At 40.9% G+C, this 110,000-nt stretch overlaps 3 protein-coding genes and 2 long non-coding RNA genes across 7 annotated transcripts in view; 4 read left to right on the top strand and 1 right to left on the bottom strand.

The window, feature by feature from the left end:
* Window positions 1–15,042: 15,042 nt before the first annotated feature.
* Window positions 15,043–23,551, bottom strand: LOC134858344 (uncharacterized). 2 transcript variants are annotated; one of them, XR_010164945.1, is made up of 5 exons: window positions 23,410–23,551; window positions 17,501–17,653; window positions 16,358–16,491; window positions 15,526–15,764; window positions 15,043–15,413 (listed from the first exon to the last, which is right to left on the bottom strand). It is a non-coding gene; the product is annotated as an uncharacterized LOC134858344 (long non-coding RNA). The 2 variants fall into 2 exon arrangements; XR_010164946.1 differs by having other exon boundaries at window positions 17,501–17,637; window positions 23,410–23,539.
* Window positions 23,552–35,221: 11,670 nt separating this feature from the next.
* Window positions 35,222–59,245, top strand: LOC134858323 (uncharacterized). The gene is made up of 3 exons (XR_010164942.1): window positions 35,222–35,267; window positions 57,625–57,756; window positions 58,879–59,245. It is a non-coding gene; the product is annotated as an uncharacterized LOC134858323 (long non-coding RNA).
* Window positions 59,246–71,628: 12,383 nt separating this feature from the next.
* Window positions 71,629–78,794, top strand: mcm8 (minichromosome maintenance 8 homologous recombination repair factor). The gene is made up of 21 exons (XM_063875541.1): window positions 71,629–71,781; window positions 71,823–71,892; window positions 72,039–72,104; window positions 72,217–72,299; window positions 72,411–72,560; window positions 72,738–72,835; window positions 73,046–73,244; window positions 73,332–73,417; window positions 73,555–73,700; window positions 73,901–73,975; window positions 74,057–74,183; window positions 74,611–74,641; window positions 75,018–75,155; window positions 75,432–75,492; window positions 75,586–75,666; window positions 75,996–76,191; window positions 76,358–76,571; window positions 76,659–76,868; window positions 76,942–77,018; window positions 77,514–77,703; window positions 78,005–78,794. The coding sequence occupies exons 1-21, from the start codon at window positions 71,629–71,631 to the stop codon at window positions 78,095–78,097; spliced, it is 2,544 nt and encodes an 847-aa protein (XP_063731611.1). The 3' UTR covers window positions 78,098–78,794.
* A 183-nt stretch (window positions 78,795–78,977) lies between these two features.
* crls1 (cardiolipin synthase 1) lies at window positions 78,978–85,100 on the top strand. The gene is made up of 7 exons (XM_063874160.1): window positions 78,978–79,524; window positions 81,326–81,463; window positions 82,215–82,344; window positions 82,562–82,647; window positions 82,773–82,841; window positions 83,321–83,412; window positions 84,646–85,100. The coding sequence occupies exons 1-7, from the start codon at window positions 79,105–79,107 to the stop codon at window positions 84,737–84,739; spliced, it is 1,029 nt and encodes a 342-aa protein (XP_063730230.1). The 5' UTR covers window positions 78,978–79,104; the 3' UTR covers window positions 84,740–85,100.
* A 7,664-nt stretch (window positions 85,101–92,764) lies between these two features.
* LOC134859199 (1-phosphatidylinositol 4,5-bisphosphate phosphodiesterase beta-1-like) overlaps window positions 92,765–110,000 on the top strand; it is a 21,660-nt gene continuing 4,424 nt past the window's right edge. The window contains exons 1-24 of one of the 2 annotated variants that reach the window (XM_063875553.1): window positions 92,765–93,187; window positions 95,907–95,984; window positions 97,281–97,349; window positions 97,481–97,621; window positions 97,938–98,017; window positions 98,181–98,234; window positions 99,499–99,574; window positions 100,481–100,581; window positions 101,850–102,013; window positions 102,247–102,393; window positions 102,621–102,778; window positions 103,116–103,198; window positions 103,301–103,385; window positions 103,603–103,768; window positions 104,866–104,921; window positions 106,041–106,137; window positions 106,575–106,659; window positions 107,741–107,865; window positions 108,194–108,348; window positions 108,558–108,725; window positions 108,865–108,964; window positions 109,124–109,228; window positions 109,543–109,655; window positions 109,921–110,000. The exon at window positions 109,921–110,000 is cut by the window's right edge and continues 71 nt beyond it. In XM_063875553.1, coding sequence (XP_063731623.1) covers window positions 93,089–93,187; window positions 95,907–95,984; window positions 97,281–97,349; window positions 97,481–97,621; window positions 97,938–98,017; window positions 98,181–98,234; window positions 99,499–99,574; window positions 100,481–100,581; window positions 101,850–102,013; window positions 102,247–102,393; window positions 102,621–102,778; window positions 103,116–103,198; window positions 103,301–103,385; window positions 103,603–103,768; window positions 104,866–104,921; window positions 106,041–106,137; window positions 106,575–106,659; window positions 107,741–107,865; window positions 108,194–108,348; window positions 108,558–108,725; window positions 108,865–108,964; window positions 109,124–109,228; window positions 109,543–109,655; window positions 109,921–110,000 — 2,585 coding nt within the window. In that variant the 5' untranslated portion in view covers window positions 92,765–93,088. Of the gene's footprint in view, window positions 93,188–95,906; window positions 95,985–97,280; window positions 97,350–97,480; window positions 97,622–97,937; window positions 98,018–98,180; window positions 98,235–99,498; window positions 99,575–100,480; window positions 100,582–101,849; window positions 102,014–102,246; window positions 102,394–102,620; window positions 102,779–103,115; window positions 103,199–103,300; window positions 103,386–103,602; window positions 103,769–104,754; window positions 104,922–106,040; window positions 106,138–106,574; window positions 106,660–107,740; window positions 107,866–108,193; window positions 108,349–108,557; window positions 108,726–108,864; window positions 108,965–109,123; window positions 109,229–109,542; window positions 109,656–109,920 lie in introns of both variants that reach the window. The other variant, XM_063875551.1, reaches the window with a different exon arrangement.

Raw genomic sequence — 110,000 nt, 5'->3', positions numbered from 1 at the left:
AAATGAGAGGAGGGTTAGAGAGGAGGGAGAGATGAGAGAGGAAGGATACCATCGAGGACAGGAAGTGTAGAGAGACGTTAGGGGTGAAAGAGTTGAAGTTAAAAAGACTGAGAGAGATTTTATCATACAGAATGGGCAACCGGAAAGGATGAACGTTTGGACTGCATAAAGAACACTAAACAATAAGATAACTTTACACCTTCTGTTTTCTCACATAGCTTATTTTACTTGGTGGTTTCAGGCCTCTGAATTGCTGCCATCATTAGCAACAGGCTGCATGAATTAGCCTCTGCCCGTGTGAATTAACCAAGCCTTTTACTCGTCCCTAACTAACCAAAGTCCAATTTCTCTGTTTGTTGTTCTCTAACAAGAGTGGGATTGGTTAACGATGATGATAGATTACCTGGCTCTTTTAACTTTTATAAGTTACAGGAGAATTAAGCCATTATTTAAACGTTTCACATCAAGAGTTTTCCCGTTGTTAACCGGGTATAGTGTCATTTCTTTCCCCTTCCTTGTAGACTTTAAATATGAACAGTGTTTTCTGACATTAGCAGGTTCTAAATATCCAAAATGCAAGATAATAGACTGCGTTTTATCATTTCAAACAGGGTTTCTGTTTAATACTGCACTGGATTTGCCATGAAAGCAATACAGCATAGTTATAAGTAAGTTGTTTGAACAGCCATTTATTTTAATTCCACCTTTATTTACTGGGGGTATCTTTGCATCTACCAGCCCGATATCATTAAATGTGGCTTTAGTCCTATGAGTCCTGATTTTGTGTGTGAAATTGGACATTTCATCCATACTTTTCGGTAGCTAATACTTCCATACAATGATATTATTTGAAGTTCTTTCTTCTTCCACCTCTGCTTCCTGGTGCAGGCAACACTTCAGCCTGCAGGTTCTGCAAACATAGCTTCAGACTTTTAACCTTTTCTGGCTAACAGTCAGTCAGTGTTCACTAAGTTGACAGCGAGAAAGTGAGAAACTCAGACAGAGAGACGGGAATAAAGAAAAACAGGAGTGACTGAATCTTGTCTGTCAATCTCATCTGGAGTGCTGACCACAGAGGTAGAGAAAGATGGAGAGAGAAACTCTTTCCATGTGTTGCCCACTTCACCTTAAATCTGCCCCAGGGGAGTCTGCAGAGAAGACTCCTGACACTTCGTCTCACCGCTGGTTTTTATATCCTGACTTATTTATCTGCTTTCTGCTCTTCCGGACCGTTCCTCAGTAAAAAGAAAAAGCTTTCTTTGGGGATCATGAAATACTACTTTTGTGGAACCTGATGGATGACGGGATCTTTTTCCATTTGATCCCAAAGTATTTGGGCGTACAAAAGTTTCAGCTAAGAAAGAAACCTCAAGTATTTTCAGTGACTAGTTCAATTAAAGGAACCCTAGATTGTATTTGATTTAATGAAGCTTAGTTCTATCAGGAAGACTGCCTCTTACACCTTCCCCAGCTAAACCAATCAGACTCATCTCCCACAAGCCAATCGCAGCACGTCTGGCAAACTTTTCAATTTGCTCTCTTCTCCCCTGTCGACGCAGCCCTCATCCACCCCCTTTCACCTCAAGTTTATCACATCCAGGTCCCAGGCCAAGCCAAGAAGCACCCCTCACCCTTACTCCCTCCAGCTCCTCACCACCACCACCAGTGTCTAGACCCCGGGGGAGGTTCACCTTCCTTAGTCGGCTTCTCCTCCCCCTCCTAAATTCATCACAGCATGATGGGGTCTCATCGACAAAGTTTAGTATGTATTGCCCTTTGCACACACAGAAAACAGACTCAAAATCTCTCCTGATTTAACTGTAGACCTAAAAAGAAAAAAGGAAGTCATGTGAACTGCTGTTTTGAGTCTATTGGTACAAGTTTTCATACATAAAGGAGTTATGGTCTGTCAAACACTAAAACATTTGGATAAATTAAACTTCTTTTAGCCCTCAAAGTGTGTTTTGTTATCTTAAAATACACTGAATCCATTTCCAAACTCTAAATAATTCAAATATGAGTTATTCTGTGTAGAGCTGCAGAGACACTTACAGTAAATAACGTTCTACCTTTTTCTTTTACTGATGACGTGAAGTTTCTAAATGATAATCTGCCCTCTACCTGACCTTTCCCATAACAGCACTTCAGATCCTTTTTCCTTTTAATTCTCTCTTTCCAGAGAATTGAAAATATTCTGTAATGTCATTCGCTAATATTTTAATTTCATGGTCCAACTCCCCCCAATATGTTTCTAATGGGAGAGAAAGATGGGAGGAAGGCAAATAGTGAGAAAGGGAAGGAAAAAGGAGGAAATGCATGGGAGGAGATGGTGACGGAAAGGGAAGGAGTGAGGAAAGGAGATGAGTGAAGGGAAGAGGAGGAGGTAAGAGGGTGAAGCATTAAAGTGGGAGAGCAGGAAAGAGTGAATGGTTTCCATTAGCTTTGCTTAATTGAGCTCAAACACAGCGTTAATTAATCTGGAACTTTCTTTACAAAGTTCTAACTTCATCACCTTGTGTCTTGACATTGATTTGCATGCTTTATCCTCGACTCACCTCCACATCTCCTTATGAGAGCTTTAATGAACCAGGCTAAATGTTTTGGACTGCATTTACTGGACATGCATTTTATTGTTCAGTTAGAATAGCTTTACTCTAAAGGGGCTCCAGGCTGGAAGAATAGATGTCGTTAGTACTACATGAAGTACATTTTCTCTCTAATAGTTGGTTGTGTCTCACTGTGCCCACATATCTCCAGAAAGATGCTAGAATATTGTATAAAAAGTGGGTTAATTTTGGTTGACAGAAACATTTATACCGCTTCGTTTTTCTTAGGGAATGTTTCAAATTACAACCAGATGTAAAACTACAAAATAATAAGGAATGCAATGTTTACATTTTTAGCATTTGGAAAGGTTTAACCACAAGTACTTTGATGATTCTTGCTTTATGAGGTTTTAACTGTTTGTTGGAATTAGTTGCTTTTGATAAAACTGCCACTAAATGTTATGCAATGTAATGTTGAGTGAAAAAGTTTCTGAACTTGTAAAAATCCCTAACATGTCTATCACACACTGCTCATCTGTACATCTGTGTATTCCAAATGTCCACATCTATCATCAATGTTTATGGTATTTATTCTAATGCCGTATGGTCATTCTGTTTTGCATGCACATAGAGTAGTTTACTTATTCCTGCATCGTGTTTGCAAAATTGTATTTCTCTCGCATTTCAATGACTCGTATTCCATCGACTATCTCTTCCCATGGGCTCGGGACTTCAGATTTCCATCGCATAAGACAATACAACCTTCAATCTTGAATCTTGAATTTGAAACCTGTGTGTGGCACTTCCTGTGTGTGTGTGGCTCCAGACAGCAGGTGTGTCTGACAGGAACACAGCCGCCTGGTGTTCAGATTTGGTCGTCAGCCAGCTCCTCAGTATGTAGGAGCTGATGTGTTGTCAAGACCGGAGCTGGCAACATACTCTCCATCTGTCTCTTCTTCTTCATAGCTTCAGGACATATACAGTATCTATGACTCAGAAAACTGTGGACAACACACACACACACACACACACACACACACACACTGAGAAACACAGACCCCAATCTGCCATAACAGTGTTCAGTCCAGTCGACGGGCTTAAGAAGAGACAACACACTCTGACAACTCAGTTTCTCCGTCCCTCTCTCGATGTTTCTCAGTTTGCTTCTACATGTGAAACTACTGTCAACGGCTGAATGGTGTTTCTAACATTCCCACATGTTTTAACATCCACAATGAAGACATTCTTAATCTAAATGCTTTGCTGACAGGTGTACTGGAACTCTTATTCTATTGCAATCACAGCACCAAATCAAATATGGTCAGATTTGCTTAATCCAGCAAATATGAGATTCCTGTAGTAATTGACGGAGTTTAATGTAATTACCATTTCCCGGCTTGGAAATAGCATTTGCTTGAATTTCCATCAATATAACTGATAATTAAACTCTGCTGAAGCATGCAGTAAATACTGTTATACAGTATGTACATGTCTGGAAAGATTGCACACAAACATGGAGGCCTCAGGTCAGCGAGTGCATTCACTTATAGAATCTCATTTAGTGTAGATGTTCATAAAACCACTTAGGCCTATCATAACATAAAAGTCATATGGCTTTTAAGGTATTGCTGTCTCCACTCCGATCCACCTCCAATTCCACTCACTGTTTGGTGACTCTTCAAGGAAAGACTGGTAATAAAAAACATCAACAACTTTGAGCACAGTCGATGGTGTTGAAACGTTAGATTAGTGCAAAGGAAACAATGAGTCCTAATAATCCCATAATGTAGCACTTCCTTTTCCCTCATCTGGAAGTCAATGGTTCTCTGACTGTGTTTTTGTTTAGCGACCTGAAGATATGTTTTGTTCCGGGACAAAAACCACGATGAAATGAAAAACAGAGCAGGTGCTAACAAGAGTCTAAATGAGACGACTAAACCTCATCACGCCGAAGATTAGCCACCTTTAGCTTAGCGGTGGTGACGTGAAGTCATGTGACCGTGATGTAGTTCCTTTAGAGCCCAACGTTACATTTTTACTTCAAAAATCATAAAGTGGTTTTAAGATGTGGAGATTTTCCTGCTGAACAAAACATGTAAGCATCATACACATTTGGTTGTCAGAGATCTTATAATATTTTCTGCAATAATCCAATGGAGAAATCCCATTGGTTTGGGAGTCGTTAGGAAGCTTACTTTAGGGCCAACAAAAATATGTCAACATTGCATACCTCTATAGATCTTTGTGGGCTCTTCTATACATGTGAATGGGAAGCACAGGCAGTGAGTTTTACTAGTTCACATTCATACAAAGGTCCAGTTTGAAATTGTGGCCCCTTCAGTGAGCCAAATATGTACTGCTACTAGGCTGCCCTATTTACTGAACATGTTGCATAAAGATGATACAACTGACCAAGGGCTTTGCAGTGTTTGGACATGAGAGCACACAAGGTTTCACAAGATGAAAAATAAAGATGAAAATTGGACAGAAAATGCAGGTTTTTGGGTTAAAAACTGTAGGGACCCTGGACTGCATGATGTTTGATTCTGTAACTGTAGTTTTTTCCATTATCATTTTCCCTTGTATCTCTTATCAAGGAAAAGGCTGTTTTGAAACGTTTCCTACTGACATTTCAAAGTGTGTGTGTGAAGCTGCAGATTGTGTGATACTGTATGAGCACCAGTTTGAAGGTCAGAAGTGCCCGTCAAAGTCTTGGTGACATGACAAACATACAAAGTAGAGAAGTCTCACCCCTGCCCGGCCTTGCAGTGTGTGTGTGCAGGCGTGTGTGTGTTCATAAAGAGGGTGGCAGAATTTCAATAAACAGTGTGACAAAGTGAGAAGACAACCGAGGAGCGAAATAGGACCTGAGAAAGAAATGAAGGAGAAAGGTTCTCTTCGTTTCTCCTTCGTATCTCTGGATAGATTGTTGACCTGCAGAAAAACCCCAACACAGACATCACACAGTGGAGAGACACGGAGAGTACAAGAGCTGTCAGGAAAATGATTTTACATGATGTTACACGGATAGTGGGAGAGGCTGTGACGGTGTGTTTGAGCAGCCATCTGGTTGTTGAATAGACTTTTGGTTAACACTGCAGCTGTGGTTAACACACATAATTACAGACAGAAATCAAGCAATATTACAAAGAGCTCATGTTCACACCTCACACACAACATGTGCAAACACAGAAAGGAAAGATGTTACTGTACAAATTGTGTGAGAATAACCTCCCTAACACTAAAGCAATCAAGGTCTAGGTCTATGTTATCAGATGCTGTACAAAATTACCTCCAATGGGGCAGAAATGAGTCCTAAAACCTTGAAATGAGTCAGCATTTTTTAGTCTACTGACCATTTCTCTTGGCCTACATTATGTTTAACATATTTATAATCTCTGATCGTTTTTGTGTCGTTCAGTGTTCAAGTGATGAGTCCTTAATCCCATAATGTAGCACTTCCTTTTCCCTCGTCTGGAAGTCAATGGTTCTCTGAATGTGTTTTTAGTTAGAAGCCTGAAATAAGGTGTGTGTTTAAAACAAGCTGAAGAGATTTTAACAAATGTAAAAATGGCGGTTAAATGAACTATCGAGAGTCTAAAGGAGACACATTTACGTCATCACGCCGAACGTTAGCCGCCTTTAGCTTAGCGGTGTTGACCTGAAGTCAAGATCAAAAATCATGCTGAACAAAACACCTAAGTATCATAAATGTGCGTTTACCACAGATCTTATTTTCTGCAATGATCCTAAATCCAATGGAAAAATCCCATTGGTTTTTTGTGGAGGGAACCAGGGAGACGTTAACTTCAGGGTCTGAGTACAAAAGGCATCATCACTGCACCACAATTCATATAAAGCTAAGAAATGTGAAGTTTTTTCTTCCTGCTTGCCTGCTGCCCTGGTTCAAACCTGAAAGTCCCGCGTCCTCAACAGTTGAAAGTCAAAACTATTACCACCAGTTCTGTGCACAGCAGCAGCTGTCATCCTTTCCCTTTATACAGTTCTCCCCAGCACAGGCATGCACACTCACACAGGGAGGATTCTCCATGCAAGTCACTTAATAAGACAATAGAATATATATTATTTTTAAATAGCGTTTTCATGTCAGGGCTTCCAGGTTTTCGGTGAGCTTCTGTACGAACAACACAAAGAAGAACAGGGTTTTTTGCAGCATGATTTTGACCTGTAGTCAGCGGGGCATTCAGATTCGAGTTAAACAGCTTTCACTGTCTCTGCCTGTCGGAGAGAATAAAGCAACATGAAACCTGCAGCCTCTCCTCTTCGCTTTCTGTGTGTTTTTGTCTTTCCTCTCTACCTGAGGTCAGTGAAAGGGCAGCCACTTGTTTCCCTTTGAACACCTGCCATGTTCAGCTGTTAGAGCTTTGTGTGTGTGTGTGTGTGTGTGTGTGTGTGTGTGTGTGTGTGTGTGTGTGTGTGTGTGTGTGTGTGTGTGTGTGTGTGTGTGTGTGTGTGTGTGTGTGTGTGTGTGTGTGTGTGTGTGTGTGTGCTTGTGTGTGTTTGACAGAATGTGTGTTCTATGAAAGCATGGACATTTTTTTTGCCAATTTCTTCCTCTATGTATGCTTTTGTGTAAATCTTTGAAAAAGAAAAAAGTGTGTGTGTGTGTGTGTGTGTGTGTGTGTGTGTGTGTGTGTGTGTGTGTGTGTGTGTGTGTGTGTGTGTGTGTGTGTGTGTGTGTGTGTGTGTGTGTGTGTGTGTGTGTGTGGATGATAACAATAACCACTGTGTCATGCTGTTCAGCCTTGTTTATGGTGATGGATTCAGCGTATAAAGAGACCTGAACAAGACTTCTGTTCCTCTCTAGTTTTCACTTCTCTTTTCTAGTGTTTCATCTCTCTCTCTCTCTCTCTCTCGCTCCATCTGTATTCTGCTTTGCTTTTCCTTTTACCTTTGTGTTCCTATGCAGGCATAAACCTATTTCTACATGAGCAAATTCAGATTTATGAATATGTTCTTTGGACTACAGTTGGGATTAAGAAAAAAAAAGGGAAACTACTTACAAATTTAAGTACATGCGGAAGAGGATTAGGGCCACAGGAAAATGTTTCAAATGATTTTTTTATAGAGTTCACAGATTAGTCAGGAGGAGTCAGGATGCTAAGAAAAAAGGTGGAAATCTGAAAAGAAATTAATTTGAAAGAAAATAATTCAGATGTCTGAGATTACTGTCGAAGATTCAGACTTTATTCTCAGAGACAAACTATTATAATCTCGATCAGATCTCCAAATTTGGCCCTCATCCTCTTCCGTCCTGGAATATTTTGGTCCTTTAAAAAAAAAAACTGCCCTTTTAATTACTTTAGTCAAAAACTGTACTCATGTGACCAAGATATCCCAAAATATCCATTAAGTATCATTTGTAAAATATCTCTCATTGACTGGTTTCTCATTATACAATCTTAAAGTATTCATGATAAACATAATATAAGTATTTTCCCTTGAGTAAATCAGTCGGGGTATCAGACTGGTATCATCTCTGGGCCAAGAGCTCATTTATTTGGAGGCCTTGGACAGTGACAGAGGGAAGCAGGGCAGGAAGAATGATAAAGTCCTTGAAGAGGTAGTTAAAAGTAAAAAGGAGTAGTATGAGGAGAAGAGACAGAGGAAAAAGGGCCTTGAACGGAAAGCTATAAAGAGAGGAAGAGAAAAGGCAGAAGGCAGGATGTGTGAGGTAGAGTATGAGAGGGTGAATCATTCCTGGATATTGATGGAGAGGACGTGAAATGGGAAAACTGGTAAGTAAGGAACACGAGAGAGCTAAGCAATAGAGACGGAGCGATAGAATATTAATAATATCAGAAGAGAAATGAATGAGTAAGAAGCTAGAGATGTGGAAGGAAGGCAGGAAGTCGTGCCCGGTTATTGATGGATGTACTGTTGGGAGAGGGGGGGAGATAGAGGAGCACATTAGTGAGAATGAGACAGATAAAGGAGGGGAGGTGGGGGTGAGAGGAGAAAAAGTGGGAGAAGCATTTGAGACATTTCCCAACCTCTGGAGCGTGAGATTGAGGTACTGATGTCTGTCTGCAGGTTCTGGTTATGCAGAACTGTCAGTCATGCATGAGGATCAGCTGATCCAGGGTTGGGAGGGTTCCTAGGGTTACCTAGTTTTTATTAAAGTAGCCTGAGTATCAAAAAATATACTTTCTGCTACTTTTGGATGACCTCAATATCAATGACAACGCTTTTTTAGTTTAGATGTATTATAAGGCAGCAGGTAAATGTACATTTTGAAAAGAGAAACAAAGACATTAAGATTTTGCCTTGTATCAAAGAGGCCTTATTGTACTTTTTGACATTTTCCATTTCCTGTAGTGTGTTCAGCAGGTGTTAGTGCATGTAAATGGTCTTCAAAGTCAAAATTCCTAAGGTTCCCTCCAACTGAGGGAGAATGCCTCCTTTGTTTACTTGTTTAACATAGTCACATCACTATGTAACACTCGCTCCTCTATTGGCTAGCGCTCCAACACATTGAACGTGGTAGGCTTAGGGGCGGGACATCTCTAAACTGGTTGACCAATCACAGCAGAGCCGACCAGCTAACCAATCAGAGCCGACTGGGCTCTGGTTTCAGACAGAGGGTGAGACCACAAGAGGAGCTGCAGCACAGGCAGTATGAGAAAAATAAAGAGCTTTCTGAACATTAAAGCTTGGAGACATGTCCCAGCAGAGACACAGATTATAAATATGAACCTGAAAATGAGCAGAACATGGCCTCTTTCAGCATGCAATGTGAGCAGAAATACAATCGGAGCTGACAGAAAATGCTCCGTTTAGTTTATACATACAGTTAAGCTCACATGCACTATTGTATGAACATCTAGGTTCACCTACTGAAGAAAAAAAAAGAACAAATGAAGACTTTTTAATTTACATTCTTCCTTTCCTCCTCCCATCCTTCGTTATCTCTCACTAAGTATCGCTGTTAGTCAGCCAGTGTGGGTTTGAGCTTAATGGAAATTGATTTACGTAATTAAAAAAGGAGAACCAATAATTATCATTTATCCACTTTTCGGTTGATTTCATATTTATTTCTGGGTCAGACTGATATAAAAGTGTCTTCACCATCACTAAAGGTAGCTGTGTTTGGTTCACCTCCATCATCCTGAATGGTTAACATTTGTAAACAACATCCACTGACAATGACTCTGATTCTTACTAATTAAAGTTCCATTTGTACTTTGTCCTCAAGTTGTGCTTCTTCAGAGTTTTCCAGTTTTCTGATCAAATGAAAGAATTATATGTTAGCAATTCAATCATTTTGCATGCCGCCTCTCATTTGCCTCATATGATTCTCAGAGAAGCATATCAAATCATTTCCCTCCATAATTACCACCTTTGGTTCTTCCCATTAAGTTGTTAGGCTTCATTTCCTCAGATGATTGAATTTCAGATGCAGATAGATTCTTTGCTGTTTTTTCCTCTGAGTGTTTGAGAGTTTTCTGGTTTGATTTGCTCTTGTCGCTGCGCAGAAGTATAATGTTTTTGTCTCGATCCAAACCTTTTCACTCCTAAACTTTTCCTCATAACTCTATGAATATTATTTTTGACGTCATACAATTGGGTTTGCTTTGAATATCTTCCAGCACCTGCATTTACCTTTACCCTGGTTCTGTTATGAGGGCTTGTTCTGTTCTCACTCTCATTATTTTGCGTATTAATAAAAATGCTCTGTGGACCAGCGAGAAATATTGGAACTTGTGGTATATAGTACACCTGTACTGAACCTGCAGGGAAATAAAGTCAACATATTAGTTGTTAAAACTCAATTCATTCATGTTTGTTTGGTTTAAACTCTCATGGTATAATTGAGTGCTGTATGCATTTACTGAAAACTAATTTGGTCGGTTTCACTCGTTCATCTTTATGTCCCTTTTTAATTGTTTGATTTTTTAACTGTACTTATGTGTTTCATACGGAAGAAGATAAGGGCCAAAAGTGTTTGGTTTTTGTCTTTTGGGCGGGGGTTCTGAGATAGTTTGCCAATGCTCTGAGAAACCTGAGAAAAAAAAATCTTTATTCTAACTTCGGCTTTTTTCCCAGAATTCTGACTTTTTCTTTTACAAATTCTGACTTTTCCTCTAAAATATGACTTTGAACTCAGAGTTCTGATTTTTTTAATCAGAATTCTGAGAAATTGGGATTAGTCAAAACTCTGACTTTAACTCAAAATGAGGGTCTAATCCTCTGCTGTGGGTCTCATCATCAAAACAACTTATCAGAAATGTGAAGAAAAGGCAATTCTTCTCTGATGTATTGATTCTCTCTTATACTAATGAACAAAGGTATGAAATACAAGAGCAAATGCAATCAATATGCGCTGATAAACACATCGATTTTTTGCACAAATCTCTTGGAGGCTATGACTTAAGCAACATGTTTTTGATAATAATGTATTTTTCCTTAATTGATTTTGCCCCTTTTGAGATTTTGCACTATGAAGCTAAAGAAAAAGCTCTCTGTGTGGAAGCTGTTATCCAACTCATCCAATCCAAATCCCATCCATGTTATAATGAAAGTGAGGTAGCGGTGGTTCTAACGGCAGCACAGACAATAGACAAGTGTGAAGGATTAAAGTACAGACGGATTACTTTACCTTTTATATATTACTTGAAGCCAAACATGGCCCCATAATCCATCAGGTCAAACATCTCCAGTAGATTCCCAGGTGATGATTACACTGCAGGATGATATTTTTCATATTTAAGGCACACATTTGTCCTCATCTGACCGCACATCCTGCCAACATATCTGATGGGATTTGACCTTTAAAGTATCTGACAATCATCCCGAGTTACAGAGATGATTAATATTAAAACAATCTCTGGATGTGTGCCTCTGTGTGACCTGAGTTTTAATCGGGGAGAAAAGGTCACGAATCAGCCTTCAAATAATCCTGACCTTGCTGATTAGAAGTGAGTGGGATTTATGTACAGGTTAAAGACTGACATCTAATATTATTCATGTTTCAGCAGGTGGGGACATGTCTATAAATACTCCGGACCCCAGCCAGAGGAATCAAAGGAATTTAAATTCCTTGAAGGGAAGAACGTTGATTTCATTTTGTAGAACAAGACGTAAAAACCTCTTCAGCTTGTGTTAACCGCAGATTATATTTCAGGCATCAAACCAAAACCATTGACTTCAGACGACGGCAACTTCAACTGGCACAAAGCTGACTCCTTTCCAGGTTTTCGGACTCATTCCTGCACCACTCTATCACGTACAACAACTGCAAATATTAGCCTGTAGTATAAGGCAACGGTTTCATAGTCAACAAATACATCGCTTAATCGAATAAGTTATAGCTCAATCAGAGCGCGTTGTATTTATGTTAAAATTAGCAGTGTGAGGCTCTTGGAAACAGCTGATATAACATCTTAAACTTATCCTTACTTTACCGTTATAAAACATGAACTTCTTCTGACCTCTAAAACAAGTATGAAAGTTGGTTAAATATTGGTCTTCCCTTCCCTGAGTCCCACCCACCGTCCATCTGTAGAGGTCACTCTGTACCTCTTAGCTGACAGATTTGTATTCCTCTCTTAAAGCTAACTTCAGCCCTTTTTCGACCTGCACCCACTTTTATCCTCCTTTTCCATCATTCTAATCGATTCCAGCCAAAATCTCATAACTTGCTTCAGTGAGGACATGTTGGCTGAGTGCAGCTCTCCATTACACTCCTTCAGGGAGCAGAGGACACTAAAACCCCAAGACCCAAAAGTATATTGATTGCACACCCTGTAATTAGACACATTGCTAAAAGTATGAGTGAACATGACCAGGTCGAGCGTTGTAAAAGTTTTAAGGGCGGTTCTGCTCTGGCTCTGGAAATGTTGTACCCTTTGTTGGCTGCCACATGTCTCATATAGACATCTTTAGTATGTGTGTTAAAGAGACACTTTATCTGTGTGTTTGTATAAGAGAAGAAGTCAGTAAGAAAGAAGCTTTGTAGTTAGAATTATAAAATAGGATTTAGGTTCTGTAATAAGAAACATTTTGTACATCACAGGAAATTTGGTCTGTTTTCAGACAATGTCAGCAAACATACATTGACAGAAATAGACGTTTAAAGAGACTTTGATTCGTGCAAAACTATATATACGATGTATGCTGTCTCCCCCTTACATCATGGGCAATGTAAGATCACTGGCTAAGGGGAAGAGACGAGCTAACTGCGTTGGCTAAAAGAAAGACGGCGTGGGCTAACGGCGTGGGCTAACGGCGTGGCTAACGGCTAACGGCTTGAGCTAACGGCTTGAGCTAACGGTGTTACCTAGCGGTCCGACGGGTTATCTGAAGTTAAGTTTAATGTGCTTTATTAAAACATGGCTGCGTATTATGGGCTGACCTGCAACAGGATATACTGTAGCTTACGGCACATTCCCAGTGATGGCTTACAGACTGTTAAGGCAACCTTTCAATCAATGGCTTCTGGACATTTTGGGCCTAGAATGATTGCACCAAGAGCTTTATCATGTCTTCATCGTGAGCCTGATTGTTCACCCTGTCAATTGATAATTGATTGATTGGTTAAGACCATGTTTGTCCTCTCTTCCTGTCTGTGTGCATTGCAGTGGATTATAAAGAGGAAAAGAAGAAGGGAGGGATGGCAAGTGTTTTAAATGTGTCCCCAGGTTCAGCACGTAGCGCAGTCATGAATTAATGAAGCCACAGCAAGTCGAGATAGGAAACCTGAAATGAGAAGATCGGATGAGTCAATAAATGTCTAATAGTGATGTGGGAGGATAATATTGTGGCTCTTAAGCAAAACAACCACCAAGGAATTGATCAAGAAAAGAACCATATGATGAGTTTTAAGACTGAGGGAGAGGAGGGGATGGAAGTAAGACTTTCCCTCTTAAATGAATAAGAAACATGACTACAGGAAAGAGCAGGGGAAAGAGTCTTTGTTACAAAAACAAGATGAGAAACAAGGACCTAAACCTTTAGCAGCTCAGTTTAATGAGAGGTCAGTGAGTGAGGGAGATGAAATGTGAGTGGAGTAGATAACATTGTTCTGGAAATGCTTTTTAAAAATATCTGTCTGTTATTTTTGCTGTAACATAATCGCTATTATCAGTGGAAGATGTGTCTGCGACAAAAGCTCTGATTTATCCCTGACTTTATGAGTCTTATCTGTTTTTTTCCAGAGTTACTGAACAAGGCCAATGGTGCATTCACATGCTACTTGGAAAATCCCATTTCTAGAGTTGGAAGGTTGTTCTTGAAGATTTCGTCTGCTCATAAACTGTACGTCATAACGTTGACGCTACAAAGAAGATGTTCTATTGCTCACATAATCAATTCAGTTTTACAATCATAACTGTTCTCAAGGTTTCTACCTGGGACTCATCTTTCCGATTATATGGACAACACATGAATGCAGCTCGAATGGCCCTATCTCTAAATGTTAATGAAAGTTAAAAATGATTTGATTTGTGATTTGGAATCGTTCAAAAATACCAAAGTTTCATGAAAATTGTGTCAAAAGAAAAAGTGGCAAATCCATTGTTAGGGTTGAGGGGGGAAATATATATTTGACATAAGTAGATACAACTAAGCAAGTGAGCTGTAGTTGAAAGCCTTTTCAAAAGGAAATCTAGAAGATTGTAGTTTAATGAAGATTATTAAATCAAAAATGAGGATTTGAAAAGTCCAAATTGATTGATTAAATATACCGTTAAATGTATATTCTGCATTTGACCCATCCTAGTGTTTTGAGCAGTGGGCTGTGAATATGTACGGCGCCTAGGGAGCAGGGTAGGAAATGATGCCTTGCTCATGGACACCTCGGTAGCACTTTGGTCTGGCGGGGACTTGAACCGGTGACCTTCCGGTTCCCAAGCCAAGACCCTATGGACTTGGCCACCATGTTAGTTCTGGCCAGGTTAACACATGTTGGTACTACATGTATAATGGAAGTGTTATGGCCTTGTATTCATGACTGTGTACATTTGTGTAAATGAAAGCGACACACTTTTTAGGCAGAATGCAGAACAAGCAGTCGTAAAGCAGTGATAGAAAAACTGATGTTTATTTGTTGGGTTGGAATTTGGAAATATTTGACATCTTTCAACTTAGAGTGCCTTTTTATTTTGAAATACATATCGAGGCAAACTGTTATGAAGAAGGTTAATTATTATTCATTGAACTTGCTCCGGACTCAGGATAACAGAGGGAGGGTAGGAGAGAGGAGAGTAAATGAATGTCCACGGATCACGCCGTTCTCTTTAGTTCAGATAATAATAGATGGGAGGGTAAATGAATACTCTCCAGTTTCTCAGTTGTTTAAGCCTCAATCATGACTTGATTTTTAATTGGAGTTCAGCCAAAGGAAGTGAGTAAATGGGTGAGCAAGAGCAAGATGGATTAGTTGAAGTAATGATTATGGTTAAAAGAAGACTCTTGTGCAGACAGAATTTTAATTCAGAATGAAAGAGAAGTAAGCCATGACTGAAAATGGTACTTGGAAGTGTAAATAAAGGTGGAGCTGATTTGAAATACTTGATTAAACCGGCAAAAACCTTCATGGTATTCTGTCTTTATTTGTTGTTCGTTTTGAAATGTGGACAAAATCTTGGAAAAGGGTTGAGATACACTGGAAGTTCACCTTCTGTAGGAACATAAAGACAATGTTTCTTTCAGATAAAAGCTTCATTATTTCCCTTTAAGAATGTACTGGACACTCTATATTTATAGATAGAAAAACACAGGCAGTGTTGGGAGGAAACATCATACCATAAGTATTCCTTTAGATTCACTTTAAATGTCATCATGGGAAAACTCAACAATTTAATTTCCACCCGATTTTCTCCGTAATATCCCCAGATATCTGCAAAGCTGCAACAGAACGAGGTTCAGGTTACGTCCTTAAAGAGTCTCTTGACATTTGCTTAACATAATAACTGCATTTCCAAGCACATCATTTATTTTCTTTGAAGAGATAACTCACGGTGTTTCTGCTCCGGCGGAGAGTGGCGAGGAAGATGAGACGGAGGGAAATGAAGCGCTGAAGATGTGATGAGCTTCACTTGAACCTTTAATATCACGGAGTCACTGTACACAGAGACCAACGAGCCACAGCGCCTCCCAGAATGCATCCTGGGTCCCTCAAAGTGCATCCTCTGTATTTCACTTAGGGCCTTTCATTGCCTCCTTCTATCTGCACAGGGAATCTCGGAGAGGCTTCACCTAGAAGATATTCAAGTTGAATTGATTTTAAGGGATTATAATTTGCAAAAGGAAAAGAAAGTTTGGGGTTTTTTTCTATTAAAATAAATGCAGCAATTCTTGAATAAAAAATGAAGGAAAATATTGATTTAAATCTTTTTTTTTATATAAATTAAATATACAAAAAACATCTGAAAAATGTTATTTAAATGTGTGAATAAAAATAGTGGAAAAAAGCCTAAAATATTCAAGATAATATTGTTTAAAATGTTTAATAAAAGTAACCAAAAAATGTCAAAAAAAAGGTGAAAAATGTCTGAAAATTCAAATATATTTATGAAAATGTTTTGGGGATTTTCCAGAAAACCATCAATAATAAATCCTTAAAAATGAATTAAAATGATTTAACTTTCTGTATCACTAAAGTTAAAGCATCTTCCTGCTCAGTAATATACAAACACGCAGGATAAATAAGGTAACCTTCTCGTTCGACTTGCAGGACCTGTTGGTGAAAATGTTCGGTGTGACTTTCCTTCAGTTGAAGCAAAGAAATCTCACTGCTGATGACATTGAACTCTTAAGTCCTTCCAGAAATGGAAGCAGAGCGAACTCACAGGAAGATCTCTTGATTAACTTTAACCTTGGTCAGGCCTTTCTCTGTCCCTCCATTCCTTCAAAGCTTTAACAACTTGCTCCTTCCAAACTTTACCCTTGACCTCTAGCAGGGGGAGTTCACTGCGGACAAAACCTGAGAGCAAACAACAGGGAGAGCTTCAGGGGATAAAGGTCAGCACAAGAAAGAAAGGTTGTTGTGTTTGTGTAGCTGGGAAGTAATCCTAGATTCAAACTGATTGCACTCTTACAACATCGTGGAACTTTTTGAATGATGTTGTCTGAGGTGGAGTTGTTGATGCTGCAAAGGCAAACCCAACTTATATATTTCCTTATTTGGTTTTGAGACGAAGACAAGCGATATGGTCATTACATTACCAGGCTTGGGAAGTAACCAGAGGTGGAAGAATATTCAGATGCTTTACTTGAGTAAAAAGTACCAAAACATTATTAAGTAAAAGTCCTTCATTCAAAACCTTACTTTAATAAAAGGCATATCAGCTAAATGTACTTCAAGTTTATAAAGTAGAAGTAATCAATGTGCAGAACAATGGCCTTTATGTGTTTAAGATTATAATCATATCTAAAATATTTGTATTTATTATTGTTGCATCGACTAGCATTTCACTGTAGTAGACACACACAGTTCTGATTGGATTTGTGTCAAATGTTTGATATTTGAGAAATGATTGAACTATTTTCTGGCTTAAAGAGTTAGTCTGCTCATTGAATTTTTAGAGATGCATTTTCTTAAAAGTAGCTAACGCTGACTAATAAATGTAGTGAAGAACAAATACATTATTTCCCTTTCAAATAGTGGAGAAGTATAAAGCGGAATAAAATGGAAATACTCAAGTAAAGTACCAGAAATTGTACTTAAGTACAGTACTTGGGTATGTAACAGGATGACGTAATCAGGACACAAAGAAAGGTAACTGTACATCAGATGACACACACACACACAGACACACAGACACACACAGACACACAGACACACACAGACACACACACACACACACACACACACACACACACACACACACACACACACACACACACACACACACACACACACACACACACACACACACACACACACACACACACACACACACACTCCCTTAAAGCACCACAGTAAGCATCACCTCCGTCGTGTTTGCTGATGCTTTCTCACATCTATGTGGAGACAGAATAATTCTGGCTGTGAATCTTCGGTGATGTTCGACGTCGTCACTGTGAAACTAGTCTTTGTGTGTCTTGTTGTCGCTTCCTTCTCTTGTCCCTGAAATTCAGAGAGGCTGTAAACACAATGGAAGTGAAACACACTTCAGGAAACTCATGCTGTGAAGAGTTTAGCGAGTTATTGCAAGAGAAGAGAGGATGGAGGAATTCGTCATCCGTTGGCCGTTAGTTTGTTTTGCTGAAAACCTTTTCTGAACAATAGATTCCTGATGTTGATAGGAGATGATAACTGTGTTTATTCCTGCATTTCAAGGATCATTTTCAGCGTTATTCACTCAAGCTAAAATCCCTGATTCCCTCTTGGTTTTATTTGTAACTTCCTTTTGTGTGTTTTGTGGATTGTGTGAATAATTCACACTTTGAAAGTAGCACTGCAGTATCTGATATTTTCTTTTGCCACTATTTTCTTCTCTTCACTTGTCTAATGAGCTAGGGTTTCACATGCGGTACAGTTGTTTTGGCTCTCGTTCACCCTGAATTATATTCTGTTGTAGCAATACAATATTTGACTCTAATTGCAGTTTAGTGTTCAGACCTTGAGAGGGAACATGACAGTTCAAAGTAAAAATATGATGTTGCTCTCCTACTGTACCTCCTTAGCAAAAATATGATGTACTGTACCTCCTTAGCAACATATCTAAGTTCATATCAGTATGTAGTGTCTCTCCTGGGACATGTCTCCATGCTTTAATGTTCAGAAAGCTCTTTATGTTTCTCATACTGCCTGTGCTGCAGCTCCTCTTTTCACCCTCTTTCTGAAACCAGAGCCCAGTCGGCTCTGATTGGTCAGCTGGCCGACACACGTACAATGTGTTGGAGCGCTATAGTTACATAGTGATATCTATATGAAGTAAACAATGCACAGTTTTCCTTACTCTTTTGTGTGGAAGCATTCATAGAGAGATATGCAACTGCCCCGCATAAAGATAATTAATAAGTCATTCATTCCAGATATTATTCCAGTGAAATGTTATCCTGTCGCTTTCATCAATGTATGTTAATTCATTTCCCAAACATACATAGAAAGTTATACATTAGTAGAATCAGGTCAAATATTTTGCCAAATGAACATATGAAAGGCTGTGTGTAATTCCCTATGTATATTTTTTGCAGAATAATAATTGGTCTCAGTCAAAATGACGATACAAGCCGTCTGAAATGTATTTATTACATATTTTATTTCCTCACTCTGGAGAAGTGGAGAAAAATGGCTCAAAATCTCAGTCTCCTACAGATGGCACAACTAGTTTAGTTCTGTTTATGCCTTAGTGCACATTTTCTTCTGTCACCACCATAACTATAAGAGACCAATAATTGCTTTCCATTTTTTATTTATTTCCCTGCTCAGATTTTATATTTCAGTCGGGGTGTTTCCAACCGGAAAATGATCTAACATAAAAAATTCACACAGCTGAGATTTACAAGCATCATGCGGCTTCAGTATCATCTGCAGACGAGAGGCAGCAGGCTGTTTGTCACACCAGGACGGACGGAAGTGGCAGCAGCAGAAGCATTTAGCAGCGAGCTTACTTTATATTGTACGCACGTGCAGAGGGAAAACAAAGCTGGCTAATGAGAGGCACTGTAACAGAAACCTTTAAGCTTGTAGTTGGTCTTGATGCACGATGTGGGAGCGCGCACAAAGCTTCCCCAAGCAGGATAATCTTATTTAATCTCTGATATTTGTTGAAGGAGGTGACAACACAGGAGAGGGAGCAGCTCATTTGAATATGTCTGATCTATTCAAAAGAAGAAGGACAGGAAATGTGTTTCATTTATTTTATATGAGCTCATTAAAGCGGCCCTTTTATGCTGTGTTCCTGTTATGTAGATTTTAGTGCATGTAAATGGTCTGCAAAGGCTAAAATCCCTGTGTTCCTTCCAGAGGAAATGCCTCCATTGGACCCATTTGTTTTCTGTCGGAACATAGTGACATCTCTTAGTAACACCCCAGCTTCGATTTGCTAGCGCTCCAACACATTGTACGTGATAGGCTAAGGGGCGGGACATAACTAATCTCTTGACTAATCACAACAGAGCAGACTGGGCTTGTTCAGGAAGGGGGACAGTGTGTTTCGCTCCTGAGTCTGGAGTTAACTTCTTGATTTTGGCCTTTGCAGACCATTTACATGCACTAAAACCTATATGTCACGCTAGGAAAGGGAAAACCCCCAAAAAGCATCTTTAATATATGCCATGAACAAACGTCATCACTGCACCACTATTTTGCATTCAAAACACAAACGTGAGAGCACAGAAAGTACTGTATTGCCCAAACTGTTGCAAAAATATTTCAGTCACAGTGCACTTTCTCCACCACTCTCACTGTTCGATGTGCGAGTGACTCAGCGGAGGAATCAGTCTGTGAATGTAGCACATATTGTGCGAGGTGTGTGAAGGCATCGATGAAGCTGTGTGTCAACCTCTCCGACAAACAAAACTGATCAGTCTTATTTTCCTTCACTGTGTCGCAGCTCGGAGAATTAACTCACTCACACAGAGATACGTAAACAGAGAATAAGATGGATTTCAGTTTACACACACTGGCAAAAATCAATACAGAATACAAAGTTGCTCTAAAAGACGTGGAAAAACAGACTTTTAAACGGCCGTATTGAAGATATAAAAGATCATCTCAGAATAAAAGTGTCAACAGCTGGTTATTGATGCACTTTTGCATTCTTTTGTACATTTAAGTGTCTATAAATATACAAAAACAGCGTCTGGCAAGCAGAAAAATACACACTTCAACAAACAAAATACAAGAAGCAACACCTGACAACATCAATGAGGATGTACATCTCTCTCACAAACACAACTAAATACACCCTCAATCTTTCCTGTTCAGCTGGCATGAGCTCTGGGAATTACATTTTACTCTCACACACACACACACACACACACTCACACACACACACACACACACACACACACACACACACACACACGGTAACCAAACATCTCTTTATTGTCAGGAAATGGAGTATCAATCCAAGCTTGAATACATGAGGTAATTAATGGCGGCTGCTTCAGATGGTTTTCCTCTTTCTTCGAAAACATGACACACATGTACGCCGGTGTTTTAAGCAGTAATCTTTCAAAAGCAATTGGCCCTATCCGGCAAGCCGCCACATCTTACGCCGCCCGGTAACAGCTTTCCCAGGCCTCTGATAGGCTGAGGCGCCAGATGGCTAACGATGATGGATAGTTTATTTACTGAGCCGAAACAAGGTTGTGGAAAGATGTTTGGGGGGAATAACATTTCTCGGCGGTGATGTCCTCAGTTTGTTTGTGTCCTTGCCTGTTTGATTTCTGCATGGTTTGTGTGTCCATGGTGTGTTTAATTCAATTTGTTTGCTCAGTAATTGTTTCTTTGTTGTTTTATCCTTTTTTGTTATTGGTTACTTTGTTGAGAATCTTTGTCCTTTTCTGTGGCACATATTGGCCTTGTGTCCTTCCACATCTCCCTCCTTTTCTCCAGCTGTGACAGTGATGCTGGTTTTTGTGCATCATCGAGGAAAACGTGGTTGAAGACTCCTACCATGGTGTTTAATTACAGTCCTTTTTGCTGTACTTATGTTGGAAAATTGTGTGACCTTTGAAGGAAGGGGTTGAGGCTTAATTGTTATATTTGGCCATCATACTGGTTTTAAACCTTTCCAGGGTCTTATTATGTTTATAATGGCAACTCTCTGCATATCCTTAGCAACAGTAATACACAGGAGCTGTTCTGTTGATACTTCAAGTTGGGTTTTGAACTGCTGCCCCTGCAGGAAGTAACATTAAATGTCATTTTCCTCAGAAATTCTGGCATCGGTGATCGACAAAATGAAATTACAAAAAAGAACTGCTGTCCTGCTGCTGCTGCCAAGGCAGGAGGTGAACAACACCCCCCCCCCCCACACACACACCCACACACCCACACACACACACACACACACACACAGACCAAGGGCCTCAGACAGTGACAAGACACCACTACAAATCTACTTACAGTCTGCTGGGAGCAATATAAAGCTCTACCGTATCAACCTATCTCTCTCTCTCTATCTCTCTATCACACACACACACACACACACACACACACACACACACACACATTGAGAGAGAGAGAGACACCAGTCTGTGGGATTTAATTGGGTCCTTTCAGCTTACCACTGAGTTGACGGCTCAAAGCAATTACAGACACAGACAGTTGCTGGCACACTACTGAGGAGCGCTTGATTTTCAGACAGCCGCACCTGAGGGGCACTTGTCATCTATAACCTCGACAGCAGAGGGGTGCTTGTTTTGTTGACGAGCAGCACTGGTGAGCACTTGTTATACAAAACACACTGTGTAAGGGGTGCTTGTTTTTGTACAGGTACACCTTGAACAACATTTGTTCTCTGCTGCTGTACAACTACTGAGGGACAGTGTGTTCCAGTTTGAAGAGCTGTTCAAATACAGCGGAGCAAACAAGGCTGTCTCTTAATCTATTACTGAAATAAAGAAAACGTACCAAATCAAAAGTCTTCCTTAATGGGTTCAAGGCAGAGATAAGAAAGTATATTTTTTAAGTGCAAAAAAGTGTCCAAATGTGAAATGGAAGATGCATTTTAATTAAAAGAATTGTGTTAGTTCATTTATTAGTTTGATTTTTAGGATTGAAACGGTAAAAATGTTCAATAAATTACTGGTTTCAACTACATTTAGTGGAGTAAAAATTGCAATACATTAAAATGTGTAGGTTTGTTATTCAAGTACAACAAATATTATTTTCAATTGCTCCAATACTTTTAATATTTCTGTGTCATGGAAGAAGCATTTTAATAAATGATTCAGCTTTTTAATTTAATTGTAAAGACCAATCATAGTCAAATCATTTAAATTATCATGACATTAATCTTTTATCTAAGGGAAATGGTGTAAAAAAACGACAATACACTGACTTTTTCTAGGTTTAAGTACAGAACCTCACAATTTTCCGTCTATTTTTCGTGGTTTGTTGCTCACAAGAAAACTGATGATATTTCTCTCAGTGGGGGAAAAGTCCTGCCTGTCAGTGTTGGAGGCTTATTGTGTCGGAATTCCTGCTGACGTGTGAATGCAACAACAAACAAAACATAGACAGAAACTGAAGCATTAAAGTGAAATATTGCTGTGATCTTTGACCAGGTAGGAGCAAGGGAGCGCTCGATGTACAGAATCAGAGGGAAAGCGCCACAGAAGAGCACTTGTTTTCTCACTGAGGCTCTTAATTTCTAGACAGGGACAGCAGAGGAGTGATTGTTCTGCACAATCACTGGTGAGGGACGCTTGATTTATGAACACACTCCACAGAGGGGTGCTTGTTTATATATTTATTTTTGCATGTGCCCTGCGTAGGCCGGCCTCTTTATCGAACACATCTGAGCAGCGCTTGATTTTTTTCCACGACCACCGCTGAGAAGCACTTGTCACCTGTAACCTCCTTACAGTGGGGTGCTTGTTTTGTTGACAGGCGCCACTCAGGAGCAGTTGTTTTGTGGACAAGCACCGGGTGAGAGGTGCTTGTTTTCCGGATTGGTACTGCTGAGGTGCATACACTCATCATTGTCAAGAGCTTGAGTTTAGGAACAGGTGGTTCTGAAAATCACTTTTTGAAAACAGGACATTGTTTGTGTCGGAATAAGTTTTTACTGCATGAGAGTTAACTTTAGGAAACGTATCAAGAAATACTTTTACATCCATTCTTTCAAAGTAAATGAATACAATAATGTGTAATCCTCAAATGACTCAGCATTTTAACACTTCCTGTTTCCTCATCTGGAAGTCAATGGGTTTTCCTTACCTGTTTTTCTTTGGTTACAAGCCTGTGCTGTAATATCAGTAAAACCCCCAATTGAAAAAAGGCAGTTGCTAACAAGTTCCCAGATGAGACTCAAGGTGATGACGTCGAACGTTAGCCGCCTTTAGCTTAGCGCTGGTGACAGTGAAGTCATGTGACCGTGAAGTCATGTGACCGTGATGACGTTCCTTTATAACCGGACGTAAGCTTTTTATTTAAAAACTCATAAAAGTGTTGATAATATGTGGAGATTATATCGCTAAATTCTGATTAGTGCATGAAAATAATCCCTGTTTTTCGACAACCCATTTGGAAACAGTGAGAAGAACTCACCTAGGGATCTATATACCCCAAAGCTTCAAACTATGGCATATGGTTGTGTTAATGTGGATCTCATTGCTTATCAAGACAGCACACCTGTTTGTTCTCCTTTGTGAAGCTGTGTCTACTCCAGCTGTGTTTCCAATACCTTGGATTATAAATACCAGATGATATTTGAGTGGGCATGCCTCACTGTAAATGGTTCACAGTGGCGTTCTCCTGAGAAACACACCCACAGTTGGCAGTGAGCAAGCTCGTCTCCTGCTGGGTGAAACCACGAGGAACATGAGTGATGACGTCTTTTTTTCGCATCCCACTAATTGGAGCCAGAGATAAAATGTGTAAAACCCTGCAGAGGTGTTTATGTGTTCGCTGTTGTTCAGCTGCGTGCATGTTTCTCCTCACAGCGGTGAGCGAGCAAACATTCCTCTGACAAAAATAAATAAAGCAAATACTAGCACGTACTGTATGTGTGGTCCAAAAAAAAAACTGACAAAAGGAGAAATAAATAAGAAGACAAACGGGGTGAAAAATACAGATTGAACAGTTGTTATATAGGTTTGTGTGCATGTAAATGGTCTGCAAAGGCTAAAATCCCTATGTTCTCCCACACACCTCCCCCCTCCTTTGCCTGAAAGCCTCCATTGGCTCCTTGTTTTACTTCCTTAACATAGTGACATCACTTTATAACTCTAGCACTTTAATTGGCTAATGCTTGGCAACGCATTGTACATGATAGGCTAAGGGGCGGGACATCTTTAAGCGGTTGGCCAATCACAACAGAGCATGTTTTCAACATTAAAGCATGGAAACATGTCACAGTAGAGGCACAATGTGAAGGTATGAAGCTAAAGGCAGAATATATCCTCTTATATGTCCCTACCCTCATTCATTATATTTAAACAAAAACTACAAGCATCTAAATAACGGTCTACAAACCCTGGAAAAACTAAGGAGGAGTCCTCATCAGTTTGGATTTATACCGACCATACAAAAACATCTTTGTGGTTTCATAGAAAAAGAGAGAAGTAAAGAAGTTAATGAAATCAGCATTTCAAACAGAAATACTCTCTGTGTCTGCCAGCCTTTCTGGAAAAGGTATGAGTGTATAGGAAAGGTTTCTGAGCCTTTTATATCCATTCCCCATAAGAGCAGTGCTTTTGACCTGCGTTACAGTACATTCATTGTCATTTCCACTGGCTCCTCGCCGGCTCGGGAAACCTTTGTCCCAGAAATAATAGCTCTGTGGCACTCAGCGCCGAGGTGCCACTGCAGCACAAAGACTTATTGACAGATCTGAGCGTGGGCCCGGCCTCTGAAATGAGGAGCTCAAAGTAAAAAGATTACCTTCTAATAATATGAATACAGCAGCGAGTCAGCGTGCATCAACAAGACAGCTCTTCCCTTTTCCACTGAAATAAGTTCTAGTTCTAGTGCAAAGCTGGGGCTGGTTTGGTTGTATTTGCTTCAACTTAAGAGCCAATTCTAATTTCCACCGAGATGAGGCACATCATTACGTCTCCATTTTCTCCATAAATGTGTATATTTATTCAATTTTACCTGACAATGTTTGGCAACAAAGCAGTGTAATTAACGTTTCCATCCATCTGTCCCGTTATTATTTCCCAGATCATTTCCAGCTTTTACTGAAACAGTGTCTGACTTTTGAATAGTGTTTTTATTTATCCAGATAGTGTGAAAATGTATGACTGACCCCAGGCAAAATAGCCAATGCTCATGCTAGTGCTAATGGGGATCCTAGTAAAGACAACAAATAAAATGACGTGGATGATGTTAGCAAAGCCACTGAAGCCACTCTGAGAAATCAGTAACACAATTTGGATCCAACAAACTAAACGGTCCTTTAATTATTTGGTAGAGTTTGATGGATGAACATGGAGACACAGTGTAGTAAACTCCACGTCCAGGAACATCAAGCAGGCAGACATGTGGCATGTTGGGGCGTGGGGAGGCTGTGGCTCAGTGGGTAATTTTGGGACATTCTGATGTACAGTTTCAAAATAAAAGACCTTTGAAATGAGCTGTATTTTCAAAATAATTTAGAAATATCTCATGAGATATCGTCCCTCTGTTTTTAGATAGCAATGAATGAAAGACTCATTTCACTTCAGGGTGCTAGCAGGCCACCTCAGAAAGTCACTCTGAGAATATCAGGACATTCTGACGTACAATTTCAAAATAAACACTCGTGCCAAACCAACAACACACTGATACCGGTTTGTGAAAACCATGAATGAAAAAAGCAGCAACTGTATTCGCCATGCCATAGACCGCCTGTTGTTTGTACATGTATACGTTTTCTCCAGTTTGTGAACAGATATGAGGACCTGGGGGCTCTGTGTGCTAACGGCTAACGGCTAGCGGCTGATGTTTTTCATTTTCTGGTTCAACATCATTAAGCTGGTGCACCTGCAGTGGAAACACAATGAACTGGTTTGCAGTCAGGCTCTGAACCACCCAGAACCGCCTCAGTGAAAAGGGGGTTTGACACTCAAACTGCATTTGACCTGGGGGTGTCATGCTTGGAATAGTGGTATTTTTGTTCCAAGCCTTCATAAATTCAGTGCCCAGCTCTGGGAAACTTCTTGTGGGAGCACACTGGTGGCCTTACAACAAAAATCATTACCTCCCCACAGGCCTATTCAATTCCCAGTGGAGGTTTGTATTCTGCACACACACACACACACACACACACACACTACACACACATTTATTCTCAGTGGAAGCAGAGCGCTCTATGAGCTCTCCTCTTTCTGTCACACTGCTCTGTATGGGTTAAAGGTCTCTGTGCACACCGGTGTGCTTTACACCTTAAATGGCCAAACTTTCTTACCTCTGACTTCCTCAGGCGGTAATCAAATTAAATAATTCATCAGTCTGGGTCAACAAAGCGGTCCCTGTTTCTCTGGCTGCAACCAAACTGAATACACATTTGCTCACAGGGACAGCCGTGCACACAAACACACACAGTGAATGGAGATGCAGACGTTACAAACAATGAATTATGAAGTGGAAAAACATTGAGACAGAGGACAAAGAACCTTTAAATAACACAGATCAATTCATTGTGATTCTATGGGGAGGAACACAATGGGATGCCAAGTCTAGTGTCAAATACACTGTCCATGTTATCACATTGATGAAGACAATTCAAAAGTGTAATGAGGTCCTTTGTGCAGGTTGCAGGTTGCTAGCCATTTCTTGATAGCCTCATATTTGTTCTTTCAAGGAGTTATTGGAAATGTAAAAAATTCATGGACTGTTATGAGGTTAAAATATTGAATTCGGTGGAAAATATCATATATTACAATATCAATACAATGCATGACTGAAAATGTTAAGAAATTGTAAAAAAGAAAAAGCTAGGAAAGTCGCTTCTATTTTAGCCGTTTCTTGGTAGAATAAACAAACCGTGGCCAAGTGCTGCCGCCATTTCCTGTCAAATATACTTTATATATTATGTTTAAGGAACTTAAGGGACTTCTGTGAAGGTTTACGGATGTTCAAGCTATCTTAGTAATATTAGAGAACATTTCATCAGAAGTCTCATCAGTAACTAGAAAAGGGTTTATTATCTCTACTACAAAATGCTTTCATTTGTAAATTGCTGTTTTTTGGAAATGCTATTGACGAAAACCAGACTTTCACTCATTATTTCTCCCCATTTATCCGGGGTGTAACACATATAATAAAGTATTAATACTCATTGAACTCCTGGATCTAAATAAGGACTGAGAGCCAAAGCCGAGCGCTGTTCTCACACACTTTTTGCCTTCATATCTTTGAATGATTTTTTTAGCTAAACCACTCATCACACTCTCTCTCTGTGTGAGTTTACCAGCCAGCCACCTCTGACTGCAGAACTTGAGGAAAGCTTAAGTAAGACAAACACGGCCATCCATCTATTTCCTCCACACACTGCCAACAGTATTCACCCAACAGCTGCTCAGTTCTCAAAAGAGAGGTCTATTCATCTCACTCTCATTCATTCACTCTCTCCCTGTGATATTTGTCACCCTCTTTTTCCGATTCGGTCTTCAGGGGTCCTTTTTTTATCTTGACCTCTCAGCCAGTTAATCTCAGGTCATTAGACAGCCATTTGTCAATGCCTGGACATGTACGAGTGTAAGGTCTGCTGGCCTCGCTCCCTCCTCTTCAGTTTCTTCATCCTCCCTCTTCCTGTCGACTGTTTGCTGCTCAGCCGGCAGGCCCTGAGCTCGCTGCGTTTCATCTTTTCCCCACTCTCCTTTTCCCCAAAGTGCTGATGGACAGAAAACTACAAGCAAGGCCTTAGGGAAGGCTGTGAGGCAGCAGAGAGTGGGCCAACAAGAGAGGCAGAGAGAGACGGAGGTGGGTGGAAAGATGAAAAGATAGATGAAGTGCAGGAAAAACTGGGAAAGGAAATAGAAAAGGGAAGAAAGTGACTGAGAGAAAGTCAGATTTCAATGAGAGTGTGACAGAATGTGGCCAAGACAGAACTATTTAAAAACCAAGTGACATAGAAGGGTAGAACAATCATTTGAAATGTGTCGTGCATAATGAAATATTGTTCAGGGGCAATCATTTAGAAAAAATATTCGGACATTTTTGAAAGACGAAATTTGGTAAAAAAATCTGAATTTCGGAAAAATTGGGAGACAAAAAAATGTTATTTGTAAAATGAGATGATTAGGGCCACATGAAGAAGGAATTAGAATATTGAGAAAATTGTGGGACATTTTTAAAAGTCGACATTTATAAAAATTCAGAATTTTGAAGAAATAGTCAGAAATTCAAAAAAGTTGAATAATGAGAAAATAGTGGGACATTTTTTAAACAAATTTTAAGTTTAGGAAAAAGAATCAGACATTTTGAGAAGTCGACATTCAGTCAGAAATAGTCAGAAATTCTCTGTCTTTTCTTTGTACTCCAATCTTCCGAAGCACCCACCTCCCTGCAACTTTGGTTCAATTATTGGACGAAATATTGGACTTCATTCAGTCTAAATAAGGTAGCCTGTACACATAATCCAAACAGCCATTCCAGTATCACCACATATAATTCTGAAAATCTTTTAGTAATATTTAAACATGATTCCTACAAGGGATGTGGGGTCGCAGTTTCTGCCCCTTGAGTTCAAAATGTTATATCTCAACACTTTTCACTTCATTCTTCTCTAAATATTTCAGATGAGGTGATGTACTCTGACGACTTTAGGGAACTACAAAGAGTTTCCTTATATCCTTGAAATAATCCATTCCTGCTCTTTTTGGAGGTTCTTTAACTACTCAGACATTTGAAGGTGATTTGTTTTAGGTTTGTCAGTGCCACCTTCACAAGAGTGCTGAGTCAGTTCCTAAAGAGAAACGCTGAGCCATTGCATACCTACTTAGTTTCAAAATGGGTCTGTTTTTCATCTCAGGAGCAATTCTAAATCTTGCACAAAAGAAACAACCAGTTGTTATAGTCTCATAGTAAAATGTGGTCCATGTTGGCGCAGATACTGCAGTCGGTCTTACTGTCATAATTCTGCCACTTGTACTTTAACTGTTTCAACCCCCAAGGGAAATATCATTGTCCTTTTTACTATTCCTCTCACCTTTTTACTCGCCATTAATCCTCCCCTACTTCCTTCTCCTTCTGTTAATCTTTTCTTGACCCTTTCATCAATCTGTCCTCCCAGCTTTCCCCCAAACCCTCTGCACCCCCGTTTCCCTAAATCTTACTTACATTTTGTTTCCGCTCCAATTGTTCCCTCATTTTTTACTAAGTAGTGTGTGTGATGGAGGGAGAGTCATGGAGAGAGATTCCCAACAACCGGCTAATACTTTAGTCAATTAGACAAGTGCCATTTATGTTGAGCACAAGAGGGAATAGGTGAGGAAGAGGAGGGAGACCGGTAATGGTGAGTAGAATTATCTGACAAAAGAATAAGGGATTTTAAGAAAGAATAAAGAAAACATAAGAGATAAAAGAAGGAGAAGGAACTCGCTTCAAAATGTTCAATCATGGTCTGTAGTTTCTTTCTGAAGTCTGTGTTTGAGTCAGATCTAGTCAAGCTCTATCTTTGTTAAACTTGTCCCACATGTCCCTGTTCTTCCTCGGGCACCTGGAGGCATTTGCAGGTCAGAAGAGGAACTTTTAAACCCTCCAAAGCACCCTCTCACTTAAGACTGTCAGACTCCTTTCAAACCCAAAAATGGGACTCCTGACCAAGTCGTTCTAGACGGATTGACAACCAATTCCTTTTGGCATAACATTTAGTGGATTGGTTGGCCTAGTCTCAATCCAATGTCCTTATCCAGGTATTTAGTTCCTATTTAATTTTGCAAAACACTCTCATTGTGTCTTATCTGGTTTCACTTCCTGTCTCTGTGTTTTCCCGCCTTTGGTGACGATGTTTGTTGTTCAATTCTTGCAAAAGCAACTTTACAAATATTGCAATTTTTCTTAGATTGATGTCAGCAGACCCCTCTTAGAGTTTGGTATTCTTGATTTGATTCTCTCTACTTTCCTTTAATTCCCGTGTGTACAAACAGCCTGCTGCCATTTTACGTCAATCTGCTGCTATTTAGGATCAACTTGCATACACTTTTAAATAATTAGTGCCATACGATTATGCATTATTAGGATGAAGCTTCAGATAATCTTCCAGTTTTAGAATATGTCATATGTCAAAGAAATTATGAAGATTAAGTTGATGTCGTTCTGTTAATCCTTCAATCCCTGGCAAAACCTTTCCTTTAGGCCTTTCTACAACTGTCTATAGCCAACACTACACTCGGATAATCTTGTTTAAACCACATTCAAACTGTATAGTGTATCACATTGGAGGTGTAGTAATGGAATAATGCATTTTGTAGTAACTCGCTCTTTGTTTTTTAACCTTCTAACCAGCCCCACAGGCCCCTCAGGTAATGAGATTCTGCAGCCTCCTCTTCAGTCTTTCATACTGTGTTAACAGACCCATCCTTAGGCGGCTTTTTGTATACATTTCTAGAAAATTGCTGTGAGATCACACTGTGCTGCTTAAGATCTCTCCTGCTGTGGTGGCTTTCTTCTGGTTATTTATCCGCTATCTCAAAATGACGGAGGAGCTTCATGCGTTGTGTATCGCACTTTGGTTTTCTTAGAGGGCTGCATTCCCCTGTACAGTGAATAAAAACCAAGGACAGGAACCTTCACTTTTCAAATGTTGCATCAATTAAGAGGGAAAGGAGATGAGGAGGAAATGAGGACAACATAGAAGGGTGGAGGAATTAGAAATGAGGGAGCTGAAGTGAGAGACTGGAGACGGTGAAACAGAAAAGGTAAGATGGAGAGAGATTGCACGGAGGTAAGGGTTCAGGCAATCTACGAGAGGTCACAGCTCCATCTCTCTTCTCATCTCTCTGAAGAAGGACACATGAGCTCTGAGATGGATGGAGAGGCATCAGTAAACGACTGTGACAACTATCCAGGCGTCTCTGTGTTTCAATGGGTCCAGAGTGACTCATCTGTCAGTAACAATCTGTGTGTGTGTGTGTGTGTGTGTGTGTGTGTGTGTGTGTGTGTGTGTGTGTGTGTGTGTGTGTGTGTGTGTGTGTGTGTGTGTGTGTGTGTGTGTGTGTGTGTGTGTGTGTGTGTGTGTGTGTGTGTGTGTGTGTGTGTGCGCGTGTGTGTGTGCGCGTGTGTTTATCCTTGTTTACACGTGTGTATGTGCGCGGTAAACATGGGAAGCGGTTAGTATGTGTGTGAGGACGTTGTGTGTCACCTCGGCAAGGAATAATAATATACACACACACACACACACACACACACACACACACACACACACACACACACACACACACACACACACACACACACACACACACACACACTCATCCAGGCTGATGTATTGAGTTGTTATGAGTCCTTGGTTTGACGTGACGTCCGGCCTCAATTTTCCCCCTGTAGCTTTGGTGTCCATCATTGCTCTATTTGTGAGTGTGGGAGTGTGTGTTAGAGTTCAGGTGGTGGTGTGTTGTGCGACTGTAATATTTGTGTGTCTGTTTGTGATGGTCTAGGTGGAATGAGGGCAGTGAGGAGGAGGAGGAGGAGGAGGATGAGGAGCTGTCAGTGGCTTGACAGAGAAAAAACACATCCTTAGGTGTGAGACGACTTTCTGAAGCTCATAAGTCATGATGAAGCACCCGGTGTGGTCACGTGTAAGACCCGACTCAAACATGTGGCCGCTGCTTTTCAATGACCCACCGTGGATTTCATTTCAGCTACAAAAGAGAGGTGCAGAAAGGAGTCCTGAATGAGTCAGCATTTTACCATTTCAGATTCCTTCGTCTTGAAGTCAATGTTTTGTTAAGTATGTTTTTGATTTTAGGTCTAAATTGAAGGTCTTTACAGATTTGAACGTTTAGTGCTACGACATAAAATACTAACTAAGGATCTAAATGAGACAGCTTAACGTTGTTAGCCACCTTTAGCTTAGCGGAGGGGATGTGAAGTCATAGGACAGTGCCTATAGCCTAAATCATCATAAAGTGATCATAACATGAGGATAATATGATCCTGCTCAACAACATGTCTTAGTATCATAAACGTTTTCTGCAATAAACCAAAATCCCATTGCTTTTTGCAGAGGGAGCGATGCTAGCTACTGGGTCAGCCTGCAAAAACACATCATCACTAGTGACTGTTTTCTGGGAATTTTCTTACAATATCCACAACAATGAAGGGTAGAGAGGTCCCAAAGCTGTTAGTGCAAGGGTTATTGTGGCGCTGTATTGATCCCCAAAGAAAGGTATTTTTGTTGTGTCTTGCTCAAGGACCCTCGGTCATGGCGGATCTTTGTCAAAGCCTTGATGGAGGACAGTCTGTTCAAAGTGAAAGGACTTTTCAGAGTTAGTTGTCCCATCTTTATCCACCTTCTAACCCCCTCTATGACCCGACATCTTCTACAATATTCAGCACTTTTTTTAGACATCAGTGGTATAAAGACAATTTGTTCAGCCATTCGCATTATGAGACCAAGATGCCAAGCATGTCTACAAGACCAGAAGTATAATATGGCAATGAAACGATGACTGTTTACGCTAACGAAACATAGACCGAAGCATACACATCGCTCTATCTTCTTCTGCCTAAAACTTTACAATAGCTCTAAGATATGTTTATGCTTATTTTTGAATGACCCTTTAAGCCCTTATAGCAACTATTTTGATGTCAAATGGGTCGGATTGCACCTATTCTGTACGTAGAGGTGACTTAAAAATACTAGTCCTTGAACTATTTTAAACTAAATGAAACATAACATAACTTTATCTTTGTTTAGGGAACAATACTCCTTGTGAGGTTTAGGAAAATAAAATAATTTGTGTTAAATAAGTAGCTACATTTATAAAGTTAAATTGAAACTTAAAACAGTGAGAACGAAGACACACTGTTGGTTTCATTAGACCTTCAACTCTTTACAACTTCTCTTGACTTCTGCCTCTGTCATAAATACTGCTAGAGTTTGGTGTCACCTTCACCCATTTCCATGTATTCCCGGAAATGTTCTCGACACGCCCATTTTACCAAGGATGCATCGGATGCTAACTTGTGTTAACTCGGCAGCGAATATATCCCAGCATTCATTTCGGCATTCAAGCGAGGAGCGGGAAATTACTCGACGCCATTGAACAACATTTCAATAGGTGATAAAACCACTTATTTGTGTAACAGGTCCCTTATACCACAACTGGGGATGATAACACATATTTAATTGGTTATTAACAGAACTTGTGGGATTGTAGACAACACCTGTCTTACCTCTGGCCATTTAACATCATGTAACACTACTTTTTGCAAAACAGCAACAAAAGAAACCCTGTGTGCTGCATGCTGATCCGGGCCTCGCTCTGCTCCTCGGCACCTGCTTGACTGCGGCAGCGCTGTGCAGGGACATGAAAGCCTGCAACACCTGCCACATTTCCATTGTAAGAGGGTGGTAAATCATTGCAGGCAGACGGAGCGGGGCTGAGCTCAGAATAGGGTTTGAGTTGCAGAAAAACCTTTGTGTATGCGTATCAGAGAGAGCAATCTGACTGGGGAATATGTGCACTTTGTATCGAGCTAATTTCTTTCAGTCACCCCTCTATGAAGCAAAACTGATGCAACGATATACCACCCTACACAGCCGGGTATTGTTACATGATCAAAAGCCTGCCCCTCTTTCTTTCTCTTTACCTCTTTCTTTTTCCCCCCTCTACTCACACTGATTCAGTTTATCACTTCCCTCTCCCACCCTCCCACTGCCCCTACCTCCCTGAATGGTAATCTCCCTGTAGTATAGTATTGTGGAGCTTTGATCAGAAACTCTCATTCACTCTGCTCTCACTTAATACCCTGTAGACTTAATGAGTACTATGAGGCTCCGTTTGATACACTGCTACACACACATATTTTACAGACTTCACTAGCCTCTCACAGATTCATCATTGCACACACTGCATGGAGAAAGTGATGCAAGATAAAATGCTGACTTTACTTTCAAAGGGAATGAGGCAACAATTAGCGCCTACTTGCAGCGGCAATGCTCTGGAAACCTCAACTCATCGGTATAACACAGCACCCTGACTGGTGTGTGTGTGTATGTAAAGTACACATTAAGTATAAACTGCTATCTCACACATGTTTAGACTCCCAGACTAAGTTCATTAATATTCTCAGGACTCCCTGGCAGAATATTGATTTGGATATCCTTTGATAAATACCCATTAGCAACTGAGGTTAAGGGATATAAACAGGAGCATTTAGCAACTTTTAAACTGTTGATGGTAAATGTCATCCATTGGAGAAATGTATACAAGTCATACAGCCCAAAATCAGCAAGATTAGGTTGAAAAGTATTTGAAATTCAGGAAATGTATTGGTTACAAGGCATACCTAACTTTAATATATTAAATAACTACATGAGCAGTGTGTTCCCCGGGACCCCCACTGTCCCTCAGCCACATTATAGACTCTATGCATCACATTAATGCACACAACGTAAACAATAGTCAGGGGTTGGGGAAACAGGACCCAAGTGCAGTAAAATGAACGGGAGGCAGGTATGGGTCCAAGCAAAAGGCGAGCTTTATTTAAATTAAAGCTGTACGTTCAACCGAAAAATAACCACCCCAACACTAACCAGGGGATACAGGGACACCTGGGAACAGAGCAGACAGACGGACGGCAGGACAGGCAGGTAACATGAACAACATCAGGGAAGAAATGACGGCGACCGAACAAGAGACAAAAGGGAAACAGGAGGCCTTTCTCAATATGCGTTCTTGTCTGTGCTCGTGTTCTTGTGAAACGTCAGCACTTGCTGTCCAAGTACTGTCCCAAACCCAAGTTCGCTTTCACCAAGAACGGATAAAGTTCCCGGATGTATTCCCGGAAATGTTCTCGACACGCCCATTTTACCAAGGATGCATCGGATGCTAACTTGTGTTAACTCGGCAGCGAATATATCCCAGCATTCATTTCGGCATTCAAGCGAGGAGCGGGAAATTACTCGACGCCATTGAACAACGGTACGTTTTTACTATGTTCGTATGCTATTTCATCACTACAAATTCACTTTGAGGCGAGAAATCAAGGGTTTAGATTTCAAATATTAGCAGTTTTACGAAAATCGATGGCGAATTCAAAATCTGCTCAAACGTTTTCGGAGTTGAGAAGCTCCACAATTGTGTATTGCGCAATACCAGCAAGTACGCATCGTCTCAAACCGCCAAAAGCTCTGTGTGCTGTCAACCTGCAAGTTCATTCTTCCAAGAACAACTCGCAAGAACGTTCTCCCCGAGTACACAAGTCCGTTCTTTGCATTCTTGGTATTGAGAAGGGAAATGGGTAATCACAAGACAAGAGACAGGGGGAAGGGGGAGGAGAAACACAGGGGCAACAGGTGAACACAATAACGCAATCAGGCGCAGGAGGGAAACGCAGACAGGAAGTGAAGCTAAACAACAAACAAGAGGGGAAACATTTCAAAATAAAACAGGAAACAGACAGAAAACCAGGATCATGACAAATATCTCGTTTTTCATTTGAATACATTCAGTTCTGCACATTGCATATTGTATGCACATATTTGATTCCAATTGTAATTTGATTTCTACGGGTATACTGACATTTCAGCAAAATTCTATGTAAATATTGTTTTATTTTTAATGTTTTTATGACTTTCTTGAAATGTTTTTTATTACGGTTACGATTTTAGTTTTATTTGTATCTATGCATATGTAATAATAAATACATGTGTTTTATAAGCGCTTTTTCAGGTGCTGAAAGTCGCTTTACAGAGGTACATAAAGAGAAAGACAACAATCAATAAAGTCACATTAAAATCGAGCAATGAAACAAAAATCACACGTTAAAAGCCAGTTTGGAGAGGTGAGTTTTTGTGAGTTTCTTGAAGGTGGTGAGGTCAGTGCAGTCTCTGATGGGTCGTGAGAGTGAGTTCCAGAGGGAGGGGGCAGCGACGGAGAGGGCTCTGTCCCCCCAGGTTCGGTGCTGGGCGCAGGTGGTGATGGATAGGAGGTTGGCTTCTGATGAGTGGAGGCAGCGGGAAGAGGTGTAGTGGTGCAGCAGCTCTGTGAGGTAGGAGGGGGCCTGGTTGTTGAGGGCTTTGTGGGCGATGAGGAAGACTTTGAAGTCGATTTGTTGGCGGACGGGGAGCCGGTGGAGGTTATGGAGGACGGGAGTGATGTGGTCTCGAGAGCGGGTGTGGGTGAGGAGGCGTGCAGCAGAGTTCTGGATGTATTGCAGTCTGTTGAGGAGGTTGGACGGTAAACCGTATAGGATGCCATTGCAGTAGTCGTGATGTGAGGAATGCATGAACCAGGGTTTCAGCAGCAGAGGAAGAGAGTGATGGGCGGAGGCGGGCAATGTTTTTGAGGTTGAAAAAGGCAGTCCTGGTGATGTGATTTATGTGGTGATTGAATTTGAGCTGGCTGACGAAGATGACACCAAGGTTGCAGATGTGAGAGGGGGGGATAGAGTGTTGCTGTCAAAGATGAAGTTGAAATTCTAGATGGTTCTGGTACGTGATGGGGGGCCGATGATGATGATGATGTCTGATGTTGCACTGTTCAGTTGAAGGTAGTTTGTTTGCATCCATGCTTTTATTTCTGAGAGACAGTTGGTGAGAGTGGAGTGTGTTGGTGGGGGTGATGGTTTTTGTTGAGATATATAAAGTTGGATGTCGTCGGAGTAGCAGTGAAATGGAAGGTTGTGGCGACGAATGATTTTGCCAAGAGGGAGCATGAAGAGCAGGGGACCAAGCACTGAACCCTGGGGGACACCTTGGGACAGAGAACCAGTAGAGGAGGTGCAGTTATTGATGTTGTATGCACCATAACACCAAGACAAATTCCTACTATGTGTTACCCTATTGGCAATAAACCTGATTCTGACTCTGATAACAAAACAGATTGACAATAACTTATAAGATCTGGCTAACAAATAATGGTAACAACATTAATTGTCACACATACATAACTGTCACACCTCACCTCATAAAGTGCTATATGCACCTTGTATAATTAAAGATGTGAGCTTGTTTTTTATTCCCATGTTAATTGTTCCTTTCATTTTAATAATTAATGGGTCTTTGCGTAAGATTTTCCCCCTTAGAGCTGTCTTATGCCACATCAATGTTTTGCTTCTTGTTGCATCTAATTGCTAATGAAAGATGATGTAACCAAGCACCATCGCTGTGCTCCAGAAACCTCATATCAGTGGTACAGCATCCTGACTTGTGTGTGTGTGTGTGTGTGTGTGTGTGTGTGTGTGTGTGTGTGTGTGTGTGTGTGTACTGTACGGTATATATGTATACACTGCTTACAGAGTCAGCCGGTGAAACATTGGAAATTGTACGAGACAGGAGGAGCCCCGTGCAGGCTTTGATTATCTCATATACACACGGTCACGTTGGTCCTGTCTGAGCTGATTCTGCAGGTGTCTGGGGGGTTTTCATGAAATTGCAAAGTGTAATCCAATTCTCCACGAGGCTATTTGTGCATTGGTGTGAATCCACACTGGCATGTCAATATTAAGTAAACCTGCTGCATCACACACATGTTTTGACAATCCAGAGAAAGTGTATTAATATTCTCAGGACTCTCTGGCAGAACATTGACTTGAAAAGCCTTCAATAAATATCCTTTTAAAGGATTTAAAGGGATAACTTAGCACCTTTCAAACTGTTTATGGTAAAAGTTCTCTATTGAAGCAATTCATCTCACGGCTCAACTTTATTTACAAAATGAAACCGTTTTTTAGACACATTTGGAGCTCCAACTGGAATGAAGTAACTAGTAACTTAAGCAGAAGTTAAATCTCAGAACCTACGGTACATCTACTGTTGGAGTCATAATGCATCCTGTGTTTATTTCATCTGCATGAATTCATGTTAACCTGCAGTTCTGACCTTTGACCACAGGATGGAGCATCCATTGCAAAGTATATAAATGTAATCACCTGGTTATCAGTCAGGTGTGTGTGTGTGTGTGTGTGTGTGTGTGTGTGTGTGTGTGTGTGTGTGTGACGGGAAAGCAAACAGTTTTTGACCTTGTTGTGTGGTGGTGGTGTCGTGTCGAGACAGTGTCGTGGAGTAAATTCTAACCGTGCGTAAAGTGTATAGAGACATTGTTCACCTAATGGAATTGGGCTGAGCAATGCCGATACCTTCACCATGGTAATTATGTTCAACTATAAATAAATGGGTCGAGAGATTCAAAGATATCTGTCATTGTTTTATTAGACTGGAATGTGGGTCCGAAGAAGTTCTCCCGTTCGCATCCCTCAGTGCCTTAAAGTATATCATGCTTAAAGGGCACTACATCTACCATACTCCCTCCACATTCAGTCCGCTTTTGGGGTCAATTAAAGCTATGAACCCAGAAGATCGCACTTATTTAAGCATGAGGTCTCTGCATTGTTAGAAGCCACACGTTTTAGGAGGTATGTTTAGCCTATAATTTAAAAAATGATGTGTGTGTGTGATGTATTATGTGTTTGAAATACCATGTAAAGAACTCAATAATCATAGTTCAATTATCCCCCAGGACTCAATGCATGCTTTATCAGTGAGACTCAGAACCCAAACAATTACCTTTCATCCATCTATCCCTGAGTGTAAGTGTGTATTGATTTGCTAGAGGTGACTGAGGCACTGAATGGTGCTCACACACACACACACACACACACACACACACACTTTTACTGGATTTCAAGCTGTGATTTCTGCAGGATTTAAGACCACCAACCCTCTTTTTTCTTTTGGGTAGAAATTGGGTTTCTTTGTCTCCTGCTTCTTCCCCCCCCATTATTATACTTTTTGTGTCTCTTTTCAGCAAGTGAAGTCAATTAAGGTCGACGATGAAAAGACAAGAAAAACAAAACCCCTGAAATTGTGTTTTTGTTTCTCCATTTGCATTTAATCTCACCAGTTTCTTAATCTGAGAGAGATACCCCATCGAGAAGGCATTGTGTTCTTAAAGAGTGGAATAAATCTCCGGCAATGAAGGAATATTGTTCTCTTGTTTGGGACTAGAAATGCAACGGTGCTATCCTAAATTAAAAAGAGAAAGCAGGGGGAAAGTAAGCCTGGTTTTGTCCAACAAAGGAAAAAACAACAGCTTAGTAAAATGATTTCTCACGTGCCTGGAACATGCATTTTTTGCCAGGAGACTGTCTGCAGAAGTCGTATTGTGTGGAAGTCAATGAGAAAAGGACGGTACTTCTCACATGATGTGTATCTCAGGAAACATTTTCCTGACAAGTTTATGGTTTCAATTGATATAATCATGTCTTCTGGATTCAACATGTTGGTTGTTAAGTTAAATATGATGCCATTTAGAGCAATGAATTCAAATCATTTTGGCCTTAACACTTAATCACCTGCTTGGTCATCATATCGATCCTCAATTGTCTCTAATTTTGATCCTCCTTCATCTATTCCCACATCCCTGCATCCCTGCATCCCTTCATTAATGTATCCCTCCCTTCATCCCTCTCTCCCAACATCACCTCATTCCTACCTCCCTGCATCCCTTCAACCCTTCATCCCTCCACCCCTCATACATCCCTTCATCCCTATCACCTCATCCCTTCCCTTCAGCCAAATGAAATGAAATCGACATCCATTCATCCGTTTATTCCTTCCCTACATCCACTATCCATTCATCCCTTTACCCCTCCCTCCGTTCATCCCTCTCTCCCTCCCTCCCTTCATCCATTAATTCCTTCATTACTTCCGTGTTCTTGCCTCAGTTTGAAATGTTGCTTCCTGTTGCATCTAAAAGCAGTTAGCCAAACACTCTCTTTCCGTCCGGTGATCTGCTCTCCCCACTGCACTTGTTATAAAACCTCTACTGCCTTTTTGTTTCTCACTACTCTTGCAGTTTTCCCCCGTCATTTATTCATCGCAGTTCCCGACTTTACCCGCCACCGCTCACCTTGCACTTCCTGTTTGCCTTTTGTGTCCTACAAACCTGTCAATCAGCATCATTGTCAAACTCACATCACTAGTTTATATCCTTTACGGCTATGAGTGTAACCTTCCTGTCGCACACGCACACACACACACACACATACACATATATACGTTAAAATGAACAGCTTCTAGTGGGATTGTTTCAGCACAACCTTGATCCACAATCAAGAGCTGATGTCTTTCATCAGAATAGGGTAGAATATTAATATTATTCAAGGTTGGTTTAAAAATGTCAAAAAAGCCCTGAAATTGATCCTTCATACTTCAGCTCCTGATTGTAGTTATATGATGTTAATATTTTATGAAGCCACAAAGTCCAAATGAGATTTCCATGTTTACCGAAACTCACTTTAGTGAGATGAAAACTTTTAAAGAGAATTCTGTCGTGGTCATATTTGGAGGTCAGTAAAAAAACGATTTAAATATTTCAGAATGTACCAGAGTGAGCTTCTCATGGACAGATAAATAAGTACTGAAATGTTCTCTTGTCTGACGGGGAGTAGCTGAAAGGTTTTCACAGACAGTTGCCGGGTCGGACTTGTTTTTCCTTTCAAACTGTCCTTGAGTGAGACTGAGAGTGAATCCAAACTCCTGTCAGTCTGAGTTACTCCTGATGAGCTCTCAGTCAAATGAAGGTAAGCTATTTATTTTACGATTGTCACACTCAACCTTCATGCCGTATTTAATCCCATATTTAAAAAACATGAAGAAAAAGACCAAACATATCGTTGTTGTATACCTGTAGATAATTATTAAACAGCAATATAACTTTAAGAGTCTGTGGACAGCGATGACTGCAGTGGGGATTGAACCGGTGCTCCCCTTATCTGAAGATCAGCGCACTATCCCACTGTGCCACAACTTCCCTGCTGTCTGATTTCAAAATCGTGTGTTTGGTGACGTCTGGAGGTTAAAATTCCCTCTTTGCTTCATTGACGGTGCGCATCACAAGGGGAACATGAAAACCAATAGGATTTTTTCCATTGAATTTAGAAATATTGCACATTTGTGTTTCCTCTGGGTGGTGACGTTGGCATCTATTGAAGTACATTTATTTTACTATTCTACACAGTGTTGAGCTTCTTGTACTTTACTTGACTATTATTATTTTATGATACCTTAAACTTCTACTCCATTACATTTTGAAGGGCAATTTCTTACTTTTTCTGACAGCTTTAGTTCTCTACCAATAAAAATAGTTAGGTAATACAAAATACAAACGTGTAATTTCATTAATGATACTAAAAATGGGCCATTACGCAAAACAAGTACTTTTACTTTGAAATCTAAAGTGTATTTTGATGCCAATACTTTATTTCCTACTCATCGGTTCTACATCGGATGTGAACTTATGGATTTTTATTCTATTTATTAATAAACTCTTTTAATTGTCTGCTCTTTCCCTGTAACTACATAACCTTGCTGAGGGACCAATAACAGACTCCTGATTCTGTCTATGCACAGGTTCATACTCATAAGAGCATCACAAAGGTGTAAGATGTGTTCCTGCAACCGAACAAATGTATGTGTAGGTTGCGTTTGAAGGTGGCTGTGGAAAGATGAGCGCTGCTGGCAGGAGGGGGAGAAATAATATTTCACATGTTGTGCCTCTTTAGTTTCTGATATGGCCGTCATTAGTCAGCATAGTGTCACCAAAATATGTTAAAATACATCGCTTCTATTTCTAGCGAATAAGTTATTTGCATGTCACTCACATAGAAAATGTCAGTAAGTAGTTGCCTATTTGCAATTCAGAGCAACACTACGTCCCATTAGGCGGTGATTGTTTAACACTGAAAATATAGACTTTCAATGAACTAAATAGAAATCCTGCTGTGTGACAATTTACAACATTTATTTACATAACGAAGTGAATTCAGTAAGAGAGGACTGCTTCCACTGGCACACATACACACACACACACACACACACACACAGAGTGAGCCTTCAGCTGCTGGCTGTCAACTCAGTTAGAGAGGAAAAGTTAAAGACCGTGGGCATTACACACAGCTTGTCCTTTGTTAACTACACACACACACATACACACATGCATGCACACACACACACACACACACAGTTTGAATCTGTTTGGAAGCTGTCATGTGACATAAGAGTAAAGCGTTAAAGCAACAGTCTTCTGGTCCTCTGACACAAAGGGACAGATAAAATACACTGATGACTGACACACACACACACACACACACACAAACTGACAGACATAACTGCAGCCACTCGACACACACAAACAGAGATCTCTGATTCATTAGAGATCTGCTGGCAGGTCTCAAGACGACAGTAACACTGCCACTGGCATCTTAAATAGGAACAAACACACATAAACACACACACACTTAGAACGACACATGCTCACAACAAAGTCTGTTAAATGTCTGTCAAAAATGCCTTAAGGAGACGCCTGCACACACATACAGCTGCTGACAGAGATTGATTGTTTGAGAGAGGGAGGGCTGTAAGTGTGTGTGACATTAGAGATCACCTAGGAGATGGAGAGACCGCACACACAAACACGTGCACTCACACACACAAATCGACAGGTACCAGAGCAGAGCTGTGCCAAGGCAAATGAAACCATCTGAAATGCAATTCCCATAGTCTTATAAACACACACACACACACACACACACACACAAACACAAACAGGCCAGCTGAGCACTCCCTTTTTTCTCATTACTGCGAACAGATAGAAAGATGGAGGAGGGAGGGAGCGAGAAGGCAGAAGCAACTAACCAAGAGGCAAAGGATGGTAGGAAGGAAGCCACTGAGGAAAGGAAAGGATTAAGGAAGCAGGTAAGGAAGGCAGGAAGGAATGAAGCGATACCACAGAAGGGAAGCCGGTGGGATCTGAAGATGATAGAGACAGGGAGGGGACGAGAAGATGATGTGAGATTGTGCTGAGAGCTATATTAGACCTGTGTGTGTGTGTGTGTGTGAAATAGGTGTTGGCAGGACCCCAAATGGCTGTTTTTCCTGCCTGACAGAAGATAAGAGATATAAATAAATATATATACAAGGTGGAAAGAGAGAGGGGGAGGGGAGGTGGAAGTAAATCAGATAAGCAGAAAGCAAAGGAGGAGGTGGAGGTGAATTAAATTAGGCTACCAAAGGGGCCATGGTGAAGAGAGAAGTGATAGTCTGGTACAGAGATGAAGTATTTCTTTAGTCGACCCTGAAGGCAGCATCGCCCTGGTTCCCTCGACACAAACCAATGGGACTTTTACATTGGATTTTGGATTATTGCAGGAAATAATCATTGTTTTACGTATAATGCTAACGTTAGGCTATAAAGGAACTACAGCACGTGAATTCACTTCACCAACGCTAAGCTAAAGGTGGCTAATGTTGGGCGGGATGTCATTTAATCATCTCATTTAGACACTTGTTAGCATCCGTCTGTTTTCACCTGTGGGTTATTTACTGACACATGTTCAGGCTTCAAATCAAAAACACTTCCACAAAACCATTGACTGTGACTCTTTAAATGCCAAGATGTTGTTGTCCGTCTTGTCTGCTTTTAGAGTAACATTGAGAGACTGAAAAGTGTGGAGGGAGAGATGTGGCTGTTTCAGAGGTCAGAGGTCAGATCTAATCCCAAGATGCTTCGTGGCACGAGTAGAGCCACCTCATCTTTTTCTCTTCCTGCCTACCCTTGTCTCATAGTTAAGACCTGCAGTCCCCCACACACACACACACACACACATACACAGCTGTAGTAGTTTTCTGTATGGTAAAGTGCATGCTGTACGTATATCTTTGTGTTGTCTATCTTATATACTGTAAATGCATGAATAGAGTTCCTTTATTTTACATTTGAATATGACCGTGTGAATGTGTGTGCGGCCACTGCGTCCAAAGTATTGTTAATTTGGTATTTATTTCTAGGTTCAACAACATATTTAATACTGATACTGCTGATGTGTTTGTGCGAGCTAACTGTAAAATACATCGCTGCCCAAATAAACACCATCATCTGCAATGGAAAATGGATTTTGTTATTAATATTGAACTGGTAGGGTTTGGATATGACACTCCGTTATCTGTAAAACCTGCTTGGTGTTCTTTTTGATGTTGAACAATAAAGATATCAGTTGGCTTAAACATACATTTTTTTTCCAGTTTTTCATTTTGAGGTTAGCCCATGCAGTTTTATAGCCTAAAAGCTAAGTTGTAAATAAATGTGTTTGAAGCCATGCAGGCTTTCGCACTGATGTTGTTCCCTGAAATGTTCATTTTAAGAAGTGAGAAGGGAAAAGAGAGAGGTAACGACAGCACCTGAGACAATCCAGAGTGTCTCAGCAGCAGTATTTTTCTCGTCACTTGTGTTCCTTGTAGCACTCAGCTGTGTTATCCAGATCGATTTCGTCCCAGTTACCATTCCCTGCCTGTGCTGAAAGCAACGCAGCCCACCTTTAAAAACCATCGTCCATATGCTGTAGGCAGAGGGAGAAGAGGAAAAATTGCCACTTTCGCCTCCCTTTCAGATTGCCCTTCACAGTCTAATGAGTTCTGAAGGAGTTGAGCATAAAATGGAGAAGAGAAATTCACAGGCCAGCAGACTGACTCATAAATAACACACCTGAGAGCAGAGCCTGCAGGGAAGGGGGGGGGGGGGCAGAGATAGGAAACCTGTAAAGCTAGTGGAATATATACATCAATGCACACAAAAGCAAAGGCACTGTGTAAACAGTGGGAAAGAAAAACACTTAACGAATGGAGAAAAACAGCTTCTTTAGAATTAAATAAATGTGAGTCACCTTTAGACAAATGCATGTGACGGAGAGAAAGAGAAAGACACAGGGGAGGTTAAATAATGGTGTGTGTGGAGATACGGACAATCCATGACTAAATGTGTAATCTGTAAATGTAAAACACCTTCCACATAAATAAAATTATATGTGGCTAGACCAAAATTAGGAGGCATTTGTGAATCCAGTTTTTATTTGTGGATAAATCCTGATGACATTTTTGGGCATTTCAAAGTAAAAGCATGCAGTTTAGAAACTGCAGCAAACTAGCAGCAAGTAACATCCATTCTTTATTTAATTAAGTAACCATGTCATTCAGTATCATTGTGTGTTTGTTAGCTCTATGGATTTGATCTTGCACATGCTTTTGTATACCTTTCTGTCAGAGTACAAATATATTAATCATACATCTACAAATTAATCATTTACATAAATTATGGATTAGTTAATAAGCAATGTTGAGACAAATCTAACCCCATATACTGTATATATTTATTATCCTGGGGGGAAAAACCACAGGAGATGTCTTTATGATTTAAAAAGCTTTATTAATTCATGATGTTTTTTACCTACTAGTGAGTTGTGGCTGCTTGAATGGAAACAGGCGCCATGAGAGACAATAAAACATACAGTAAAGGTCCTGAAAACGAAATAATGTGCTGAAAGAGACTTAAATTTGCTCCATAAAGCTGCAGAATCGGGTTAAAATTCCTAGTTGATCCCTGTTATTATGATTTCGTAAGATAAATACAAGCTCCATGCCACATTTGATAACATAAAAATACCCAGGCTGCACTGAAACAAATACAGTGTTGTAGAAATTCAATGAGATACAATGTTGTGGCTATGGGCAGTGTTGATATCCAGGTTGCTGTAATAATGTGGAGCTAGAGGCTGTCTATGAATACAGAGTAGTAAAAAATAAAAACAGTGAATACAGAGGGAGAGAATGATAGACAGGGGAGCAGCGGTATTCCATAAGTAGTTTGTCTACATGGATGCACACAAATGCATACTCTTATGCACGAACACAAAGAGGCCGAGAGAGACGGACGGACGGACAGAGGTAGAGCATGAAAATGTCTCTGCATATGCCGGGTAGTTTACATATAGCTGGAGGTGTGAGAGTCACTGAGGCAGAGAGCAGACAGCAGGACAGACTGAGGCGGAGCATGCTGCTGCATACAAACACTGCAACAAAACTGAGGAAGAAAAAGTGTGATGTTGAAAGTAAGAAGATAAGCTACAACTGAAACTTGATTGGTGTATTTTTTTGTGGAAATTTAAAACTTGGACAAGAAGAAACTGAGTCAATAATTTGTTAAAGTTTCTGATCGGCACAGGCACATTTGTCAATTTAGAATCAGTAGGATAAGGGGGGAATTGTTATTAAGGTTAGTTTTTTATTTTTAGACAGCTTAGTTGAGTACTCAATTCTGATTGGTCAGTTTGGACATTCCAGAGGTTGTTATTCTCCATAAAAAAAGCACTGCTAATCTGCTAGAAATCAACAGAAGAAGACAGACAGGAAGTAAACAATAAAGGGAGCAGCAGAAGAAGACAGACAGGAAGTAAACACTAAAGGGAACAGCAGAAGAAGACAGACAGGAAGTAAACAATAAAGGGAACAGCAGAAGAAGACAGACAGGAAGTAAACAATAAAGGGAACAGCAGAAGAAGACAGACAGGAAGTAAACAATAAAGGGAGCAGCAGAAGAAGACAGACAGGAAGTAAACAATAAAGGGAACAGCAGAAGATGACAGACAGGAAGTAAACAATAAAGGGAGCAGCAGAAGAAGACAGACAGGAAGTAAACACTAAAGGGAACAGCAGAAGAAGACAGACAGGAAGTAAACAATAAAGGGAACAGCAGAAGAAGACAGACAGGAAGTAAACAATAAAGGGAACAGCAGAAGAAGACAGACAGGAAGTAAACAATAAAGGGAGCAGCAGAAGAAGACAGACAGGAAGTAAACAATAAAGGGAACAGCAGAAGAAGACAGACAGGAAGTAAACAATAAAGGGAGCAGCAGAAGAAGACAGACAGGAAGTAAACAATAAAGGGAGCAGCAGAAGAAGACAGACAGGAAGTAAACAATAAAGGGAACAACAGAAGAAGACAGACAGGAAGTAAACACTAAAGGGAGCAGCAGAAGAAGACAGACAGGAAGTAAACACTAAAGGGAACAACAGAAGAAGACAGACAGGAAGTAAACACTAAAGGGAGCAGCAGAAGAAGACAGACAGGAAGTAAACACTAAAGGGAACAACAGAAGAAGACAGACAGGAAGTAAACACTAAAGGGAACAACAGAAGAAGACAGACAGGAAGTAAACACTAAAGGGAGCAGCAGAAGAAGACAGACAGGAAGTAAACACTAAAGGGAACAACAGAAGAAGACAGACAGCAAGTAAACACTAAAGGGAGCAGCAGAAGAAGACAGACAGGAAGTAAACAATAAAGGGAGCACCAGAAGTGCCCCACTTGTAGCGGCATAAATACACCCATCACATGTGAACGGACAAACTGCTCTTGAGATGTTCTCTTATGCAAATTAACCTTTCTCCACCCTTTCCTGTGAACATAAGCCTGGCAGCAATTATGTTTTCATGGAAACTTTTTCTAGGAGCTATATAAAGGATGTTTACCGTCAATCCTTGGCATCAGTCAAGTGTCTCTTTGCCAGACAAAGGGGGAGGTGATGGAAAGATATGTACTTTACATATATTGTGAGTTAATGAGGTGACACATCGGTGGGTAGGGGACCTGTGAAGCACTTGGTGATGCATCGCTTTTATTGAGTGACAATGATGATTAATTCAATGACAGCTGGGGGAAGTCAATGCCTCTGAATGAAACTCAAAAAAGGCTTTCTTAGGCAAAAGAAAGAAAGTCCACGTAGTAGGAAAAGCTAGAAAATGTCATGTCAAAGATCAACTTCAATTAAGAGTATTGTTTGCTGTCTTGTGATGATTTTTCAGAATGTTTGATAGTGACAGTCGAGGTAAACTTGCAAAGAGGGATTTGTTCTTCCTGAGTCTATTCGGTTTCACCCATCAAACAAAACACACCCCCAGGCAATTAACCGAGACAGAAACTGATTTAGGCGTTTACACTGAACAACCACGCACTCAATTAAAACTAAAACTATAACGAGAATTCATAAACCTTTCTGTCACTAACACATCTTACTGTCAATGTCAGTGAGTGCTTTGGTATATGTAAAGCTGTTTAAAAACGCTAGTTAGTTCAGAATCGTACAAACAAATATGAAATAAATACATAGAGAACATACAACAATTTACTTATGGGCCCTATTTTGGTTGTTTGGGTTTTGCCTTTCTTCTCGTGTGTTGTATAGGTTTTTGTGCATGTCAATGGTCTTCAAAGGCTGAAATCCCTGTGTTCCATCTAGAGGGAGTTTCTCTCTCTCCATCCCTATTGAATTAAGAACTCTTTCTCAATCATTAGCATTGATAGTGAGAAGAGGGGAAAAGGCTGCTGTTAGAACCAGAAATCTTTAAGCATAATTACTGTGAATGGAAGAGGGTGTTTTTATTACATTTCTGAAAAGGTGTCAGTACCTTAAGAGTAAATGAAGGAAGTAAAATATTAGCCCATCATAATCGTCCCTGCTATTCACTCCTCTTGAGTGAAAGAAAGCAGCGACCTCTCCATCTTTGCCTTTTCTTTGCCGTCTCACAAAGGGCCAGAAGAAAGACTCCCTCCAATAACTTTTTCCTCTCCTTCTCAGCACAATATGACTTGAATGAAAGCAGGAATTGAAAAAAAGGTTGAAATGGCTACAGAAAAAAGGGAGAAAGGCAGCACTGGCTCTGAATGGCTGGATGTGTGAGTGCTATTTCAAGTCTTCACATGAAAAGGCTGCAATATGTGTGCTTTTCAACATTTGGCGTTTGAATTCAACAGAACAGACACGAGGAAAAATACATGGTAGTTTTGGATGTGATGCTTCATATTCTCCTGTTGCTTTTTGGATTTAGCTTTGCCCTGTCCTGTAGTATGTTATCTGTGTTTATACTGGTGGATGTAAATAGTCTGCAAAGATACTCTACTATTTGAAAAGTACAACGTTTTGACTATGGGCAGTGTTGATAACGTCTGTGAGGGTGTGTGTGTGTGTGTGTGTGTGTGTGTGTGTGTGTGTGTGTGTCACCAGCTGACTACAAAAAGGTTGGATGGGAGGTCATACAGGAGGAAGGTTCACAGGATTAGCTGTAAATGGGTCATGTACCAAGGAGGTAGATTGACAGGAAGTGGGGTGTTTGATGGAGAATGGGGGGGTGGGGGGGGGTGGGGGGGGTGAAATGACAGGCAGGGGTTTTCATGACTATAGAGTGGTGCAGGAATGAGTCCCAACACCCTGAAATGAGTCAGCATTTTATAGGAGGAGTGCGTGAGGAGAGGCTGTCAGTGAAGGACTTGTGGAAGGAGACTGGAAAGCTTGGGGTTGACAGGAGTGGATTGAGGGTGAAAGAGTGAGGAAATGGCAGCTGGGGGGGTAGTGACATTAGAGGACACTATAGGGGAAGGGTATAGAGTAGCAGGTGGAAGGACTACAGGAGGTCAGAAGAAAAAGTGACAGAAAAAGGTCAGAAGGGAGAGAAAGGGGGGAGGGAAACTGTGAGTGATGGAGTAAAAAAAAAAGTAGCTCCAGCTGCGACACCGCTCCCCTCCTGAGATCCTAGTTTCAGTAATAGAAATGTATTTTTCTTCGGCTCCAGCTAACCAATCAGAGCAGACTGGGATCTGGTTTCAGACAGAGGGTGGAAAGTGGCCGTATGAGAAAAATAAAGAGCTTTTTGAACAATAAAGCATGGAGCATGAGTAGGGACAGTAAATACTAATATGAACCCTTAAAATAATCACAATAGGCCCCCTTTCATAATCTGTCCACCTGCCGATCTACATTCACTTTCACATATCGGCTTTCTGCAAATACTCAGTTTCCTCAAAACAAGTGCATTCAGGTGCTCCGGCAGCGCTGCACCCACGGCGAGCATCAGAGCGGAAGAGGCCTCCCACGATGCTCGCCCTTCTGCAGAGGTGGTGCTTTTCCAGGGGTGTAAAGCTCCGAGGCCCTCTCCCAGAGTGATGGGCCTCCGACGCAACCTTTCCACCCTGCCGCCTGTCTGTCAGCGCTATCTCTTCCAACCGATCCCAAGAGGAAGACTCAGGAATGGTGAGCATGATGCCTCCGATTATTCTGTCTTTTTTACTTTGGAGTCGTATCAAAGCAAATCTGGGAGTCTGTGGGTTATTTCAAATGTCTCAGACTATAATAGATCTGTGGGTCCAGATATTTCATCTAGTCATGTCTCGGTTTGGCTGTCTGTCGGCAGGATTACGCAAAAACTACAGGCTCGATTTTCCTGAAGCTTGGATGGAAGTATGTAGCATGGACCAAAGAACAGCCAATTACATGTTTAGCTGATCCAAATCATACATCAATTATGTCTCTCTTTAATTGACATTGTGAAATCGGCTCCTCTTTTCACCCTCTGTCTGAAACCAGAGCCCAGTCTGCTCTGATTGGTTAGCTGGCCGGCTCTGTTGTGATTGGTCAGCTGGTTAAAGATGTCACGCCCCTTAGTCTATTAGGTGCAATGTGTTGAAGCGCTAGACAATAGAAACACACATGTTACATAGTGATGTCATTATGTTACGGAAGTAAACATAGGAGTCCAATGGAGGGCTGTCAGCTAGGGGGGAAGTGTGAAGGAGAGAAACTTTGGGATTCCAACTTTTACAGACCATTGACATGCATTAAAACCTATATGACACACTACAGGAAAAGGAAAACCCTAATTGGGTCCTGTATCCTCTTCCTGTCTCCTCAACTTTATTCCTCCCTGTGGCTTTCTGTATTTGTTTCTGTTTTCCGTGTGTGTGTGTCTGCATGGAGTTGTGTGTATGGTAAATGATAACTTATATTTTCCATGTCCACGGTCATTTCTGGCTGCAAGTTCTCTGCATGTTAAATGTTTCTATCCACATGTGAGAGGAGCATGTGGGAGTAAAAAATATGTTGAATTTGAATAATATTATATGTTGCAGGTGTGTGTGTGTGTGTGTGTGTGTGTGTGTGTGTGTGTGTGTGTGTGTGTGTGTGTGTGTGTGTGTGTGTGTGTGTGTGTGTGTGTGTGTGTGTGTGTGTGTGTGTGTGTGTGTGTGTGTGTGTGTGTGTGTTTCGAGGGCTTTTCAGTGTGACCTATTAAATCCACAGCTGTCTCTGAGAGCAGCGAGCTGGCTGCTGAATACAAATGCTGTCAAAGGGCACCTAACATGCCAAGCAGTGTTGATTAAAGCTGACGGTACAAAGATTAGCTTGATTAACTCTGCCACTTACTGCAGCCTGGCAGACAAATACTATCAAATAAATAAAACAAATGCTGCTGGTTTAGTTTGAAACGCTGCTGAGAGATAACCCTGTTGGACGTATACTGCTCAGAAGTCCTTATTGTGCTCCATGATTGCTTTGCTGGAATCCTGAAAAAACAGGACATGTATGTGAGTGTAAGTTTCATAGCAAACCTGTGTGTGTGTGTGTGTGTGTGTGTGTGTGTGTGTGTGTGTGTGTGTGTGTGTGTGTGTGTGTGTGTGTGTGTGTGTGTGTGTGTGTGTGTGTGTGTGTGTGTGTGTGTGTGTGTGTGTGTGTGTGTGTGTGTGTGTGTGTGTGTGTGTGTGTGTGTGTGTGTGTGTGTGTGTGTGTGCGCGCGCAACCTAAAGGAAATGCCTGGTTGCATAAAGCGTTTGCCATCCCTCTGAGATCTTGGAATACCACAACTTGATAGGGAAAACTGTCCTGGGCGAGAAACAGTTGCATGATATTCAAATATTCTACACACCTTTAAGGTTAGCCACATCAATAAAATAAAACTCAAGCTGTCCATTTTAAACCCCCTTCACTGGACTAAGATTTGCTTCGGTCTTAGAGGTGATGCCTGACGCAAATGAGGGAATAATCTGGGACAATTATCTACTTTTAACTTTGCTATTCATACCTACTTGACAACTAGTTTGGTGTTTACAATGTAGTATGCAGTAGCAGAAATGAAAGGTTGTGTGCATGGTCACGCAGGAGATTACAGGATCAGCATTGGAAATACACCTTTGCTTATTTTGTTCTTGAACAGGACTTTATTTTCTCTGGACTTTTTGAGTCAAATCTACCACTTTTTGGACTCGACTTCGACTTGTTGGAGCTGATATTAGAGGCATACCTAGTTTGGTGTGACTGAAACATTAAGAAATTGTCAGAAGCAGACATTGTAAAGATATCAAAATGCTTAAAATAAAGCTCAAGTTGTGATAAATCCTCCTTTAATAACCTGGAACCAAACTTGTGAAAAGTGTTGAAGGCTTTTAATGAAATATTTCCTTTCTTACAAGTTGTTTTTGTTCTAAATGGACTCAAACTCACCACCTCACCACTTCACCACCTCACCACTTCACCACTTCACCACCTCACCACTTCACCACTTCACCACCTCACCACTTCACCACCTCACCACTTCACCACTTCACCACTTCACCACTTCACCACCTCACCACCTCACCACCTCACCACCTCACCACTTCACCACCTCACCACTTCACCACTTCACCACCTCACCACTTCACCACCTCACCACTTCACCACCTCACCACCTCACCACCTCCCCACCTCACCACGCCGTGTTGAAGCTCTATACCAGCGAGGTGTAGCTTTTTATTAAACCAATGTTGAGGTGCACACCCACTCAAAGGACTCTGCACATATTTCATCCCCCTTTGTTCATTACATCATGTCTTGCATTATACATGAAGCATCCTGCACACCCACAGGTGCGCTCCCGCTCCCAGGACTCGAACCCATGGCCAGATGCACCGGGGTGAACCCCGACCCGCTGAGCACCCCCCCTGCGCTCCTCCACAGCCGAACGTTGGCTTTTTTTCGTTTTTTAATAAAGCAGCCTTACAGCACCACAGGTAGCAGAGGCCCTCAGGTAAACAGCTAATGAAATCCCTCTCTCCCTCTCAGACTAAATCATCCAAATAGCAACCGGCACCTCCGGCTCAGAGGCAGACGGAGGGCCAAGAAGCAGGGAGAGAGAAGGGGGGAGAGAGAGATGTGGAATGAATGGAGAATAGGAGGCAGGAGAGGATTAGAGAAATTGAAAGATGAAGTTGTGTGTGTGTGTGTGTGTGTGTGTGTGTGTGTGTGTGTGTGTGTGTGTGTGTGTGTGTGTGTGTGTGTGTGTGTGTGTGTGTGTGTGTGTGTGTGTGTGTGTGTGTGTGTGTGTGTGTGTGTGTGTGTGTGTGTGTGTGTGTGTGTGTGTGTGTTGTAGGGCACCATGGAACAGTTTTATTGTATACCTTAAACAAATGGAGTGCTATAAATCACCACATTAACACACCCGGCTCTCTGGAAGCGTCTGACTTCTGTTATGAATCCCACCTTTAATAAACGTTCCCCATCTTGATGTTTTAACTCCGACTTCAGCCACTTATTGCTCACCAATAAGCATGCTTGTTGGTTTAAAATAAAGGGGAATGCCTCTTCATATCCTTCATTACTGAAGTCCTTTCACAGCGAGTCGATATTTATTGACGTGTTCTGTCTTCTGTTATCCCAAACAGAGTCCTAAAGAAATGAGATGATGCTGGAAGACACAGTGGGTGTGTTTATAGAGTAAGTGCACTGGTTTTATGTTTTTATGAAGTCATTTGTTGCAGGACTCGAGCTGGTTAACATCTCAGAAATCTTAATGTTTGTATAGACTCTCAGAGATTGAATCCTGATGAGTTTTAGGATCTTTTGACTTCTCCTCCAGCTCCAATCAGCTACTGTTTTCCATTCAATTCAAAGTAATGATCTTAAAGTTTAAAGTCTCAATGAAGTGTATTTCTTGTATTGTGATCAGTTCCCCTATGAAACTGAATATTTGTGTGTATATTCATAGGAGGTAAGCATATCAATCCTTCACATTGGACTTAGTTTTGACTGTTGCATGCCATAGGGCAACAAAGGACTATTGTCTTTACTTGCTGTGGCTTCCCAATGATTGATTGATTGATCTTAAAACCAATCAGCTCAATCAGACAGTTAAATATCTAATGACGCAGAATGAAAACCTGAAGAAATCTAAACTAACCAACGTTTTATTTCCATTTGTTTTTATTATAATATTGATATTTATCTATAAAATATCAGAACTTAGTGATAAGTCATCCGAGGTTTCCTCTCTTGTTTGGACCTGCAACATTAAGTCAATCAAGTGTAGTTATAATCAACTATTTTGCTTATCAGTGAATCATTTGAGTCTTCCATGTAGCCTTCATCGCTGTACCTTGGAAACCAGTTTTTCTGACGAAGCTTCCTTTTCTTTATCTCTGATTAGCATTTCCTCTTTGTCTGCCCACAGACTCTCTGTAAGGTAGGCTGAGATCTGACCTTTTAATGCAAATTGTTTGATTTAGTTTGCTCTGTATTGTTTATTCTACGAGTGTTGAATCACAGCCTATTATGTGGGCGGTGTCAAAGGGCAAGCTAAAACAATAAATCATATTTCAGGAGCAGTAATCCAAAAGAAACCAGAGACATTTGTCCATCAACTTTGTTTCCGAGGATCCTTTAATAGTGTTGGCACTTCCTAACTTAACAAGGTTCTGTTTTTGTTACCTTTTGTTTGTTTGTTATTTAGCAGGATATTTTAAAAACAACAACAACTCGTTAACAGATTTCAATTATGTCTGGTGCACGGAGACTTAGGCTTTTTGCCAAAGGAATACATGATTGTTTGTTGGTATGGCTCCAGGACTTTTTAACATCGACATTTTGGGTATTTACTCACAATCTGTGGCACTGTTTTATCAATGAAATACAGAGGAAAGTGCAACACGTCTTGAGCTCATACAAATTGCCTACTAGCTAATTTATAATCACCTCAAAAACAGCCTTTTAATAACCCTGAAAGTTATTTCCTTTTACTTTTCTGTCAGGCAGCCAGAAAACATCACATTAGTATTAGTCTCGCTTCAGGGGCTCCTTGTAAATTCAGGAATTGATTACAACCAGGCATTAAATGCTCCTCAATATATCACCGTTTGACGTAACCAACATAAATCTGCTCAGGCTCGAACTCGACTCCTTTTCATTCGGCGCGCGTCAGAGAAGGCAGCAGGAGGCAGAGCGTCTCCATCCTGAACCAGATTTATGCCGATGCCAGGCTGAAGGCCGGGGTGTTGGAGTCAACATTAAAGTCACTTTCTTTACGCGGGAATAGACTTAACGCAACTTTTTGTCTCCTTTACTTGTGTTCTGTTATCTGGAGATTCAGCAGTACCTTTAGACGGCATTATTCCATGCGTTTCAGACCATCGATACAACTCCAACTATTTCTATCAATATGGATCAGAATCGGTTTTATTACCAAGTAGCTTCACACTGAGGATTTTGCTTTGGTATATGTGATGCATACAAATACACAGAAAGAAGAAATATGCAGGAAACAAATGAAATATAAATAGGACAGCAATTTCAAGAACTATATTAAGACTATTATAACAAATGTACATAATATGCATATGACAAATACTTAGACGTGTGGAGAAGAGATGTGCAACATGTGCAGGATTTACATTTTTAAAAGAACAAGATGTTGTAATGCATATAGTTGTTATGGGGTGGATAAAGCCAGTGTCAGTGGGGGTCCCGGGCCTTGTTTAACAGAGGTAGTGTGGAGAAGAGATGTATGCTTTGCAAATGCATGTGCATGTATAATAAAACACAGAGTGGAACACTGAATTTCCCCATCGGAGGATAAATAAAGATCCATCTTTATCTTTCTTTCTTTGACGAGGGGTAGCAGAGGGGAGGAAGCTGTTCAGGTGGCACACACGTTACCCAATGATTGGCCTTGTGTAAGAAAATAAAGCAGAATCTAACTTCTTCTCAGCTTTTTATTAAGAAATATCAACATTATTTTCTCAGTATGTCAGCCCTTATATGTGTAATCATGCATTTATATTTCACTATTTTCTGATGTATCAAGGCTCAAATGAGACTGTTTTTCAAAGCTTTACCTTTATTTTTAAACTTACATTCTGTATCTCCCATGGTACATTGCATAATTAAGGTATATATTTGATAAATTACTTAATTTATATTACCTGTAAACCCGTTCTTTCACATGCGCAAAGCTTGTATAATTAGAATTTTAGCAAGAAATAATATTTCTCAATTGTTTCCTGAACTCTCAACCTGTGTGTCATCGTGTTGAACAGAGGGTTTACTTTTAAATGAACTTTATTCAATTATCTTTAGAGGGATCCATTCAGCATGACTTTTTGAGCTTTCCATCCTATCCTTCCTCTGCAGATCTACATCAATCTTTACTTGACATGTCCACACTGTCCTGGCTCAGTTTAAGAGCTGTGAGACTGTGAGTGCTGCTTATGTTTTATATTGTGCTGTGTGTGAAATTCCTCAAATAAAGAGCTAAAAAGCTTTCCAAACCCTTCCAGTTTATCATCTCTTGTTTAAAAACCCAGCAACTAAATGAGAAGTGTAAGCTCTTTTTCCCGGAGAACCAGAGCGATTTAAGAATAGTCCCTCTCCTGCCATGAGGGCCATTAACCGGCCCCGCAGCCCATTTTGTTTACTGACCCGCGGAATAAGAAGCCTTTTAGCAGAGAGTAGACGAATCAGACAGGCCTGTGGACTGAGGCATCTAACTGTTGGCTGCATATCAGGAGTGAAGGTTTGACTTGATGTCACTTTAATCTACACCTTATATTCCTCTCCGTCTGCTTTGTGTATCAGAGGACCTCTTCAAAGCCTTTCAGCTTTATTCCAGCAGGCCTGCAAACTTTATCCATTTGACTCGTATTGAAGTGCCAACAGATAACATCGTGGAGAGGAGAAACTCAAGTGGCCTTGCAGAGAGGATGCACACAGACAGAAAGCGTCTCCAAGTGCATAAAAAATAAACGAATGATTTCCATTAAATGCTGACATATCATTATTCAGCATTCATATTTTAAACATGTTATAGTTGAGCAGCTTTTGACTTATTATGAATCACAAGGTTTATTCGTTTATCCTTACCTTGCATCGCCCAGCATTCATTATTCATTTTGATCGATACTCCACCGATGCAGTGTGATTATGGATTTAGCTCCAAACCTGAATTTGCAAAGAGAATAAAACAAGAAAACTGTTTGTATGTGTAAGAAAATATCTCATTTCTGTATTTAGTGTCTCTCCTGGGACATGTCTCCATGCTTTAATGTTCAAAAAGCTCTTTATTTTTCTCATACTGCCTGTGCTGCAGCACCTCTTTTCACCCTCTGCCTGAAACCAAAGCCCAGTCTGCTCTGATTGGTTAGCTGGCCGGCTCTGTTGTGATGGGTCAACCAGCTTAGAGATGTCTTGCCCCTTAGCCTATCTTGTACAATGTGTTGGGGTGCTAGCCAATAGGAGTTTAAGGGGAACAGTGATGTCACTATGTTCTGGACGTAAACAAAGGAGTCCAATGGAGGCAGCATAAAATACATGTTAACACTAGAGAAGATAAAATGGAGGACAGATCTGTGTTTGTTCTCTTACTGCAACGACACAGAGCTGTAGAGAGACAGAGGAAACTTCCAGGCTTCCAGGAAAAAGCCCATCGCCATCCCAGGAAACTACGCCTGCAGGGCGGAAGTGCAGAAGCCCGCGAAAGTCGCCCCGCAGCGACGCTCTCCAAATGCCAGTGAGTAATGTGCCACCTGTTTAAAGCTCCACATTTACATCCTCGAGCAGAGCACCGCACCGCGCCGCGCCGCAGCCAAAGCCTTTCTCCACAGGAAACCACGAGCCAAGAGGAAAAACACGCTGACCGCCGAGGACGGGCTCTCAGGACTCACACTCTGCACAGAACAGATTACACTCCTCCTCCTCCTCTCTCTCTTCTTCTTTCTTCTTGAGTCTCCTTGTTGTTTTTCTGTGCACAGCTGGTAGATGGAGTTTAAGGGTTTACCCACAATCACCATGTCCTGTGGAGTCCAATTAGCTGAAGAAAGAGAGCCATTACATCCTTCTTTCTAAATGTTTTGCATGTCTCTATCATCAGATCAAATTACTCTGTTTTTGTGCTTTGCTTCGATGAGAATCAATCCGGAAATGATAAACACTTTCAGAACTTTCCTCGTCTTCTTCTTTATTCTCTAACGAGTCCTAAAACCCGGGAAAGTCTCATTATTTTACAACTTTTAGTTCCCTCTTTCTGTGATTACAAGCCTGAAATAAGGTCTGTTTATAACCCTTGTGAGATGTTCAACTTTAGGTTTCCTACGACATAAAATACATCAGTAAACATCCCCACTGGAGAATGTTCGAAGCTTCTATTTGTCATAAATCAAGTTATTAAATTAGACGACTAAACGTCATCACGGCCACACAAGTCCGCCTTAAATTTAGCAATGGTGACCATGGTGTAGTTTGTTTATAGCATTACGTAAGCTTGTAATTTGCATTAACACTTAAAAAACATAGCGTGTTGTCAGGATGTAAAGATCCTCCTGAACTAAACGTGTTTAGTATCAAAAAGTTTTTGCGAAAGAGCAGATTTTCTGGAATATACCGAAATGTTCCAGGGAAATCCCACTGCTCTTGTGGAGGAACCCGTGCGATGCTAACTTCTGTTTGTGTGTCTACAAACAATCAAATTCTGATTCAAAACAGTAAAGCATCGAGTTGAATTGCTTTTACAGAAGTTACTGCACCTTGTCTATTCTCCATTTTGGCTAATCTCTTTCTTTTATTTCTCCCTCGTCTCTACTTTCCTCTCCTTCTCCTTCTTCTTCGCCTCCCTCCCTTCCTCCTCTTCTCTCAGCAGGATGACTATCGGCAAATCGAGCGAGGCAGGATTAATTGTAACTCGATGTCTATTACTGCCACTGCTGCTTAGTTCAAGCCAGCAACGTGGGTGAGGAGATGAGGGGGGAGAAAAGGGAGTGACAGAGGTAGAGATGATTGTTGGAGAGGGAATTGGGGATGTGAAGGAGGAGAGGAGGATGCTGTGCAGCCAGGATGTCCAGACTGTCCGTGGCCCTGACATTTCCCCCTTGTCTCAGCACAATCTCAGGCCTCCTGCTGAACAACACCCCCTCCTCCTCCCCCCCACACACAGATAACACACTCCCACACAGCATGAGGGAGTAACACACCAAGGGCGAAACATCCCAGACCTCCAGAGTCACATCGAGATCTGTTTGAACCTGACGTCTGTTGTAGAGATAATTCATGTTCTGTTTAACCTTCTGTTGTGTTAGGATCTCTTTTATTTTGGGTCTTGAGTCTTATGTGACTATTTTGTTTCCTAAAGGACTTCCAAATCAAACAGAAGGAATGTGTTATTGACGCATAGATCCATGCACAATGTACACTACATGTATATGTATTTCTATACAGATGTACCATATGTTTTTACTAAAGCCACATTATGTAAATACTTTGCCAACCACGTGCTTTTGTAAATGTTATCCCCGCAGATGCTTGCTGCTCTGTTGGAAATACAAATCCATCCAATGCTGCAACACTTTTTCCCTCTTGAAACATTTTGACAAAACAAACACAAATGGTCTTTCTCCTCCTCATAACAGTCTGGTGATTGTTCAGTGTTGAAGATGGTAAATTGTATATGAAATATTGTCTTTAAATTAGCTATTAAAGTTTAGGAATCTATGAACAAATGTAACTGTGTGTGGCTGCAGAGCTGAGAGTAAAACTGAAGTCTTGAGGTTAAGATGTGTCTGAAATTAATAATGACCTCTCGTAACGTCTCACTCAAATAGTCTTTTCTGGTCGGTGGGAGAACTGCTAACCAGAGAGACCAGGAGGACTGTAGCTGGCTGCTTTTACTTTGGCAGTGTTAGATGAGAAAATGGATCAGAAAACAACCGAGGGCACAGCCTGAAGCACCAAAATGTGGGCACCTCGCAGCCAGCTGCAAGAGGGAAATCGGAGTTTACACAAAGCACTGTCAACAAGAAACACATCCACAAATAGTGCACAAAAGTCACTGCTGTGTTGGAAGAAGAAGGACTGGAGACACGAGGGGGAAGTGTTTTCCTTTAGGGCCACTAAGCAGCGATGAGCTAATGTGAGGAAGCGAGACTGTCACTTTTGCATCTAAAAGCGATGAATTCGAGAAAGTAATAACCCTGCAATATCACAGTATCACTTCTGCATTTCAAAAGACACAGAGAAACTTGCTGTGCCAAGAAGAATAAAGTAAGGAACCAGTCAATGCCCGTTTTAATATTCAAGGTTAACTCAATTTGTTTTCAATATACAGAAAAAACTGAAACATTGACTTTAATTAAATGTATCATATCAACCAAATTCACATAACTGATTTTCGGTAGTTGAACCTAATATTTGAATATTATTCAACTAACCTAATAAAATTGACGTAATACATTTAATTAAAGTCAACGTTTCAGTTTTTTCAGTGTATTATTAAAAAACTAAATATGTGTTTCATGTATTAAGCATGAAGCTAAAGCAGGGAGCTAATTAGCATAGCTTAGCATGAAAGAATGTTTGTGCTGCAGCTGTTTTAAACCACTAAATGTTTGTGTTTTGTTGATGCATCTGAACATATGAAGCAGTTTGCTTTTGTTGGTCGGAGTACATTTTAACTTTTAATAAAACTGCTTTTCAAACCCTTGTCTCCATCTGTATGCTAAGCTAATTCCCAGTTGGCTAGTCGGCTCTAGTTGGCAAAACAGGATGGTCAATCTCAAGAGGTTTATGCTTGAATGTTCCATAAGTGTTTACTAGTGGTTCTTCTTTGCAAAGCTCTGAATATTGCATCTTGAAATACATCCTTTCTGACAGGACATGGCTGGTTTTTAAATTCTCTTTAGATGCAACGATCCAGGAACTATTCCCTAATGAAGCTAAAGGAGGATTTAAAGCCTGATTTAAAATGACATTAAATGCAGGTTTTGATATCGCCTTAAGTGCTGTTTATAAAGCATGACAACGCATGAAGTTATGTGGTTAGAAAACACAGTTTTTCTCCTCTCAAGGCAACTCTTTCAACTGAATTAACAGAGTGACAGATATAAACAGGGAGGAGAAAGGTGTGGAGCTGACAAGTGAACAGATTGGGGGTTAGAGGAAGAAAAAGCAGAAAGAGAAATCAAGACGTTGAGAAAGAGGACTGAGTACTCTGAGGAAAGGAGAAAATGTTAGGGGTGGAAAAAGAGAGGCAGACAGATTGAAAGACAGTAGGAGAGAGAGAGATCGAACAATAAAGGTAAAGGCATTGCAGGCACGGCTGCACAGGTCTGCGGTTTGTTAAATAGCTTTTTGATGGAATTGGTAAAGCAGTGAAGCCTGTGACACCACCAAGAGAGAGAGAGAGAAAGAAAGAAAGAAAGAAAGAAAGAATTAAAGAAAGAAGGAAAGAAAGAAGGAAGCAGGTTGGAGGGAATGAGAAGAAGAAATAGAAGGAGTGAAAGTAAATCTTTAAAAAAAATGTTGATTCTTTATTTTCCTGCAGAGTTATTCTGCCCTCAAGAGGCGATGCTGGTTATAACAGCTCTGCAACACCTGAAACACAGTTCCACACACACGCACGCACACACACACACACACACACACACACACACACACACACACACACACACACACACACACACAAAACGAGGCCTTATTTCATTACAGGGGAGAATTAAGAGTCATATCTGTTACTCCATTTGTATTTGCTTCGTGTGTGTGTGTGTGTGTGTGTGTGTGTGTGTGTGTGTGTGTGTGTGTGTGTGTGTGTGTGTGTGTGTGTGTGTGTGTGTGTGTGTGTGTGTGTGTGTGTGTCAGATGTTTTTTACTTAAGTGTGTTTTGTGTTATTTGTAAGATAACAGAACAATGTGACTTTAGAAAAGAAGAAACCAACAGATTTAGTTTCATTAACGTCTTATCTTTATGGGCCAGGCATATAGAATAGCATGGTTCACAAAGGCTGTTTTAGTTTAAGATGAATTAAAAGCAAACATATATTGTATTTATAAATCAGGTTCTTTATAGGAAATACTTGTCCTTGGTTTTAGATGCAGTTCTACGGCATTTTAATCCAAGTAAACATCTTACAACATTGACACCTTTACCCTGATTCCATCTGCTGTGTTATATACATAAAGAGTTAGTAATGTGTTGTACTGGTTAGGATAAACACTGGGAGAACTGGCTTTTTTATCCAATAACCACAAAGAGGAGGGTGTCATCGGCATAAAGTCACACTTTATCGACCAAAACCCAAACAAAGATGTTTAGATATTACCGATGTAGACACAATGGTATATAATACGTGATTTATGAGAAGTGTTAGGGGGAAACCACCACAGCTCCTGCCACAGATGTGGTTTCACAGATGTTCACAGATGTTTGGAGAGCTTTCCAGCCAGCGTTGTGTTTTTGAGAACAAACCTCTGGGACGTGCAGAGGCCGTGTTCGCATTATAACTGTGAAATTGAAATGTGCAAATGTTTAACATCTGTTTCGTGTCAGTTGTCACTCATACTGGCAGCTATAGTGTGTACATTTCACACTCATAATCTCTTTTCAAGGAAATACTTTGTGTGACTGACAGCTTTTTACCCTCAGTTGTTTTTCTAAAAAGCGTATATATCACATGCATGTCAAACTGCTGCAAAATGCTCGGTGAACCTCAGCTGCTTTATTGTGCATTAAAAGAAAGACAGCATATAAATAAACTTGAATGCAGAACAGTGTGGTAAAAGCTGTTAATGCCTTCTCAGCCAGCTTCTAATTTTCTATCCGAATAAATGTTAAGCTTTGGAGAACCCTAAATGCAACACTCTTGGCTAGCTAATAACCCCTTGCTTCTACAAACCCACCATGATGCACACACACACACACACAAACCAACCAAACATGACTCACAGAGATTACAAAAATGCATAAATACATAAGACTCTGCTCTCTTCTGCTCCGAAGGGTGAACTTTGATTATACCCTAAAAACGCCCCTGATAAAATAACACATTACAGCATCAAAACACTATAAAGAAAGTCTATTTTTTGCGATTTCTTTCCCATTCCCCCTACTTCTCTGTTCCAGATCGATTTGTTTCTTTGAAGACGGATTGTGAGAAGAAAACAGAACGGCTCAATCCATCATTCTGCCTGCCTGAGGCCCCGTGCCATAAACAATACATTACGGCTGCTATCAGAGAGCGCAGTTCAAAGCTATAACCACAAACAAACAGAACGGAACCACACAACTTATTCTGGATAATTCATACTGCTCGACGCCTCTGTGCTCGCTTGCTCTGCTTCACACCACTTAGGATCACTGAAGTAACGTTTAGCACATGCATTTATCCGACACTGTTAATGCGGAACGAGAGGAGACTTAGTCAGCATCCGTGATTCACTGTGCAGCGGGGGAAACAAGTGTCTGTGCCGCTGCTCCATCACAGAGGAGAAGCCTGCAGAACAAAACAGGGGGGGATGAAAGGCGCAGGATTACAGCGGGAAACAGAAGCAGTGAGATGGGTTTCATGAGAATGAATGCTCAACATCTATGAGGCATCCTTTGATATATTCATTAGCTTCAAAGAGTAACAATCCTCTCTAGTCCCCATATCTGGTTTTCTGTTGTCCAAATAGAGAGGTGCAGGAATGAGTCCTTTAACTCGGGTAGGCCTACTATAGCATTTCATTTTAGCACTTCCTGTTTCCTCCTCTTGAAGTCAACTGCCTGAAATAAGGTCTGTGAATAACACAAGCGGAATGGTTTTGTTATACGACATAAAAGAGGGAGGCAGTGGGTCAGTGAGCTGATCTTCAGACCCAGAGATCACTGGGCAAGAAACGTAACCCCAAATTGCTCCTGTGGCCCCACAGTATTGTGTGTGTAAGTCGCTTGGGCTAAAAGCGTCTAAGAAATGGCATGTGATGTAATACAATTGTTTAATACCCCACTGGAGAATTACAAATGGAGGTTGTTAGGATGTGTCTAAACGAGGCTGCTGAGCGACATCAAGCCGAATATTAGCCGCCTTTTTTTGTCAACATCGAGGAAATTGGACAGGGTGTAGCTTTCATTATTTACCTTTTTATATAAATGAATATGTATATAGTTTTTTGTTCATTCATTGTGAAATAGGAACAAAAAACGACTCATATTGTGTTGTTATTACTGTATGAACAGGCATATGTGCACAATTTGGTTCCTGTTGCATATTGTAAACCTGTGGATATCTTTAAATGTGTTTTGAATGCTTTGAGACTCATGAACTCTATTTTTAATCAAGCTCTTTTTTTGTCTTAGCAGGAGCTTTACAATATAAATTCAAATTCTAAATGTCATACTTTTTTTATATACCGACATGTTTATTTATAATAGTGTTTTTTACTCTATGCTTATTTGCACCTGGGATCTGAGTTTTCCATTTCGTTCCTCTTAACCTTCACCACACAATAAATAAAATGATGACTTGACTTGAATGTGGATACAGTATTTAGTACTTACAGATACATTCAATAATTCTTGTAATTTCACTCAATACACCCAGAAGTCTCCCAGAGTTTACTCAGTGAGCTGCGGAGGATTAGGAGATTTCAAAGCAAGGTTTGGTAATACAATACTAAAGAAAGAGAGCTGTTTGGTTCATTGATTTTCTTTATGGATTTGTGGATAAAATGTAAAAGTACTTCGGGTAAAACGAAAGGGAGTTATTACCTGTTGATAAAATGTGGAATATAAAACCTGATTATGAAGGATAACGGTCAGCCCCTGAGAGTGGATGTGCTTTACAGTAACTTTTACGCTGTTTATCCAATTAAAGTACAGATTCTATACACCAACATCCAGGTGTATGGCTGAATAAGTCACCTGCATCTCCCTTTACTGTATGTCTTCCCTTTGTACATGTTTAAGTAGATGTTGTGTTGCTGAGAGCAAAATACTTTTATATAAAGTATAACGATTCAAACCTCAGAGACATGTAACAGAGTGAGAGACTGACTCAAGGGCAGAACGCATGTAAACAGAAACATCAATTCAAAGTGTTTGTTTTGCAGACCAGACATTAAAAATGCATCTGAGAAACACTGCTGGCCTTCAGCAACGTTTTTATTTAAATGCACAGTCAGCGTCCACAAACAGATATGTCTTTGACTCACTGAAAGACACGATGAAACCTGTGTGTCTTAGTGTTTGCTAAAATGGAACGTCTGTCTGCTTCTTATTCAGGTGCAAATTGATGGAAATGCAATAGATGTGTTGTCTTCAGAGGCTCTATTTTGCTTTTTTTGGTTATCCCTTTCCTGGAGTGTGTTATATAGGTTTGTGTGCATGTAAATGGTCTGCAAAGGCTAGAATCCTAAAGTTAACGCCTCCATTGGACTCATTTGTTTACTTCCTCAGCATAGTGACATCGTTATCAAACACTTGCGCTTCTATTGGCTAGCGCTCCAACACATTGTTACGTGATAGGCTAAGGGGCGGGACATCTCTAAGCAGGTTGACTAATCACAACAGAGACAGATAGCTAACCAATCAGAGCAGACTGGGCTCTGGTTTCAGACAGAGGGTGAAAAGAGATGCTGCAGCACAGGCAGTATGAGAAACATAAAGAGCTTTGGAGGCATGTCCCAGTAGAGGCATTAAATTATAAATATGAACATGAAAACCTTCGCTTCTGCGTAACTCAGTCATGTGTATATTGTTATGTTGCAAAGCAGGAGGTATCTTTGCTGGAGAGATTAAATGAGACGTGCGCTCATTAAATTCAGATCTTGTTGCAAAATCCAAATTTCTTCCAGCAGCATTATGTTTCCAGTGGAAAACATTGTACTCACTGACACTACAACATAATTCGAAGAGAGGCACAACAGAAGAAAATGTGCTCCAGAAGTTCAAACTGTTTCTGCTCCTTGCCTCAAGCCAACTTAGTGACAAGAAGCCAATTTTCAGCCTCACACTGAAATAATTCAGATTTACTGCACAACAGATGTGACATCTTACTCTACGGCGTCATTGTCTCTCCACAGCAGGAAGCCAAACTAATGGCTTCTGTGCCAGAAAAGTGAGCCGCACTGTCTCTTTCCTCCACAGTTAGCCTCAATGAAAACAGAGCACTCTCTCGGTAAAGGCTGGGATCATTAACCAGCATCCACACGGCTGCAGAGAGAGCGATCCCTGAAGATGGGAGGGGTGGTACTCTAGTACCAGAGTCAAAAACACCAACAATTACCACATTTTGACGCCAAATCTTTGAGCTTTGTGGGCTCTTAAATGTGAGTTTAGTGGAAACAATGCTTTCCAAAAAGGTTGCTTCTCTGTCACTCAGACAAAATAAACACCCTGTTGCGTTCAAGGCCTTTAAGCACAGAGAGATGTGCTATTTGTTCCTGGTACAAAACACCCAGCGTGTGTTTACCTTCAACTCTTAGACAGCGTGGTTCCAGCGGCAGAACTACTTTGTTTTGTTTGTTTTAAGTGCAGACACTGACAAATTTAAAGCATCAAGGAAGGGGTTTTAGAAATCACAGCGCAGAGGAATACACAAGTGGATTCATGATGTGTGAGGAGACACAAATGGCTCCCTGGAGGATCAAGTCTTTCAGGAATTGCCCACTTTTATTCCTCTCATACACACAGGACACAAAACACAGCGCAGTGGTGTGTCATGCATACACACTCACATTAAGCAACATCCAACATGCATGTGCAGGATTGCTTTAAGACCAGTGGAGTAAAGTATGTTTGTTTTACTAGATTATTTAATACCTTCAGTCACTACGATTAAAAGTAGAAAGTAGCTTAATGGAAAGTAAAAGCTCCTCATAAATGTACTTGTACATACAGTAGTTACTTTCCAACCCTTTAAGGGATAAATATGATATTAAGGTTTTGCACTAAAATCACTCTGAGATATTTCTTTCCCTTGAGCACACCTTATCTAATGAAGCTGTTTTTTCCACCTTTAATTAGAAGTTCATTACCATGTGAAGCATGTTTACATTTCCTCTGAAATCTATAGCATGTCATGCTAATGAACATTTCATTTCCACCCTGTAATTGTAATCTGGCTGTTGTAAAGTGCCACTTGTTGCAATGCCTCCTGGGAAATGTAAAAATCTAATTGAATGAGTTTAGCAGGGACTCACTTGGTGAAAAGCAATCTATCCTCACCGCTGGAAACTGATGATTTGAGAGAAACCCTTTTGCTAAATTGACTGACACACACACACACACACACACACACACACACACACACACACACACACACACACACACACACACACACACACACACACACACACACACACACACACACACACTCTGACAACTTTATGCATGTGTCTATGTTTCATAATAGTCCATTAGTGAGCAGTAAAACACAAATTACTTGAGATGAACAGACAAACCCACCAGGCTTCAGAGCTAATATGCAGTCATAAAATACACACACACACACACACACACACACACACACACACACACACACACACACACACACACACACACACACACACACACACACACACACACACACACACACACACACACGCACACGCTCGTACAGTGTCAATAAAGATCTTTAATATTACTGAGTCTTTGTACAGTAGTGCTGAACACTCAGTTTTCTTTAATTTCTGCACGTGTTTGTGAGTGTATCCTGCAGATTGATAATAAGAGTTTTTTGCTTAGTTTGTTTTTCACACATCCTCCTCTCTCTCCGCTTTGCCTCAGAGAACAATGTTCAAAACCCTGAAGAAAAAGGTTTGACAGCTCAATTTGTCTGCAGCTAACAGGTGACAGCCGCCTGCAGCTGCATCTGCCACTGTGCAATATATACCTTTACACCATAGACTGTATTTATTTACACCTTTTAACCTTACAACCAATCCATAGTGCTCCAAACTGTAATGCGTTCAGTGTTTGTTTAACCAGGATTCCAGGTATGAACAACAAAACTTGACATCTCTAATTGTGCATCAGTATCGATGTACAGAAATGACCTACACCGAAGATAAGATGAATACTTAAAGCTCTTTAATAAATACAAAAGTCAAAGAAGCATACTCTGAGAAGTAGTGGAGTACAGCATTACACAGAATTATTTACGATACTTCAGTACAGCAATTTATGTAAATAAACTGAGATAACATCAACCCATAAATGGACAAAATGTTATAAATCTGATGAACAGTCTTGCATTTCTAAATCAGCGGGAGTTGGAAAGGAGGAAAAAAATGAATTCCTGGTTCCTCAGTGTGACAAACTCAAACTCCAGCTGAGAAACTGATTGAATGTTGGAGAGGAAGCAGCTGCAGAAAGTTCAGGAGGGAGGCAGAGCAGCGCTGCAGTGAACATAACTCAGTTTGACTCTGTGCAAACTCACACACACACTCTTAAATAATGAAGTCCCTCACCCTGTCACACACACTCGTTTGAAACCTTTTTAAACTCTCGTCCTGTCACAACCCGGCAGCAGCGAGGACTCGCTTTACTTTGGCGTCACAAACTCTGTCTGAAAACTAAACGGTGTTAAAGAATCATCTGTCTTTGTTTCAAGGAATTTCATTGATTTTGTGAAACGTTTGCTGTTGACTGATTAAGAGGAGATTAAAAGGCCTTGCTGAGTGTCGCAGCTTCACACACACACACACACACACACACACACACACACACACACACACACACACACACACACACACACACACACACACACACACACACTAAACACGGCTTATTTCATTAAAGGAGAGAGGATAGGAGAGAATTAAGAGTCATATCGCTCACTCCATTTTTATTTCTTTGTCTTTGCTTCTGTGTGTGTGTGTGTGTGTGTGTGTGTGTGTGTGTGTGTGTGTGTGTGTGTGTGTGTGTGTGTGTGTGTGTGTGTGTGTGTGTGTATCCATCCCTTTCAGCCTTTAGCTATTAACACTAACTACTCCAGGCCATGTATTGATTTTCCTCCTTGTTCTCTCTGTCCCCCTGCAAACACTCCCCTTAGAGGGTGTGTGTGTGTGTGTGTGTGTGTGTGTGTGTGTGTGTGTGTGTGTGTGTGTGTGTGTGTGTGTGTGTGTGTGTGTGTGTGTGTGTGTGTGTGTGTGTGTGTGTGTGTGTGTGTGTGTGTGTGTGTGCGCTCATACATTTTACTTTTCTCTAGACTACTTTTCACTTTAACAGTGTTTGCTTGTTAGATTCTAAACATCATTTTGTTTTAAAAGGCATCACTTTGTGTGAAACAACAATAAAGTTAATCTTGAGTCCATTTCCATAAATGAGGGTCCTCAAGTAAACAAATAAAAAGTGCATGTGAGAAAGCTCCATTCAGACTGAGAGCTGTTACATCAATACACTTTCAGCACAAATTAACATAAATATAACTGCTGGTGGTGTGAAGTGTGTCCATGAGAAAGGAAGAGAAAGACATGTAAAACAAAAAAAAAGAGAGGGAAAGAGTGTGAAGAACTACACATGTTGTTAAAGAAAAGTTAAGGACACGGGTGACACATGCATGTATTTGACGAGTGAATAATTTTTGTTGGTCTGTAAAAGAAATCTGAGCTAATGACCCAAGATGTCCACATGATGGCGAAAGAGGGTTGTGTAAACCTTTTAAAAACAAATTAAATGTGCTTAAATATTCGCTAATGTTTGGTTGTATCTGGGCAAAACATATATTATAAATGCAAAGACTTTTTAAAACATTTTCACCAAATTTACCTGACAAGAATGATAATAAATGTACATATGCTATTTCTTTTTAACTATTACTGATGAATACCATTTTACTTTACCACCAGCACGGAGTCCCATGGAAACCACAACAAAACGCGATTTTTATTATATATATTATAATTTGTTTTATATCTTATAATGACAAATATTTGATTTTTAATTCAGTATTTATTGACTGTAATATGATAAGGTGTAGTACCGCTGATGTCCGCAAGGGGGCAGCATGAGTCAGAGTATCGATGTGTTCAGGAAACAGCCGAAGAAGAAGCTTTAACGTCAGTGGAGGGAACTTTGACAGTGTAAACATCCAGAAATTCATAACGTTTGAGTGAATTAAGTATATTTTTAACGTTTTTAATCCTCAGAATTTTTCACAAGGCAACAAAAAAGGTTTGTTTGTATGACTACACTTTTTCCATAGTAGCGTGTTGACCAGAAATGTCATTTTAAGCCGACAACAGACACAATTTAGCTAAAAAAACGACGTCAAAACGAACCAAAACCGTTCAAATGTACTTGAATTAAGCTCAATTAAAACCGTCTTACAATGTTTGTAATTCAGATGAAAATATTATTAACTTTAGCTGATTCAGTAACTATTCAGAAACTATTAATATTGTGATTAATTGCATTAAAGAGTACGAAACATACGGTCAACGATTTCTAACGTTAGCTAAACTCCTCATTTATCAACTTTGGACGTGGTTGGTAATTGTTAAAGTCTTGATTTGTGGTATTCAATGTAACATTAACCACACTGCGTTTACACTAAATTCAGTTTTTTAAATGGGGTTTGGACAGTGGTGGGAAGTGAAAAAGTACAGGTACTCAATTAAAGTGCAAGTGAGGTACTTGCACTTTACTTGAGTATTTCAATATGTTGTTGTACTTCTACCTCACACAAATTCAGAGGTTAATGGTGTACTTTTACTCCACTAAATATATTTAATCCCTGTAGTTGCTAGGCAGATTAGGATTAATGATGGTAAATATGATCAGCCCTTAAATCAGACTGTAGTTCACCTGCAGTAAATCCAGCAGCTACCCTGCAGTATACAAAGCCATTCAAACTAGCTGCACCTTTACCAGCTCTGAGAACACTTTAATGATCAATCATTATAAAACATATCAGAGATATTATTCTGAAATGGACCAATCAGACAATGACTACTTTTACTGTCGCTACTTTAAGTACATTTAGAGGAGAGTACTTTCTACTTTCACTGGAGGAACATTTAGAATACTTTTACTGTGACAGAGTATTCCTACACTCTGGTACTTCTACTTTACTCAAGTACAAGACCTGAGTACTTCTACTTTACTCAAGTACAAGATCTGAGTACTTCTACTTTACTCAAGTACAAGATCTGAGTACTTCTACTTTACTCAAGTACAAGACCTGAGTACTTCTACTTTTACTCAAGTACAAGATCTGAGTACTTCTTCTTTTACTCAAGTACAAGATCTGAGTACTTCTACTTTTACTCAAGAACAAGATCTGAGTACTTCTACTTTTACTCAAGTACAAGACCTGAGTACTTCCACCGCTGATGGTTGGTTCTTCTTTATTTTTAAATTTGAGATAATCATACATTGGATTTGGAGCGGGGAAAACGGGTAACGTTTATTTGGGCATTAACTTAATGTCTTTCTCAAAGAAAATGAACCACCTCTTTTTGTGCTTTAACTCTCAATAATTTATCTTCTGCTCCTCTATCTTGTCTTGTTTTAGGAGGGTGATGAGTGGAGAGGAATCAAGGACAGGCTCAGGGAGGGGAGGAAGGGGAGGATGGAGAGGAGGCGGAGGAGGGAGTGGTGGATCGAGAGGGGGAGGTGGAGGAAGAGGTGGGGGTAATGGGGGATGGAGAGGAGGCGGTGGAGGCTGGAGAGGAGGAGGAGGTAGTGGGGGAGGCTGGAGAGGAGGTGGAGGAGGAGGTAGTGGGGGAGGATGGAGAGGAGGTGGAGGAGGAGGTAGTGGGGGAGGATGGAGAGGAGGTGGAGGAGGAGGTAGTGGGGGAGGATGGAGAGGAGGTGGAGGGTGGAGGGGTAGACCATGGAGAGGAGGATCAGCAGGTCGAGGAGGAGGATCAGGAAACAATACCTTCAGCAGCCAGAGAGGTGGGTTTGATATGACTCCTATTTGATAAATTAATGACATTTTAAAGGAATATTTGTACTTTTTCATAGATTAACCGGCAAAGATCTATTAAAAAATATCATCAGTGTCATATTTTGTAAACCCTCCTTCCTGTCCACCTCTTCAGTCCCTGTTCAGACCACTCTGGATATATCGTGTCCGTACAAAGGATGGGCGCTGTACTTCACAGAAGGTCCGTGTTTGTTTATATCCCTGATTTAAATAGAAATAGTGCATGCTCTTCACATTATATTATATATAGTGGACATAATCTCTCTCTCCTCTTAATCTGACTCTATTTGCAGGCTTCATAGGGAGCTCGCCCAGTGTGGAGAAGATCAAAGTGTTTGAGAAATATTTCAGTTCCAAGATTCAACTCTATGATAAGGTCAGTCTGACACTTTGGCACCATTTCTCAATAAGGCTGTAAGATGCATTTGTTTTGAAGGGAAACTTTTCCCTGATTATAAATGTGTGTGTGTGTGTGTGTGTGTGACAGGATGAGATTGAGCGTCAGGGCAGTGTTCTGGTGGATTATGCAGATTTGATAGGTGACAAAAAAGTGCGTGAAGCACTTCCTGATCTGACCACAGAGCTGAAGGAACAGCCAGAGGTGATGCTCAACTGTCTGGGGGTGGCCATTCATCAGGTACACACACACACACACACACACACACACACACACACACACACACACAGTCGTCACTAAACACATTTGAGGTGTTGTAATGTTGTCACTCATATGACATGATGTCACATAACCGGAGAGATCTAATGTGTGTGTGTGTGTGTGTGTGTGTGTGTGTGTGTGTGTGTTGTTTTCCAGGTGCTGACTCTAGATTTGGAGAAGCAGGCTGCTGAGCTGCATGGGGAAGAACTTCCTGTCTCTACACCGATCATCAACATCCCTCACATCAGCGCCAGGTACTGCACACACGCCATTTTATGTAGTACAGGCAACAGATACACATAGAGGACACGACAGTATGATGAGAGGACCAAACCAGCTCTCGCACAACTCAAAATAACACAACTGTCCCACTTCATGTAGTTTTGTGATACTTTGTAATGGTTTGTGGTTACACACCTGTACAACTGAATTAAGAAGACTTCCTCTATGTCTATGATCGACAGGCTTTACAACTATGAGCCGCTGACTGCGTTGCGGACGCTGCGAGCCAGTGTGTTTGGTCGGCTGGTGTGTGTGAGGGGCACGGTGGTCAGAGTGAGTAACATCAGACCTCTGTGCACCCGGATGGCCTTCAGGTGTTTGGGCTGCTCGCGCACCCAGTCCCTGCCTCTGCAGCACGGGAAATACGCTACACCCACCAAGGTATAAACAAGTTACCCTCTTGGATTCCATAAGATAAACAGTTTATTTGATTACATTTAATGTGTGTATGTATGTTTCATCACCCAGTGTATTCAGCCTGATTGCCGCAGTCGTTCCTTCGCCCCCAGCCGCAGTTCCCCTCTAACTCACACTGTGGACTGGCAGATCATCAAGTGAGTATATCATGTTCCTTTGTAGACAATTGAACCATCAGCAGTGGAAAAGTGTGGCCGACTTACTATAGTATGTTTATTTTATCTCCATCTTGATCCACCATTTACATTCTTCTTTGATCTGATATCTATTTCAGGGTGCAGGAGATGATGGGCGGGGAGCAGAGGGAGACTGGACGAATCCCGCGCACCGTGGAGTGTCACCTGACCTCCGACCTCTGTGACAGCTGCGTCCCCGGAGACACCGTGACTGTGACGGGGATAGTTAGAGTTACCAACGATGGTACACACACACACACACACACACACACACACACACACACGCACACACACACACACACATAACCAAGGTGGGAAGTTAGCTTTCCGTTAAGCTTTTGCCTTTTAGTGCCAGTTAGTCAATTAAATCAAGACAAGATGAAGTCATAGTGATTTCAAATAACACACACACACAGATAACACACTCTCATTATTTGTATGCAGGTAGTTCACGGGGGAATAAGGATCAGTGTATGTTCCTCCTTTACCTCGATGCCACTTCAGTCAGCAATACTAAAGGTACTGAAGCTTTTTGGACTTGAATTATGATTTTTTTTTTATTTAACAAAGTAATAAGGTGTTTTTCTTGTTACTGATTAGGTCAGCACTCCAAGTCAGGCCAGGGCTCTCCTGAAGACCGCTCCGGAGGAGAGGAGTTCAGTCTGAAGGAGCTGTACGCCATCCAGGAGATCCAGTCTCAGTCTGACCTGCTGAGACTCATCGTACAGTAAGATTTTAACATCACCTACAATATTACACCGTGACTGTTTTAAATAAGAACCATCCCAAAGATTCATGCATATGTGAAGGGATTTAACCTGGCTTTTCTTCAGTTGAAATATAATGGATTCACCTGAAAAATACAGCTTAGGTTGGTCAATCCATCTCAAAATAACACGACAAGTCTGTGTAACAAAAATGATCAGAGTTTAGAGGGAAAAACTTCAGATGTAGGTCACAAACTTTGCTGTTTTTTGCCCCATCTAGTGGTTAAAGTATCAAAACATGGTATTTCCCTTGCTGTTTTAATTTATTTAACTGTTTTTTTTTTCGTATTATATGATAGGAATAGGGCTGACACTGTTGCTGTAGACTTTGTCTCCTCTTTGTTACCATTTGTATACAGTACTCTGATTTTCTCCCCCCGTTTTCAGGTCTCTGTGTCCTGCCATCTACGGCCACCTGGTGAGTTGTCAATGCACTAGACTCCTAACAAAATTAAGAACTCTAACAGCATTTAATAACCCCTTAACAGAGTGAAACTCCGTCATGGGTTGAATACAGGTCACAGGCTTTTAACGCTGACAGGACATTTTCCTTTATTTTCATTTGTTACAAGGCTGTGAATTACTGTAAGGTCACAGCAGATCATCCTCAGTCCGTCTTCTAGTCCTTCCTATTTTGCCTTAATCGACCGCTATTGCGACCTCTCCAACAGTACTAAGTCACATGACCCAACCCAACACATTAACATCGGCCCAAGTCACCTTCTTTGCCGTTGTGCTGCTGGGAAGACAGAAAATATGTGAGAGTAAAACAGTCTGTGTTTGTGCGTCCCAAGCTGGTGAAAGCTGCTCTGTCCTTGGTGTTGTTTGGAGGCCAGCAGAAACACATGGGGAAGAACAGCGTCCCCGTCAGAGGAGACCCTCACATCCTGATGGTGGGAGACCCCGGCCTGGGGAAGAGTCAGATGTTGCAGGTAACAGAAAACACAGGATCACATCGCTCCAGTTTTGAGGTCTTTTAAACTGACTTCCTGTCTGTCAACAAACGTTTAGAAAGCACTGAATGGTTCACGGTAAAAATACATTTCTGTTCTTCTGTGTAATATGTGGACCAAAAGTAATACTTCCTTAATTAATTCTGTCTGTCTGTCTGTCTGTCTGTCTGTCTGTCTGTCTTTCCGTCCGTCCGTCCGTCCGTCCGTCCGTCCGTCCGTCCGTCCGTCCGTCCGTCCGTCCGTCCGTCCGTGTAGGCAGTGTGTAATGTGGCTCCCAGAGGGATCTATGTATGTGGCAACAGCACAAGCACCACAGGTAAACTGTCCTAACTTGCTCCTCTACCTGAATAATGCAGGCTTTGAACACACTGTGCGGGGAATTTACATTTTTGATGTTTTGTTTTTTTAGGACTAACAGTGAGTTTATCTCGAGACGCAGGAACAGGAGATTTTGCTCTTGAGGCTGGAGCCTTAGTGCTAGCTGACCAAGGTAGGAAAGATGGAAGAAACGATTAAAAAAAATGTTTGTTTGCTTGTGTTGTTCAAATAATGTGTGTTTATTTATTATGGTGGCGTTGAGGTCTTTACACCAGTCATTACTGTTTGTTTAAAGGCAGGTTTTCCCATTTGTTGAGCCCAAAGTAACACAGAGTATTACCTCTCACTGCCTAGAAAACACACGTTGCTTTTCCTTTTCCCTTATCTAATTATTCCATGTATTATATATATTATGTATTATATATATTTATTATTGTTCCAAATCATCTCCTTCCCTGGCATCTCTCTCTGTGTAATACTGCCTCTGTCTGTTCTCTTTAGGCGTGTGCTGCATTGATGAGTTTGATAAGTTGGGCAGTCAGCAGCAGGCTCTGCTGGAAGCCATGGAGCAGCAGTCTGTGAGTCTGGCTAAAGCTGGAATCGTTTCCTCTCTTCCTGCCAGGACGTCAGTCGTCGCTGCTGCCAACCCCATCGGAGGACATTACAACAGATGCAAGACTGTGTCTGAAAACCTCAAGTAAGCTAGCGCAACACTGATTCAGTTTTAATTGAATTTCTGAGCAACTGCTGGGGAACATTGTTGAGTTGAAATGCACCCTTTGAAGAATGTAATCCTGATCTTGGGGATAATACAGGGATATAACTGCATGTGTGTTTAAATATAGTGGATGATTTGTCTTCAGAATGGGCTCAGCGCTTCTCTCTCGATTCGACGTCGTCTTCCTTCTCCTGGACATCCCGGATGAGTCACATGACCGTCACCTGTCTGAATACGTCATGGCGAACAGGGCAGGAAAAGGGAGAACAAGCAGCGCGGTAGTTACCCGGACTAACAGCCAATTAGAGACCTCCATCCTGCTGGAACACTCAGACATGCCACTGGCCGAACGCCTGCAGGTACGTTTATTCATACAGCAACAACAGGGGAATTCAAAGTGCTTTATTAAACCCACCATGAACATGCATGCATTTATCTGTGTGAAGGTCCCTGCAGGTGAGAGCATAGACCCCATCCCGGCGTCTTTGTTGAGGAAGTACATCAGCTACGCTCGGCAGTACGTCCATCCCTCGCTCTCCCCTGAAGCAGCTGAGATCATTCAGGAGTTTTACCTGTCACTGCGATCTCAGGCGCACTCTGCTGACTCCACCCCCATCACCACACGGCAGCTGGAGTCTCTGATCAGACTCACTGAGGTAGGTTCAGTTAGGATTGCTGTATTAATACAAACAAGAATGTCATGATGTTTTTGACTGTGTTTTTGTGCAGGCCAGAGCACGGCTGGATCTCAGAGAGACAGCTACCAAGAGCGACGCTGAAGAGGTGGTGGAGATCATGAAACACAGGTACAGGAGTCTGTGTTTGTGTTAGGGCTGCAACCAACTGAAGAGACACAATAGAAGCCAATGTGATTCTGGTATTTTATCATCCATTTTCCTGAGGTTTTGCTTCAATTGTTCCCTATTAATTGTGGGTTTCTCTTGAGATTTGTCCTTGTTATTGAGAGGATCTAAGGACACATTCTGTACACACTGTTAAGCCCCCTGAGACGAATGTGTACTCTGTGACATTGTGCTTTAAAAATAGCTTTGTTGTGTATCAGTAAATTGTATATTGGGGAGAGGAAACTGATTTACAGAAGCAACAGTCGCCTGTGGTCTTTATATGTGTTTGCAGCATAATATATATATGGGTTTCTATTAAACTAACTCCCAAAGACCATGCACATTACTGAACAGCAAACTGTGATTATGTCTAATAACAAAAATATATAGGTTTCTAAGTGTTAATGTTATTCTCTCTCCCTTCCTGCTTTGTGTTTGTGTGATTTTGTTTTGCAGTCTGGCTGATACATACTCCGACGGTCTGGGCAATCTGGACTTTGAGCGCTCACAGCTTGGATCTGGCATGAGTCAGCGCGGCGCGGCAAAACGACTCATCAACGCTCTGCACCAGCATGCTCAGAGGACCAATCAGAAGCAGTTTGACCTACAGACGCTTCGATCCATTGCAGACAGAATGAACATGAAGGTGAGGGCGCTTAGATCCACACACACGAACATGCATTTGATAAAAACAGATTAACAATAGGCAGATTCATAGATCAGATCAGATTAGATGTATCTTTATTTTCATTACATAAAGTGCAATGAAGTGCAGTTTGCATCCAACCAGAAAGTGCAAAGTTGCATTATGTGACATGCAAAATCCCCTGTTGCGTAAAGCTGCCTTCAAAATAAAAGCTTAAACAACAATGCAACTCAAATTTTAAATACTGACATTATACAATGATCAAGTATTTGTTCAGTCATTGGTGAATTCCTCCTTGCAGGTGATGGATTTTGAAGGTCTGGTGAGTTCCCTGAATGAACAGGGCTTTCTGCTGAAGAAAGGAGCCAAGCTTTACCAGCTGCAGACGGTCTGATCCCTGAGACCTGCAGCAGAATACACACCTGCTTCCTTATGCAGACTACACTGCAAGGTCAGTGTTCAGGATAACTGACTCCGAACCACTTTCACCAAACTATCGAACAGCAGAACTGTGATACCTTTTGAGACACCAGAAGAGAGAGACTGCACTCTTCTAACCACTGAAACCTGACGAGGGAATGTCTCTGCCCGCCCTTACAGCAACCACAGAGTGCTGCATTAGCACACACTTCCTGCTAGAAAGAGGAACTGACTCCACTTCACACACATTTCCGCTGAAATATAAAAACTTCCATCTTAATAAAAACTTGTGTCTTAATAGAGATTTATAAAACACATATTTCACAATTAGAAAGCCCTATTAATCTAGTCCACATTGCTTTATGTTTACATGTATTTTAAAGCAGGCTACATGTTGGCTATCTAAAACAACCCCCCCCCACCTAATTTTATTATAATAAAAGGTTGGTTCCATAAAAAAGTTTGCAAAGTCTTACAGGAAATATACATGCATTTTATAAATCAATACTGTGTTACTGTCCAGAGTTGTTCTTATATGTTTAGTTATTCATTCTCAAGGGTTCTGTATAATGTACTGTTTTTGCCCTTTTGTATGGTATGCACTTTATTTGTTAATATGAAATCAGTTTGTGAATAAATACTTTTATTTTGGTAAACAACCTGATACTTTCTATTTTGTGCTGTTTATTGGTCTTTTACAGATACACATTCAACATTAACTTATTTATTAACAATGAAGCACAAAAACAATTCGATATGGTGCCTTTTATGTATTAAAAACTTGACTTCACGATATCATTTTCAAAATAAAAGCTCTGAAAACGTCATTGGTGACTTTGCGACTCCGTGTCGGTTTTACGGCAACATGGCGGCCTGCAGGCTGCAGCAGGGGAGGCTCTGACCGTCAGAGTCTGAAACTTCATCATGAACACCGGGAAAGACCGCATGAGACCAACAGGTCGGTAACGGGGGGTGTTGAATATGATAACAATGTGTATCCGGGGGTTTTCCGCGCCAATGTGCCGAAACGCAGCTCATGTTCGCTGGCTCATGTGTGCGCGGCGTGCGTATGCGTGTCGGCTCGAGCCTGCGTCATGGCGGCACACACCTGTCACCGGGAGGCTGAAACAGTCCCCGGTGAGCTGCTTATGGCCCCTGGGGGGTTCTGACACTGGGATACTGCAGCAGGTGAACCCGACACCTTTGCAGGCGCAGGGGAACCGGCTCCTACATTGGGGAGGTCACGCGAGGTCGGTGGACAGTTTCCGGTCTCTGCTGTCACCTAAAGCTCGGGGGCTCTGCAGCGGGAAGACGGAGGAGACACCGGGCAGAAAGGAGGAGGAGAACCCGGGGGAGGCCAGCCTGGTACCGGGACATGGACTCTTCAAGTTCAAAGAGCTGGTGAGTTCAACGTTCCCTGAGAGTTACCTGGAGGAATGTAAAGCGTGCAGAGATTAGGGCTGCACAATTAAGAGTAAAAGTATGTGAACCCGTTGGAATTTCCTAGTTTTATGAATGAATTTGTCATTAAAAGTGATCTGATTTTCACCAAAGTCACAAGTATAGACAAACACAATGTGCTCAAACTAATAACAAACAAACATGCATAACCCTTGGATTTAAACCCTCAAACAAACACTCCTGTAGCTCCAGATTAGACCTGCACCAGAGGAGCGTTGGACCGGTCTTCCTCACAGAACTGCTTCAGCTCAGCCATATTCTCAGGATGTCTGGTGTGAACGGCTCTCTTGAGGTCATCACACAGCATCTCTATGGGATAAAAGGCAGATTTTCTTTATACCAAGCTGTTCTGTTTTACAATTACTTTGGTATTTTGGGTCATTGTCCTGCAGCAACACCCAACCTCGGCTGAGCTCTATTTTATGTCATTGATCCTCCTACATTGGCCTTTGGAGGCATCTTTCTGGGCCCCCACTTTTAGGCAGCGCAGCCACAGCAGCTTTCTGCTTAACCACCATGAGGTCCAGAGCCTTTAGCCACTCTGCACCGCTCCTCTGGAACTTCCTCCCACCGGACATCCAGAATACTGACTCTCTCACCACCTTCAAATCACTTCTCAAAACACATCTCCTCACACTTGCATATCCACCCTGATCACATCACACATCCTTGGTTGGTTATATTGTCTTGATTTTCTGCTGGTGATTTGCGTTGTTTAAATAAAATATATAATTATTATTATTATTATTTCTAAATTGGTCCCTTTCTATAGAAACTGTCTAAATATGGACTGATAAATCACTTTACTTCGTTAAGCAAATCAACAATTCTTAAATTCGTATGTCTTCTGCGATCTTTCTTTGAGGCATGGTTCACATCAGAAGACGCTTCTAGTTAATAGCAAAACAACATTTGAGTGATTATAATAAGTCAAAATAACTCGAACAACACTTCTAATCTTTATCACTGATTATAACAACATTTGATAACTCGGTTAGTTTTTGTTGAAGTCCTGGAGTCATTCGCTGTTGGTGCCGCTACTAGGTGGCAGCCTGTTGCAGCAGCTCCCTGTGTTTGTTGATATAGTGTGTTTTTTAACCCGAAATTTCCCAGTTTGGGATAAATAAAGTACTTCTGATTCTGAGAAAACAATAATGTGTGCTATTTGCTAAAACAGATTGTGTTGGAACACATACATCATTTTTTTTTAAATATGTGATTCCGCTGCAGAAATGCTCTAAATGTTTTTCATTTTTGTAAAGCACTTTGTGTCGAAAGGCATAGGGGAATATTTTGCTCAGGTATCTAACCTTTAACCCACTCTTTCTCCCTGGCAGAGGTCGACGGCCTCTGGGTTTTGCTGCTATCTCTCTTAAGGAGGGGCAGCTCTGGCTCCTTGTTGTTGCCAGCTCATGACCGACCTCAAGTTGACCTGAGATAGATTATTGTTTGGGACCTCTGGGAGTCCTTCTTGTCGGGGTGCGTAGATCCCGCTGGCGTACATTCAGTTTTAGCTGGATTAAGAGTCCTGTTTGGTTAGTCTTGTTAATGATGTTGATTATACACGCTGAACTGATGGAAACCTCTGACTACGGGAGAGATGTTCAGAATTGGTCGAGCAACCGCTGTGTCAACTCGTGGCTGCAGCACGGTTCAGTGTTTGCCATCAAGTTGCAGCTCTCGTTGGGTTTGGTGCTGTATAAATGGCCTGAAACACATGTGTAATATGTTTATTCTGCAGTATGAGAACCCGTGGACGATCCCAAACTTCCTGTGTGTGTGTCGGATTATCCTCGCTCCGTTCCTGGGTCACCTGATCATCGAGCAGCACTTCCACCTGAGCCTCGCTCTGTTCACTCTGGCCGGAGCCACGGACCTGGTAACGCTGACACTCAACATCAACTCTTTCACCTTTTCAACTTCTGACGTATAGAAACTATGGAAATATTACATAGAAGTTAGTGGTAATATTATCATGTAAATATACTCTTTTATATATATATATATATACTCTGAAGTTAAAGGTTTATTCTAATTTAAAAAGCAACTGAACATTCAACAAAAAACAACCCATTGCACTCTCTCTCTCTGTACAGCCTTAACCTGCGGCTCCCTTCTCCTTATGTAATATGCATTTTGATTATTGTTTGTCTCTATATTGCATGTTTTAAATGATTGTATGTACTCATTTTGAATTGAAGTGTCCCGTGTTTTCAAGGTGACTTTACAACATCTGCGCCATTACAGAGATGGCATTTAATGTGCAGTCAAATAAATAATACAAAGTCAGACCTTCTAATTTAAATAGAAACATCTGCTTATTTTCTCTGATAATAACACTACATTTTATTGATGTCTCGACACTAAAACTGAAACTTCTGTCTTGACCTAAATAAACAAAAGGCTCATACATTCACACACATAACGAGAAGGCCTTCAAATGTCTTGGATGGATCGGAATTGTAATTAAGAAGTGCCCGGGACATCGTTGCTGTCAGTAGGGTGAACTTCAGCTGTTTATTTAAACCTTTGTTTCTTTTGCATTTACTCCTTTTAGACCGTGAAGACCTTTGGGACAAATACATGTTCATAATTATTAAACTGGCTTCATCTGTTGCTCCCTGATTCAGCTGGATGGTTACATTGCCCGGACGTGGCCGTCTCAGAAGTCGGCGTTGGGCAGCGCTCTCGACCCGCTGGCTGATAAGATTCTCATCAGTTTTTTATACGTCAGTCTGACCTACGCTGGACTTATACCTGGTATTACACCCTGTTTGAATTCCTTGTTTTTGCCCCCTCCTTATCATTTAATAATCATGTTATTATTTATTTTTAACTTATTTTACGTATTTTTAAGTACAATTCTGATTTCCCCTCCTTAATCTCATTATCTAAGAGACAGGTAAATGGCAGGGGAATAACACAGGTGTTGTTGAAGTGTTTTATAAGATGATTTACAGTGTTTGTTCTGTTCCAGCTCCACTGACAGCTCTAGTGATTGCCAGAGACGTTGGTCTGATAGCTGCCGTCTTCTGGGTTAGATACAAGACTGTACCTCCACCGGTGAGCTTCACTCCACACACACACACACACACACACACACACACAGTCGTGCAGTATTTGGTGCAACATCTGCTGAAAGTAAAAAGAAATGATGTGAATGGACTCTCCCTCTTCTTTTCCTACAGGTGACCCTTAGCAAGTTTTTTAATCCCTGCTACGCCACCGCACAGCTCAAGCCCACACTCTTCAGCAAGGTAACAAACACACACACACACACACACACATACATACACACACACACACACACACACACACACACACAATGAATTGCAAGCGTTAACGATGACAGCCCTAGTTTAGATGCTTTTGAAACCTTATAATGGGATAAGTAATTCCTCTTTCATTTAAAATTGGGAGTCCACAAAACCTGTAATGCCTGTATGGATGCAGATGGACGGTGTGCATCAACATTAAGAGTGACGGTCATAATGCTGCTTCATGCTTCAGCCACACGTTCTGCGTAATCTATGTTGATACCTGGAAAATTGTGTCTGTCAGGTTGTCATTTTTTTTTTTAAAGCTGCCCAAACGGGTTCTGTTCCTGGAACCAGGCCCAAAATATTGTTTAAAAAAAAGCACAGTTTTCCCAATAAATTATGAGCAGCTAATCTGTAAATGTGCCTTTTTTAATAATGTCTTTAACTTGACTTTGTGTGTGTGGGATTTTTCTCAGGTGAACACAGCCATCCAGCTTCTCCTGGTTGCATCTTCTCTTGCTGCTCCTGTCTTCCAGTACACAGACAGTGTGCTGCTGCAGAGCTTATGGTAAATTAAACACACACACACACACAAACACAGACACTCAGGCCTCATCCACACACACACACTCGGGCCTCATCCACTTGACTTTAATATCCATAATGTCCTCCCCTGTTCAGTGTAGTGGTTACACAAAACATGATTGTTGTTCAGACTGGTTTTAAATGCAAAAGGGTTTTTCTCTTTCAAGCACATACACAGAGTGTGTTCCATCAGCGTGTTCAGGTGAAGTGCGCTGACTCATTTCAATTTACAAATCAGAGTGAGTTAGAGTGGAGATCTGACTCAGGACAAACATTTTAATGTGTTACAGTGACCTACATTTTATCACAAATTCAGCAGAACTAATTACGCAACAACATGTCTCGCTCAGTTAGACGTTATTCTTACTCTACTATTATTATTTTATATAACATGGGGGGTTTATAACAAAACTATAAAGCCTCTTTAATCTTGAACACTTAATTTACAATACAGGGTTTTTTCTAGAAGAATATAGCATGAGGCGCTAACATCACTTCCTGCCTAAATTAAGCCCCGCCCACTTTCCGGTGAAAATCCTGCATTAGAAAATAATAGTGTGTTCACGTCTAAAAGCGGCTGAGTCATATACTGCACCTCAAACAACAAATAAATCCAGAGGTTTCTTTACTTCCTCTCCAGAAAAAAGGAGATTAAAGAAAGGATCAGAAATCTCAGTCTCAGTGTCAGCCTGCTGCCTGCCACTCGTCCCCCGGCAGACCCACCGGACATCCATCCCCTATTTATTCTCCGTAAGCTGTCTCTGCCGACTGACCAGACATCTGACCCCATCTCCATATCTCTGGACTCATTAAACCCTTTCTGACCAACAGAGATATTGTTTTCTGGCAGCACTTTAACATTCTACGGGGAAAATCAGCATTTTGGTTTGAGGGCCCACGCCGACAGTAAGGGGGAGCAGAGACCCTGATACCCGGTTTAGACAAAAACCTGCAATATTTGTATAGGGCTGCACAATTAATTGCAATCGTTCATCAACATCACTAGGTTGCAATATTGAAATTGCAGTAAGCAGAATATTTGTTAAAGCTCAATGTGAGATCAAGTATTCTGAGGCATGTTGGCTTGGTACAGATAATTGTTTCCTTGTTCTTTGCAATGATAATGATGCAAATATTTTAATTCCCTCCTATAATAATAATCATAATGATATCAATATTAGTCAAAAGGATTGAATAAACACACATTATATTGCAGGTATATAACAGCGGTGACGACGGCGGCGTCGGGCTACAGCTACTGGCACTACGGACGGAAAACTGTCAAAGTGCTGAACACCAGATCACTCTGAAAAAATAACAACATCCAGGAAAAAAAGACTCTGATCAGACGGACGGACGGATGATCGCCAGGAGCTCAGACACCAAGTAACCGTGACAACCCATTTATGAGTCGCCATGACAATGACATGCCATAACCAACCGAGGACGCAGATGTTTTCCCTGCAACACTACAAACACCCAGTAGCTGCTCTGACACAGGGATACCATCCATCCACACACACACACACACACGTTGAGTATACTGTATGTTCAGTGGTCTGGTAAGAGCTTCTATTTTTTCTTAGTGTTTCAATCAAGTGGTTGCAACGTCAACATGATTGTCAGTTTTGTAAACCAATGATTTATGATTAAAAATAATAATAATAATCAGCTTTTGGTGTGTGTGTGTGTGTGTGTGTGTGTGTCGTACACATGTTTAATCTCACGACACAAACATCTGTTTATCCATTTTGGAAGCAGAGGATTAAAAACCTTGATGACCAGCATGATGTTGCTCCTGAGAGTACATGTAGTGTAAATGCAGGAGCAGTCGAGCGTGCGGAAGCTGTTCTACTATTAATGAGTCGATCAATTAATAGCAATTTCACCTGGGTGTAAATTTGAGAATCATTTTACGCATTTTCTTGCCTAAAATAGACTTGTTGCAGCTTCTTCAGCGGTATTTTATATCAAATTATTTATATCAAATTATTTTATACGGATCTTATCTTAGTGATTTCTTCAGATAATTACTGAAGTCCATTTTGGAGAGTTCCTATTGAAAGTGTGTGGTTTGGAAACACTGGACGACGCCCCGCAGGCTCCTCATGAAGTGTTTGGGGAAGGCTCTTTAATTAGTAGCGCCTCAGAGAGGGAAGCATGAGAACGCTCTCAGAGCTGAAGAGGACCCAGCTGCACGGATCATGAGTGACGGGTATGTTGATTCGCTTTAAATCACTGTCTGGGAAGTGATTTCAGAGTCAACAAAAGGACTGACGTATGAAGCGTGAAATGCATCTCTTAAGGTAAGAGTCAGTCTTTAGATTATACATCTTAAGGGGAGAGAAACACTTTTTGGTGGTAAAAGCAGCTGCCGATTTAAAGGGAACAGGGATTTTATCCTTTGCAGACCATTTACATGCACCAAAACCTACAGAACACACTACAGGTATGGGACAACCACAATAAAGGAAGCTCTGTAAGGCCTATCTCAAGCACTAGAGGGAAAAACCAGATGCTGTTAAAGCGTTTCCTCAACAACTACATCATGGCTATGTTCATATTGCATGTTATCAGATAAGATGTATTTTATTGATCCCAAATTGTGACATGTTTCCGTTGCAGCATCGTAAAAAACAAGGCATTGCACAGAACTAAAAATGAAAGAGTAGAAATAAACAATTCTGAAATGTAAAGATCTCCAAATAGAAATAAAACAGCAGTAGAAAATACTTCAAACTATCTGACAAATAAAATACTATTGAAGGGAACGCACAGCTTTGCAGCGTTTCTCTCTGATTACTGCTGCATAGAATACTCACTCAAATCTGCAAAAACTACAATCATTCTCAGCACATTGAGCACCAAATGTTTGAGTACAAGTTTGATTGACAGATACATACTACACATAGTTCTTACTGTAGTCATTAGTATCTCATACTGAAGTATTTCTAGGGGATTTTCAGTGAGATGAGATGCACGCCAACCTACATTATGAATTCAACCGAGTAACCTACATACTCCCAAAGAGGAGTATCTGCTTCTTCAGTAACTTTAAAGGTCACCATTAACCCGCTCTGGTTTTACGTTTTATAAATCATATAGTAGAAATGATCACCCAAATCTGCATTACTACATGTTTTCTTCACTTTTGGGTATTTATGGTGAATAGTACTCCTCTACGCAAATTATTATTTAGTTTTCTGAATTATTTTGACTATATTTAAGAACATTTATTTTAATGGATTATCACCGACTGGTGTTTATCAAAGTTTAAATTTAAATAAAACTCCAATAATTCAATGAAAGAAGGGATATATTTTCCTGTGAGGAATGTTAATAATAACCTAAATTATGAATTAAACTGTGATTGAATTAACCTAAATACTACAAAAGAGGAGTATCTGCAAATGTAGTAACTTTAAAATGGGTCTTATTGATGATTTCTTTCTAAAATATGTCAATCTTCATATAAAGATGATCAGATACTGGTCGTTGTGCATTATTGTCTGACTGAAATGCTTCAAAAAGGTCATTTAGAGAGAGAAGCTGCATGCCTCATCCTGAAGAGACTGTAGGGAAACATGCAGAGAAGCCGTAGTATGTTAGTTGAGTTTGAGAGCGGTATGTGATCATGTATTTCAGTAAATAACGTGGATTAAATCCCCATATTTCCTTGTTCTTCATCCTACAGTGTTGATCCTGTGTGCTTCCATTTTTGACAAGACATCCCTGAAACAGCTCTCCAGAGACCCTCCTTGTTTGCAGAGGTTTTTAAAACAGTGATACAGATGCTTTTAGAGACGGAGGCAAGAGGATGTGCTTCACACTTCACAGGCCGGCTGCAGAACCCACAGACGGCTGATTCACTCTAACAAGGACAAACTTTGGATCTGTGCTTATGTCAGCTCGGCCCTGCGGCTATCGCTCACTACAGTCAGTCCTGCATCAAGTGAGTCAGAGCTGCTCCTACAGAGCTGAAGAACACTTAAATCTGCTCCACAGCTGCTCAGGACACACTCTTTGCTAACACTTATTTGATAGAGGAATGCCAAAATCAGCAGACAAGCTTGACAGTATATGGTTTGAGTTTAAGGTAGACTGCTTTTATTCCCACTTACAGCCCAAAAAGCTGACAGCGTTTTACTTAAACTAATTTTAAGTTGATCACTTCTTCCTCAGTTTGGATGCTAAATGAAGAAGAAGCATACTGATTGAAGACTCGGTTATCCCCAAATGCTCAAACCAGTGATCTTGATGCTGCTTTTATTTGTAAAGACCAATCATCCTGCATGTTTTCGAGCTCTTTATCTGCTAAAAACATTTCAGTCAGAAGACCTGTGACCTTAAGAACAAAGGCTTTCTGCTTCCTCTCGCTCGACAAGGTTTTGAATCCTGCACATCTGTTAGCTCTTCATGGAAACAAGAAGTCATTGAACACTATTTTATAATTTAATACCCCTAAATGTCCTCCCACTACAGTCTTTCAGCATTGTTCCAAGTTTGTTTGAGACTCATAACAGTGTCCCTCTCCAGGAGATCTGTGAAGTCATGGCCTTTCAACCCTTTGAAGGCTTCCAGAGGATAAGATCTGGTCAACAAATCTAATAATTCACCTACTTACACAAGGAATGTTTCCTTATCCAGGATAGATTTGTACCCTGCCAAGGGGGTTTGTACAACAACCATTGAGTCAGACATTGAAGTCTTTGAGCCGTACAGATTGAGTTTCATTGGGTTCAACAGGTCAGCTCCCCTCATGTTGTCCAGCTGAAAGAGTGGTGCAGGATTGAGCCCTAGAACCCGGAAAAGACTGACCACTTCCGGTTCGCTTATCCTGACATTCGGAGTGCTTTTTAAGGAGAATACAGCAATTAGAAGAAGTATTTTTAACAGCTCTTATCTTAAGGGGGAGGGGTGCTGCTGTCACAACATCCTGTGCTGTTGACATCATCGTCTGAATCCAGTGAACGCGTTGGATTCTCTCAATGCTCCGCAGCTCTGTGGGTTTAAATGTGTGCAGGCACAAAGAACCCAACTTCACTTCAAACTCCACTGATTATGAAACCCACTGAATCAGAGTCCTTGTGGTCCTTGCAGCAGACCTACACAGCAGCACCAATACTAATCCATATGGGCACTATAGCCTCACACACACACACACACACACACACACACACACACACACATGCTCGCACACTTGCGTCTTTTCTGGTCCTGAAATAGCTCTCAGCCTCCCACTCTCCCTTATATAAGCTCTGAGCACTGGTGGTGAAGACTGGGGTGTGTGCGAGTGTGTGTGTGTTTATGTGTGTGTGCACGTGTGCGCCTCTGTCTGTGTGAGTGCCAGCACTGTGTGGGCAGCAGGAGTGTCTTGAGTCTTGTGTGTAAGTGTGCGTGCGTGCGTGCATTTCTGTCAGTGCGGAAATTTGGACAAAAATCCAGTTTCTATCTCCAAAATGCAGCCTATCAGGGACGGAAACACACTCAGGCAGACAGTGGGACAGGTTGGAAACTAAACATGTCTTTAAAGAGGACACATTCTGCTCATTTCCAGGTTCATATCAGTATTTATTCCTCTCCTGGGACATGTCTCCATGCTTTAAAATTCAGAAAGCTCTTTATGTTTCTCATACTGCCTGTGCTGCAGCACCTCTTTCCACCCTCTGTCTGAAACCAGAGCCCAGTCTGCTCTGATTGGTTAGCTGGCCGGATTTTGTTGTGATTGGTCAACCGCTTAGAGATGTCCCGCCCCTTAGCCTATCACGTACAATGTGTTGGGGCGCCAGGCAATAGAAGCATGTGTTACATATTGAAGTAACACCAGGAGTTTAGCCTCTGCAGACCATTTACATGCACTAAAACCTATATACCACACTACAGGAAAGGGAAACCACACAAAGCTAAATTAGCCCCCTTAAAAAGGACTTTTACCCATTTAATTTACACATTCAACTACAGCATTTGACAGGGTTTATGGTTTTCAGTGGAACGAATGTAGACTCTTTTCTTGATTTTCCAGAAATGAAATATACTCTTTGTGAGTGTGCAGTTTATCCGTTCCATTGAGCCGCTCTGGTACACATCTTCCTCTCCTTCACAATGTCTGCCCATTCTGCTCTTTGTGTGAGCAGCTGTCTGTGTTGCAGAAGGACCATGTTTATTGAAGGCTTTTATAAACTGTGTCTCTTTGCAGAAAGAAAGTCAAGGAAGTGTGATGATGTGAGAGGAAAAGCAACTTTAAACAATCTACACCTTAAAACTGGCGGATATAATGGTCCTTATTCAAGGTGGGAATTATTGAAATTGACGACCTGTATCCACTCCAGGAATTTCCTCCAAGTGTTCCTCCTTTCTAGACTTTCTTATTGGAAATTGAGCAGAAACATCTTGAACCTGATCCAACGTATTTACACAACCCTCTTTCCTTTCCTCTGTCTGTAAGGTGCAGGACGGAGCACCTTAACTGCTCCTTTGTGCTGGCAGCCATAAAGCTGTCCGATAATTCTGCAGTGAAGCAAAGCGTCTTTCTGAAAAACCCTGGATTGTTATCAGGACAAAACAACATTTGTGCTGTTGTTGTTTTCATCCCCCTTTGCCCTTAATCTGATGTAGCAGCAGGTGAAAGAAGAATGCACCTTGTCTCTTCTATACATCCACAGGTTTGGATATTTTCTGCTACAACTGGCCCCGGTTTCATGGCAACATGAGTCTACACGTGTCTTTTTATGCATCACAGTGAGAGTGTGTAGGAGGCTGCAGGCTGGGGAGAGTGTATATTAAGTACATGGTGTGTTGTGTTGGTGTGTAGAGCACAGGGTCATACCGTTGCACTGGCAGAGTGTTGTATGTTATCTGGTACTATAAAGCGTACATGTGGAAATCAATACTTCCTGCGTGCGAGTGCATAGGCTGTGTGTTAAATTAGACAGCTGTGTGGCTGGTTAGCAGCTTTGTGTGTTTAGAAAGGGGCTCTAATTATGCTTCCTGTAGGGTGTTATAAAGGTTTTAGTGCATGTAAATGGTCTGCAAATGCGAAAGTCCCCCCCTCCCTGCCTGAAACGCCTCCATTGGACTCTTTTGTTTTCAGGAACATATAGACATCACTATGTAACACTCACGCTTCTATTGGCTATCGTTCCAACACATTTTACGTGATTGATCAAAGGGCGGGACATCTCTGAGCGGTTGATCAATAACAACAGAGCCGGCCAGCTAACCAATCAGAGCAGACTGGGCTCTGGTTTCAGACAGAGGGTGTAAAGAGATGCTGCAGCACAGGCAGTATGAGGAAAATAAAGAGCTTTCTGAACATTAAAGCATGGAGACATGTCCCAGGAGAGGAACTCAATGCTGATATTATCCTGAAGATGATCCCAATATGTCCTCTGTGCATCATTACGCACGTACTCTCTCTAGAATTGTTTCCTGGACTCTTAAACCTCTAAAACTGCCGGTTTCAGATTTTATATTCAGAGATAGAAACACCGTTTCCTGCCTTTCTGTTTGTCGGGTTTTTTAACACAATTGTTCCAATGCTCAGTTATTTAATCTCGCCCACTCTCCTTCTTCCTCTGTTATAATTAGTTAGGTTTGTAAACAAAAATAAATCTGATTCCAACCTGGGTATTTATAGAGACACTACGTCCCTGAAAACATGTGGACACTATGGATTTTGGTAAGAGGATATTATGGTCAAACACCAAGTACTACCAGAGCCAGAATCATTACTAACAGTGCTGATATTTAATTCATACATTGTGTTGTTTATTGTAATTAAATGCATCGTTACTACACTATTTTCTACCATATTATAACACTTACTTGTCAGATCAAGTCTACATTTTTACACAGCCTTTTAACATTGCATTAGAATCACACAAAACAAATTGATCTGGGATTTAAATCTGTATTTCATTTCAGGATTGACTGGTCTACAAAACAATGCTCCAGTCAAACTTGAATGAATTGTTGGACACCGTATCTCCGAAATGATGAAGTTAATTCATATTTTTCAGGACATGGTTGGGGTCAGAGACATGTATTGTTTTACATTTGACTGTAAATCACTTTAAGATCAGGTTAAAGTGAGAGATCGTTTCAAAAGTACATTTTTATCGAGTGAATTTTCTGAACCAAGCACCCAAAGCGTGCATGCAGAGTGATCCAACGCGGTTCAGATCTATTCCGGTGTTACAGATGCTGTTGACTCCAGCATGGACACCACAGTATCAGTATCTCCACCCACACCCCTGCCGAGAGTAAAACCCGTTTTTTTTCCCCAATTTGGAGTGGAAGCAGCTCAGCGGCCTGCAGAGCTCTGACCTCAACACCAACGCTGACTGCAGGCCGGGCTTTATCGCATAAAATCAGAGCCAAATAATAAGCGATAAAGCTGGCCGAGAATAAATCCCTGCAGCCAGCTTCCTAAATCTGAACCGGAGAGTCTGCGAGCAGGAGAGGAGCTGCAGACTGATGCACGAAGTGAAGATGTTTAGGGTCATCATGCATATTCAAAAGAGACCTCATTTGACCCTTATTTTAGTTTGCATCCCCACCTCTTTTTCCCATTTCTCCCTCCAGCTCTTCCTCTTCTATCACCTCTTTAACTTCTCCATTTCTCTTCATTTGTTCGTTCTCTTCCTTTTTAAAAGTGCACTTTGTTGTCTACATGCTTTTTTACAGTCGGCACATCTGCCTTTTAGTTATGAATAATCCAGAGGTTAGTTTAGAAAACTAAATGCTCTTCTCTTCTCGGTAAAGACATCATTTTACGTGGGATAAAATGTTCTGTGAGACTAAAACATGTGTTGTTTTTGAATGACGTTGCCCCGTTTAGAAATAAGACAGGATTAGTTATTTTTTGCAACAGGTTTACAAACTAAAACCTGTTAATATTTGGATATTTGGCTGTCCAAAGAGACCCAGGCATTGTTTTATATCCATCATAGATCTTGGTATACGCTCATAGGAAAAGTGCTTCAAACATTACCTATTTTATCCTTAAACGCCTTTATGTTTTTAATTAAATCATTATCATTGAAAGATGAAATCCCTAAATTAAATCATGAGCCAAAATTGAGTCTTCTTCCACCTCTTCTTCTCTTTTAATTTCTCCCACACTCTTCTTTCTTTCTCCCTGCTCTTCCTCTCTTATCCCTCCCCCATCTGTGGGAAGCTGTGATTGTGCGCATGTCGCCGATGAGTCAATTTGTGGAGGCAGCGTGCACACACGTGCACACACGCACACACACACACACACACACACACACACACACACACACACACACACACACACACACACACACACACACACACACACACACACATATCCTGTCTCCCACGAAGGCATCTGTTTCAGTCTGTCTCTCTGTGAGATGCAGCACCAACAGAGGAGAGAGGGCGAGACAAAAGGAGGGAGGGAAGGATAAGAAAGGAGAAGAGAGAGGAGGGAGACAGAGCAGAGAGGAAGAGGAGAGTGGAAGGACTGAGATTTAAAGAAAAGAGTGAAGAGACAGGAAGCAATCTAGAGAGGATGCTGCTGCAGCTTCTGAGGAGTTTGGGCTCGGACACAACAGAGATGCAGCATCCAAGAGTGTGAGCAGCTTCCAGTCAGTGTGTGTGTGTCTGTGTGTGTGTTTGTTGGTGTGTGTGAAGCCATGGCGAGTGCTCAGCCGGGGGTCCATGCGTTGAAACTCCAGCCTCCCTCCGTCTCTGCCACGCTGAGGAACGGGAGCAACTTCATAAAATGGGACGAGGTAAGGACAATTTACTGAAGTACTGCATGCAAAACCAAAAGAAGGCAAAGATCTTCATCGTGTTTTTAATTCACATTTCTTGACGTTAGATCATCTTTTTAATAGTGCATGTATCTGGGAGTATTATGATGAATTCCCACTTGGATTATACCCAGATGGATGTAAGAGTTGTGAGAGGAAAGGAGGAGGAAGAGGAGGTGTTGTCAGATGTGTTTACTATACGTTGTTGATTGAGCTTTGGCAGTAAGTACCTGTGGATTAAACGCCAGCAAGAATGGTGTGTGTGTGAGAAAGAGAGGGGGAGAGAGAGAGAGAGAGGTAGGGAGGGAGGGAAGGAGAGAGAGGGAGGGAGAGAAAGAGAGAGGGAGAGAGAGAGAGAGAGGGAGAGAGAGAGGGATAGGGAGAGAGAGAGAGAGGGAGAGAGAGAAACGCTATCTTGGTCAGGTTCTTTATTGCCACCTGTTGGCATGGAATCAATTAGTGTGTGCTTAAAGTGTGTGTGTGTGTGTGTGTGTGTGTGTGTGTGTGTGTGTGTGTGTGTGTGTGTGTGTGTGTGTGTGTGTGTGTGTGTGTGTGTGTGTGTGTGTGTGTGTGTGTGTGTGTGTGTGTTTAAATATGTATAAGACACACACATGCAGAACCACTCAATTGCTGTCATGTGCATAGTGCAATTGTTAGTGTGTGTGTGTCTATGTGTGTGTGTGTGTGTGTGTGTGTGTGTGTGTGTGTGTGTTGGTATGCTGATGTACGGAGCTCTGACAATGAGAAACGTGCTGTCCGGTTACCATGGTAACTGGCATGCTACCACCACCTAAACAGATTGTGTGTGTGTGTGTGTGTGAGTGTGTGTGTGTGAGTGTGTGTGTGTGAGTTAGTGAGTGAACCAATGCATTGATCCACGTTAAGTCATGAATCATACTTACCGAAGAGCTAATTCAATACACTTAACTCTGTTCATCATGATTGAACCGTGTGTGTGTGTGTGTGTGTGTGTGTGTGTGTGTGTGTGTGTGTGTGTGTGTGTGTGTGTGTGTGTGTGTGTGTGTGTGTGTGTGTGTGTGTGTGTGTGTGTGTGTGTGTGTGTGAGAGTAAATATTTTCTATGTAGAGCTGGGTTTTTATGAAAAATGAAATTGGTTGCTATGCCAACAGGTGATAACCAGGGATCTAGTTAACGATTTTCTGAGCTTTTTTTTGGATCGTTTTTCTTATTCTTTTTCTCACAAAACGTGAAGAAATTCACAGAATTTTATGAGCTCTGACATCTACTGAAATATCTCAGCAAGCTGTTCGCCAAATTCAACTTCTATTCTCTCTATTTATAATTTAGGGATAATGCAACAGTTCATTTTGAAACGCTAATTTCCTTCAGTAGGAAGTGGGATGAGATATTCTCTAAAGCTGAAACCTGTGCCGTTTTAACGACAGTGTCCTCTCTCCAGAAATATTACAGGATTTGTTTCAACAAAAAATATGTAGTGCCAAAATTTAAAAGTTAAAGGAATATTTGTATTTATTCCTCTCCTGGGACATGTCTCCATGCTCTGTGTCTCTCTCCTGGGACATGTCTCCATGCTCTAATGTTCAGAAAGCTCTTTATGTTTCTCATACTGCCTGTGCTGCAGCTCCTCTTTTCACCCTCTGTCTGAAACCAGAGCCCAGTCTGCTCTGATTGGTTAGCTGGCCGGCTCTGTTGTGATTGGTCAACCACTTAGAGATGTCCTGCCCCCTTAGCCTATCACGTACGATGTATTGGAGCTCTATCCAATACAAATGTGAGTGTTTGCAAAGTGATGTCACTATGTTAACAAATAAACAAAGGACTCTAATGGAGGCGTTTCAGGCAGCAGGGACCATTGACATGCACTAACACCTATATAACATACTACAGGAAAGGGAACCCCCCCCCCTCCCAAAAAAAGAGGACAGGGCCTCTTTAAAGTGGTGTTGCTGAGTTGGAGTTACATTTGACCTGTCACATGAAATCTCACTCACTTTGAATCTGTGGCGGTGTTCAGAAATGTCTGAACCCAAGGACGTTCAGATATTTAAGAAGAATAAATCAGCACGTCTCGATATTTGAGAAGCTGTGAGCAAAAATGTTTGACTGTTTGCAAGAAAAATGAACCTTCACGATTAATCATTTATTTCGAAGTTGGCGATTTTGTTATTTTGGGCTATGGTTGGCTCCTATAGCAATATCCTTATAAAATAAGTGCTGGAATAAAACAGTTCAAACCACACTGAGTAAAGTGTGAGCATCAGAAAGTAAAATAACTGAGCAGATATTATTTTAGAGTTTTTATCGGGGCACTAATTATCCGTATTATCTGCTCCTTCATATAGAGTGGATAGGATAAAGTGCACCTGGAGCCAATCACAAACTGTCACAGTGTGTTACTACGGCAACAGGGACAATTATCGGATGTCACGACAACTCAACTTAGTCAGTTAGAGCTGCTGTCCCCAAAATCACTCAATGTTCCCGGTTTAATGAAGCACATTTAGAGGTTGAACCTGCGCTGAATCACTGACAGGTGTGCTGTTGCATCATGGTCATTTCATATTTCCTTCCAAAATGCGAAAATCACCAGTTCTGAAATGGGATTTAGAGAATAGTGGTGTATTTTCGAGTGGCACTAATGGGGGCTTTTGATATATTGTTTGATTTGTTATTACTGTTGTTGTCTCTTCACTGGTTTTCCATTCTTTCCCTTCAGGATCTGTCCACTGTGAATCCAGTGACGCTTCACGTGGATCCTCATGGATTTTATCTCTACTGGACGGACCAAAATAAGGTTGAGCACACACACACACACACACACACACACACACACACACACACACACACACACACACACACACACACACACACACACACACACACACACGTGCACTGTCTTGAATAGCCTCTAAATGTAGGCCGAGAATGTGAACAAGCAGGATGATTAGGAGCACTTTTAGTTCATTGATTGAGTCCAAATTTGACTCCGTGTTGAGGTCTGAGCGGTCAATGCGTGCACTCTGCTCCGAGTCAAACACTCATTACAGGTTTGTTCAAATAAACCTCTTACCTCCAGTCCACTCTTTTTTCCTTACATTGATTGACACCTTTGAGTGCAGGTTGCTGAATGAATGACAGTTTTGTTTTAAATGAGACTTGATGAAATGATATATATATTATTATGATTAATAATAATATATTTGCTTACTTTGTTAAAACAATGTTGATACGGCTACGTTTGAAACAAATATTGACAAAAGTCGGAATATGTTTTTATAAGATGCTGAAACTGAAATAAAAGTACCAAAAAAGCAGCTAATAGCAAAAACCCAATGTCTGCTACTGCTTTTTGCAAAGGGTTAAGCTAATGCTAACTCCGGCTGTTGAAATAAAGCAAACTGATCATTTAAACTTTTCAACAAGATGTAAAAACAGCTTCCCTTTTCTGTTCCTATGGCTCTGGAAAACATAGCGACATCCTGTTAGCATACGAGGATGCTAACACCAGATTGTCCATACCCAGACATAAAGTAGATGTTGTTATTCCTTATGTATTTAATCAGGCAGACTGTTTCTGAGAAGCACATCAGAGACATCATATTTTGAGGGGATTCAGAATGAATTTGTTTTATTTTTTGTGAATGACCTTATGTGTTGCGTATGAAAGATATTTAATATAAGATTTAAAATATGGTTTATTTTACTGACTGTCGAAGTGGGAAATGAGTTTGTACTGTAATAAAGCAAATATGAATGTTTTCCAAGTTACAATGGGTGTTGCAAAATTCCAAGGAAAGCATGTGAGGATTGATTTACACACACACACACACACACACACACACACACACACACACACACACACACACACACACACAAACACACACCTACACCTTCTGTCCAGGTGGGCCTAAGTCCTTCACAGGAAACAGGATGTAGCCTTTAGCTCCAGCTGACATTGTGTGTGTGTGTGTGTGTGTGTGTGTGTGTGTGTGTGTGTGTGTGTGTGTGTGTGTGTGTGTGTGTGTGTGTGTGTGTGTGTGTGTGTGTGTGTGTGTGTGTGTGTGTGTGTGTGTGTGTGTGTGTTCTTCAGGAGACAGAGCTGTTGGACCTAACCTTTGTTAAAGATGTCAGAACAGGGAGGAGCACCAAAACCCCAAAGGTAACACTTTTCATTATTTACAGTATTTTCTCTGCAAATCAAATAAAGTTTCAACGAAAACACAAACAAGAATAAACAACAACACAAAGAACATCCTGTTGTTTATTCTGTTATTCTGCCTCGTCCAATAGGAGGCCAAGCTGCGGGAGCTGCTGGATATCGGCAATCTGGTTGGCCGACTGGAGAATCGCATGGTCACCGTGGTTACGGCCTCGGACCTGGTGAACGTCAACCAGCTGAACTTCATCGCTTCACAGGAGGACGAGGCCAAGGTATGAGAAGGATGAAGATGATGAGGAGGAAGAGGAGGAGGAGGAGGAGGAGGAGGAGGGGGATGATAAGAAAGAGAAGGATGTGGATGATGATGAGGAAGAGGATGAGGTTGATCAGGATGAGGAGGAGGAGGAGGAGGAGGAGGAGGAGGAGGAGGAGGATGATGATGATGATGATGATGAGGAGGAGGAGGAGGAGGAGGAGGAGGAGGGGGATGAGGATGATAAGAAAGAGGAGGATGTGGATGATGATGAGGAAGAGGATGAGGTTGATCAGGATGAGGATGATGATGAATAATTGGGTTTATTTCCGCAGGTGTGGTGCGAGGAACTGTTTTCTCTGTCTTCCAATCTGCTGAGTCACAATCTCAACAGAGACCACAGTCTGTTGAAAGCGTGAGTACACACACACACACACACACACACACACACACACACACACACACACACACACACACACACACACACACACACACACACACACACACACCTTGAAATAGTCTATCTACTTGTAGTGTATCCCCGGGTTTACAGACTTTTTTACCCTCTATTGTTTCAGGTACGTCAGGTTGACCCTCCAGCCGAACGCGGAGGGGAGGATCCCCGTGAAGAAGTGAGTCCCTGTTGTTATTATTATTAGCTTCCTGATCTTTAATCAATGCGTGTGTGTTAACTCTGAGGCACATGTTACAGTTAAGGCTCTGCAGCGGATGGGAGAGAAAATAGCCCGGCGAAATCCTTCGAGATGCGCACAAAACGAAACTTTGCTCTTTCCTGTCCCTTGCTTCCAAAAATAAACTTAATTCCATGTGCACTTGGGAAAGCAAAAACAGGGACAGGTTTCATGAAGGTGCTTAATTCAGCACTGACCTGGTAATCAACCACTGCCGGAGCATGAGACGGGATGATAAGAGTGGTGAAGGATAGCTGCGTTTCAGAAGCAAAGCATGAGCAGAATGAAGCTCAGGTGATACATATTGGAAGGAGAGGTATGAGAGGGACAAGATGGGAGTTAAAGGAGAACGTTTGCGGGAATTTTTAGAAAGCAAAGACGTTGATATTGCCAAGAGAACGTTTGTTAAACATGCCCTATTATGCCCTTTGGGGTTTTCCTTTTTTGGTAGTGTTTTTGTGCATGTAAATGGTCTGCAAAGGCTTGAATCCCAAAGTTCCTGAAACGACTCGATTGTACCCCTTTGTTTAATTCTTGAAATAGTGACATCACTATGGCACACTCAAAACAGCTTTAAAGAGGCCCTGTCTCCTTTTTTGGGGGGGTTCCTTCTTTCCTCTAGTGTGTTATAAAGGTGTTAGTGCATGTAAATGGTCTGCAAAGGCTAAAATCACAAAGTTCCTGAAACGCCTCCATTGGACTCCTTTGTTTACCTCCTGAACATAGTGACATCACTATGGCACACCTGTGCTTCTATTGGCTAGCGCTCCAACACATTGTTAGTGATAGGCTAAGGGGCGGGACATCTCTAAGCGGTTGACCAATCACAACAGAGCCAGCCAGCTAACCAATCAGAGCAGACTGGGCTCTGGTTTCAGACAGAGGGTGAAAAGAGGAGCTGCTGCACAGGCAGGATGAGAAACATAAAGAGCTTTCTGACATTAGAGCATGGAGACATGTCCCAGGAGAGACACTACATACTGATATGAACCTGGAAAGTTGCATAATGTTCTTTTTTACGTCACATTGTAAAATAGCAACGTTTTGGGGGAACTTAAAGTAAGTTTAATGGACTAAGAGGAGGACATTTGTACAGTTAGAGGAGTAAATTTGGGGTTGTTACATAGAGGTATTTTAAGAAGTCAAAACGTAGCTTGTGTTTAAGGGTGAGGTGATAATGTGGTGTTGTCATTGTGTTTTGCAGCATTGTTCGCCTGTTTTCTTCAGACAGGAAGAGAGTAGAGAACTCCTTGGAGAACTGCAAGCTGCCCTACGGACGGGTAAAGACTTCAATACGTTTCTTTATTGTTGTGATCTGCAGAAAACTGGAGATGCACATGAGCTCCTATGTCTTTTCCTAACCACTCTTCCTTTACCTCGGTGAATTGGGAACTACTATTTTCTGTAGTTGGACTGAAAGCATTTCAATATTTCACCCCAGGTTGTTTAGTCAAGCTTTATAAACAGGGGACAACATATGACTTCATTACCAAGGTTTGAATTAAGATTTAAAAAGGACAGTGAAAGGAAATGGTTCCTCAGCCTCCCCTCCACAAGTCCTAACATAAACATGAATCAGGATTAGTTCGATTTGGATGTTAAGCCCCAAGGAATTATGGGACAGCATTAGCTCCTTTCCTTCCTAAAGGATGGTCCAGTGGAACCTAAGGTAAAGGAGATGATAAACAAAGCATTGAAGCTCCTTTCCTGCCATCCAGATGTTTCAAACAGCTCTCATCATGGCTGTTACTTCTGTGTCTCTGAAAGGAAGAGAAAGAATATATTTGACCTCTGTCTCTTTCAAGCCTAACCCTCTTTTATCTCCATTTTCTATTCTATATATCGAGTCCTTTATCTGATGCTCTCGGTCCAGAATGACTCACGGTGCACGGAGGGGAGAATAAAATATCTGGGTCATCAAGTTTTAAAGCAACCAGTGAAAAGCAGATTCCCCACTTCACACTGAATCTCACATTTAATATTCCTGTGAAAGCACATTTTTATAAGAGAAGAAATAAATCAGAGCTGGGGAGGAATATTTGGTTATTTTCAAGGTTTTGAAACATGTTTTTATACAGGAAGTAGAAGGAGGATGAAACACAGTGAAGCTGACACACAGATAGTTCCAGTTCTTGCTAATTAAAAAATGTGCTGACGTTAATGTCCGTGTCCTATATTTCTGACAGGGCGACAGCATCAAACTGGAGGACTTCACGCCCGAAATCTACAGGAGCTTCTTGGAGAGCCTGTGTCCTCGCCCTGAGCTCAGCAGCATCTTCAAACTGCAGTAAGGATTATATTTTGGGGGGTTTTCTCTTTCCTCTAGTTTGTTTGTAAGGTGTTGGTGCATGTAAATGGTCTGCAAAGGCTAAAATCCCAAAGTTCAATAACATAGTGACGCCACTTTGGAACACTGGCGCTTCTATTGGCTATTGCTCCAACACATTGTACGTTATAGTCTAAGGGGCGGGACATCTCTCAGCGGTTGACCAATCACAACAGAGCCGGCCCAGCTAACCAATCAGAGCAGACTGGGCTCTGGTTTCAGACAGAGGGTGAAAAGAGGTGCTGCAGCACAGGCAGGATGAGAAAAATAAAGAGCTTTTTGAACATTAAATCATGGAGACATGTCCCAGGAGAGACACTAAATAGAAATATGGACCTGAGCAGAATGTCCTCTTTAGATGTGCAGCTCCACTGACCTCTGAGCAGCTCAAAGACTTATTACTGTTACACAAGCTTTCATGCTTTCCAAGTGTGTTGTTCTTTGCTTCAGGGTAATTTCTTTGATATGCGAAGGATGATGAATAATGATTCATCTTCTGTCCCACTTGTAGACACACACACACACACACACACACACACACACACACACACACACACACACACACACACACACACACACACACACACACACACACACACACAGGGATTAAAGAGAGGCTGTGTCTTCAACTTTGAAGTGTAAACTACAGTATTAACTCGTATTACTCTATGTTCAGCAAATACATATCATTCGCTGGAATATGTGCAACTATTTAGTCCATAAAATCTTTTTAAAAAGCAAATACCTATACCCATAAGTTCCAAGAACTAACTATTCATTCTTACCTTTTTGTCTGAAGAAATAAAAAACTTCAGTCTTTTTTTTCTAAAGCTACAAATCCTTACAATTAGTGGAAACCAGCAACTTTGATTCAGCTCTAATTCAAACAGAAACATCTTCATAGGGCTGCAATTAGCAATTAGATTTATTAGATTATTCTGCCGATTATCTTCTAGATAAATGGGGATATAAAATGTTTGGAAATAGTGAAAGAAATGTATTTAATTGTCTTGTTTTATCAGTCTAAATCCAAAGGTATTTAGGTAAATAGGATATAAAACAGATAAAAGCAAGAAATCTAGATTTTTGAGGGACTGAAATATCAATTTAAGCACCTGATTGCATGAAAACTTCTGCAATGTATTATACTAGTACTACTACACTATTTGGAAATATGAAGCTGTTTTGTGGATGTGTAGACATCCCATAATACACTGTGTGTCCTGCAGAGGGTGGGATGACCGGACGCTGTCTCTGGATCAGATGACAGACTTCATCAACAACAAGCAGAGAGACCCCCGCCTCAATGAGATCCTGTACCCCCCCCTCCGGCCTGCACAGACTCACTCTGTGATGGAGAGACACCAGCAGGACCAGGATCAGCTGAAGAAAGGTAAACACACTGAAACACACTCACACACACACACACGCACACACACACACACACACCAACCCCATTCAAAAACATGTGCAAAAGAGATTTTCAAAAGGGTATAAAATATTCACGTGTGTGTGTGTGTGTGTGTGTGTGTGTGTGTGTGTGTGTGTGTGTGTGTGTGTGTGTGTGTGTGTGTGTGTGTGTGTGTGTGTGTGTGTGTGTGTGTGTGTGTGTGTGTGTGTGTGTAGGCGTGATCTCCCTGCAGGCGCTCTCCAGTTATCTCTCCAGCGATGAGAACGGGATCATCCCTCCGGAGAAACTGGATCAGTCTGAAGACATGAGCTTCCCGCTGTCGCACTACATCATCAACTCCTCACACAATACATACCTGACAGGTACACACATACACACACACACACACACACAATTCTAAATTCATGAGATTTATGAATTCATATAACAGATACAGAATATTTAAAGTATAGGTGCAACATCATTTAGATTTGAGCTCATGTGTAATGCCTAGTTAACATGCTGCTGTAACCAAACAAAATCCTGATTTGAGATCAATAATAAAGTATATCTAATCTTAGTTAATCCTTCATGTTGTGTCACGTTCCAGCGGGTCAGCTGGCGGGCAGCTCCTCGGTGGAGATGTACAGGCAGGTCCTGCTGGCCGGGTGCCGCTGCGTGGAGTTAGACGTCTGGAAAGGACGGACGGCGGAGGAGGAACCGGTCATCACGCACGGCTTCACCATGACCTCGGAAATCTCCTTCAAGGTGTGTGTGTGTGTGTGTGTGTGTGTGTGTGTGTGTGTGTGTGTGTGTGTGTGTGTGTGTGTGTGTGTGTGTGTGTGTGTGTGTGTGTGTGTGTGTGTGTGTGTGTGTGTGTGTGTGTGTGAGAGCTGGTGCAGGGATGACTGTGGTATGTACGAAGTGGATCATGAAGTTCGCATCACAAGGATCTTCTTCAGTTGCAAAGTTTCTGAACCTGCTTTTAGTCAATATTCATCCACTCTGCATCAGATGTGTTCAAAATTACGTATAGGTAAATTTGAAAATCCTTCCTGTTTCTCCTGACCTGCACATTTGATAAGCTTTGTTTTTAATTTTTCAGGAAGTGCTAGAAGCCATTGCAGAGTGTGCCTTCAAGACCTCACCGTTCCCTGTCATACTCTCCTTTGAAAACCACGTGGACTCGTGAGGACCTCCTTATTACCTTCTGATTCATGTGATCAATGATAGAGATGGATTTGAATTTGAGATTAATATCTATCTATCGAATCTTTTTGTCGCCATCAGGTCGAAGCAGCAGGCTAAGATGGCTGAATACTGTCAATCTATTTTCGGAGACGCGCTGCTGATGGAGCCTCTGGACAAATACCCTGTAAGTCACACACAGGAAGAATGTGGCATAATGCATTTAATTACTCTTAGAAAAGTGTGTTTTAAACTAGCCACCTTTATGGATTACACCAATCATCTTCATTGTGTGTGTGTGTGTGTGTGTGTGTGTGTGTGTGTGTGTGTGTGTGTGTGTGTGTGTGTGTGTGTGTGTGTGTGTGTGTGTGTGTGTGTGTGTGTGTGTGTGTGTGTGTGTGTAGGTGGAGGCGGGCGTCCCCCTGCCCAGTCCTCAGGAGCTGATGGGAAAAATTCTCATCAAAAACAAGAAATCCCACAAACCCTCCGCCAACACGGACACCAAGCGACTGACGGACCAAGCGGCCAATCAGAGCAACGAATCGGCGTCTCCTAGCAACAACACGGGAGGTAAGAAAGACACAAGACAAAAGGACTTCTTCAGCCTTTAAATCCATCTGAGATCTACTGCCACACACTCTCAGTCTTTGTAGGAACACACAGAACAGGGGGCAAGGAGCCGGGATGTTTCAGGGCTGCAAAATGTTTCAAATGCACACGAGTAAAGGGGCTGCCATCTCTAGACGTCAGGAAGGAGTTTAGGGTCCAGTGCCTTGCTCAAAGACACCTCTGCAGGGGCAACTGGCACCTCTCCAGCCACCAGTTCACACAACAGATTGTTATGTATGTCAAAAGCCAAAGAAATGGTTGATTCTTCCAAACAAACGTCTCAAACATGCACACTTCTTACTGGGGCTGTGAGGGGTTGCAGTCATCTTCCAATCAGAAGGTTGTGGGATCTATTCCAGACCCTCATGTCGAATTTTTCTTGGACAAATGAAATATTGCTCTACTTTACTAGAGTGAAATCAAAGTGTTTACAATAGTGATGTCAGTTAAATTTGGTTTGCACTCTTCCAAAATATGAAAATGTGAAATCATCACTTTTTTAGTTGGTATTCAAAGCAGGTAATTATCCATAACAGCTCCAACAAATCTAAATTACACATTCCTATTCTCATTTTTCATTGCCATGTAGTGTCTGGGTAATCATTTAAATTATGTTTGATCAGCTGTTTTCTTGTATCTACATTTTCCCCATAAATTGTATTCATTCTTAACCCAACCTTTGACCGTTTTCTTACCAATGCGATGTGAAAATGTGTTTTAGAAATACAGAAAATGTGTATGTAAATTGTATATAGATTTCTTAAAGCGAACATATATTTCCTCAGGCAGAAATCCACGTTATTATTCAAACACACCACATAAAAAAAAGTTGATGCAAATTCTACGTACGAGAATCTTCTCCGGTTACTTTGATGAAACTGGAGTGTGTGTGTGTGTGTGTGTGTGTGTGTGACGGTGTTTTATTCCCTCTTTAATCCGACACACAGTGTCAGCCGAACACACAGGGTCAGGTTTACAGCTGTTTGATGTTAACAAACGAAGAAGAGTGGATCAAGAGACGATGAGGATGAAGACTTGTTTAACTTTAATTTTAACAGAGATGGAGGCTGAGAGTGAGGAAGAGGATGATGATGAAGATGATGATGGTAAAAAGGTCAGTGAGGCCGAGGGCCGCTCACTGAATGTCAAAATAAATGTGTTGACTTTCATTGTTTTGTTGTTTATTTGACAGCCATTGTTGTTTTATGTACTGTAGATGTTGTTGTTGACACTTGCTGATGTTTCCTGTTGTGTGTGTGTTATTTTTGAGTCCTGTTCTCACGGTGTAGTGTTGAGGATATTTCCTTTTTCTCGTCCTAAATGTTTCAGTGGGTCTAAGCTTTAGCCTCACAAGCAGTGATCACTTAGTTTGAATCATTGTGTTTACATTAAAAGACAACACTCTTTAACTCCAGAGTAGGTGTGTATCTGTCCTCCTGTTTGCTGCATATTGTCAATTCACACAAATGAAAAATAAAGGTACAAAACATAAGGTAACAGTAGACCAGGTCATGTGCATTGGAGTCCCACAGTAATTCAAACACTTAGGTCCCGATATATTTATAAAACTCAAATATTTATAAGAGGTAGAGATTTAGGTTTTTAAATAGTCCATCTTTTTCAACTTATATGGTGTTGGGAATTCTGCAGAATACATTGGCTTTGCAATTCATTTTTAGAAAACCTAGTTTAAGATTAAACTTTCATTATATCAAAGAAAATGTATATTTCAAAGGAAATCTCCCAAATCCTAATGTTTAAAGGTCTATATTTAGGAAAATAAAGGCAAAACTTGACCCTTTTTTTGCATAATTGAGGGTGGATACAAAAGAGGCAACGTTTTGTAAAACTTAGAAACAAACTGTCATAAAATGTCGATTACTTCCACCCTAGAGAAAACAAGAGCAGGGCCGATCATAACATGAAAACAAGGTCATCTTCACAGAAATGTACAAATAACAGCAAGGAAGGTCTGAGGTGGTGTGTTTTTAAATGTGTGTGTGTGTATCTGAACATCTACACGGAAGTTTTGTTTCACTCTTGTTTTATGTTTGTGTTTCTGTCATATAATGATAATACTGATTCAACTGTCGTGTCCTGACTACAATTGTTTGACCCAAATCCATCTGCTGAAACTTCACTTTCAACATCACCCCAGTACATGCATCCATCAGACCATTAAACCACAGACTTAAATATAAGAGAACTTTTCTATCCTGTCTATCTGTGTCAGGGCTCAGCCGAGCGGGAGGCCGTGGCCACAGAGGAGATGTCCACTCTGGTGAACTACGTCCAGCCAACCAAGTTCAACTCCTTCGAAGCTTCAAAGAGTGAGGAAAAGCTGTTCACACACTCACATTGTGACATCACTGTGTAACACATGCTCGTCTATTGGCTAGCACTCAAACACAATGTACGTGATAGGCTAAGGGGCGGGACATCTATAAGCAGCTAACCAATCAGAGCAGACTGGGCTCTGGTTTCAGACAGAGAAACCAAGGGCAATTGCTGAAAAATATTAATGTCTTTTTCTATGTGTGTGTGTGTGTGTGTGTGTGTGTGTGTGTGTGTGTGTGTGTGTGTGTGTGTGTGTGTGTGTGTGTGTCTGTGTGTGTGTGTGTGTGTGTGTGTGTGTGTGTGTGTGTGTGTGTGTGTGTGTGTGTCTGTGTCTGTGTCTGTGTCTGTGTGTGTGTGTGTGTCTGTGTGTCTGTGTGTCTGTGTGTCTGTGTGTCTGTGTGTGTGTGTGTGTGTGTGTGTGTGTGTGTAGAGGCAGCCCGTTGTTACCACATGTCGTCCTTCGTGGAGACCAAAGCTCTGGAGCATCTCACAAAGTCACCGGTGGAGTTTGTGGAGTATCCTTGGCAACGGTTACCGCAGATACGCCGCTCCATGGCAACCGCTTCCATACTTTCTGTCCCTTCTCTTTCCTTTTGAGTGATGCTTCTTTTCATTGGTATTTTTAAACCTTCACAAGTGTTTCGCTGTCCCTGAGTTGCTGTCAATATGATTTTTTATAATAAAACGTTGTACAAGAATATGTTTTATTTTAATTTCTTCATAAATGACACCGTTTCAGAAAAGCTTTAAATATTTTGTACATTTTAGGTTTGTTAAGTTTTAGTATATTTGAACCTGTACATATAAAGTCTACATAAACAATAAAAAATCATTCTTTTAATAAAATGTAGTATTATTTTTAGTTTGGTTTTTATTTGTATAATTATTATTATTATTGTTATTATTATTATTATTATTATTATTATTATTATTATTATTATTGTTATTATTACTATTATTATTATTATTATTATTATTATTATTATTGTTATTATTATTGTTATTATTATTATTGTTATTATTATTATTGTTGTTATTATTATTATTGTTATATTATTATTATTGTTATTATTATTATTGTTATTATTATTATTGTTATTATTGTTGTTGTTATTATTGTTATTATTATTGTTGTTATTATTATTGTTGTTGTTTTTATTATTATTGTTGTTTTTATTATTGTTGTTGTTTTTATTATTATTATTGTTATTATTATTATTTATATATTGTTTTTTTATTAATCAAAAATAATGTCAAAATAATATGGTTATTATGTGTTTTTGTATTTATTTATTTGTATTATTACTATTTATATTTTATTGGTATAATTATTATTTTTAAATTAATCATAATATTTTTTTAAAGTATTCTTTAATTATTATTTTGATTGTATTTATTTGTATTATTATCATTAGTTATTATATTGTAAGAATTAGTCATATCTTTTATTTTCTAATGAATTCTTTTCTTTTTCTCTGGTCTTAAAGATGTCTTGCTGTATTTTTGATCTTTGAAATTAAATATTTAACATAACAGGGATACAGAAATATTTTAACTCACCTCATAATTGTTCTTAACCTTACATTAATTACCCAGATATAATAAATCCCAGCTGAGCCGGATCTACCCAAAAGGAACCCGAGTGGATTCCTCTAACTTCATGCCCCAGCTCTTCTGGAACGCCGGCTGTCAACTCGTGGCTCTCAATTACCAGACTATAGGTGAGCATTGAGTATTGAATGTGTTAAAGTCAACATTTTAATACAAAAGAGCAGTGATTTTGAACCTTAAATATAAACAACATGTGATTCTTTTTAAAATATTTAGGGATAAAGAGGTATGTCCCAAAAACAAGCATTTAAATGCACTAGAGAATATGGGAGAATAATCTGATTAATTTACTCTAATGAAGATTAAACATGACGATTAATTTAATAGCTGCTGTTAATTGATAAAATAATTTGTTTAGGGGCAAGTAGGTTTCCTCAACCATAGTGAAACATAGTCAGTGTTTTACAATTTATCAACAATACACTGTTTTTGTTCCAGATTTGTCCATGCAGCTGAATCTCTTCATGTTTGAGTACAACGGTCGCAGCGGCTACAGACTGAAGCCGGAGTTCATGAGGCGGCCGGACAAACACTTCGACCCGTTTGCAGAAAACACGGTGGACGGCATCGTCGCTAACACCCTCTCTGTGAAGGTACTGTCCTCTGGTTAAAGGGGTACTTCAGGGGTTTTGAGGTGGGGTTGGTTGAGGTATTTGTCTAAAGTTTGACACTTATGTGGACAGGGGTAGCAGCAAACTCATTTAGGATATTTGCACTGCTTTAACGCACCGTCGAACAACCCTCTTCGGCGGGAAAATTAAGTTGTTAGATCCATATAAGCTCATGCATGTGTGTTATCCAGGTGATTTCAGGACAGTTCCTGACTGAGCGGAGGGTGGGTGTGTACGTGGAGGTGGACATGTTCGGCCTTCCTGCAGACACCAGGAGGAAAGCCCTGAAAACTAAAACGTCTCAGAACAACAACGCCATCAACCCGGTGTGGGACGAGGAACCCATCATCTTCAAAAAGGTGAGTGTTACTCTGATTCATCTGCTGATAGCTCTTCCTCCTACTTCCTGAGGGAAAGACATCCATTAGTGTAGCTAGCTCCCACCAGCAACTATCCTGTCACCAGTGCGATGATGGTGTGACTCTGACTCTCTGACAGGTGATTCTTCCCACTCTGGCCTCGCTGAGGATCGCTGCTTTTGAGGAAGGAGGGAAGTTCATCGGTCATCGGATTATTCCAGTGTCTGCTATCAGACCAGGTACTCTTTCATGCCACTTTAACTTCCTCTCTGTCTATTGTGAATCCTTGAAGGGTCAGTGTGTAGAGTATAAAGAGGAATTTATAGGCAGAAATGTAATATTATCGTGTTAACCTTCTTATCAGTCAAACTTCAGACCGTTGGTTAATCTTCTTTCAGGTTATCGTTACATCAGCCTGAGGAACGAGAAGAATCAGTCTCTGATTCTGCCAGCTGTGTTCGTCTACATCGAGGTCAAGGACTACGTCCCAGACACCTTTGCAGGTAAATAAACAAAATAAAGTAACTACCTTTCTGTAGAAAACCAACACTGAGTTGCCTAGGAACAAATATAATGTATTTTAAATGAAAAAAATTGCAACATTTTTTTTTTCTGACCAGAATTTTTCCAATTTTAAAACACGATCAACATCAAGAATATTCCACAGTATTTAACGACGATATGCAACTAAAATGCTTTGAAAGCAGCAGAAATTTAAATCAGAAACTTAAATATGACCGTGTCCATGAAACTGCACTTACAACTCAGTATTTACCTATTCAATATCTTTATCTCTAAACATACACTTCCTCTCCAGATGTGATCGAGGCTCTGTCCAACCCGATCCGATACGTGAACCTCCTGGAGCAGAGGTCCAAACAGCTGGCCGCTCTGACGCTGGAGGATGGGGAGGAGGACACACAAACTGAGGTGAAGCTCCGCTGATTTATTATATTTAAGTTGGACACATTTGTCCTTACATTTTGACATAACCAAGTGAGCTGCTTACACTTTTCCCCCAAATATGATGTCAAATAAAAATCTAGAGAGAGAAAGGAAAAAGTAAAGAGGGAATAAACCTTTTTTCTTTTGAAGTATGATGACATTAAAGATAGCCCTCCTTCTTGTTGTTATTTGTTAGTAAATGTGTTTGTTTTTTTGCTCATTTGGATGAAATTCTGCTTTTTTTATTCAGGATGAAGCAGATACCTGTGCAGAGCGTAAGGCTGATCTGAAACCAGCTCCTCAGGAGAATGGGTTAAGCCCCGCCCCCGG

The sequence above is a fragment of the Eleginops maclovinus genome, chromosome 22 (genome assembly GCF_036324505.1).
Source record: "Eleginops maclovinus isolate JMC-PN-2008 ecotype Puerto Natales chromosome 22, JC_Emac_rtc_rv5, whole genome shotgun sequence".
NCBI lineage: Eukaryota > Metazoa > Chordata > Actinopteri > Perciformes > Eleginopidae > Eleginops > Eleginops maclovinus.
Note: the sequence above shows the minus strand (reverse complement) of the source record. Positions and strands in the feature narration are given on the sequence as shown.

Excerpts from the sequence above, each read along its gene's own strand:
- crls1 (XM_063874160.1), top strand. The coding sequence starts at position 79,105 with ATGATAACAATGTGTATCCGGGGGTTTTCCGCGCCAATGTGCCGAAAC. Across the intron at positions 82,648-82,772 it reads ACAAGACTGTACCTCCACCG|GTGACCCTTAGCAAGTTTTT; the intron begins GTGAGCTTCACT and ends CTTTTCCTACAG. Across the intron at positions 82,842-83,320 it reads AGCCCACACTCTTCAGCAAG|GTGAACACAGCCATCCAGCT; the intron begins GTAACAAACACA and ends GATTTTTCTCAG.
- mcm8 (XM_063875541.1), top strand. The coding sequence starts at position 71,629 with ATGGGGGATGGAGAGGAGGCGGTGGAGGCTGGAGAGGAGGAGGAGGTA. Across the intron at positions 71,782-71,822 it reads GAGAGGAGGTGGAGGAGGAG|AGACCATGGAGAGGAGGATC; the intron begins GTAGTGGGGGAG and ends GGGTGGAGGGGT. Across the intron at positions 73,976-74,056 it reads TTCAGTCAGCAATACTAAAG|GTCAGCACTCCAAGTCAGGC; the intron begins GTACTGAAGCTT and ends GTTACTGATTAG.